General features: G+C 38.2%; 3 protein-coding genes across 4 annotated transcripts; 1 reads left to right on the top strand and 2 right to left on the bottom strand.

The window, feature by feature from the left end:
* Positions 1-23,924: 23,924 nt before the first annotated feature.
* On the bottom strand, positions 23,925-72,672 carry LOC139723777 (ras-related protein R-Ras2-like). Its single transcript, XM_071634987.1, has 6 exons — positions 72,514-72,672; positions 64,235-64,322; positions 39,617-39,719; positions 37,227-37,335; positions 28,763-28,881; positions 23,925-26,509 (listed from the first exon to the last, which is right to left on the bottom strand). The coding sequence occupies exons 1-6, from the start codon at positions 72,616-72,618 to the stop codon at positions 26,428-26,430; spliced, it is 606 nt and encodes a 201-aa protein (XP_071491088.1). The 5' UTR covers positions 72,619-72,672; the 3' UTR covers positions 23,925-26,427.
* A 5,071-nt stretch (positions 72,673-77,743) lies between these two features.
* On the top strand, positions 77,744-106,719 carry LOC139723772 (metallophosphoesterase MPPED2-like). The gene is made up of 8 exons (XM_071634982.1): positions 77,744-78,515; positions 80,236-80,420; positions 83,873-84,022; positions 84,889-85,038; positions 100,592-100,711; positions 101,845-101,953; positions 104,578-104,693; positions 106,223-106,719. The coding sequence occupies exons 1-8, from the start codon at positions 78,505-78,507 to the stop codon at positions 106,474-106,476; spliced, it is 1,095 nt and encodes a 364-aa protein (XP_071491083.1). The 5' UTR covers positions 77,744-78,504; the 3' UTR covers positions 106,477-106,719.
* Positions 106,720-120,275: 13,556 nt separating this feature from the next.
* Positions 120,276-134,253, bottom strand: LOC139723776 (charged multivesicular body protein 2a-like). Of its 2 annotated transcripts, none has more exons than XM_071634985.1 (6): positions 134,105-134,253; positions 129,368-129,624; positions 128,738-128,917; positions 127,815-127,945; positions 126,084-126,145; positions 120,276-125,520 (listed from the first exon to the last, which is right to left on the bottom strand). In XM_071634985.1, exons 2-6 carry the CDS (start codon positions 129,533-129,535, stop codon positions 125,393-125,395), a joined length of 669 nt encoding a protein of 222 aa, XP_071491086.1. In that variant the 5' UTR covers positions 129,536-129,624; positions 134,105-134,253; the 3' UTR covers positions 120,276-125,392. The 2 variants fall into 2 exon arrangements, with proteins under 2 accessions (XP_071491086.1, XP_071491087.1); XM_071634986.1 differs by having other exon boundaries at positions 129,368-129,578.
* Between the last annotated feature and the right edge of the window lie 9,926 nt (positions 134,254-144,179).

Genomic DNA, 144,179 nt, shown 5'->3' with positions numbered 1-144,179 from the left:
CATGCTTTGACGTACCACGTTAGAACCAGCATATCTTTCATAGCATAGCATCTATTTCAACATCCACGACTTTGCTATTTGATTGTACAGAAAATTCGCATCTACTAGTGGTGGCGGAGAGTGTAAATAATTGTTGATGTAATGGTACACTCTCTGATCATTCTGCCCCCGTGTGCGAGAATTAAATTCAGACAAAATGCTACTCATCGAATCACCTCTGGCTCTACGTATAAGATAATAAAGACAGTACTGCCCGCACACTGTAGACCAGCTGGATTGTAGCGATTTTCTATTGTACGTCCACACATCGGCATTGGCATTCAAAAACTTGGTAAAGTAGGGCGAACATAAAGTAGGGTGTCTACCATATGAATCAAAAAATTCACCACGCCCTCTACTGTCGATGTAAATAGCAATCCAATGAGAACCTATTTCTCTGTGACCATCTACATTCGCAATCAATGACACGGTTTTTTTCTCAGCCTCTCTTCTTCTTTTTCTTCCATTCCTTCTTCTTCTCGTGGCTAAAACTGGTAATTTATCGGCGGGAAAAACACCAACAAAAGTCCCGTTTAGTTTGGGTTCTTTCTGAACAACTCCCAAGAGTTCACGCGTGTTCATCTCGACAGATATCTAATTACCATAGTCGAGAGTGACATTACGATTACGATCAACTTCTAAGATAGATTCAAATTCGGAATAAACGACGACATTCACAGTTTCGGACAGGGGAGAAGCAAAAGTCAATTCCAGTCGAACTGATCCGGAAGTCTTGGGTTGAAAGTAATCGTCGGTCGACAGATCTGGGGTCAAATCAAAGGCGTAGAGGGCGTATCCCTTTCCGTAGTCGTCTCTAGTGATATGATTTCCCTTGTCGTGAAACATACTATTGGTACCAGAAAACAGAGTCTGATAGGCCAAGATGTAATTGGGGGAAGATCCAGTAAACTGAGGACGGAGCGGTTTCCACGGTACTTGTTCTGAATTAGCATACAACGCTATGTAATTCAGGTCATAATGATGAAAATTGAAGGGATTTCTGGCGTAAGATCCATTGTAAGCCGTGTTACTGACACAACCAATCACCATTCGCTTGGGAATCTGTCCTATAACCAGGCTCTCTCGGGTAAAAGACAACTGTCCTTTGGGAATTGAAAAAGAGGTTGTCACGACTCGTCTGATAGGATACTTGGCCGTTTCCGTTTCCAATGTTTTAGCGTGCAGTAGCGATGTGGTCGGGCTCAATTTCACGCGTCTCACCAAGAGACTGGCTTCGGTGATTTTGACTTTGTAGCTTGCTTCAGGGGTAGACGACATGAGACTAAATGCGTTCTTGCTGCGATGAAGTTTGAATTTAATGTCCACCCCTCCCATAATCAACCGATCTTGGAACGATGCATCCACGTGTAGCCTTCCTACCATGTCTACCGTTTTAGACAATTTGGTAAACTCGTGGCGTTTATTCAGCCCTTCGTTGGTATTACTCGAGGCCAGAGGGTCATTGATTTCCATATATCCCGCCGTGTCTTTGTAAAACAAGGACGAAGTTAGCTGCGACAATTTTGCATCGCGACCGTAGGTGAGAAGATTTTCGAACATAGCTCTATAAGGATAGGTGTTCGTGGAAGGGGTGATGAGTGTATCGTTGAACATCACATCTACCTCGCTGAAGAGCGAATGTAGAAAAAGATTGACTGGTGCTACAGAGGATTCATCGGTGAGGGCGGTACCATCCGCATTAACAACTTTCGCCTTGAGATGTAGCAGCGTTTGAGAAAGATCGGTATACTCTTCCGGCGAACTTTGCAGATGAAATTGTATGGGCGTGGCATCGGCTATGCTCGTCACGGGGAAGAACTCGACCCATTTTCCTTGCTCTATGGTCGTCTGAGTCGGGGGGATGCTGAACAGGTCAATTTCCGATTTAGAACAGTCGCACGATAACTTGTGTAGCTTTTCCATTATGCCCTCAACTTTAGCTTTCACTCTCTGTCTTCGGTTAAAAATAGTAATAGAGTGATCAGGACCGATCAAAAATATCGTTGCTTCTTTTCACCGGTCGAGAGCCAGTGTAAATGAATGCCTTCTTCTTACGTCTGGTCTTTTTATTCACTTTCTTGTCATTCTTCTTCTTCGTCTTTCTTTTCACAGGAGGTGCGTCCATACTCTCGACCATCCGACGTTTAATTTTTTTCGCTTGTGCGGCCGAAGCAGTTTTCAAACTTTTTCCCGCCATGACATCTTGAGCTACATTAACACCTGTTTGCAACGCTCTTTTCCCCAAGTACTTTGTACCAGCTTTCAGGAGTGGTACGGCCGATTTCCAGATACCTTTAAGCATACTTCCCAGCCCATATCCCCGTTGCACTCTCGCCCCTCGAAAATAGGGCAGAGATCCACTCCCATACTGGGGATGAGACCACACTTGTTCTCGATGGCGCGGCATTACACCGTTAATGTAGATAACGACAAGCTCTAAAATGGAGTTTAATTACCAACTTTCCGGACTGAAATGGCACTTTTTCCCCAAAGTCACTTCTTATATCAACTTGTATAGTGTCTATGTATTTTGATTTTACGGGCAGATAGTGAGGGGTTTGGTAAGTAAACGTGACGATCTCACCAGCCCTTCTGTGGGGAACGGGAACAATTCTCAGGAGAGGGGCACTGATGTCACCCACGGGCTGATTGCAAATCACGTCCGTATACAGATAAAGTGTATTGATCCCTCCATTCACGTTCGGAGAAAAAGGCGCCTGTGCGTGACCGCGAATGATGCCGCGGGGAAATCCCAACAGGTAACCTAATCCCTCGCTTAACTGTATGGCGCTGACTTGATCGAAATCAAAAATAACTTTGCCCGAGCTCGAATCGCGTTGTACAGTGAAGTTGTTACGAAATCGTTCAGGTAGAGCAGCTGTCAGTGCCTCGCATATACTACCTATATCTTTGTAATGTCCTTCAGGTATAACGCAATGGCTGACCACCTCTTCGGACAGTAGAAATTGAAATGTGTTGTTCGTAATATTCACGTTATACCAAGAATAGGGATAAATTATTTCCACCAATGCCACCTCCCACTGCGCGTGAAATATGAGCGGCGCGGCTAATTTAGTCTTAAAACTGGTGACTGTATTATCCGGAAAATAATCGAACGAACTATTACTGGGTAGAGTCACGTAAAATTGTTCCTCGCCTTCCATACTGATTCTTTCGTCAAAATGATGCCCTCCCTCAATTGCGATAGGTTTTATCGATGTTATCTACCCACGCATTAAACGTGTCTGGATAGCCTAGAAATTTCACGAAATATTCGGTTTTACCCCCTCGCTTTCGCCGTCTCAGTATCTTTTCCACCCTATACATGTCCGCCTTGTCCTTACGCACCCTCTGCAATTCAGGTTCGTAAAATGTACCTTTCAATTGTTCGTTATTATCATCGGTTAAATGATAGACGGGTAAATCACGATGTTTACGACCAGACACTGTGTACACTTCCTCTGTCCAGTTGGGGAGGTACCCCTTTTCAAAAGTTCGTTTCATCTTACTGATGCGTACTCTTTCACCTTTTTCGTAGCGAGGTCTGTTTTGTTTACGCAATGCCCATGATTGATCACCATACAATCGCTGCCAGATGATACCTTCATTTTTCTTGGTGACGAGCACGGGTTTTGTTTTGATCGAACGGTGCTGGGCATTATTGTAGGCTCGGAGGAGTTTCGGGAGTATGCGGGTATACTTCAACGTGTTGGAGTGAGTAAAATATTTCCACATCTTTTCTTTCAACGTTCTGTTAAAACGTTCGACGACACTAGCCTTGGTTTCGTTTTCAGTTGTAAAAAACTCAATGTCTTTCTCTTTCAAGAAGGCTTGAAATATTCTGTTGGTAAATTCAGTGCCTTTGTCCGTTTGAATCTTTAGCGGAGACCTCTGCGTTTTGAAGATAATTTTCAGAGCACTGACCAAGCTTTTGCCACGTTTGTCTTTGATGGGCACTACCCAGGCAAATTTAGACAAAATGTCTATACATGTAAGGAGATACCTATACCCCGAATTGTAACGGGAGAGCGCAGACATATCTACCAAATCCATTTGCCACTGATCATCCATACCGCCAACAATGACTCTGCTTCTACTAAACCGACGTCTGGCCGGTTTGTGCAACGTGTAGGTGTCAATACCCTCTAACCATTCTCGTATTTGTTTCCTACTTAAGCGATATCGACCATCTTCTCGCACGAACTTGTACAATTTTTCTACCCCGCCAAAACTGGCTTCGTGTTCTGGATTGAAATAAATGTCATTCAGATATCGATTCATGTTCTCTCGTGTCACTCTTAACGTGTTAGTGCGAGCACGTCCACAATACCTATATACTCCCACAAAAACAAATGTTTATCAACTCTGTCTCAATACTACGTATTTATCGTGACAGTCATATTCTATATTCAGTCGCTGTCTCATATGCCCGTCGGTCATCAGAGTACACCTCTTACCCTCACATTTTACAGTAGACGATACTGTTTCACTCGCTTAGACTTCGTCCAGTCATATGATATACTGTTTCACTGGCTGTCTGCTATGACCGTCGGTCACTGTCTGATATGTCCGGCGCTCATCAGTGCACACTTCGTACCCGCACATTTCTTCATCACATTGCTCTCGTTCCTCCGGCAGACGATACTGTTTCACTCGCTTAGACTTCGTCCATTCATGATATACTGTTTCACTGGCTGTCTGCTCTGACCGTCGGTCACTGTCTGATATGTCCGGCGCTCATCAGTGTACACTTCGTACCCGCACATTTCTTCCTCACATTGCTCTCGTTCCTCCAGCAGCTCTACGGGCTTTATCCCGTCAAAACAAATTTTTATCAACTCAGCATCAATACTATAAATTTATCGATACATTCATAATTTTCTTTTTCTCACTTTCTGATTTGCCCGCTCCTCCCTATTTTCAAGGCTACATTATTACTATAAGCTCTCTGACCTCTCCAAAGTACGTGACCTGATTTTCAACAAAATACATAGCGATACTATTTTTATATTTATTACTCTCATTTTTTCCCATTTTCTCGGAAAAATCAAGGTCGAATTTTTGACATATAGACGGGCTACACTACTTCCATCAAGCAGCTACTTTCCACCGTGATCTTGCTCTTCCACAGAGATTTCCGTCCACTGAAAAATCGCCCGATTTCACAATATAGAAGCTTTTGTAACGCTGTAAACCCTCAGATGCGCGGCGCGCCTCGCCTTAGCAGAGATTAGAGTGCGCACTTAAGTGCCTGCATGCAAACCTCAAATATGCACAGCCTGAACTCCCAAGTTCATTGACCCTTCCTGCCAAAATATCAAAAATCCTTTATAAATTCCCCCAAAATTCTTGGATCACTACAAAAAGTTAATTGTTTATTACTTGTGTCGTTCTCAACCTTTCCTGCAAGTTAATCCGTTAATCCCAATCCCAATCCGTTAACTACATTTTGAGTTATTTTGCGCATGGACAAACTAACTACGTAACAAACCAATGGTAATGAAAACATAACCTCCTCCCTTGGCGGAGGTATATGCCTCAAAAGGTATGCGAACAATTTGCAGATATGTTGTAAATGATCAGAAAAACTTCACAGATGTTGCTATTAACATATTCTAAAAAACTGTTGAGTTCCATATGGAAGTTCACAAATTATGCACGTCTTGTGAAGGTTATATATGTACACATATGACAAGGCTTTAACACCCTTTTTCAGAGCAAATTATGAGCAGATCATGAACATGTGCAAGTGCACAAGAAATTGTCCTATTTTTGTTGTTTTATTTTACATCAAAAACTAAAAATGGACACCCACAAATATTTCACAACACTTTCAATCCCCTGGTTAGGTTTTGCAATCATTTGGAAACTATTAAAAATGTGAATTTTGAAGTTTGCTAGTTTTTCATTCACATCCTTTGCCAGGTTTACAAGCTCTAAAATCAGCTTGAACCTGGAATGGAATTCCTGCTTAATAGCAAATTTTACAAAACAGTGCAACAGGCACCAATATGTGATATGTGGTAGACTTACCATTATTGTGTAGGACTTAAAGATTTGAATAGAAATAATATTGTAATTAATTAAGGATACTTGTAGAAAACTTCCCATACAATTAGGAATCTAAGGAGCAAGCATTTTGTATTTTGTTTGTTTACAACTTTGTTTAGTCTCTGGCATCAGAGCAATGTTAAGCTTTAAGGGAAGAAAATGAAAATGAAAATTAATGTAAAAATATGTTGCAGTACATTATTGTAAGCTTTACAGAACAGCACACTGTTGCTTTGTGAAAGAATACATGCTGCAGTTTTTGCAGAACTCTCCTCAGTACAAATTTTAACTCTTCTCATTTGTTCATTTCATTTCTAGGGTATCAGTTTGATGGATTCCAGCTTCACGCATCATCACCAACAAGCAGCATCAGTCCAAAGTTTGATGTAAATCCAGGGGCATAATGGTCGCACCTTCAAGTATCTGGTAGTTTAACAGATGCATCAGTTATCACAGAATGCATACTAGTGTGCCACATGATTTAGGGTAGTACAGATCATTACAACATAAGAGTTAAAAAATCTATATGGACATGTGGGTTGAGTGAATGCAGCAAAATAAAATATGTAGAACATAACAGTAAGAGTTGGAGGAAAATCGGACAATCCGTTCAAAAGTTATGAATTTTGACGTTTCTGCTCAGCCACAGCTGGATGAAAAAACGACAGCTTATGATGTCACAAGTGTATGCGTACAACGATATAAAGAAAGAATAAAGAAAATTCAACATATTCCCATTTTTCTCGCATAACACAAGAACGCTCAACTTCTCTCTGTCAGAAGACAGGGGGAATAATATTACCCTTAACCCGTTGAGGACGGTTTGATTTTGCTACAACACGCATTTCCCATAGACACCTGCCCGAGTATACTCGGGACTCATCCTCAACGGGTTAACATACTTCAGTAACAGGTCGAAGAAAAGCACACTTTATTGAAAAAGTCAAGTTTTGTGAAATTCTCTTTTTTATTTTCCTTCGATCGTTGTATGCAAGTGACATCATACACCAACACTGTAACAGTCTTCACATCCAGCAGTGACTGTGCAGATACTTAAAAAATATCATAACTTTTAAACGGATTGTCTGATTTTTCTCAAACTTTGTGTTCTACTAATACTGCTGCATTCTCTCAATCCTTATGTACATGAAGGTGGACTTGTCCTTAATATTTGCCTTATCACAGAATGATACAAAGTGTGATTTATAAATCCAAGGAGGTTAAAAAGAATGGAGTCACAACCATCTTATATCCTTTGCCAGATGTTCGATGCTGCCACTCAAAATATTTAAAGCATGTGCCAAACCGGGTCTGCCGCACAGATAGGAATACAATGGACTCGTGTCTCATTGTATCACCAGCCACTCTCTGGGGAAGGTGTGTACATCTTTGTGATGGTAATTACTTTTTGCTATCCCGTCTTATTAAAGACAGGTGATATAATTATGATGGTTAAGACACAGGGATGCGCAAATAGAAATTTAAAAAAAAAACAAATAAAGATGAAAATTACCAGACTGCACAAGTGTCATCGAAACCAGACATAAAACTTTTTGTGAACATGAAACAGCGATTTCTAATGCCATGCCCTAAATCCTAACTGTGACTTGGTCTCGTATTATGAAGAGTTAGAATTGATTAAAAAATTGACTTCTATCATAAGTCTGTGGCAGCAATTTAAAATCAATTATATCTTTTGATTAAACAGGGTCCTAGACTATTTTGACCCATGGAGATACAAAGGTAGATGTACAAGACACCGTTTTTGTTAGTATTGCGTAATGCGTTGCCATGGCAATGGCAAATTTTCTTTATAAAATATTGATTGAACTACTCTCATTTTTTGAGCAATTAACCCCAAATGTGGCATGTGTAACTCCTATCAAAAGAAGATGTGCAAGACACTTTCTTCATTGGTATCACTTGGTGCATTGCCATGACAACAGCAAATTTAAAAAAAAATACAGAATGTTGTGGATGGAACTACTCTTTCATTTTTTGAGTAATTGACCCCAAATTTGGCATGTATGACCACTTTCAAAGGAAGATGTGCAAACGCTTTTTGTTAGTGTTGCATAATGCATTGCCATGGCAACAGCAAATTTTGACAAAATCTTATACATTGTGGTTGATCAAACTACTCTATCAGTTTTACAGCAATTCAGTTCAAATTTGGGATATAAGATGCCGTCAATGTAAGGTGTAGTTGTGCAAGATGCCATTTATGTATGTGTGAACAAATATGTTGCCATGGCAACAGCAGTTTTTGTACCAATCATACCAAAAAAAAAAGTGGATTACCGTAACTCCCTGTGTTTTTGGAGTACTTGACTTGAATTTTGGCACATATGTGACGACTACTGTGTAGAAGTGCAGAACACATCTTCTATCTAGACGTTTATCAATGCGTTGCCTTGGTAACAGCATTTTTTCACAGAAAAGCATACCGTTATATGCTTTTAGCTAACTCCCTAAATCTTTGAGCATTTAGTTTGAAATTTAGCCCATGTGACTGCTATGATAGATGTGAAAACTTTATCTTTGGATATTGTTGAATGATGCATTGCCATGGTAACAGCATATTTTGAATGAAAATCATCCAAAATTACTGTGGATTCAGTCAACTTCCTCAGTCTTTGAGCACTTGGCTTGAAATTTTGCATATGTGACCACTATAGTATGTAGATATATGCAAACTTAATCTTTCATCATTGTTGAGCTATGCGTTGCCATGCCAACAACATTTTTTTCATTAAAAAGCATACAAAAATACTGTGGATTCAGCCAACTCCCTCAGTCTTTTAGCATTTAGCTTGAAATTTGGCCCATGTGACCACTATGGTATGTACAAAATGTGGATGTGCAAACTTAATTTTTTGCCATTGTTAAACAATGAATTGCCACGGGAACAGCATATCTTGAATAAAAGTCCTACGAAAATACTGTGGAAACAGTTAACGTCCCTAGTCTTAGAGCATTTAGCTTGAAATTTGGCACATGTGACTGCTGTAGTACAAAAATGTGCAAATTTAATCTTCTGTCATTGTTGAAGTATGTGTTACTATGGTAACAACATTTTTTCCCTATAAAGCATACAAAATATTGTGGATTCAGCTTACTCCCTCAGTCTCTGAGCATTTAGATTGAAATTTGGCACATATGACTGCCATGCTACACAGATGTGCAAACTCGATCTTTGGTCATTGTTGAACAATGTGATGCCAATGGTAACAGCATAATATTTTCAATGGAAATCGTGCAAAAATACTGTGGAAACCTCCCTAAGTCTTGAGCATTTAGGTTGAAATTTGGCACACGTGACCGCTATGTTATGTAGATGTGTGAACTTACAGGTGTTTTAAAGGTGAGTAAAATCATATTTCTACAGGGTCATTGGCACCTCCATGCCTACAATTGTCCCTGATGTTGGGGACTTAATTAATAATTTCATGAATTTTTACATGCAAAAATAGATAAATAAATGAATAAAATGAATACAAACATTTAAAATATGAGAAAGAGCAAAGAAATCATTTGCAAAGCTCATCAAATATTTTTGAAAGAAAAAAAATGTATCCATTTTCCTCCATTTTGATTTGTTTTTGAGTGGGTCCCTTTTGTGTTTTATTGTTTTTCTATAAGTTTGTTGAGTAAGCCTTATAATCATGTGAAAGTATAAAAACAGCTAATTATCTGTATTTAGAAAGACTTACCACCTTTCTCAGAAGGAAACTTTTGTGAGGTAATTTTTTATTGTTTTATTTGTTCAATCAATCAATGGGAGCAGTTTTATAAAATTTGTACAATTATTATTCATAAGACCTGACTGTTAGTCATTGAAGCTATTTAAAAGTTAACAATATGACAAAATTATTTTGAATGAAATTGTGTATGTTTTTTATTTATCCTAAGTTTGTATCATCTGAGCAATTCATATCCAAGATGCCATAATGATTGCAGTGTTTCTGAAATGATGAGAAAGCACATGCTGCATCCTAGTATTTTGCATGAGTTCTGTCTTTAAATGTACATGTATATTGCCCTAGATTTAACTGTCAGTATTCTTCTTTTCTGATAAAGCATTTTTCTTTTTCTTGTATGAATTCCCATTTGTATTACAAACGCTACATATCAAGTACCAAACTGTAACATCCCCCCCCAAAAAAAAAAATGGAAATAAAGAAATGTATTTCAACAATAAACACAAATCTTACTATATCACTTACAATTATTTGGTATCTGTTGATAGATGTACTGAGATATGCTTAGTGGAGTAAAGAGGAAATAGAATGAAAGACAAAAAATTGAGTTGATGAGTGACTTGTCTTACTTCTGTCAGCTATATCATGGAGAGTGAAAGCCTAAACATGTTTGAAATCCATCATATGACACAAAGTCATCGCATTTAGTTGACAATAAGGCTAGAATTTACATACTAATATTGTCAATTTCAACAAACCATGACATATGCATAATAAAAAAAAAAATCATAAACATGATTAGGTCCTACAATATGCACTCCAGGATCTGTCCAAAGGCCTATATAATTTTGCTGAAATTACAGCAAAATTTGGTCTTCATGACCTGCACATACATCATGTTTCCTGAGCATGTGTGATGGTCCAAGAGATTTGCTGTAATTACAGCAAAACTTGTTCTGCTGATATCAGTACTCCAGAAGTACCCTCCTAGATGCACTCACCAAGTTTTGCTGAAATTGCAGCAAAACTGATGATGCAAGTGGATTGTTGAGAATTGTGGAAAATCAAGGGGATTGTCATGTTTTGCTGTGTAATTTCAGCACTTTTCACCTCTTGGACTAACCTGTAGCCATGTGGAGGATTCATGTGGTTTGTAAGTGAATTTTGGGAAAACTTGACAATGCTTGAATTTGTCATTTCCAACCACAACTGTTTAAAGGCGCATATAGTCCCGGTAGTGTAGGGGGCGCTGTTGATGATACTGCCGATCACCTTTAGCATTGATACGAAGATTGCCGAAGTTGAGCTGTCATCAAGAGTAAAGCGCGTAGGTGTTGCTAAGTAACGGTGCCTTCATTGTCTTCTCTGCGCATCATGCAGTCTGTAGTAATTCCAGGGTGCGTGCATATGTGCTTCTTATTATGACATCACAAAAGAAGTTTGCTAAAGCTGTCATCCCCCTCAGCTGAATCATGAGCCAAACTGTGATGGGACCACTGACTACAGTGGATCGGACTTCTTTGGACTCGGGGAAATGGGTCACAGCGTAAGCGCGAAAGAGGAGTCGATAGCGTAGGTCTCTATAGGAAACTTGCGCCATGCGTCCGTGTACGCATTTGACTAAACCACCGGGACCATGCGCCTTTTAATGGCAGAATCAGCAGAATCAATCTAGGATTTGTAAGCGTGTGAAACCCCCGTGATTGCTTTTCTTGAAAATTATTATTTTTTTATTCCAGGAGTCCGTTTTATGAAGTCATCATGTAAATATCTTTACATAAATCTCAGAATGGCCAAAGTTGCTCATGTAGTTATGAGAAATTTTCAAAGTGTTTGTGAGTGTTGTAAAATTCTTATAAGTGTGTCTAATGAACGAAAAGTCTCTCATAAGATTTTCATGAAACGGACCCCAGGTATTAATGAGGGACAATGGAAGTGTTTCAGCCAAGAGATGTCATGATTATGTAGGTCGTGGTTCCATTAAAGAGATGGTATAGTTTCAGTTGAGATGAGGATTCAGGTTTTAACTTTTTGCAAGATAAATACATAGAAACCAATTATATGAAATATTAAAGAGCATCTAATTCTAAGAGGAATCAAAAGTTTGTTGATGTAAATCAGGTTTGAAATGGCCGAGATTTAGGTCTTAACTTTTTTGCAAGATAAATACATAAAAACCAATTATATGAAATATTAAAGAGCATCCAATTCTAATAGGAATCAAAAGTTTATCGATGTAAATCGGGTTTGAAATGGCCAAGATTTCCAAAAACAGAGTAAAACAAAGGGGTCCTAATAAAAAGTGGGTCCCACCTACATGAATCTCAGCTATTTCAAAACCAATTTTCATCAAATAAACTTTTAATTCAATATTTACACTGCATTGCATTGCACTTATACACAGTGTTCTTCTAAAGTGGGATGTAGTGTATTTCTAAGACCCTTGCTCTTTGTTACAGTCACATTACCACAATCTGTATCTCTTCTCAATGTTTTGTTTTGTTTTGTTTTGTTTTGTTTTGTTTTTGGTTAGTCTCTACTCTGGAAGTAGTTTTGATAAATTGAGATAATTTCTGCAACCACTCACACACACCGTCAACTGTTTGCGCAAGCTCAAACAGGACACATGGTGGAAACAAGATTTGTAATAAACAATACATCCTTTATTTTGAAAACTCTTGATATATTGATGTACACTGATTTGACATAACTTTCTTTAATTGATACCGTACGATTTGCATTTGGTGTTTTCCAAACATCTATGAATGCATGTCATCACACAACAGTACAAACTTTAAAATGAAATCTTATGGAGTTATACATTGCTAAGTATGTCACAGTATACACTGCAAAGCATCCTCTCGCATGAATCAACAAGTGGGAATGGGTTAATCCCATGTATGCATTACTGAGTAGTTCATAATTTAGGTGTGAGTGATCATTTACTTTGTTTGCAAGTACCCCAGCCTTCACCGACGAATCAACCTCATGTATAGTATCTGGGGATAGCATTAAAGAAAAGCACCTGTTCACATATACATTAACCTCTCAAATTAGCTTTAGAAAGCAGTACAAGTTGACTTGTCAATAGGGAGAGACCACAGACCATAGAGCATATTGTCTAAATGACAATAAAAAGGACACATTATCCCCACGTTCACATTAGTCCCCGCAACACGGGGAAAGTCCAGCACTACGGGACTTTCTCCTCGAAACACAATACTGTGAACACTCGCTGGGATATGTCCCCTCATCCCCGCTAAGCAAGTCGGGTCCGGGTGACAAGGGAGAGTGAGAAGGGATTGGTGAGGAGGCAAGCTTCTTTTTATTTTTCCAACATCAGGTACTGTGTATGCAGCATATATTTTGCTGGGTTTTCATTTTGGCATATTTTGTGAGTCAAGGGCTATTCAAGAATTGAACAACATGCAAAAATACTGACTCTGACCCGATATGAAAGCCACGTGCAAGCATACCTTTCTCCATTCATTACTGTACTTCACGACTGTGAATTCAACCACTCACGAAATTGTTGGGAAGTCCCGATTCACTGAAAATTTGACTCGCTATATACAGTACTATACTGTGCATTTGTTGCACTCTGCAAGTACATGTACAATGTTCATTCAATTCATTGTGTGGAATAGCACCTGACATGCGAATCTGCTTCAATCAGCTGGAAGCTGCCTATCACTCTGCACCCATTCCATCTGCATGAATTTGGCATGCATATTCTCCAAACACAACATACGACCAGGGAGGTGTTACAGAGATGGAGTGGCAACTCTTCGTAATTCATGCAAACACATGTTTGGGTTCAAAGCGTTACAATTGGATGTCTAGCATTCCACTACGCTTTGAAGTCATGCTCGGCACCGCTCTAATTGCAAGACGAAGTTCGGAGACGAAGAACGCATTTCACCTTTCGTTGCATTACAAGCTTTAGTTCACCATAAAATATTAAATGAAATACTCGAATTGATTTAGAATAGTTTAGGAAAGAATTCAATGTTATAAACATGTATTTCTAGTTTCTTCGTAATGCGCAAATCAAAATGAAATGAAAATTAGGCCCTCTTAAAAACCTAATATTTTTCTATAATGCGCACATTTCCGCATGTTAGTTTTCTATCATTTAATCTGGTATATTTTGATCTTTCAAATAAAGTACTCCGCTTAAAGGACAAGTTCACCTTCATAAACAGAAGGATTGAGAGAATGCAACAATATTAATAGAACACATCAGTGAAAGTTTGAGGAAAATTGGGCAATCCATGCAAAAGTTATGAATTTTTAAAATTTTTGTGTTGGAACCGCTGGATGAGGAGACTACTACAGCTTGTGAGTCATATGCGTACAACAGTATAAAGAAAATGTAAAGAAAATTCAACATATTTTCACTTTTTTCGCATAATAATAGAGCACTTGAATTGCCTCTTTCTAAAGGCAGGGGGAATGATATTACCCATAACATTTGTCGGTAACGAGTCGGGGGAATGTGTACTTTTTTCAAAAGATGAAATTTTGTGAAATTCTCTTTATATTTTCCTTATATTGTTGTACGCATGTGACATCTAAGTTATTCACACACTGCAGTAGTCTTCTCATCCAGCGGTTACTGCACAAAAACTTCAAAAATTCATAACTTTTGAACGGATTGTCCGATTTTCCTCAAACTTTCAATGATGTGTTCTACTAATATTGCTACATTCTCTCAATCCTTATGTTTATGAAGGTGAACTTGTCCTTTAAGCGTGTTCCAGCGTGCTTTTAAACTATTTGCTGTTAAAATTGTCAGTTTTACACTGCATTTTGATTCGCTGCACCAATTCAAGGTACACAAATTCATTGTTGCCGTCACATTGAAAGAGAGAGCGAATTGCAGTAGGGGCAAGTATTTCTAGATGTGAGAGCGCTAGTCCCGATTATTGATGCTCTCTTTTGTCAAAGCACATGGGTAACACCTGTAGTTGAACGCATAAGTTCTCGGCGGTGCCGTGCATGACTTCAAAGGAGAGCAGTAGTTGTCTCTCCTTCTCTAGCACCTCCCTGATACGACAAGACCCCAAAAAAGAAATATTGGACATTTTGCACCCCCAGGAGGTTCTACATGTACAAGGGAGGGAGATCGAAACAAACATCACAATACAAGACATTCCCATGAATTACAGCACATCTGGTCTGCCTGCTTGACCAACACTTTGCACAATTGTTAAACAAATTCCATTTTCTTCTGTTTCTTTGTCCTTGTAGTCCAATAATTTCCAGGCAAGACAATCTACATAATTATGAGCGTCAATCTGTACTTCCTATACGGTACAGGAAATTGATATGCCTTTGTAATCATTCTGAGGTTAACATTAAGCTGATAGGTAAACTAAAACATTAAAAGTGCTCTTTAACTTTGAGGCAAACATTTTTTTTTCCCATTCCAAATTGATCACAAAATTTTCAAGTCCTTCCTACCTGCCATAACATGTGTCAGAATTAATGAAATGCTTTGAACTCCTGCCCCAAATAGCATTCAAAAGGTGACAAAACACATCCAGAAGCTATTAACAAACTCGCTAGACTGCAGTGAATACTGTATTCATTGCAGCAGAGATACAATTGTAAGTAACTTGTTTAAGTTGTTCCATTTGTGTACCAAAAGCCTTTTGTGGGTTCAACTGCTGAAACAGCAGCCAAACAGCAAAATGATAGAGTAAGTGACATTGCATAATAATTTCTTTTCCCCAAAAATAAAACAAAGTTTAACAAGAATGCAGTTGAACTACACAGTCCTTGAAATGGCAGACTGTAGGTTAGGATTTTGACTTTCTTTGAGCAACAAAAATAATTTCAAATTCATTAAAAAAAAGGAAAGGGGAAAAAGATTAAACTGTGCATCCAACAAATTGGCAAGCAAAATTTTGTGTATTTGTGGCATCTGGAATATATAACTACAAAGCTCCTCAAGCTGTCGAAACATTGTGTCAGAGGTTACATGCCTACATGTTCACTCACAGCTCTCAACTGTCCCAAAGTTCTGTCAAGGGAACAACAGAACGGCAACAATTTCCGCTTTTTTTCCACGTGATATTTAGTCTCATAATCTCACTCTTAATTTTAGTACTCCACACACGTAGGTATAAAACATAAACAAAATTCTGAAAGTAATATACTTTGACATTTGATCAAACCTGCTACACTCAAATAGAAATCAAAACGTGTGATGCTTTATTTTCTCTCTCTCTACCTGGTGTTGGCACTGGCAAGCTAAAAATCTATTATAAACTTCTTGAAATATACTATGAAATCTATTATTTAAACTTCTTGAAATATACTGGGAAATCTGCCTTTGAAGACATGATATTTGTTAAAAAGCTACAATGGCAAGAAAGTGATATTGGCTATACATGTGAGAATCCATGAAATACAAACATATGTGTGAATTGGTGCAAAATAGGAAAATCTCATATGTACAAGCTCCATATTCATAACAAACAAAATCCTTTATGACACAAGAACTTCCCTGTGTCAAATATACATAAAATTGTATTCTCAGTTATACATAAAAAAAATCAGCAAATGTCCTTCACTTTTCATGCAAAAATGACATCTATAAATAAACTCTATAAATGTTTTATACAGTTGGTTTCTCATGATCAGGAAAAGCATTACACATACACTATATTTGGCAATCATAGGCACAATTTTTGAGAGAGATCCATTTACAATTGCTATATCAGTTATGGCAAATTTTGAGATAAAAACACTGAAGAACATAGCAAGTATGTCATAAAACACATTGATTGTTGAACATTTTGACAAAGGTGTATTCTCTTCACACACACAGATTATGTCCAACAGAGTGTAATATTTCAATGGGTAATGCACGGTTTAGAGTTGAAACTGTGATTCAATGCCTTTCAACACTAGGGTGAAATGAATGGACCAATCTGTGTTTTCTGATGTCTTTATATACGTCATGGAGTACTACCAGCAGAGATCATCTACCACCATCAGGTAACTTTCACCCAGACAGACAGAGCTTCTTAACCCATTGAGGATGAGTACCTAGTATACACGGGCAGGTGTTTATGGGAAATGCGTGTTGTAGCAAAATCAGTCCATCCTCAATGGGTTAACAAGGTCATCTTCACCCACAAACTGAGGACCTGTGTCTTACATCATTATTTAATACTCAATGGAACATCACAAGTCATGTTCCCATATACTGTAGCTCATACCGCTGTCAAAAGAAAACGGACGAAAAAGTGTTGATGAGCGCCGTGCATACACCGGTGGCAGCAAACAAGAGAGATTACCAACACTACACTAACACATGCTGTCCAAACTGGCTGTATGTCTTCTACACGACAATTAACACAAACCGTACACAATGACAGACACTGCATTCCTGGCAAAGAAAGAAGTGTGATTGCTGCACTACGCTAATCACTACACACTGAACCATTACACTGCTCATGGAGGTCTGCATGAAGCCAGGAGCTAATCTCAGCAGATCGTTTTATGTTGTAGCTTATTATTTGTGAGCTACTGGCAAACCATTTGATAGTCACTTTCTCATCTTTCAATTTCTGCCAAGTAACCCCCTACAGAAATGCTGACGAGCGGAAACGGAAAATCTTGTGCCAGGCGGGCAGAAATGTAGATGCACTGTTAAACCACATTTTATCATTAATTGTATGAGTCTCAAGATGATTGGGCAAAATCTTTTTTTTAAACCAACTCAACAGGTTCTTCCTGGAATAGATGAGGAAATACGACTTCCAGTCACCTGATAATACCCTCTTGAATATGGGGGGGGGGGGGGGGAGGATGTATCAGCTTGAATATTTGATGGGTTGAGCTCAGGATATAAAATGGTTTTTCTGAGCAGAAGAAATTCATGTTGCAAGCTGAAGAGTGGGTGGTACATTTCTGGGAATGAGTTTTCTCAATTTCCCCATTTATGAGGATATGAATATATTTATATATAGTCAATCTCACCTCAGTTGGCCTCACACAAATTGAAAATTTGACTAAGCTGAAGAAAAATTCTATCCAGGATGGATAAAAACATGCATTAATCATATCATTATTAAAAGTAAAATTTCACATCAGTCCATGGATTTTCTCCGGTTGCTCTGGATTTGACTTAGGCGAGGTTGACTGTATACGTACATATTCTATCTTTAAACGATCACATATAATTATAAGCATACACAGAAAACATCACTGCATATCATTACACTGCAATGCTTTTTGATTTTCAGGCACTTCCAGCATTTCCCCGTTGCATATATATGCCATCACCATAGGTCATAATACAGTCACATAACAATCTTACTACAAAATCCACCGTGACCCCAACTACTGCTACAGACGAGGGAAAAACAAATAACAGGAAAAGAGGGTTTTGACCTGTCATCACCACACAGCATCACAAAGTGGTGTGTAGTGACTGCTATAAATCACATGACCACCAGAAGGTATAACACAACCAAATACTGCAAAGAAGTGTGTTCGTACAAGACGCCATCCTCATAGATATGTAATCAACATACACCACAAAATAATATGTGGGTAGCTCAGTAGATTGAAGTGTTGGAACTAGTCATATGCTCTGTATCTTTTGTGGTACTGGTACTTCCACTTTGCTTAACATCACAAAATGCAGAGTAACTATCACATACACACACACACAAACATACTACTGCAACTGCAGCACAGAAGTTGAAATTATACATTTCCATTTACTATCAATTCACTTCCCCTGCAATATTATACTGGACAATTTGTGAAATAAAAGTTTCATTTGCTCGCACTATCTGTACAATCGTACAGATGGGGGCTGATCAATTTCATCCTCTTTCCCAGTTTAACATCACAAAAACTTGAAAATAAAAACATGTCATGCTTTAAAAAAAAAAAATGCAATTGTGTTTTACTTGCCTTTGAGCAAAATAAGTGACAAAAATACACACGCCGCCCCCCCCCCCCCCCTAATTTTGGTATGATACAGTCCAGGCCCCCGTTTTATGAAAAGATAAAATCGATTTTAAATTTCCTTACCACACAGGCTGTCATAGACTTACAAATGTACAGTTGAAATCAACAGTATAATCAAACTCTTCATAAAACAGGGTCCAGATAACTAAAAAGTAATCTTGTAAGTTTTCATATTCACTCTAATGAAAGGGTTTCACACTTGTCAATTTTCATGTCTCTGTGCATATGCACAAGCTGCTGACTGGATGAAACATAGATACCTATTGCTGTACTTTGTATGTTTGTTATTGTTTTGTTATGTTTGATTATTCATCTCACATATCTAGGTTTTCTGATTGTCCGATTTATATTGTACAATGAAATGCACAGCACATAGATATGTCGACATAATGTGCTTCACAGGCACTGCGCTACCATCGATACTGGCCCAGTAAGAGTTTGTGTGAATCTTTACATGAGACTCATGCCATTGGTCCTATCTGCAATCTGCCTAGATGTAACTGATACGGATAAAAAAAGTAGATCTCTACTTCTTTTTTATTATGATCTATAGATATTAGTTTATCAAAAAAATGCAGCAAACATCTTTGGATACTTAGCACTTGTCAGTACGAAAAATCTTACCCTCACACCACAGCTATCATCACAGAAAGAATATCTCTATGTTTCATTGTACAGCACTTTTTTTCTTTTTTTTTAGGGGGAGGGGTTCTTTCAGAGTAACATGATAAACATTTTGTAGTAATATATTCAAAACCATGGTTGTGAAGCAATACAGGGACATTTTCCAATTTTTACAGGCTCCCACTTCTGGTTACAATAGAGTCTACAGTTGTTCAGGGACACAACATCATGTGGATTCTCTCCCATTTCCTCCTTCCTCAACTCATTAAAGGTAACGTCACCCTGCCCTGGCGAGCACATCAGGTTTCACAAGATAGCATCTGTAGATTGCATTTGGTATTAAAATCAGAGGTGTCAGTTTCAGAATAAGGTTGTCACTCAAGTACGGACCATTCCCATCTGCCCCCCCCCCCCCAAAAAAAAAAAAAAAAAAAACAAAAACCACAAACAAACCAACAACCAACAACAACAACAACAAACACCTACACTTGTACACCAAACAAACAAACAAAAATAAAAACCCCAAAATCTGGCTGTGAAAAATGACATACAAAAACAAATACAGCATTCTTGGAATTTCAACAAAGTCTCTCCAGTTGTGGCTTTTGACTTTAAGTACCGTCATTGTGTAATCATGACTCCTGCTACTTTGTTATGTTCACTCAATATCCTAACACTGTGTGTTACTTTGAACTTCTTTCAATTTAACTGTGTGCACTGACAGATAAGCTCCAAATATTAAAGGTTTGTTTATCTGTTTGTTTGTTTGTTTTTACAAAATGACTCTGTGAAATCATCATTCCACAGTCTCATTTTTAAATTTGTGATATATTACATGCACCACAGGAGAAATGTTAAGTTTACATTACTTCAACTACCAGTATGTGCATTCTATGGCTAAAAGACGTGGCATGGGCTTTCCTTTACTACCGTGAAATATCTGCACAGTCACATTCTGTGACGGACTGCATAGATCACAGTAACGGAGCAATGTCTGACATCGAGCAGTGCATGTGATGTGCATGTGATGATTTAAATTAACTATAGGCCCTATTATGTCGAGTGTAACAAACTTTTGAATACTGCACGACATTTGAGCAGTTGAGCTGGTACTTTCAGATCTTATTATCACAAGGATAACAGGTTAAGGAAGCCACAATTTTGCTGCCTGAAACCTACTCTGGCCAACAAAAGACACTGTGACCACAACCACCTGAGGCAAAGTTTGTAGTCCAATGCTTTGAGATTTCTGTGTGTTTGTATATGTGTGTGTGTGTGTGTGTGTGTGTGTGTGTGTGTGTGTGTGTGTGTGAGCAAATGCCAATGCAAAAGTGTCACAAATGGGTGAACTTTTCCATATAGGCTAAGTTTTCTTTCTCTCTATACCTTCTTTATAAAACTCATTACTGACATTCTCAAGTAGCACTGAATGTGGTGACGCAAATATCAAATGACATATTGTGATTTGCATATGGTCATAACAGCTTGAAGATATTTGATATATTAATGAAGTGAAACCAAACAGCATTACTACGGAAATACAGTGCAGAGGTACCAGTCTTTCATTGTCAACTTTCTAAACATGTCGGTGCAGGGCTGCCAACACTGGAAACTAGTTGAGAGTGAGACTCCCATAGGCCAATGCTATAATTTAGGAGTCAAAATGAGTGAGATCAATAGAAATGCATACAAATGAAATAAAGTTTTAGAGTGAGAACGGATCAAAATGAGTGAGTCTCACGCTCAATGCGTGAGAGTTGGCAGCCCTGTCGGTGTAGGTCACATCCGAAGTGTGATGTGTCATGATGGTTCTGATTATTTGAAAGACAGGAAGAGAATTTGTTTCCTGTTTGTTTGTTTTTTGTTGGGGGGGGGGGGGGAGGCTGTGATTGACTGTCAACCATAACGAATTAACACATACAAAATTTGCAAAGACATTTTAAGATATCGACCGCACATCCAAAACTATAATCAATGGTAAGTTTTGTTTGAATCGGAATTTGAATTCTTATTCTCATAATGTTCACAATATCAATGCATACAATGCATACAATATGGAAATATTGCCTGTGGTTTTATGCAGTTTCTGCACCAAGTAAGGAATGCCTGGAGAATTCCAGAGCATAGATCCAAGGATTAACAGAGTCAGAAGAAGGAAATTAAGCACTGCTGAAAATTTAGACTGCACACATCCTTGTGTACCCAATGCATTCAATTACACCAATCGATTGCTGGTGTGGATTGCCAAGGCTGGCGGCAGGCAATCGCTATCAATTCCTCGTCCCAAAACTTCCTTTTATTGAATCTCTCCGCTTGCAATAACCGCACCAGAGGGTGAAACGATGAGTCTCAACACCTGGTCTCGTTTGGAAATGACATTTCACACCCTCTCATCCCCCCCCCCCCCCCACGACCTTTGCATGTGCCAGTTCCAGGCAAATCTCTGAGATTCGCATCAACTGCCGTACAGCTGGAGAATGCGCCGCGGGTCGTGGGCGAACACAAGATGAAGAGCTATTGATGGCTTGCATGCTGAACAGAATGGACGACGATATTTGCTCGTAAAAAATACAGCTGGGATAAGTGGCTTGCCATACTTTCGAGGGTAGTCTGTTTTCCGGCCATAATTTCTTGTTATTCTTTTCATTTGCCGAGGTTTGGCAGTTGGGAGTGCTGGGCATCATTTGATTATGAAACACATGTTGAGGGCTGTGTACAGTGTAAATGCTTTACCTGGAATAGAGATCACTGGGCACGTATGTATTCTGCCTCTCAGCCTTTGGGGGGTAACTGTACCCATAAAAGTCTCGAACAACGATCTCATTCCTACTCGTAATCCCCAAACCATTGAAATGATCAGAAATAAACTCAAAACCTATTATATGGTACACAATGTCTACCTACATCATGATCAGTGCTTTATTTATTTTGTCATTTTTTTTTGGTATGAAATACGGCATCATTGTTCACTCATATTAAATACAGTGCACTCCAGTTATAACAAACATGGCTATAACGAAATTCTGGTTACAAAGAAGTAAAAATTTGGGTCACGATGTTTTCCACTCTAAATATTTTTATCTTTTATTTGTTCGGTTATAATGAAATTTGGATATAACAAAAGAAAATTATGTTTCCCAATTATGTTTACTGATACAACTACTAATTGTCATCGTCATTATCATAATCCTTATTGTCATTTTCATCCCGAACAAGTCAATCACATTCGTTGTTGTCACATTTTCTTATGCAAGTTTGTAGAACTTCAAATCAATCTGACCCTTCCATGAAGGCGGGGAAGCAGGGGGGGGGGGGGGGGGGGGGGAGGGGGGGAGGGGGGGAGGGGGAAACAGGGATCGGGGAAGGATCGCAAATCAGATCTGGGTACTGTCTCCAATCTCTCCACATACACGCACTGCATCGACTGTCCACCAGTCATGTCCCGACATCAGACTCCCATCATGACAGAAGAGTTCTCATGATACCACAGAAGTGGCGGATCCAGGGGGAGCGCACCGGGTGTGCACCCCCCTTATTTTTTTGTTGAAACAAAATAAATAAAAAGAAAAATATTGGGGGGGGGGGGTGCATGAGGATCTGCCCCTGCACAGGGCATCTCCCGTGTACATGACATACTAAATGACTTGAGAGTATTAAAATGCTTTTCAACATCTATTGCTGAATGAGCTGTGACATACAGTGGACTCCCATTATAACAAAGTCCTCGGGACTGGTAGTTTGTTTTTTTTTTTTTAAATCAAAATTTCACTATAACTGATCAAATAAACAATAAAAAACGTAGAGCAGATAACGTTGCGGCCTAAATTTGTATTTTTTTTTTTTTTTTTTGTAACCAGAATTTCTTTATATTCATGTTTATTATAGCGGGAGTGCACTGCATTTGCATTAGATATCAACACTGATGGAGCTATTACCTGATGGTACTACATTTATGACTGTCCCTCTGGAGTAGTTTCGATCAAATATGAAAAATGTAATGCGATTCATATTTATGTTATCTTTGCTCAATAAATGACACTTCCTTGTTTGTTTGTTCCATGTTCACATGTTCTTGCATTATTCAAGACAAAGCAGATTGCTAGCATTATTGATGCTATCCGACTACTGTGGGCAATACACCAGTTAATATCGAATGATTAGATTTACTTTTATTGTGACACAAGACACATTTTTTCTTGTTCTTTCTTTTTCATCATTTTTCAATAATGGCAAGTTCTAATATGTACATTTAAGACATACACTACACACACAACAACAAACAACAAATGTTCTTCAAGCAGCTTTTGCCTATGACTCCTAGATTAATCTTAAGATCCCCTAAAGACTTCAGGATGAGGCAATGAAAACTAGCTGCTGAATTATTTGCACTGTGCCAGGTTGAAAGATTGTACTCTGCACAGCCGGAACTAACGTCACAGCACTCAAGGACATGGCTTGGAAACTGTTTCTGACTGGCATTTCAGTTTCGATGCATGACGGGCTCATTGTACGACTGGGCTCATTGTACGACTGGCTGCAGTGAATCTTTGGTAGCTATAATTGTCTTTAATGGATTACTTCTTTGTGGGGTACTCGGTACAGTACATATCAAGATATTGGAAGTCATCTGCCTGCATCACAACAAATATTTCCACATTCTGTACTTGATGAAGATGTTGCACTATTCTTCAGTCACCTGATGGTCAGCACTAGTTGAAAACACTGGAAATCTCTCCCTATATTCTGCCGAGTGATGGTATATTAGTTGATTGGCCTGTTTTTGAAATGATAGTCTGAAAGGTGAGACTAGCAGCACATTCCCCCCCCCCCCCCCTCCTCCTCCTCCTGCCAGTGAAACCGGAGGAATTGAGTATCTGTGGCATGCATCGACTCCAGGCAGGGAAGAGCTAGCTGGTAGCTCAGCACCAGTCCAAAAATACCTCCCGGAACGCTGCATTGCTACCGTCGTCATCATCACTGACTACACCAAGAGTGTCCGTTACACTGCACATGCAGTCAGATGTGCCTCTGAAATCTAATCGCTACATAAAAGCAACAAAAAAAAAAAAACCCAGCATGTTCTCATTTCTCCCTGGTAGATCAACACTCTACTGTTATCTAACAACAATATTACAAACAGGGTATCAGGTTACCCCTTATCTCTGATGTTTGAGATGGTGAAATAAGAGACAATAAAATGAGAGTTGATGGTTACTAAAGTATACAGCTAGTAGTAAAGCTCCAGTCTGCTTGGTGATGCTAGGATGCTAATTATTCTCTTAAAAAATAATATGTAATGGACATACAACTTAACCCAAAATAAACCACACAAGAAATTCAGTGTACATGTTTACCTATTATACATCTTGTTGTCCATTCATGCATTTGACTGAACTTAAATACTTGTTGCCTCTAATATCTTATTTCATATATGTGTGTGACATGATTTGAAACTTATTGCACTATTCAATCAAATTCTATGGTATGCTTCTGTCACAAAAGCTGTTTTCCCCTCCCACCATAATAATTCCAATGATAATGATACACATGTTGTATGACAATGATACTCACAATAAATGTTCCTGTATGCACTTTAAGTAGTTTAAGGTATATCAACCACATTTTGCCTGTTCCAAAATGAAAAATCTTCAAAATGGTGGGAGGGGTGTGACATAATTATTATTATCATCCATATATAGCAACAGACACGTTAGGAAGATATGCTAGCTAATCTCAAAACCAGCAAGCCCCCTCTGTTGTCTTGTGCACAGTTTGCAAGAATGCTGATATACAATGATTATTTCACTGCAGAACCCAGAATATTCTACTCTCTTATCCAAGCAATGGAGCCTTGTGACACACAACATGTGTTAGAACTATTACTTTTCTGTTTTATGATTCAAATGCAAAGAGCCACGATACTTGATTCCGTGCAGGTCATGGCAGACGGAGGCAAAATTTCATGACAGAATATTAGCAGCAAAATCTCACAGTAAAGGCAATAGAGTATCAAAGTGAGATGTCGTAGCCATTTATCGCCATGGAAACTGCTTCTAAACAACCTCATATGGCCTGAATTTCTGTGAACACTATTGTTGCTAACCAAGCTTGCACATGGTTCCAACCCAAGCTATAACAAAAGACTGTGACATCATCACTTCGGTACTCTATTACTATGGCAACAGTCTTTTTGCTTCAGAAGTATTTGTGTCCACTGTCATAGTAGTGGTACTGTATCTTACAAGTGCTGTACATCATATATGGCAAATTTATTTCCAATCGAAATAACTGACAACAATACCTGCAATCAACAATTTCTTGACAATGGCACAAACTGTGTGAGTGCAATGTGATTGTACAATGAAAATAATTGCAAAGAAATATACCGATTTTAGATGCTGTCTGTTCATTTGCACCTAGGCAGCTTGGACAAGTGAACACGACATAATACAAAACATTGCTTTGCTTTACCTCTGTATAGAAAGCAAGGAAGACAAGACGTAAGTCGCATTACAAGCTCTGTAGTGCACAAATCTGATCACTTCACATGATCTGACATTCTTCTTTTTTTTTTATGACTTCCTCTAATTCAGTTCATAAACTTGGCCATCAACATGATTGCACAGCATAAACTCCTTCGCAAAATAACACCTGTCCACACAGATACCATATTGTATATTTGCAACAAATGCAAAAACATGATCTCCTCACTGCAAAAATTTTAAACAATGATTTTTTTTTCTCAATGACAAAATTATTTGAACAGATTACAGCACAAAATAAAAAAATTACACCTTTCAAGGGTGATTGTGGTGTTGTGTTTCTTTACGAAGGTTCAGCATTGCATAAATCAACTTATTGTAAATGTTCCAGCTGCCAATTTGGCACATTTTAATCACTTAAAATACCAGTCAGGTTGTTCTTTCTCATCCCAGGCTGACCCGGGAACGTCTCTGGGTGTGTCCTTTGGAAACGGCTCTGATGCGAGGTGAGGTATCCATGCCCGCTGGTCCCCTCACAAGATGATGCAGCGCCTGCTTGAGTGGCCCACTTTATTCTTCTCCGGGATGGGGGGATTCTGCTCCGCCTGGAACTTCCTGGAGATTAAACAAAAGCATCAGAGGTGGTTTTCACATATATCTAGAAAGGCAAATTGTAATGCCGAATTACAAACATGATTGCAAATTATCATTTGAATCATCGTGTGTTCGCACAACTGAGGACAGCTTCACAGATTTTACTGTTTTTAATTTCGGAGCTAGGAGGGGAGGGGTGTGGCTTCTTTCTGAGTTTCCATCAATGACACACAGGCAGTATGTAGTGTGCACTCTGACAGCGATGCGAGCATTTGAGGAGTGTGGTCTTCTATCTGTGGAAGTGGTTGAAAGATCACCGTAAGCTCAGCCCCCCAAAACACTATTGGAGATCAATCCATTTACACGACTGTTCCATTCTGTAATCCTGGCAAAGCGTGATTAGAAAACACATCTGTGCCATCGTTTGAGACATGATTTGAATTACAAATCAAATCACCCGCTGCAATTCAAATTTGCATTAACATGGCACGAATGCTTAATTCAAAACTCTATTCTAGTGATGCACTATTACAATTGTGTTTCATATCAAACACTCTTGGTATGTGAGAAAATAAGGAAAGACAGTTCAACCTCAGTGCATCTGCCATGACATGACAGACACCCTTTCTTCTGGAGACCTCTGGTTCCTAGTCAGTCCAAGCTCAGGTGAGAGTAACAACTGAGCTGTGTGAGGACAATCAGGCTCATTTCGCACTGATCCGTATTCCTTGCAGCATTGCATTTTTGCATTTACGTAATTACTAGCAATCTGTCAGGATGTGAAATTCTCACACCTGAATTTTACATCTGGTAATTATTCCAGAAGTCTACATTAAAAAGAAAAAAAAAATTCTCTCTCAAACATATCTTTAAGAAATATCATCAGTTACACAGCAGTGTTGGTGTCAATCAGCAGGGATACCAAGTTCAAAGATTTTTTATGAGTGAGATTATCATGACTCGGCGTCTCCGCGAGCGAATGTGCGCGCAGGCAAGGGTGTGGGAGGGGGTCCCCCCCCTCCCCCCGCCCCTTGTGGCCTCCCATGGTAGGGAGCTTTTTCAATTTTCAGCTCTTAATGGTGAGATCAGGTGCATTGTCTTAAGTGACTATTTTTCACTAATTTTGAAAGACAAAAGGAAAATATACCTTCAATTGTAACTATCACTTTAATCCTTCAAGCTATGCTCCTTATTATGGGCCCATATTGCAGACTTTGCCCGATGTGTGAGAAAAATGGGTGCCATGCATGAGATCGTGAGACGACCCCTAAATGCTTGAGTCTCACTCAGAATGCGTGAGATCTGGTAGCTCTGAATCAGTACATTCTGAAGATGCTCATTAGTCGTCTTCACCTTCCAAGGACTGATGAGAACAATTTCATAGTTGTTGCCATGGCAGCTGCAATTAATGTCAGAGATGATTCTCTGCTAATCAGAACCTCTCTCTGATTTTCTTTTACGCAGCTACAATCTTCAAGTCACTCGTCATCAAAGTGACAGTTAGATCATAATCAGATAGGTCTACTCATTTGGAATGGCAGTCATTGTCATGTGAAGGGAAAAAAAAGTGGGATTTCAGGAAGTACAAAAATTATGGTCAAGAGTTCTCTGTCTTTCTCTCTTTCTCTAAAGTATCAAGCTCAATATACTTCTACTGAAGGTCAATGTTTTTTGGAACAATACTGCCCTTTGAGAAACTAGCAACTGAAACCAAGAAAAGAAGACCCATGAATGTTGTAATTTGAATCCTCACAAACTCTTCAAAAATGGCACAGCTCCAGAGTGCCCATTCATTTCCTGATCTTCTTTCACGGTTATCATAATCAATCAGGCTGGGAATGTACGCATCCTCTGTGAAGTTATTGGTGTCTTTCAAAGCCAGGAAGATGCTCAGTGTGGAAACACATCATGGTATTTGACTCATATTCCTTATCTTAACTTCATTACGAATTCTGGCTAAGCGTCGAACTTGCTCGGTTTGCATTCCTGACAATTCTCTGATAAGATTTTATAGGAAAGAATACAATTAAGTTATGAGGCTGCCAATTAAAGGCAAATGTCATATTTTGGCTTAACCCGTTGAGGATGGACTGATTTTGTTACAACATGCATTTCCCATATACACCTGCCCGAGTATACTCTGGACTCGTCCTCAACGGGTTAAAAAAAGAAGGGGGGGAGGGGGGAAAGAATAGATACACATTTGCAAACTGCATCGTCCCCCCCCCCCCCCCGCCAGAATCGAAAACTACCTCCCTGCAGGTCCATACTAACCTTATTCTCCTTACAAGCTCGTAGAAGGAGTTCTCTACATTCATTCTGGTCTTAGCGCTGGCCTCCAGGTAGTGCAGTTTGAGTTCCAGCCCCAGCCGCTGTGCCTCGTCTGCTGATACCTGAAACATACAGACACGGTTTATGGCCACTTGGTCTAATACTGTATACGCCATATATTTCGCGAGTCTAATTTTCGTGAATCGGGACTTCCCAACAATTTCACAAGTGGTTAAATTCGCAATCGTGGAGTCCTGTACTGAACGGAGAAATGTACGTCACATTCACATCGGCATTAGAGTCAATATTTGTGCGTGTTCTTAATTTCGCGAATAGCAGCTGACTCACGAAATTCGCGAAAATAAACCTCGCAAAATATTCGGCGTATACAGTATCAGATGGTCTACTTCCCAGTTCGTCTCACACCACTGCAGCTAAACTCATGTGGTCTATACTATCAATTTCATCTAATGCCTGTTTGGTCTAATCCTCACTTGGTCTAATGGCCAGTTTGGCTTATAAATTCTCATTTGGTCTAATGACCAGATGGTCTAATTGCAATTCTGCCTCCTTGGAATTTTTCCCATGTAGTCTAATAAACTGTGGGTATTAAATGAAAGACCAACTGATAATAAGGCTAAGTGGCAATTGGACTAAATGGTCATTGGACGAACTGGATGTACACAAAATGGGATTAGACCATGTGGGTTGAGACTAAGTGGCTATTAGACAAAGTGGGAGTAGACCAAGTGATTGATCACCCCAGACATGTATACGGATGATCCTGGCATTGCGCTCCACCTGTAAAAAACTTGACTTCTTTCAAAACCGTTTTTCTCCTGTAATAATTCGTATAAGGTGAAATTGACTTTTGTGAATGGAGTAAAATTCAGCTAACTATAAACAACCCCTAGAAATTTCTCTATGCTCAGTATAGAACAGGGAAGTTGACACAGAATTGTAAAGTTTTACAAGTTAAATGCATTAAAGCGGTACTACTCGCAATGGAAATTGAGATGATACAATGATGTCATCACCCCACAGCCTTCTGGTTGGTTCAGAAAAATAAAACGTAAGAAAACTATTGAAGTTTTAGTTGATGATTTAGAAAAGTTATGTCCTATTTCCTCCTAAAAGTCATAATTGGCAAGCTGCCACAACTATTTGACAGTTTGGTCTGAAGGAAATGACAAATCTTTCATTTGATTTAAAAAAAAAGGAAGTTGAGTGAGAATTTGTGTGCAGGCCAACAACAGTGTGGTGAGGCAATGGCATTAACACCTCATATGATTGATATGACTTCTTTTGTGGAAAAAATGAAACTTCCAACATCCCATTACATATGCACTTTCTTACCTGCTTTATATCCAATTAAAACAACAAAAACACAAGCAGACTTGAACCACTCTGCACGTTTGATGCTAATACTGTAAAACATGATATATTCGCGGCATGAAATTTTTGCAAATTGCAGCCGATGGCCTTTTTCGCAGCATAAAATTTTCGCGAATTGCCACTGGTATTCAATGTATATAGTGTAGAGAAGAACTTTCATGTGCATTTTAATTTCATGAATCTTGGCTCTTGTGAAATTAAAATGCACGCAAACATTCCTTGTTTTACAGTATTAATGAGCACTATGAAGATGGAATGGTTTTCATTTTAATTTTCTCTGCAACAAAAAAGAAGAAAAGTTACCACTTGAGATGCACATAGTGTCGTTTGATTATATCGCGCCATCTTTTGAAAAGAGAAGCCGACTTGGGTAAACTGTAAAACCAGAAATGTTCACATGCTTGAAACTTTCACAAATTTCACAAGGAGCCAAGATTTGCGAAAGTAAAATGCACGCAAAAGGTTTTATCTTCCCAATGCATTGAATGCCAGAAAAAATTCACGAAAATTTCATGCCACGAATGTTTCTGGTTTTACAGCATTAGGCTGAGAGGTCAGGTGAATAAATGGACTTTCCAATGTCTGTGAATGTATGGTCACGTAGTGCTTTGTTGGTCAGTGATACGTGTATGACATAGATCACCCCATGGTTGTGTTTGTCACATGACCAGGTCTGAGTCGATGACTTTTTCCCCCGCAAAGCCCTGCAAAATCTGACCTGTAAAAGTTTGCAGCCGAGTGAGAAGAGTTCATCAAAGTCTATTATCGATGCAGACCACGAAATAAATTACATGTCTGTCAGGGGCATTTCTTGGGTTTGTTTGTTTGTTTAATTCATACTGCAAACATGGCATACTTCAGCGATAGGAAGCAGGACCGACATCGAAGGGCATGCATATTTACATGACATCTGCAAAAGAATGTTTGAGCCTATCCTTTAACTGGAATAATCCACCAAAGACACCAATACACTGCCTGCCACAAGTATGTGGTTGTGGTATTTAATCAGTCTTACAATTTCAATGCCATCTCAAAAATATCTACAAAGTCTTCCTGTCTAGGCTTACATTCAGGGTCCAGCTTGATTTCAGACCTCTGCAAAATGACTTACACCCACACACACAATCACATTAAAGAAAAAAATAGATATATGCATAACACCCACACATAATATATAAGAAAAAGGCTCAAGGACACAGCTCTAAGCTGATAATACATGCTAAACTGTCATACAGTGTTACAAGGAACATAAGGAGAAAGATCAAGCACTCATTTCGAAAGAGATACAAAATACACATGCACACACAAACACACTTTCACAAATTATGAGTAAATCAAAACATTACTTAAGGAGTTCGGTGGAAACAAGCCAAAATAAATTTCATTCAAGATTTTTTCTCCATAAGCAAGTGGATTCCCATGACATTGGCCCAGAGTCTACAGTTTGTTTGAAAAAAAAATCCTGAGCAATCTTTCTTACTGCCCATAAGATTGGAAAAAGGTGAACCAAAAGAGAAACACTTGCTTTATCAAAGAGGAAATCCACCCAAAAAATAAACTTGAAAAGAAAAAGAAAAATATTCCCTACAGAACAATACAAAAATGAAAATAAAATTGGATAAAAAATAATGAAGATATGACATTTTGACATTTCACATTTTTTTTGGGAAAACATTTCTTGACCGGTTCTTATGAATATCAAATCAGCAAGTTGACAATGTCATGCTCTCACAATTCCTTATTCCTGACGTGTACAGAAATGACAAAAATCTCATAGCTGTATGAATATAAAACTTGTCTTAAAACCACCCAAAATAAGAACAAGTGCTAACTCTGATATATTTTGGTATAGGAACATGTTTTTACTTGTATTAGCTAAAAATAACCATTTTTCTGAATTTCACACATTACATACATGAACATTTTGAGGATATGACATCATCAACTTGTTCATTCCAAATCCATTCCATCTACTTCTTCTCCAATATAAAAGAGGCAGTAAACTTCAGAGGTAAAAATTCAATGATCGCAAAATAATGATTTCTGCAGAAAAATTATCCTTGGGACATGATGTGTTAATGGCATGAATACAGGCATCATTATCCCATTCTGCCCTTATAAAAATCTTAGGTTGCGGCAAGCTTGCAGCAAGCTTGCGGTAAGCTTGCGGCAACCTTAATTAGCTTGTATTAAAGAGTGCAAGCTTGCGCATGCTTATTGCCATCTTACTGCAAGCATGATACAAACTTGGCATCCCCTGGTAAGCTTGCTGCAAGCTTGCGGTAAGCTTGCTGCAAGCTTGCGGTAAGCTTGCAGCAACTTACCATTAGCTTGTGGACGATTGCAAGGTCGCAGATATGATTGCAAAAATAATCGCAAGCTTGCAGATTGTGTCGCAAGCTTGCAGGTAAGTTTGCAAGACCATATGAAAGCTGTGCAAGCTTATGACAAGCTTTGCGGTGAGACAACTAACAGCTCTGCAAGCTGGCCGTATAAGCTTGCAAGTAATGCAGAAATCTCCGCAAGCTTACCACAAGCTTGCAGGCCATTATCAGAATTTCTGTGAGCTTGTCGCAAGCTTGCAGGTTGTTAAAGAAAACGCCTCAAGCTTACTTAAGCTTGTGAACTGTGATCAAAATCTTTGCATGCTTGCTGCAAGCTTGCGGGTTAGAACTTCGCAAGCATGCAAAATGCAGTCAAAATCTTCGTGAGCTTGTCCCAAGCTAAAGCTTGTGGGTAAATTGTTAGAGCAAATTCTGCAACCTTACCGCAAGCTTACTGCAACTGTATGGCCACAATCAAAATCTTTGCAAGCTTGTCGCAAGCTTGTCGCAAGCTTGTCGCAAGCTTATAGGTTAATTGATAGAGAAAATTGCCTGGTGCCCTCTCAGTTACAAAAAAGAAAGTTACTTTGTTCACTCTGAAATTCAAAATGGCGGTTTGACTGTTTCTGTGTGCAGCTTAGATTTAAGGACAATAATTCTGTTAAAGGTATGAAATTGATTAATACTATTATAACTAACTGCATGCATTAACATGCTGAATAACTTCACCATATTTTCATTCCCCATAAACCTCAATAATCTACACATTTTAACAAAGTAATCATAGTAACTTCCCCTAAATGTGCAATACAGTCCCACCCATTGTAATTTGTGTGTGTATTAACAGGTATTTTTATTGTTACATATAACTCAATACCGGTACATTCTGCATACCTCTTTTTTTTTTTATAGTAAAATAAATGAATGTATAACAGATTTGAGTGTATTATTTATACTTCATCCTTTTTTTTTTATGTTTCACTTTTGTGCAAATTTCAATTAAATTTCCTAATTGTATCCCCCGAACAGAGTTCGGAGGATACTACAAAAAATGGATTTGGCCTCGTTGCACCGCTGCGTCCGCTGCATCCGCGTCCGCCACAGAGATTTTCTTGTGAGAGCGCTCTACTGGCTGCAGTTCTTCGTAGATCATCTTCAAATTTGGCATGAAGGTGTATTATGGTACAACGAAGATGTCTGTTGTTTCTGGTGATGGCGCCCTCGCTTGTTCTGTCTTTATACATGAAAATAAGGTCAATTTAACAGGGTCTGCTTGTGTGTGCAACGTACGCTGGCCTTGTTTCTTGACCGATTTTTTTTTTCAAATTTGGTAGGCCTATGTATTAATGTATCATAGTCAAATCTATACACCTACGTGTATACCTATTGATAATGCTGCCCTCACTGTTCCACCTTTTACAGGGTCAAAGGTCACCCTGATCATGTCAAAATTTGCAAATGTGCTTATATATGCAATAACTTGATTGTTACTCAACGGATTTTATTCAGACTTGCTAAGGAGGTGTATGGGTGGTCATTCTACATGAAGGACACAACAGTTTGTGGTGATGGCGCCCTCAGTGTTCCGACTTGGATGCCATGTCACATTTCTTGTGTGTGCTCTATCAGCCACATTTCTTATTAGATTTTCTTCAAATTTGGCAAAAAGGTGCATCATAGTGAAATCAAGGTGCCTATTGTTTTTGGTGGTGGTGCCCTCGCTTGTTCCGTCTTTATACATGAAAAGGTAAATTCAACAGGGTCTGCTTGTGTGTGTGATGCTGGCCTTGTTTCTCGACCGATTTTTTTCAAATTTGGTATGTAAAGGTATCATAGTCAAATCTATACACCTATACCTACAGTGTATTGATAATGCTGCCCTCACTGTTCTAGCTTTTACAGGTTCAAAGGTCACCCTGACCATGTCAAAATTTGCAAAAATGCTTAAATATTTATGCAATGACTTGATCGTTACTCACTGGATTTTACTCAGACTTGCTATTTTAAAGGAGGTGCGGGTGGTCAATCTACATTGTACATGAAGGACACATAACAGTTTGTGGTGACAGCGCCTTCAGTGTTCCGACTTGGAGGCCATGTCACATATCTTGTATATGCTCTATTCGTAAGCTATTTAGAAGCGACATTTCTTGTCAGATTTTATTCAGGCTTGCTATGGAGGTTTTGTGGGGGGTTATTCTAGGTACCGGTAACAAAAGTTTTCATTGACAGCGTCTTCATTGTTCCAACTTTTAAGGATATGTCATATTTCTTGTATGTGCTGTATGGTACTACATGTAACCTCAATTCTTATGGGATTTAATTATTCAGACTTGCTAAGGATCGGTAAACGAATGATCATTGTACATGTACATGTAGGACACAACAGCTTGTGGTGGTGGTGCCCTCAGTGCTCCAACTTAGATGCCAGTCACATTTCTTGTGCATGCTCTATCAGACACATTTCTTGTTGAATTTTGTTCAAACTTGCTATTGAGGTTTATGGGGAGTTATTCTAGGTAACAAAAATGTTCATTGCCAGTGCTCTCATTGTTCAAACTTTTATAGGATGACATGTTATATTCCTTGTATGTGCTATATACCAGCCTCATTTCTCGTCAGATTTTATTGTATCCTGCGACAGTTGCCATACAACATTCTGGCCTAAAGTAATCCAGATGGGGAATGGGAGATTGGTTCAGGGGATACAATGTATGTGAAGAGTTGTTCGCAAAAACCGATAAGTCCATATTTACCAAATGGAGATATTTGCGATTAAAGGTCAAGAAAAATAAAGAGAATAATAAGGAAATTTTTGCTTCTTTTGACCGTAACTTCAAAAATGTACCTTTATGTAAGGACCAATATATCATTTTAAGGGTATAATTTGTACTTTATAACAGAAACCGTACTTCAAAATCTTCAAAAATGGACTTATCGGTTTTTGCGAACAAACTCTTCAAGTGCTCGAACGGGTCTCCTGTGCGAGCGCTCTATAGTAATCAAATTTCTTAATTTCTTTAAAAAACTAAGCTTGCAAAGGCTTGCGACAAGCTTAGCAGCAAGCATTCCGCGAACTGGTGGCATAGCACACAAGGTTGCAAACTCCCTGCAAGCTTGCAGGTCAGCTAGCCCTGCAAGGTTGCCAGAAGTCACACAAGGCTGCAAATTTGCAGGTCAGCTACCAGTAGCCCTGCAAGGTTGCGGCAAGCTAATATGCAAGGTTTCAAACTTTGTGCCAGCTTGCAGGTCAGCTAGCCCTGGAAGGTTGCAGCAAGCTAGCATGTTAGGTTGCGGCTGCTCATTTGAATATTTGGAACCCTGCAAGCTTGCCGCAAGCTTGCCACAGACTGGCCCGCAAGCTTGCAGCGAGCTAGCCAGCAAGCTTGCGGCAAGCTAAAAACTTTGTGCAAGCTTGCAGGTATGTGAGCTAGCCCTGCAAGGTTGCAGCAAGCTAGTATGCAAATTTGCAGCAGCTCATTTAAATATTTGGAACCCTGCAAGCTTGCTGCAAGCTTGCTGCAAGCTTGCCACAGGCTGGCCCGCAAGCTTGCAGTGAGCTGGCCGGCAAGCTTGCGGCAAGCTAAAAACTTTGTGCAAGCTTGCAGGTATGTGAGCTAGCCCTGCAAGGTTGCAGCAAGCTAGTATGCAAATTTTCGGCAGCTCATTTAAATATTTGGAACCCTGCAAGCTTGCCGCAAGCTTGCTGCAAGCTTGCCGCAAGCTTGCCGCAAGCTTGCCAAGATCTGGCCCGCAAGCTTGTGGCAAGCTAATCCGCAAGCTTGCGGCAAGCTTGCGAGGCATGCTTTACAGATTTGTATAAGGGTCAGTGCCAATGAGACAAATGTGCACAAATTTCACACAAAAGCCTATGAGAAGACCTATGATTAATGTGGCACACAGAGGGTTAAATTACAGTGTACTCCCGTTATAACGAAATGCTTGGGACCGGCAGTTTTCTTTCGTTATAACGAAATTTCGTTGTAACCGAACAAATACAATATATAACGAAAACAAGGAAACCACGTATATATATCATATTCTGTTTGCTGAATACTCATCATTCACTGGAAAGCTATGTGAAATGGGATGGGATTATTGTATTACAATATTAAACGCAAGTTCCCCTCAGAAACTGTGCGTGACACAAGGAGCGAACACACAGAGACACAGAGACGCTATAAATGCTTGTTCCGCTACGTATTTTCGAAAGCAATTCACATTTCGTTATAATGGAGCACATTTCTTTTGTTTTTCTTTGTCAGTGGCGCTCGGAAAAGACTTCGTTATTATGAAAATTTCGTTATAACCGTGTTCGTTGTAAGCGAATTTGGTACCACGGGCTTTAATGGTGTTAATTTTGGGACCAGAAGTTTTACTTCGTTACAACGAAATTTCGTTATAACAGTGTTCGTTGTAACGGGAGTGCACTATACATCTACTATCCCACAGTGACACACAGAGTGGATCATACAACAAATGACTGACAATACAAATATTTCTGTGACAAGCGAGTCTGACACTCAAGACTACACAGCCAATTAAATACCTAATATTTCTATTCATAGGAATGAGTAGAAAATGTTATGTAGTCAATGTTATGTAGTCAATGTGCCACGTTCACCACAAAATACAGTTATTTCCTGATTAGACTGTGACCCTTTCTCAACATAAACAGTTGTTAATCATTGTGACAACTATAATCAATTATGGTTAGGTGTACGGCAAAAAAAAAGGGGGCTATTTACCACTCTGCCCTCCTCCAAATCTGCCTTGTTGCCGATGAGAATCATCGGAAACTCGTCCCTGTCTTTCACTCTCAAGATCTGCCGGTGATATTTGTAGATCTCATCAAAACTAGAGAGAGAGATGGGGATAAAGAGAGAGAGAGAGTGAGACTGGTATGTGCATGAAAAAAAAATGCAATAAATATTCCATGGAGAATATTGGAAATAGAAAACTGGAGTAGCTCAATTGCAGTGACCAGTTGACTGAATGCCTTTGCTTTCCCACGCAATTGCGATAGTTACCTCCGCAAAGGAAGGAGGAGGTTAAGTGATCATCGGCGTTGGTTTGTCGATTTGCAAAATAACTCAAAAAGTTGTGAACAGATTCGAACAAAACTTGCAGGAAAACTTGATAATGACACAAAAAAGGGATGATTCAATTTTGGTATATTATCTAGGAATTTTCATGGATTTTTGAAGGATTTTCTTATCTCTTTGCAGATAGGGTCAATGAACTTGAGAGTTCAAGCTGCACATATTTGAGGCTTGCATACGCGCTCTAATGCGCGGGCTCTGCTCGGGTGAGGCGCCGCGTAGCTGCAAGCTGATGACGTAAATGGATGGCTTCTATTATTGGAAATTGGGGGATTTTCAGCATGCCTATCAGATGGAAATGACCTGCTTGGCGGAGGTCTGCGCTCTACAAGTGCTTTTCTCCTTCATTCATTTATATTTCTATGGAGTTTATTGGGCATGGCCACTGACCAAGTATTGACTTGCACCCCTCTCTGCACAATGTAATTCATTCCAAATTGATTTCTATCCATCACATCAAATACGATTGTGTAAAACTAGCAATTACCGGTACATTATTTCATTGTACCTCCTCTAAATAGCATGCGTTTTGTGAAAAGTGATTAGAGTGTAACATTTTATATTAACGTTCAATATTTCATACAATGTAATTTTGTATGCACAGGATATTAAAGGAAGAAAAGATGAGGACACCTTTGCCACATGACAAATCTTGAGACTACAGTCTTTAAAGGATCAATAGAACAGGAATGAATAGCTTCTGTACTACAACATCACCACTCAACTTTAAACATTCACAAGGCAATTACTCTGTAATTAAGGCTGGTTTCTAATGAACCACCAGTGGAAAACCACAACAGATATCCACATTAATTGACACCTCAAGGCATTTCAGAAAACTTTGTCACGCGACAGACGCACACAGCATATGGCATCTTAGTTTGACTGCCATGTCAAGGAGGGCAAAAAAAAAAAAGTTTGGAGGTCTGTTTTAAACCATGTGAATTGCCAAATATATTTAGCTGTTTAGTTGATATCCCCTTGACCTCCAACATGACAACCCCAAAATGTTCTTAAATATCAATAGAAATCAATCAAAAATAAGAGTCATTTCACTGTTAAAGCGTAGTGCTTTTAATCGCAGGTATTATGGCTATTTCTGAAGATTTCAATCAGTTTCATTCAATCAATGAAAAAGGTGATACTCCCCAAATCCATTTCAAACAGTACATCACAGCCAGACATGTATGAACCCATAAAGTAATGGAAACTTCCAGTTAAACCTAGAAGTGAATCTAGAGTGTAGTTCATGTGATAAGAAGAAATAAGTCACAATAATTGCAGCTGTCACACCAAAAGACTAGAGAAAATGTGTAGGTGATTGGCTAATTGTTGCCGACAAGTTACCATGGTGGTACTGTAGTGCCAACGGCTCTATGACATAAAGCCTAGGACCACTGTCATGATTAAAGAAATCACAAATACAAAACAGAATACTGATGCGGGACTAAAAACATCTCAGGGACGTTAAAGGACAAGTCCACCTTCATATACATATGTACATGTGGATTGAGTGAATGCAGCAATATTAGTTGAACACATCAGTGAAAGTTTGGGGAAAATGGGACAATCCATTCAAAAGTTATGAATTTTTAAAGTACATTGTATCTGCACAGTCACTGCTGGATGAGAAGACTACTACAGTCTATGATGTCACATGCGTAGAACAAAAATATAAAGAGAATTTCACGATTTTTTTTTTAAATATAGTGCATATTTCCTTGACATATCACTGATGTATGTTAAGAGCAATATCATTCCCCCTGCCTTCTGAACGAGGCAAGTCAAGCATTCTTTTACTATGTGAGAAAAGTGAAAATATGTTGAATTTTCTTTAGAATGCATCGTCAGGTTTTTCCTCAGACTCTCACTGATGTGTTCTACTAATATTGTTGCATTCACTCAACCCACATGTCTACGAAGGTGGACATGTCCTTTATCCCGTTGAGGACGAGTCCCGAGTATCCTTGGGCAGGGGTCTATGGGAAATGCGCGTTGTAGCAAAATCAGTCCGTCCTCAAAGGGTTAACAATTACCTCGTCCTGTTGATGAGGGAGAAGACGAGAAGGAATCCATCCCCTGTCCTCATGTACTGCTCTCTCATTGCACTAAACTCATCCTGGCCAGCTGTGTCTAGAACTGAAGGCAAGCGAGACAAAAAAAGAAGAAGGAACGATTAAAGAATTATTACACTTTAAAGGAATGGTATTGTATTGGTTGAGGTGAGGATTCAGCTTTTAACTTTTTGCAAGATACTTAGAAACCATTTTATGAAATGTAAAAGAGCATGCAATTCAGGAGGAATTCAAAGTTTATATGATGAAAATTGGTTTTGAAACGGCTGAGATATAAAAAAAAACCGAAGTAAAATAAAGAGATCTAAAAAAAGGTGGGTCCCACCTTTTATTAGGATTGCTTTGTTTTGGATATCTCAGCCATTTCAAAACCAATTTTCATTTGTAATATATAAACTGTAAATTCCTCCTAGAAATACATGTATGCTCTTTCATATTTGATGTTTCTCAATACTTTAAAAAAAATCATCATAAAAAAATTGAAACCTGAAGCCCAATCTCAACCAAAACTGTATCATCTCTTTTACCTTCTGAACCCTAGTTCTGTAATAATTATAAAAGAATGTTATATGACAATATTCAGTCACACCTTGGCCAGTCTACTCTTGCTATGATCCCTGCATGTACACTTACACCACTGCTGAATAATTAGGAATTAGAGAGATCTGTGATTGTGACATCTAACCCCCCTTTCACACGAAAGTGTTCTCGTATCAATATACAACGTACAGATATATAACCTATGGATATGATAGAACATTTTTTCCCTCAGCAACAAGTAATCAGTTTGACCTTTGAACCCTTAACCTCAGACTTTCAAAAAAACATTATGACAGAATTGTGCTGTTACATCTGGCTCTGGATTGATTATGTGGCATTCTCTGTAATGGTGACACAGACTCTATTTTCAAACCTTATCCTCTGCTCCAGAGACATCTAGGGTCAGGAACCCACTTCTCCCAACCCCTCTTCCTTTCTCCATGTTGATGCCCTATCCCTCAACCCTTGCAGACCATGGTACAATTGTATTTTATGTACACGTTTGTACTATCAAATTAGAGTAATTTTACAGTTCATTTTGAAGAAAAACAAAATATGCACTCATGTTTTGTTCAATGCTGGTCATGTGATTGTGATAAAAAAGGCATGAGTCAAGGTGGACAAAAAACCTTAGCAGAGCTCAGAAATACATGTACATACATACATACATGCATACATACAATAGGGGACCTACATACTGCAAATACATTCAACACATAAATATGTCATGTCATGTCACGTCATGCATTGTATTGTATTGTATTGTATTGACATATGTGTGCTACATGTATGTATGCGGTGTTGAAATTTTTGCGCATTTCGCGCAACCAGAAACTACCGCGAAAATAAAAGCACGTGAATATTTTTGCTAGCCATATGTTCCTGTGCGTGATGTCTTGATTCCGCGGAATTAAAAACACACGAAATTCTTCTTACCCGGCCAAGCGTGAAAAATTAGTCGCGCAAAAATATCCACTTTTAAAGTAATACATACCATTTGCAAAAATGAATTGTTAATGGCCAATATTTGTTGATGCTTGAATACATCGATGCAAAAAACAAATTGACGTCATACTTAACCTTGATAACATCTAAATGGTTAACCTCATTCATTAAAACTCCATTAAAAATCCTACACATGTTTTGACGAACACCTATTTGCATTTCCTTGTGGTATTTGGTAATATCAACAGAAACACATTGTTGGTTAATTGTGAAATTACCTTTGAAACAAGACAAACACAACATAACAATGGAAGAGAAAAAAAAGGAGAGGAGAAAGAATGAGAAGAATAGCCATGATGAAATAATACAAAAAAACCCTAAAAGATTAGTATCTCTGTGCCTTCCTTCATGTGATTGGCACGTGCGCCAATGAAATGGACCCATTTATCATCTTCGCTTATAATTACTAATTGCCACTATTACCTCCATGAAGTAATTATTATACAATACTTCAGTGTCAATATGAGAGCATTAGGTAATGTGTGTTTGTCATTATGCTTGCAAACAGCATGTGACAAAAACATAATATCTAATTTTGATGATCTGTTTGTGCCACTCAGTCAACTTGTTTATACTTCCACTGACTTTTCCCAGGGGTGCATATCCCTATTCCTGTACAGGAAAGGAAAAATATCTCACTCTATGGACATTTACTTTCCATGACCAGGAAAAACATTCGGATTTCATGGAAACTGCATCTTATATGTAAACAGGATTTTATTTCCTATATCTTTATTGTTGTTTCTTACATACATATGTACAAAGTCCATTACAAACAAGAATTTCTGCTTTTTAGACAAGTACGGTAAACGACAGAATGCTAGACATCCAGCCTGTCCCTAATGATCACACCTAGATCAATACAGTCATATAACATTGATTGATAAAAGCCTGTTCACGGAGTTGGTAGTTGAAACACTGGGTTTGTTTTGTAACATGGATACGAGTAGAATATGTTTCCGATCATGATACATTACACTGATGTTTGGCAGGCTACGAAAATAAGTATTTATTAAAATGTTACAGCAGTGGAATGCACTTTCAGCACTTTCACAATGTCCAAAGGCACACCGACTCCTACAATGACTGGTTGAGGACAAGAAAGGCACAACAGAAAAATGGGAAAATGTGAATTGCATCTAACATTGCAATATGTTCAGATCTGCACAGATTGCGGCATTTGTATTTGTGTACTTTCCTTTGTTTCCATTTTTTTTTTTGTGGGGGGGGGGGGATTGTAGTGACAGACTTGTATACAGTGTGCCCCAAATTTAAAACATATCTAGGGTAATTCATATTCCCCTGTGAAAAAATGGCAACATTAGAAAAATTGTGACATATGGTCGAGAAGTTGGTAGGCAACTGTACCAAATGCGACCTGAAACATTGCCAGAAACCACTCACTGTAGTGCTCCATATTCTTTTCTTTTTGAAGGAGAAACCATTTGTTTTCTAAATTAGAGCTGTTTAGATACAAGATGAAGACAAATCTGTAGCAGCTAAAGAAAAAAAAATGAAAGAACATCTGAATTTATTACCTGACATAATTGCCTAACATATGATACCTTGGCTATTATAGGCACTAAAAATACCGTATGTCAAGCTAATATGGCATTTCTTGGTAAACCACTATTTCTCTTTAGTACATTGTATGCTGAATACAGAGCACTCAGGTTCTTTATAAAAATACTTTCTATCTATTAAAAGAATAAAGTTTCCTCTTTATAAACTAAAACTGTGTTGTGAGGAAAATGTTCTTTCGATGACATATTCAAAGGAATAATGCATTTTCAGCTTGATACCCATGAGGAGCGAATGGTCATGTACATCAAAGCTCTCAGGCGATCATAAATGTCATAGCATGACATATTTTGCCATATTTGAAGAGAAAAAAACCCCTAAAATCACTGATCTGTTTTCTGTGTTTTAATAGCTCTCATTGCCATTTGGGATGACCTGCTATCTATGTATTTAAGGTCAATTTTTAATTTTTGTTGCAATTTCTGTGTGATGCCGGATCAGCTTCTTGAGACTGCACTCTTTAATCCCATGCTATCAGTGAAAATGGAAGACAAGAACACTGTGATTGGTACAACCTCCTCTCCTAAGGCACCAGCCAGGCATTCAATGAATGGCAATCATTGGGAAAGAAAACAAACTGACAGAGTAATGCAAGAAGATAAGCTTGCCATTAATCTTTGGAGGTGTATGACATTCCAATGGCACACCTACCTCGTGCACATCTAAGGCTGCAGTTTATCAACTTTCCCCAGTTTAAACGACTTTCGAAAGCCCTTTCGATAGCCCTTTCGATAGCCCTTTCGATAGCCCTTTCCATAGCCCTTTCCATAGCCCTTTCGAAAGCCCTGTCTGCTGCCTGTACTATTAATGTGCCGCTTGTTTTCGTCGGCTGCGTTTATCAACTTTCGATAGCCCTTTCCATAGCCCTTTCCATAGCCCTTTCGAGAGCCCTTTCCAAAGCCCTGACTGCCTGTACTATAAATGTGCCGCTTGTTTTCTAAGACAGGACGGCGAAAAGCAATTACCATCATAAAGACATATCTTCCTTTGAGAGTGACGAGTCATGTTACAATGCTACATGAATCAATTGTCTTCCTATCTGTGAGGTAGCTCCAGTTTAGCACATACTTCAAATATTTCTGAGTGGCGGCATGAGACATGGGATCAAAAGGAATGAGACTGTTGTTACTCTATTTCTCAAACCTTGTTGGTGAGAGAAACACCTCCTTGTTCCAAGCATATGCGTGCATTACACACAGCTGTATGTATACACCTGTGTACACGTACTCGTGGGCACTTTACGTGGCGCGCGTCTTTTCAGAAACTGGAAACGCATGGTTGCGTAACCGCAGTAGGGTGACCTAAAGGGCTTTCAAAACAGCTTTGCGTTTTTCAACTTCGAAAGGCTTTTACAAACAGGTTTCTGATAACCTGTTTAGGAAACCTGTTTGGATCGTCACAAATTTCGGGCTTTCGAAAAGGCTTTCCTAAAGGGCTTTCAAAACAGCTTTGCGTTTATCAACTCGTGAAAATTCCTTGAAAGCTGTTTGGATAACCTGTTTCTGCCGAGAAAGGAGAGTTGATAAACGCACCCTTTCGTAAAAGGCTTTCCTAAAGGGCTTTCAAAACAGCTTTGCGTTTATCAACTCGTAAAAATTCCTTGAAAGCTGTTTGGATAACCTGTTTCTGCCGAGAAAAGGAGTTGATAAACGCAGCCTAAGATTGTGTTTTGAATGTTTTCTATACTTTCTCCTACATGTATCAATACTAATTTACATTGGGATATATCTCAATATGGATAACAAAATCTTTTTTTTTTTTCTAATACAACCCTCTGGCAAGTAAATCAGAATTTGCTCGGCATTGCAACAATCAGGAGAGTTATGTTTATTTGTCTGCTCCTTGTTTTCATATCTAATGGAACATGTGGAGTATGGGACAGTTTATGACCTGGTACTTAAATACAAGGAAATTCTGAATTCACATAAAAGTTATAGTCTGATAAATCTCATATAGCACAACTGTGAATATCTAATTAAAATCAGATAAATATAAAGTAAATTATGAAATTATGAAGTTTTACTGATTTTTGCAAAACATTTCTTGAACAGTCAATATGAATATATGCAAATAAGTGAATTGATGATTTCATTGTCTCACAACTTGCTCCATAGTTTGAACACAAAATCTTAAAGTTTCAAATTCTTTCGTTCAAATGCAAATATGCTCCAGTCTCAAATCTGAATATATCTGAATCATCATTATTTTGAACTTATCCAGGCAGGAATAGCACTATGTTTTACATTTTTATAGCAGAAAATCCAATTTTGTATTTTTTGTAGGTATGTGCAATTATGAGCTGATAATATCATCAGCTCACTATTTGCATATTCATATCAACTGTTTACGAACTGTGAAGTGTAAAAGTTAGTGAAATTGCACAATTTCATAACTTCCCAAATCTTTTTCCAATTTGATGTAATGTTTACTGTTGCTTTTATACAATTTCAATTTTTTCTTTAACTAGTCTGGAATTTGTTAAGTGGAGAGTGAGCTAGATGGACTGGAGTTTTTGTGATGGCTTGTTGATTTTATAGGGTTTTGGCCTTGTATATGGATGGCTACCTAGTAAGCCAAGTCAAAAAGAGTCTTGGGCTTTTATTTTGGTGCCAATGTCATCATTCCTTAAATCCCAAAGCAGTAAGCATCAATGGCAAAGTACCTTTGAAGGTCAAGATCAACTCAGTCTTCTCAGCAGCTTTATTGAATATGCAACCCCTCACTTGATTCCTGGTGACAACTTTGCGTTCTATCGAAAATCCATTCCATCTTCTCACTAAAACACTGAAAATGCCGTGATAGAAAATTCCCTTGATAGAAAATTCCCTGATACAAGTGTACTTAAAGGAAGGAGGAATTGCTTCCACCCAAATTCAACATTTTAACACTTTCATTTATCTTCATTTAGTAAAAGATATGGCATACAGTGATTAATGATATGACACACTGCTATAATTCATATTCATGAAGACAGCACATAATAATGATAAGAAAAATAAGAAAGGTATTATGTCAGCAACAAAATATGTGTATGTATACCGTAAAGTTCCGTGTATAAGACGCACCCGTGTATAAGACGCACCCCTAATTTCGGACCTAAAATTAAAAACAAAACAAAAACAACAACACGAAAATGTCCACGCAAATATTGCGTGTGTCATACATATTATTTCAGCTCAAAATTTCCCTAGAATGCAGCATGTATTTGCTCTATTTTTCGTTTCCTTGTATATTTTCTTTTAACGGTATTCATCGGACATCAACAAAATATGGAAGACGCAAAATGCGAGACTTGTCTCGGTACTCACTTGCTATTGTTTCGCCTTTCAATCGTGGTAGGGGCAAGCATGGTGTCACCGGACACCATGGTATTACCGGACACGCACATTTTTGCGTACTAATGACATTCTGTACGCGCGAGACTTCGTAGATTAGCCTCACAGAACTTTGTGTGGACCGAAATCGCAAAAAACGCCACGTTTAAATGTAAAAACACAAAACAATTCACATTTTACCTCAAATTTATAGTTGAGTGACCCGCACCTCGTTTATAGTTAATACACTGTATTTATGCATGTTTGAATCACATTTCGCGACTGAAATTCTATGAAATCCCACTCACATACAGGAAAAATGCTGAAGATTCTATTAGAACCAAAAGTTCACTGATCAATATCGGAAAAATTGTAGCTATCGTCCTCAAACGCGAACGATGCGGAATAGTTGTGCGCTAAGGGGCACGCAACTCATCACCCGCGCGTGCAGCTCCCATAGACAAAGCACGTATACTCTAACCAGTTGTCGATTTCTCACAAGGTTTTATTGCATGAACTGTTCGAAATGGTCAAGACAGACATTTTACTGTAAAATACGAAATTTGAGCTTCATTTGCAGATTTTTTTGTGTGTCATCCGCTCGGTGAGAATGTGTACGGTGATTTGTGGGATGAATTGTGATTCTGGTGCAAGGATTAGGTGCGAAAGACCTCGATTATTCGATTACGAAAATAGCGTCCGGTAATACAATGCGATTTTGCACCGCGCAAAAAACCACTATTTTTAGAGGGGTATGTTTGAAGCATATTTTCTAAAAACTGGAATGAAGAAATGACGTAAGTTGGCTGAATTCGTAATTTCCATGAGTCTGTGAATAAGTGGTGTTGTTTTTAGCCGAAATTTCATTCTATGAGTACGGAATTCAAAGCCACAAAGAAAAGCGTCCGGTAATAGGATGTTCCACCCTACATGTGTCATGCATATCGTACTCATGAGTGTACAGTACGATCTTTGCTGCCATACATAGCAGAGGGTGTCTCGCATATTGACCGATTCAGGTTCGTTGAGGGCAGCAGACATTTTACGGCACAGGGCGCAGCCATAGTGGGTGTATCGGTGTGTATCAGCCGACCCCCCCTGCTCTCCCCCACCCCCAGGCAACATGTTTATCACGCACTTGTAACAAAGGTTCGCGCACTAGCAAGCATTCGCGCACTCAGTACGAGACGCCCATTGGCTAAAGCAGTTTTTCATTCTGCGCGCGTGCTAATGTAGGGAGAGGGGTGGGGGAGTGCGGAGGGGGGGTCGGCTGATACACCCACTATGGCTGCGCCCATGCCAAAAATACACATAGCGTGTCACAGAATCGGTCAATTGACGCATGTCAGACTGGAAGGTTCATTACGAAAAATAAGAAAAACATCAACAAGTGTAGCAGAGGGATCATATGGCAAGACGTACGGTGCGTACGGTAATTACACTCATGCACTGTTACCAGTAACATGTGTGTCTCTTGTACCATGCTTGTATGCACAGTGCTAGCCTTTTGCAAAAGGCAGCTCGCTATAATTTCAGCACACGCACACAGAGAGCAATGGACTTGCACACACAGCGCGCCCCATCAAGCGCGCTTCGATCCGATCGCTGTGTGCACGCGAGTCCATTGCAAAAGCCTCTCTGCAGCTAGCTGCTGCCTTTGCCAAAAGCTTGCTAGCTAGCTAGCTAGCTACAGTGCTAGTGTAGCTATGCTATCCTAGCTGGCCTCGCACTTGTGAAATGAAGAGCAAACAACCGATATGGACGTGCATGCATGCTTCACACATCGTTCATATTTACGGTGACATAGTGTCGATCCTACTCCGTATTTTACAGCTTTTGTCTATGGCCATATTGATACTAGTACATTGATAAGTTTTACGGTATCGGTAATTTAGTAATGATACCTGTACATCGCATATTCCAGCTACTAGGTTGGCTGTTGGTAGCTTGGTAGACTGACATCGGTAGCATACAGCAGTGCTGTTACAGCTGTTGTCTATGGCCAGATTGATACATCGTTACTGCACAAGGCCGATGTATAAGTTTATCTCGTATTTGCAGCTTTTGTGTGTGTCCAGATTGAAAGATCGCTCTTTTATCCGTAAGTTTTAGTGATTGCTTACCTTCCAGACGTCGATGGGCATACATGGCCCCAAGTTGGCCTTATAAAATTGGGTGTACATGACGGATTTTTTTCCGTGATTCGACTGTACCCGTGTATACGACGCACCCCCGATTTTCAACATTTTCCGACGAAAAAATAGTGCGTCTTATACACGGAACTTTACGGTACTTCCTGACACTGGTCATGCCTGAAAATGTTAACATCAATTATTAAAGATTACAACTTCTAATGGCATATACAGCAGATAGGAGCTCATGTCATTGTCCTTATACAAAATGTATATCACAATATCAGCTTAAATTATTTGGTGGTATGAAGAATTTCATTGAAAAAGGTATGCCTTCAACTGCATCGTCTTAAAGGTACTGTTTACCATTGGGAGCGGTGATTTATAAATTTTTAGAGATATCACATTTGATGCATATATATGTGAAGGTCAGGTGTACCACAAAACACCTCCACTTTGCAATAAAGCCTAAAACATAAGGAGCTATCATTATTTTTCTCAATAAACCATAACTGTAGATGGTTTAGTCAAGAAACATTTTTATCATAATCATTGTTAACATTTTATCAAACTATATTTAACATTGATTATCCTGATTCAGATTTTTACATTGATGTTTCTTTCCCTGACTCACATTTTAGAACTATTTTGAAGCACTAAACCTGGGTTTTTGTTTCATCTGCAGATAGTAAATAATGCCTTAAAACTTTGAAGGTACAGGTATAAGTGAGAGATATTGGAGAAAATTTTCAATTTCTAACAGCCCGGTGGCAAAGCTGCTTAATCTTTCGATTCACCACCAATTATTTTGATCTGCAATTTTGCATTATAAAGTATGTGCAGTTGGGGGCTGAGGGCTAGTACTACACATCACCCATCTCTTCGAGCAAAATGCACAGAATTTTGACACACACTATAGCTGCTCATGGGAGTGAACCTTGCTCTTGCACTAAAATGGTATACCTGTGATGAAGTGGCTGGGCTGAACGAGCTGTGCATTGCTGGATGAGCCAAGTCACTACAGCTTCGCCACAGCCATAAATTCTCATTATTTTTCCAGTTTCATAAATGGGAAGTTGTATCCAGTGTTTTCTTTCCTCTTTTTTCCCCTTTTCTTTCGGTAAAGCTACCCACTATGTAGCAAGGTTGATAAAGACTAGAAGGTCAGTATGGGGTTTTGCTGCCTTAACCAGTTCTGTTCTTTAAACCCTGGGCGCAGTTCCCTTATATTGTCAAATATACATTGTATATATTTCTTTTTTTCAAAAGGGTGTGAAAAATGCTTATATTATCCCACATAGAAAGAATGAAAATGCTTCACACTCTGTTTTATATTCAAACACTCACCCATCACTGAGCAAAACAGCTCTCATAAGTGTCAATGCTGAATAAAAGATGGGCTAGAAATTGATCATGTCTGCAACACCATTTAGCTTTACATCCCTTTAGTGGTAAGTCACTAGCTGTAACTGTCAATCACTGTCAGTTATAATTTTGAGTGTACACATGAAGACTTTGAAACCTGACTCGTATTTTCCACAGGAATAATGAACCACAACACTGAGAGTGTACTAGCAAAAGTACGGCCTCTTGAGCACATTTGCATGCGAAGGATCGACATTCGTGAAAAAAAAACGTCAGTTTTAAAATGGACAAGTCAAACCTGCGTCATCAGTTTTGTCCATTTTGTAACACAGACACACTCACATTATGTAGGAGGTACATTGTGATAAGTTATGGTAAACTCTGGTCTATCAATAAGGTCTAAAACATTTCATTCTAAACTACTATTACATTTCAGGCTCCCGGCCACACATCATAAATCATGTAATGTTGGTTGCTTCACAATAACGAGCTATCATATTCTGAATCTACGGTGTCCTGGAGCTCTACCATATTAGCACTTATTAAGATTAATGATTAGTTAAATGTGTATCGATGCAAGCTATCGGTTGCGTAAATGATCATTTAAACCATTAGTTTTTCATGATACAAACAAACTTGGTTAGCTACTGTGTACACTTATAAATTCTTTGCGCAGCAATAACATTCTGCACATAAAGTTGCGTGAGGGGGCAAAAAAGCTCAGAGAGGTTTGATTACAACGAAATATTCAAATGTCTGCCAATATTTAGTGTGCAAATGATGTCAACCTTTCATCCCAAACCAACCGCATGTCACAACACGCAGGACTTCCTCTTACACTTGAAAAAAAAAAAGGAGAAAAGACAGCAGAGACTAGCCACACACACCGCAGATTGATTCCCGGTTGATCCGTAAAGGAAACATGAGTCACGGGTTAGAAATCGTTTGGGAAGTGTCAAGTGATATATGCCCTCAATGTCTTTCCATTGTTGCACCCATGGCAAATTGCTGATAAACCAAAAATGATCAGGACATACTCTGTAACAAGCATTTAATTTATGTGGTTACATGATTACATGTCACCTATTTGCACACACATCCCCTTTTATAATAAACAGAAAAGTCACGAAAGTTATCATATGGAGGCAGCAGATACATCATCATGATGGGAGTGAAATCTTTAAAGGAAACCCAAACACAATCTCGAGCAATGTGGATTGAGTGAAAGCAGCAATATTAGTAGAACATACTGTACATCAGTGAAAGTTTCAGGAAAATCAGACAATTGATGCAAAAGTTATGAATCTTTAAAGTTTTGGTGTTGGAACCGATGGATGAGGAGACTACTAGATGTTATGATATATGTGTGGACAACAATATACACAAAATATAGAGAAAATTCAACATATTTTCACTTTTCTTGCATAATAAAAACACTTGACTTGCCTCTTTCAGAAGGCAGGGGGAATAACATTACCCTTAACATATGCCAGAGACAAGTGATGAAATATGCACTTTTTCCAAAAAGTGAAATTTTTTGAAATTCTCTTTTTATAATTTTCCTTACATCGTTCTACGCATGTGACATCATACATTGTAGCAGTCTTCTCATCCAGCAGCGACTGTGCAGATACTTTAAAAATTCATAACTTTTTAACTGACTTTTCCCAAAACTTTCACTGATGCGTTCTACTAATATTGCTCCATTCACTCAATCCACATGTCTATGAAGGTGGACCCGTCCTTTAAAGTATGTCAACAGTAGACGCTTCATGAGGCTCCAATGCCATCCAAGAGATCTTTGATGGTAATAAGACTACTACTTCAAACAAACAAGTCCCTACGCATTGCATTGCACACTTTCATACTTCTAATACCTTTCATTCCATCAGTAAGGATGCTGATTTAATATGCTTCATATCAAACATTGCTGATGACATGATAAGCAATTTCTTTTCAAGACAATCTAGGGAAACTTTACTCAAGAATACCTCTAATTGAACATCCCTCTTGAAGCAAAAGCACCTAAACTTTTGACTTTTCTGCTCAGTTTAGTATGATTCATACATTTAAAAAGAATGTAGGGTAAATGCAAAGAGTTGATGGAAAAAAAATGTCTTTCTTTCGCAGCATTCAAGAAAGCACATGAAATAGAAATATCTGACGATAAAAAGAAGGCATATCTCACAAGAGGCAGGGTGGTTTCAAATTACCAAGAGCCCAGACTAAACAAGATACTCTGACTACTTGTATGAAACTGCGGATACAGTTTCTTGTATGTACCTCACGATTCACAGGACAGAATATTCCAGAGGGAAGGACTGCATGCTCTTCAATAACAAGCCACTGGATTATTTACGGTGAATGCCAACGACCATCTCTTGTACCCTCAAAAAGTTTCTTATTCAGATTTAAATGATGGTAAAAATAAATGAATTGATAAAATATCTAGCTTTTATTACACAAATGCACTTTGTAGGACCCTGGACCTATAGGTCCCAGAACATGGTACTGTAAGTCAATGGTTAATATATAAAGACATCACATTTTAGTATCTCCTAACCTCACACACTACAACGAACACACAAGAAATCTGCCCTGATGCAACTGTCTGAGGAAAAAAAAAGAGAGAAAGAAAAGAAAAAGCATAGAATGTAGTCTTTTTTAATGAAAACTTAAAGGGGGTGTACAGTACTGGTTGAGGTGGGGATTCATGTTTTTTACGTTCCTATAAAGTGAGATAATGAGAAACCTCTTATGAAATACGAAAGAGCATGTGATTTTAAGAAGGATTCAATGTTTATTTGATGAAAATTGGTTTTCAAATGACTTAGATATCCAAAAAAAGTAAAAGGCAGCATACCACAACTTTATTAGGATCTCTTTGTTTCACCTTGTTTTTGGATATCTCAGCCACTCCAAAACCGATTTTCATCAAATAAATTTTTGATACCCCTTAGAATTGCATGCTCTTTGACACCTCATAGAGTGGTTTCTGAATAAATGTTAAAAGCTAAATCTTCACCTTGACCAGAACTGTACACACCCTTTAACTATGCCAGGTAATCAAGAAATTACCATGATCTCAGCTATACTGTACATATCACTGTGGCATGCACATTTGCATGGGGTTCACAACTTGATATTCTAGCATGTGGCATGGAGGAAAAATTATGTTATGAGTGACTGTATTTAGTGCACAGAGCACACAGTCACCTGCCTCGGAAGCTCCAGGGTTCTTGATGCTAGCCTTAAAACCGTCTGACCACAGTGATTGAGCTCTGATCTGAGGATTAAACATGCTAACCAGAATGAAATCTTTATAGATAAACTGGACTTAATTGTAAGCTCACTTTCAGCGGTGTCATCAATTGTGGGCATGGCACTTAAAGAGATGGTATAGTATTAGTGGAGATGAGGATTGGGCTTTTAACTTTTTTGCCAAGATACCACGAAACTGCATATGAAATATTACAGAGCATACCATTCTAAGAGTCCGTTGAATTCCAAAGTTTATTAGATGAAAATCAGTTTTAGAACGGCCAAGACATCCAAAAACAAAGTAAAAGCATTCCTAATAAAATGTAAGTCCCACCTTTCATCAGGATTGTTCTGTTTTGGACATGTCAGCCATTTCAAACCAATGTTCATCAATTAAATATCAAATCCCTCTTGGAATTACATGCTCTTTTATATTTCATTTAAGAGTTTTCTAATCATCTCACCAAAAATGTTAGAAACCTGAAGTTAGGTCTCGACCAAAACTATACAATCCCTTTAAAATGTCCTGAAAAATTTCAAGCATGTTGCTGTGACAAGGTACAATCTCTTCTGAGCCACCTGGCACATGTACTCTACCACACTGGGTGTGTTAAAACCTCTCTGTCAAAGAATGAATGAATGCTAAAGCAATGCTAACACTTCTGGCACCAAAATTGCTACCAGCAGATGCACGTTGCAAAAAAGTATCTGCAACATGAAGCTACATGGGAATCATATTCCTATCATCCCCTCCCCCCCCCCCCCCTCATTTCTAATTTGCCTACCTACCTTGATTCTGTTATCACACTGAGATAAAAATCACTTCAGTCATTTCCATGGAGGCGTCTCTATCAATGCAGGTAGTAACCGCTAGTGGAGCTGGTTTATTATCTGTCAGTCATCATATGAATCAGTTTGGGTTTCCTGAATGTCACTCTTGTAGTACAGTGTAAGTAATGGGCTCTCTTCTACTCATTTGTATTGCCTCGCTGCACAAAATGCATAAAGTTGTTGCTGTTGGTTGTTTTGGTGGTTTTTTTTTGGCCAATTATCACATGCTTCTAGTCCCATAGATTTACACCCTCCCATGCACACGTTTGTGAGTCTACAACATGCCATGGACAAATGATTCACACATGACAGCTAGCATCCATGAATCATATCAGCTGAAATCATGTTGCCTCATCTTAGCCCCTTAAACACACCAGATAGGCAAAGATGTGTGTGCGCCTGCTGGATGTGATCCAGCTAAGGTGCAAACATTAGGCACAGGGTAGTTTGCACCTTCTTCACTTTACAGGAGTCCTTAATCTATGCTTCAATACATCATATCAGATACGCATCAATACAATAAAACATGATACTACAGGTTTACATATAATCTATTGTCTAATGTCTTCCTTGAACAAATGTGTTACAGTTCATTCAAAGCAAACTTCAGATATCTTTATATTGTCAGAAGATGCTATTTATGTCTCAGGTCAATATACCCACTACCTGTGATATTTTCTGCAGTTTTGCTCCCTGGTAATATCTAAAGGGCCTGTACAGTACTGGTGGAAGTGGGAAATCATGTGTTGAACATTCTAAGTGAGGTAATGAGAAACCTCTTATGAAATATGAAAGAGCATGTAATTTTAAGAAGGATTCAACATTTATTTGATGAAAATTGGTTTTCAAATGGCTGAGATATCCAAAAAAGTGATAATAATAAAAGGCGACAGGCCTCGCCTTTTATTAGGATCTCTTTGTTTCACCTTGTTTTTGGATATCTCAGCCATATCAAAACCGATTTTCATCAAATAAACTTTTGATACCTCTTAGAATCGCATGCTCTTTGACATCTCATAGAGTGGTTTCTGAATATCTCGCAAAACGTTAAAAGCTAAATCCTCACCTCAACCAGAACTGTACACACCCTACCAATTGAAGACTTACATGTAGTCCCAAGTTGATACTCGGGAGCTCGGGAAGATGTTTATGGAATATACATGTTATAGCAAAATCAGCTCATCTTCAATCAGGGTTAAAGTCAGAAGATATTGCTTTCTGCTGCTGCATGCAAATAACATGAAGTGATGATGTCAAAATCTCCCACAAATCTTTACTAAATTCATTTGTTTCTTTTAATTTTATTTTGAAATGAAAGAAAAAAAAAATCATTCTGGCTCCTTCACTTCAAGCTAGTTTAGTGATGCAATAATCTACTAATGCCATTGGTGATTTATATTAGGGGTTACAGGTTGTAGTTTATTGAATTAAAAAAACTATGCAAGTACAGTTGAACCTCTCGTATCCGGACAAGTCGGGACCGGGGCTCATCCGGATAAGGGATTTGGCCGGATACGGGAGACTCAATGCTTTATACATGTACACAGTTTGGAAGGAAATTTGATGTAATGTATGTTAATCATGTTGGAAGTAATATGTAATTCATGTGTGTTTGGGTAGGAGTTGTCAAGTAGTTGGGAATCCCCCCTTCCCTCCCGTAATTATTTTTAAAAAAATCACGGCGAGATTGTGTCCGTATAATAGAGAGATCCGGATAAAGGGAGGATGGATAAGAGAGGTTCAACTGTATACAAGCTTAGGGTAGTGCTGTGAGGTGCTGACTTCATTACCTGTTATTTGAGGAGGACACACAAAAAATGTATTACTCCCAGTATACCCACAACAGGTCTGAAGTAAAATTTTCTCGGGAGAAAAATGAAAATTGGTGGATTTTGTATACAAACTGAATGGAGAGCTACTCTACACCTTCATCACACGGAGATGTCAATTTGCCTTGGAAGTACTTTCTAAATTTTCATGATTTATAACTTTTTATGTGTTTGCAAATTTCTCTGATTTTTCTGTGTTCATTCATAGGTTTGGAGAGTTCATTTGAATCAAGTTATTAAAGCTGAAAGTCTGCTCTTTCAGAATCTGTCCTTAACTAATAATCCATGTCTGATGATGTTTTGTTGGTTTTTGTGGTGCATATGCATGGTCACATTTGATAGAGTGCCAAATTGAGATCCCCTTTTGCTTTACCAAATAACAACATTACAGGTTTTCTGAATTTTATCTACCATCAATTGGTCTATTTCAAAATGACACTGTTTTGGGAGAAAAACAATTATTTCATAATTGAAATCAATTATCTTCCAAAAGAAAGAAAGAAACAAAGAAACAAAGAAAGTGAGTACTCTTGAATCTAAACCCATACATATATTCAAAGATGACTTACTACCCCTGGGAGGGAACATTTTCCTACAAAGTTCCATCGAGTGCAAACTTCAAAAATGGCAACACAGAATATTCTTCTTATGGACTAGATGTTTCTCCTAAATGTCATATTTATGAAGTCTGCATACCAAGTGAAATTTTGTATTCATTTTAGCACTGAATGATGCAGAGATGTTTTCTGTAAACACAATGCAATGAAGTGTAATTTAAAGCGTAGAAATTTCTTGTTTCCCCTTCACATAGCATAATTCTATCAGTACTGTAAGATTTTCAAAACCGTCTTTTCAAAAAGACTACGAGTATCCTGGTTTGGCTTGTATTACTTGATGTCTCAAGGACAAATCCGCATAAATTGTACTTACTGTACGCTCTGTAGGCCTATATTGTATGTTTGAAAGGATGTGAGATAGAAGGAGTTAAGCGATCTTGATAATCCAACGACCGGAACATTACACTCCCATGCTCTTCTGGGCTGCTGCAGGGTTCAAGGATCACAAGAAAAATATGTGCACATCCATGGCCAACCATCAGTCAGTGCAATAATATTCACACGGACTCCATACATATCCTATATCAGTGTTGGGGTACTACTGGCCTGCCATTGCACAACATTGGTAGGAATGGTGTGTACACATTTTCAATGCAACAGTACAAAGTGTATAATTTTGTAGTCTGCATATTACAGACAGTGAAATACAATTTGCAGAAATGCACTTCCCTATTATGCGATGTGCATGCACTCACTGTACCTGTGAGCCACTGTTCACATGAGCTGATATTAGGATGGACTCCCTGTTGATACTTTTAAATGCAAATAAAAGAAAACTTTTGCCACGTATGTACAGTAATAATCAATATCCACTGTCACATTTGCTGTGAAGCATAGGAGTGGTTCAGTCACTGAGTATTAAAAAGAATGATAAGAGAATATAATCCACAGCAGATCATGATAAAATTCATCTTATTCTATATTCTATATTCTATACATGTCTACCTTCAGGTAGTGGCAACTATAACTGAGGTGTAAATACATTCCAGGTGTCTCTTGGAAAAAACTTCTAAGGTATTTAATAGAATAGTACTGTGTGCGCTTCTTTCCTGCTAGGCAATTGGAAATGCTGTTTAAAAAGTCTCTTGACTTCCTTGAATGTCTGTGCAATGCTTAAAGGTAGACCTCCTCGATCATTTACTGTATCAAATACCAAATATTTTGAAGGATTTTGATTTCACAAATTTTGCGAGTCAGGTGCTATTTGCAAATTTAAAGACACATCGTATGAAAATATTGACTCTGATCCGATGTGAATGTGACGTCCGCGCATGCATACGTACTTTCTTGATTCAGTAGGCCAACTGTACTCTACAATTGCAAATTAAACCACTCGCAAAACTGTCGGGAAGTCCCGATTCGTGAAAAATTAGACTCGAGTGGTGCTTAATATATGGAAGGTATACTACTGTAAAAGCGGAAATTTTTGCGCATTTCCCGCAACCCGATACTAGCGTGAAAATAAAAGCACGCGAATATTTTTGCTTGCCATATGTTCCGGTAGTTGATGTCTTTGATTCCGTGGAATTAAAAACACGAGAAACTCTTCTTACCCCGCCGAGCACGAAAAATTAGTCGCGCGAAAATATCCACTTTTACAGTAGTATACAACTACATGACCTTCAAATGTACCAAACAACAAATTGCTAGCATTTCCTGTCAAAATACACTTTTCTATTTTCTATATCAAAATCGGTACTGGGAAAAAATGACACATTCATTATGGAGAGATTTTATAAAGTGTCCCAGGAATTTCCTTTTATTACCTGGTGTGCATTATTCAAAGTGCCACATAATTACCATAACTTAAAGGACAAGTTCACCTTCAATTAGCTTCATATACATATGGATTGAGTGAAGGCAACAACATTAGTAGAATACATCAGTGAAAGTTTGGGGAAAATCCGACAATCCGTTCAAAAGTTATGAATTTTTAAAATATCTGTGCAATTACTGCTGGAGGAGAAGATTACTACAGTGTACTTGTATGATGTCACATGCGTACAACCATATGACGAAAATAAAAAGAGAATTTTACAGAACTTGACTTTTTGAATAAAATGCATATATTTCTTTGCCTTGTTACTGACTTATGTTAGGGGTAATGTTATTCCCCCTGCCTTCTGAAAGAGAGAAGTTAAGTGTTCTTTTATTTTGTGAGAAAAGTGAGAATATCTTAAATTTTCTTTATACTTTCTTTATACAGTTGTACTCATGTGACATCACAAACTATAGCAGTCTTCTCATCCAGCCGTGACTGAGCAGAAACTTCAAAAATTCATAACTTTTGAACGGATTTCCTCAAACTCTCATTGATGTGTTCTACTAATATTGCTGCATTCACTCAACCCACATGTCTATGAAGGTGAACTTGTCCTTTAAAGACGCGTAGACCCAGAAGTTGCAGGGGTGCTGTCGTGATGATAGTGCCAATCACAATAGCATTGATACGAAGATTGCTGAAGTTGACCTGCCATCAAGAGTAAAGCACGTACATGTACATGTAGGTGTTGTTCTATGTAACGTTGCCTTTGTTGTCTTCTGCGCGCATCACCCAGTCTGTAGTGATGCCAGGGTGCATGCTTCTTGATAGTATGACATTACAGAAGACGTTTGCTAAAGCTGTCATCATCAGCGGAATCATGAGCCGAACTGTGATCGGCCCACTGACTACAGTGGATCCGACTTCTTCGGACTCATGGACATGGGTCTAAGCGTAAGCGCTGAAGAGGAGTCGATAGCATAGGTCTCTGTATGAAACTTGTGCCGTCTGCCCGTGTAACATGCATTCGGCTAAACCACTGGGTCTACGTGCCTTTAAATGTTGCATGACATCACCCAGTGTACAAAGTAATAGACAAAGAATGGCTTGCAGAATAACAAGTTCACATTGCTTAGCGATGAGCGTGGTAATGTATTAATTCGCACAAACCACACAACCATGTAATACTAATAAGGTATCACCAGCACTTTGGAAAATGTTCAGAGAACAGTTAGGAATTTGGCAAAAACCACCATTGGTATCACTGGCACTTGCTAAATGTTCAAAGAAGTTAGAAATGGCAAAAAACCACCACTGGATGCACACAGGTCTACCCTTCAGTCAAAATGACTGTGGAATTTGTTGTTGTTCCATTGATGTTTTTATGCCCATTCTCTGTTTATGATAATCTTTTAACTATTGTTTTTAAGTGATACATATGTAGCTATCCATCACTCTTGACCAAATTACAAAAAAAAAAAAAGTTAGGTTTACTACACTCAGTAATTGTCAATGCATTCTTTACATCTTAGTATCTGTCACTCTTTATTGCCTACATGATATTGTACCTTACTTCCTAGATCATACGATCCTGATTATTTCATTTTTTAGAAGACGGATGACAACTGACTGTAAATGCTCAAAATTTGTTTCAGGTCAGTAGATGAGAGAGCTAGGCTGCAAATAACAGTGATTAACGAAATTTACTTGATACTTCGCTCTTAAGTGGTGACAAACACCAATAATTGATATAAACAAATCAAATAAAAGAAAGTTAAGATTAAAAAACAATATATTTTAATGACTATGACATTTTATGATTCCATGCAAGGCTCAGACATGTTTTGTTTTGTTTTTTGTTTTTTTGTTGTTTTTTTTTGGGGGGGGGGGGCAACAAAGCGATCACATTTTCAACTATTTTTTCTTTTTTAATCTCATGAATTACTCAGTGTGCATAATATGTAACCTACACTGGTAAGCTACTCACAGTGGTAGCATATGGGATGACTAGCATTATATCATTACCATGAATACACCACACATATTTGTTCAAAAGCTTACCTAATGTACTTTGAACGTCTTCATAAAACCAAATAACGTTTACAATATTTATATCCTGCCACAGAATCAAACTGCACTCAAAACAAACAGCATGTCAGTTTAAAAAAAAAGGGGGGGGGGTAGATGGAGAGGGAGAGAGGTAAAACATATCAGTCAATATTATACTAATGCACCTACTGTGTAAGTATGGTCCTGTCTGCTTTGTGATCAATGGCGGGAGTTTCACTCAGTAACAATATATCATTGCAACATTTGTCATGTGCACAATTTTGCATTAGTTAAAGCTGTGCATTCACCCAGGGGCAGAACAGATTAAAGTAACTGTATTTGTTTATTTATTTGTTATTATTTATTTATCTATTCACTTATCATTATTACAATTATTATCATCATCATCATCATCATTATTATGATGATGATGATGAAGTCTTGTATAGCGCCGGTATCCGCCAAGTCAGGCGCTCATGGCGCCTGACTTGTTATTATTACTATTATTACTATTACTGGATTATTACTATTATTATTAATTATTATTATGATTTCATTATGTTATTATTCTCTTTCTTTCATTAAAGACTGTATTGTATTGGTAGAATTGAACTGTCTCGATGTTATTTTTCATAGTATGCAGCATTTTGGTTTCAATAAAAACAAAATACACGAAAAAGTTCACAGAGCAACATGAAAACAAACTTGGGAATGAGAATGTTACAATCTAACATTGTACCTTGCTAAAAGTGTTGGTGCATTGTCTGTTGGTAAGTGTATGCAAAGAGTGCTCTTTGGTGTATGTTGATGATCTGCACTGAAGTAGAGAAATACCAGGAAACTGCCTCTCAGCAAAAATGCAAAGCATGTGAAATCTACATTCCTGTATGATTGGGACTCAAGACTGGACATGTATGTCAGCTGAAATTATATTGTCAACTCTCACTGTATAAAAGTGGAAGAATTTGCTGGGGTCAACGCCCTATCAAACATGAGCAAGGCCACTCTACAAGAGTTCCATGTTTACATTCTTTTTGTTGCCCCTATATATATATAAAGGGGCAACAGAAACAAAAGTATAAAGCTGGATTTATAAAGCTTGTATGAAATGGAAAGCAGAATGACACAGAGAAGTTTTGTTCTAACCATGTATATTGTAGCATACAATTGTACCAGTGATGGGATTGCTCTTGAAAGAAAAGTGCCAGCCCCAGGTATGTGTACTGTCTTGATGAAGAACTATAAGCCCTACATCCAGTACATTTCTAATGTACTTGTTGGTTCCCCCTTCATCACATTCAATGCTTGCACCTGACACTTTTGTTGAGCATCCCGCTAATTATAGATGTTTCAACCTGACTTGGTATTCGACCGTCCTGACCTACCCATCCACCACTGCCAGTGACGGTAATGAGTCCGAAAATTTTTCTGCGTGAGTAATGCCATAGGGAGTTTGATCTGGTCCTGGAGCATAGCCAACTGTGGGCCGGTCTTATTTTCTTTTCTGTTTTTTTTTTTTTTTTTAATGCTCAAGTGTTGCTAACGGGTGCAGCTGTATTCACAATCTGACACATTAGATACTACCCACGAGTCTAGACAAACAGGTGTAACATGGATAACATAGGAACATAGACTTCACATCAATATAAACTACTTACTCTGTTCCACAAGCAACCCCCACAGGAAATCAATGGACTATATCCTCTTCATAGGTGTGTGTTTTTCTTTTCTTTTCTTTTTGTGGGGATAGTCTTTCACTGATAAATGTTTGGTCTTCATATGTAGGACACAATTTAATTTACTTCCTAATAATGTCTAAAATGTTGCTATCAAAAAATCCATACATCATTATCTTGTATTGGGAAAGTGCACTCCAAGAAACATCAAGGAATATATACATTAAAACTCATCACCAAGCTGTTCCAACGGAGTTCTTCCAGTATGATATTCTAAGTAGAACTCCATACTGTGTTAAAGTTAGGTTTGACAAGTACAGGAAATACAAACAATCAGTGTGGAAAAGACTTTCATTCAAACTGGAGAATGTGGAATTTCTAATCAAAGCTCCACATATCTTCACAAAACAGTGATATCTGTGGCACCACATGTAACACGTACAGTACTGTAAAATCACAAAGAATTGTGGCATGAAATTTTCACGAATTGCCACTGGCATTCAATGCATAGGCCTATAATGTAGACAAAATCTTTTGCATGCATTTCAATTTCGCAAATCTTTGTACTCGCAAAATTCCATGCACATGAAAATTTCTGGTTTTATAGTATTCAAATTAGATGAGGTGCCAAGGAATGGCTCCACAAGTCATCATTTGTGCACCAAAATCAACAATTTCCCTTTTCCAGGAAAAAAAAAAAGAATCCCTTTGAGTAACTCACATGTGTTGTGATAAAACAATTACAACTTTAAAGGATAAGTTCACCTTCATAGACATGTGGATTGAGTGAATGCAGCAATATTTAATAGTAGAACACATCAGTGAAAGTTTGGGGAAAATTGGACAATCCGTTCAAAAGTTATAAATTTTTGAAGTTTCTGCTTAGTCACTGCTGGATGAGAAGACTACTACAGTGCATGATGTCACATTTATGTCAGACAAATCCTCACATGAGCACTTTGGTGGTCAGACACAATCTTTTATTTTCATTTAATTTATGTGCGTGTTCAAACTGATCTATTGAGTACCATGAGTCATTGATGTGTGTGTCTACATTGTACCACACAAGCTCTGCCCAACTATTTGTTTCACAGCTCGAGGTCATTTCTGTTTCAGATGCCCAAGGACTTCCTTTAAAGAGTGACTATAGAAGTGATTTATTTTCACATGTATGCAACAAGAAAACAGAATATTTGTTGAGCTCTTTGGCATGAAAACTGGACACAAAACACCGCATGGAACAAATTTCTACAAAATCATGAAACAAAGCCTTAATTTTTGCACTATAAGTAAACAGACACATCTGTTTTACTGATAGTCATAAATGTATATGCCACAATAATTCATCACACTTTATACTCAGTGCAAATAATAGAAGACACTGTACATGTACTCTTTCAACTTCTTTGAAACAAAAATGCTGAATGCATCTGCACTGCATTTACTTCAAGTTTTCCACTTTAGATAATAAATGATTTTGAGCAATTGATAGACAATGATCTCTAGTCTTCCCAGCAGATAAAAAAGGTGAATCTTTAATAAGCAGTAACACATTATACATATCCATTGCAGTGACCAGTTCCGTCAGACTAATTAATTGGACTGCTGACCTTTTTAATAGACAGGGATAAGATAGATAGGGTAAGAGACACATGTAGAGAATGGTGTGTTGTATCTACTGTACTTCAGCAGGGTTATGAGATTACAGACCAAGACTGTGCATGGGGTAGTCAGGGGCTGTGAAACATTACTGCTCTTTCTTTCTTTCTTTCTTTCTTTTTCTTGTCTGACAGCCCCTGCCTTTGTTTTACGGCTCCTGGTAATTGAGTGACCTGAGTCTGGTGATTTCTGCTGAACTATTATTTTCGAAGAATTTGGTTTCAACATGCAAAATTTTCAAAATCCTCTTCATTCCTAAATTCATGAGCCATCTTTAAATTGGCAATACATTTTTATAAGATTACAGTTCCTGTTTCTCTGGAATAACTGGCAAAGTTTGTTGAATTTTTCTTTTTATTCTATTCATTTTGAGAAGATTAAATGATTTTAACCAATTCCATCTAATTTTCTCCAATAGAAGATAAACAGTAAAATTAAGAGATTTTGCCAATTTAATGAGAATGATACAAGTTTAATACAATGTTTCTTTCTTGATTGGACTTGTAAAAATTTGAACAAATTTGAACAAGTATTTCAAGATATTACTTGCAAGTGTATGTTTGTGAATTTTGTCATTGGATTAATTGGCATAAGATTGGCTACAGTTTAAACCCATGCATGGCTTCTGTGACCTGTAATTGATATCAAAGCAAATTTCAATTCTTTAAGAACAAGGATATTGTATGTGACATAATTCCGGGATGAGAAAATACAAGCTAAAAGTACAATATGTAACAATTCTATTGTTTAGTCAAGACTACAGGAGTATGTAAAGGTTACGATAAAGACAATACACATGTATTAAGCTGTAGCACAAACAAACACCTGCTGAATGGTTCTCTTTAAACACAATTTATCAAAAATTGTAGGTGGTTAAAGTACATTACAAAAGCAGGTATGTCAAAAATCATGTCACCAATGTAGGTACAAGGTGTAGAAATGATGATGGTGTACTTACTGTCTAATTTGCAGACGATGTTATCTATGACACACTGCTTGGTATATGAATCCTCTATCGTTGGGTCATAGTCTGTGACAAAGTAGGACTGGAACAAAAATAAAACTTTTGTTAAAGAACTTTCAAGTCACAAACTCAAATCAATGTTCACAGTTTATAAACGTGTAGCTCAGCCTCTCTGATGCCTGACACAAAATTTACAGACCTTCAAAGTAAGTGTCATAAAGCACAATTCATCAATACATACAATCACAAATGAGAATGTACAAATGCAGAATCAAAATGGAAGTTACAATACTGTAAAAGTGCAAATTTTTGTGTGTTTTCTGCGCTGTTGGGTAAAATCAATCTTGTGTTTTTCCTGTAATCAAGATACACATACAAGCACATATGCCAATAAAGAACATTACCTGTTCTAGCGATTTTTTTGCACTCTGTCGGGTAAGATGAATTTTGCATGTTTTTAATCCTGTGTATTCTTCTATGAAAAGGTATCACCTCCAAGAAGAAGAAAAAAAAATGCATGTTTTTAATTTCATGCTAGCTTCATGTTGCATGAAAATTTCAATACCACTAAAATTTCCACTTTTGCAGGTTGGTTTTTTTTTCCCCAAACAGCAGAATGGTAATGTAATTTCCTAATGGGTTGTGAAGAAATCCTTCACAAAACATATTAATTATATGAAAATGATAAAACAAATAATATTTTGTGGCATGATTTCAAATCATTGCTAACATTTCATGAGTGTTCGTGCTTTTGCTAGTGGTGTTTCTTTATTGTTGGTGTTTTCATCTCTGGTTTTGCATTGTTTTTATAGTCCTGTTAGAAAAGCTTCAAGTGACTGGATATACAAACATTAAATATCTTACAGTCCCAGTCAGGCTCACATTGTTTGGTATGATACTCTTACACTTCCGCCTCTGTTTCCTGTAATCAATATGTATGCCGACAAAGAACAAGAAAAAAAACTCCTGGCAGCATTCATTCACATTGTACCCGGAAGACACGTTTATACACAGGTTTTAACACTTCAGGACACTACAAGATGATAATGTAACTAGGGTATTTGAATTGTTAAACTCTGAATAAAGGCTGATTTGAAGTTTTTATTTGATTGATTCTAATGTCAACCATTTTATATATTTTGAAGTGGTGAAACAAGAACAACTGGACAGTTATTTGCATGTTTGACACACACTGTATCAAAGAAAAGGAAATTTATTGTCTCTTCAAGCATTCGTAAGAGCATACGTATCTCACTTGGGGTAGAATTCAGGTATTTCTGTTTAATGTTAAGGTATTGTGTATTATCATCGTCAAGGGTTAACTTTGCATTTTTCCATTTATATAGAGTATTGATATTGTGCTGATGTTATGATGTAAAAAAGAATGTCCTTGATTTGTTATTTTGTATTTGTTGAACTGTTATATTTCGTCATTCTGTTGCAGGGCCCCCTAGGATAACAGTGTTTAAACCACTGATGGGGCTACCCTGGGTAAAGAAAACTGAATAAATGTATAAATGAATAAATAAAAACCCTGCACAAATTGTTTTTCGAATGTCAGCATTATGTGACTAAGCACTTCAACTATTATGTAGTTTAACCTACACATATTGGTGATGAACAACAATTTTATATTGATCAGCAAGATGTGCCATAACTCGAGGCGATCAAACAAAATATCATTCACTCCTTCAAAATTCTAATTGAATGGATGGATTCTCATCGACCCCAAACTATTTTGAATCATACAGTCCTCTATAACAATGTGTTGACACATACAGTACGACCAATGATGGATTTATGGCATTTTTTTTTTTTGTGTGTGTGTATATGTATGTTGTTGTCGGTGCTTTGTTTAGTTTTGCTTGTTTGTTTTGTTGTTGTTGTTTGTTTGTTTGTGTGTGTGGTTTGATTTTGTGTGTGTGTGTGTGTCTTTTTTTCTTTCTTTTTTTTTTGGGGGGGGGGGGGGGGGGAAGGGGGGTCTTCAACCTGATGCCAGCAGCATGCTACCAGTTGTCAATCTAACAACTTGGCCTAGACCAGCTGACATGTTTGAACAGCTGGATGGCTACCAGCTGAGAAATTCCCTTCCCTGGTCTCATTTATCTCAGCTGCACCTCATCTTCTCTACCGGTACCAGAGGGTGTGTCTGTCTGTATGAAAGAATTGTCATGTCTTCGTGAGGAGCCAGGTACCTGCAGGTTTCATCGAGATGATGCATAGCAGATGCTCCCATCATACATATTTTGCATAGATCTCTCACTAAGTACGCACAGTTCACTTGAAGTTCATTGTCAGATGTACTTTAATGTATCTTCTACAGGTGAAACAGAAATTTCCACTGCTTCAAGCTTACAGGTTTGTTACCATAAATTATGCTGAGGGGCAAATGTACACCCTTGTATGATAGGCCATATGCAAATTGTAAGACATGTTTGTTAATAATATGTGAAGATGAAAGTGTGTTGATGATACCAATTGATTAATGATAACTGTGTAGAACTATGTACTACAATTTGTTAACATCAAATGTAAATCATGCCACTTTGATATCCCTGATAACTTAATGACAGCAAGTCTTTAAGGACATAAACGTATCAATAAAATATGTTTAACCATTTATTCTAAAAAGCAGCATATTTCACAGCTAAATCTATATTAGAAACAATTTGTGCACAAAAAATAAGTACTAATCTAGATTTGAATACCATTTGAGAGAAGCCCTGATTTGTGGCATACTGTTTTACAGTTGTATGATTTGAAGAAGGTTTCATTCGTATTGTAGCCTCTAAACATGGCTCACGCTGTCCCATGACGGTGACACTTTGCCTTATATGCCACTTTCAGATCTCACTTTGGTGTAATAAATGCGATAACATGGTGATGTTCCGAAAGAAGCTGAAATCCTTTACCAATCTCTCCCTTTGATTTTATTTTTGTATCTTTTTATAGCTGACATGAGCATAGTGTAGAATTGCGCTTTAAAGGGACTGTACAGTACTGGTTGAGGTAGGGATTCATGTTTTGAACATTCCTAAGTGAGATAATGAGAAACCTCTTATGAAATATGAAAGAGCACGTAATTTCAAGAAGGATTCTTGGTTTTCAAATAGCTGAGATATCCAAAACAGTGATAATAATAAAGGCTACAGGCCACGCCTTTTATTAGGGTGTCTTTGTTTTACCTTGTGTTTGGATATATTCTCAGCCATTTCAAACCCGTTTTTCATCAAATAAACTTTTGATACCCCTTAGAATTGCATGCTCTTTGACATCTCATAGAGTGGTTTCTGAATATCTTGCAAAATGTTAAAAGCTAAATCCTCACCTCAACCAAAACTGTACACACCCTTTGGCCCGAATTCACACGAGGGTGGTACAAATGAAACCATGGTTTAAACCATGGACAAAAACCATGGAGCACCAATTGTCGCAAGAAAAATTTCGTTACGAAATTGGTCATTTCGTCGACAAAATGACCATTTCGTTAACAAAATTATCATTTCATGGACGAAATGTTCATTTAGTTACAAAATGTTGTCATTTTGTTACAAAATAATCATTTCATCGATGAAATGACTGATTTCGTAATGAAACATTCCATGCGACACTTGGCGCTCCATGGTTTTTGTCCATGGTTTAAACCATGGTTTTATTTGTACCATCTTCGTGATATTCAGGCCTTTAAGTCATCAATGAAAACTGAAAGGATATTCAGCATTTGACTTTCACTTTGCTCTTCATTGGTCATGAGGGAAGTTTGAAGCAAACAGTGACAACGATATTCCGAAACCAAATGCTCTCAAGATCACGACTGCTTTGATCAGACAAAGCCTGCTTGCTATACTACAAAGGAGAGGAAACTTCAAGCAATGGTCACATCTAATTCGACACAAACCTATCCTTTTCGGCTACCTTCATGTATCTATACATCCATATCACAATCATAATTTCAAAAGGCCTTGTTCAGTGAGGAGGCACAATAACAATACGGTTTCGTTTATTTTGGTCACTTTCATGATTTCCTTCATTATACCTTCATCACACAATAAGATACCGCTACAGGATACAGTTTCCTTCCTATAAATCCAATCTCATCAATGGGGGAACTGTTCAAGCAACTAAATTCAAAACGTTCTGCTGGACTGCAATTTCACATTCTACCTGAAGGTCATTTCAACATCTCCATCCCACTATATAGTATTCTTTTCATTGTATGACCAAAAAAAAAAAAAAAGAACAAGACTTTTTTTTTCAGCAAACTTGGCTCTTCACATGGACATGGTACATACCACAAGATTTAGTTGTAACTCCTTGCTATCATAAAGTGGTAAATGTGCAATTCTTAGGCACACACATACACACGTCTATGAATGTATACAAATTGCATGCATCTGCAGTAAGGTACGTGGTATGCCAAGTGTTCAAACCTTACCCTACAATTAAAAAAATTGCAACATGTATCACTCTAGATCTGAATCATTGGTAACAAGATGTAGACCCCCTAATTTCCTATCTGAAAAAATTGTCTCCCTACTGTGTTTTTCTGATGGGTTTTGTTAGATATCATCCAGCAATAATAGAAACATCCCATTAAACAAGGATGATAGCACATTCAGGCTTTGAATTCCATTTGATTTGGGTCATGGCCATTTTTGCCTGGACTCTCAATTTTTTAGGAGTAGGCATCAAGGCCAATTAGGGGGCATCAAAGCCAAAACTGATTCATGTTTAAAATGACTTTTCACCTTCACCAACATTGGATTTTGATGGTTGTTTTTCAAAAGGAAACCAAAACCCAAAGAGCAATGTGGATTGAGTGAAAGCAGCAACATTAGTAGAACACCATGAAAGTTTGAGGAAAATGGAACAATCGATCCAAAAGTTATGAATTTTTAAAGTTTTGGTATTGCAATCACTGGATAAGGAGACTATTTCAGTTCATGACATCATGTGCGGAATGGACAACAATATAAAGAAAATATAAATAAAATTCAACATGTTTCACTTTTTCTAGCATAATGAAAGAGCATTTCACTAACCTCTTTCAGAAAGCAGGGGGAATGATATTACCCTTAAGATATGTTAGTAACAAGTTGATGGAATGTGTAATTTTCATGAAAAATGAATTTTTGTGGAATTTTCCTTTAAACATTTTCTTAATATTGTTGTCCACTCATGACGTCGTGAACTCTAGTGGTCTCCTTATTGGATTTCAACATCAAAACTTTAAAAATACATAGTTTTTGACTGTCGACTTTGGATCTGTAATGAATCACCATATCCTCAGTCAGAATAAACACACTTCTTTATTTCAGATCCAAAATCTGTCAGTCGTACAGTCGTGAGTCGGAAATGCATGCGGCAGGCTTTACACCATATCAGGGCAATTACCCCCCCCCCCCCCCCCCCACCCCCGGCTAAATACTGGTTAGCGATAAGGTAAGAGTATTGGCCAAGATTAGGGTTAGGGTAACCCCAGGGCGCTCCTTGTACACATTTATACTGTGGGAGCGCCCGAGTTGAAAGAGTGCTGTCACTGAACGTTGGAAGACAACCCCAATTCTTTTGGCTCTATAAGTTACGAATTTCACCAGCAAAAGGCTTACTTTTATACTCTACATGAGTCTCTTATCTAATTCATACTTGCTGTTCACTTGCACATTTTGAAACTGATCCTACGGTCTTGAAAAGGCGTTTTTCTACGAGTCCATCTCCATTCTCGCAGTTCCTCCCTTTGTTTTTGGAAACAACCTTTGCAAAGGCACATAGCGCATTGGCACTATGAAAATGCATGAAAAGTGCAATGTTTTTCGCCTTTGAACAAGGCCCTTTTGCTCTCACGCTGTCACGCTTGGCTGGGATATCGCTTCTTCATTCACCCGGAAAGCAACGCAATACAGCGAGAAGGCCTTGCGAAAAGGCTACATCGCACTCTGTTTATAGCGTATGCATACAGGTTTCAAATCCGTCGAACAAAGCAGTTGTCATTCTCACAGATTCCTCTTGACTGGATCATTTGGCATAATCGTGATATAGTCCCCACCACTGCGTGACTGTATTAAATACAACCCTACCTAACCCTATACCCTAACCCTAGTCCGCGGGTGCACGCGCACTGCGGTGGGGCCTATGGTGGGGACTATATGATCACGATTATGCCGATCATTTAAAGTCTCCAGTATTTACAGAAAGGGACTACAGGAGGAGCAAAACGTACCCAGGCAAGCGTTATCAACAATTGGACCAAATCTGTAAGTATTCAAATTGAAGAAATTTTATGAACTTACGACTCTTAACAGTCTTTAGTTGGAATTTACCCGCAAATCTACCCTCTACCATGACTCAATATCCTTCCCTACACAGCCCGAATGGGCTGTGTTTCGCAGCTAGGATTAGGGTTACTTTTAGGTTGAGGGTTATTTTGGTGAGTTTGGCCTATATTTGGGGTAGGGTTAGGATTAACCAGACTTACGTTAGATTCTATACACGGCCCAGTCGCTGATTAGGCTTAGCATTACATTAGGGGTCAGGGGGAGGGTCTTGGGTAAATGTCCAGGGGTGGTATTCTGAACACTGTTTTATCTCTGTTGTAACTTGTGTTGTAACTTGTGTTGTAAGTCTGTGAGTTACAACACCGCTAAAACAGTTGTAAATCGGTATTCTGAAAACTGTTTTATCGGTATTCTGAAAACTGTTTTAACGGTGTTGTAAGTCATGATAACCCCGCCCATCGCAATAATCATATCCAATAGGAAATATTGTTAGAAATGGCATCGAAGACATTTCAACCAATAAGATTGGGCACTCCCTCGGGCAAATGCGCCTTGCTTAACCCTGCGTGTTTTAACAAGCGCTCATTCTCTGGTGTGCGCACAAATAGGACAATGGCATGCGCAGGTAAAGAGAGCCAGAGATAGAATATAAGTTACAACAGAAGCTTGATCATTTATGCCTTCTTACCGGTTTTGACGTATAGTTGGTGCGGTAGGGGATTCGCAAAGCTATCTCAGATTGAGTCTTTTTATTTGAAATTTTGTCTAAAAAAATAAGAAGATATCTGGCGTTCATAAGAGGAACCCAAATTTCATGGTTTATGGGGAACTAGACGCTTCTAAATTAAGCTAAGCCCTTGCAATGCCATGTTATTATTATCATTATTATCATTGCTGTTGTTGTTGTTGTCACTATCTTCACAAGATATCTCTTGGAGATCAATATCACGTCAAGTTCCATCATGGAACCTTGGACTTCTAATATTTTTCTCAGGATTCGCGCCATCCCCAGCAATAAATATTTTTGAAACACCCAAAGGTACTGATAATGAATTCTTATTGGTGAAGATAGTGAAATCATATAAAAACAAATGTTTAATATTTTGAAACACATTTTTGAAATGAATAGTGCTTAAAACAAATTGCCGACGGTACCGGTAACCTTTCTGTTCATGTGTTTGTGTTTTTATCTATGTGCATTATTTATGCAACGCGTATGTATACTTGCAGAGTTACTGTTACCAAATTTTGTATTGTGGAATGAGTTTACATTTTGTCAAACTGCTATATCTTTTGCCTTTCTGTACATACATTGCTTTTATTTTCTGTATATCTTTTTATTTTGAACTCGCATACCACAATATTGACTCGATGAATTATCTCACTATCTAACATAATAACGAAAGTTACAACGGAGTTAAAACACCTTCCACCCTGTTTTATCTCAGAAGCATAAATTTGCACGGGGCGTGACTTACAACAGAAGATAAAACAGTTTTCAGAATACCGTGTAATCTAATGGGTGTTCAGGTTTGCGCCCACTGTTACGCGCGTGCGCATACCCTAAGACAATGGTATGCGCAGGCAAAGAGTGCGCAAGATAAAATACAAGTTACAACAGAAGTTACAACAGAAGTTACAACAGAGATAAAACGGTGTTCAGAATACCGATTTGTTACAACAGACTTACAACAGAGATAAAACGGTCTCAGAATACCACCCCAGGGGGGTAATTGCCCTAGACCCCTTTAAACTATCAATTCCCCCCCCCCCCCCTCCCCCCCCCCCCCCCCCCAGGTCGCTGCGTTAGTAGAGATGTCATTCATTGACACCCGTCGGGCTGCTCTTGCTCTTCACCCCGCTGCGGTCGGGGTGATGTGGGTCAGCGATGCGGACGGACATGCGCCTAGCAGTATAGCTAGTAGTTGTTCAATAGTTGGAAAATACACAGAAATCAAACAAGGAACGACTGACAGAGATTCAAACGACGATATTCACCTGGATAAACTGAATAGTGATGGCACTTTTTCCAACTCCTCCACCACCTACAACGACAATTTTGTGCATTTGCACATGATTATTGCTGGTGGCATTCGACGACATCGTAGCGGCGTGATGTACCAGTATGATCCTGAATGACTCCCCCAGACTATAAGTGCGTACAATTGGAACTGTACGTGTAGCTAGCCTAGCACGCTTGTAATACAAGCGGTCATCAGATGCAGAGCAGACAGAGCTGAGGAGCTCGGTATTAGCTTGTTTTTCCACTAACGATGTTACAGCTCGCTGTCTGCACTCGTAGCACTGACTCCTATCCGAGCTAGTCGCCTGCAGCCCAGCGAGCTAGCTACCTCCGAGCCGGGATGTTTACGATTGACACTTCGGCACGTGAGGGCGTAGTCCGTAAATGCACTACGCACATAGAGCTGTGTGTATGCCATTAAACAGCTCTATGACTACGCATCATTCATCGTTGTCGTCGTCGTCGTCGTCGTCGCAGCATACTCTTGTCAGAGCGTAGCTTCCCTCACGGCAGCATGATACAAACGTCTGTTTTGAGCCATTCTAGTTGCTTTCTCCATAGAACCAAATGTCTCCCTCACCGTTCTGTCCCATCTATATCTTGGTCTCCCTCTACTATACGCTTTCCAGGGAATTGGGCCATAAGGACTCTCTTTTCCATCCCACTGTGTCTCATAATATGCCCAAAATATCCCAGCTTCTGTTTCTTTACATACTTCAGTAGCCAGTCACTCGGTACATTGAGTACCTTTCTGATGTCTTCATTTGTTCGTCGTTCCACCCATGGGACTCTCAAAATTCTGCGATAACATTTATTTTCAAATGCACAGATTCTTTTCTCATCTGCCTTCCGTAGAACCCAAGCTTCGGATGCGTAAGTTGCAATTGGGGAAATGCAGGCTCTGAGAACTCTGAGTTTTGTCTCCTTGTCTTGTCCTTGCCACAGCTTCTTCATGGCATTCAATGCCTTCAAACTCATAGCTAGTCGGCTTTTGATTTCCCTGCTGTTATCACCATTTTGCTGCATTCTCACCCCATCTCATCATTCAATTCCATCTCTAGTTGATGAGTGATCCTACTAAGAAGTACATGTATTTTTAGCATGATCTTGCTTGCATGACTATGAGGGAGATTGTTCTGTAATTTTCACAAATTTGTAGATCACCCGTTTCTTTGGGATGGGCACAAACAGAGCACGGCACCAGTCAACAGGCCACTCCCCTGTCTGCCATATCTTCACACAGAGCTTGTGCATCAATGTAATGGCTGCTTCACCACCAGCCAAGGAGTAGTTCTGCTTGAATTCCATCACAGTTTGGTGACTTTCCTCCTTTCAGAGCTTTCATTGCCTCTTCTACTTCAGATCGCAGAGGGGTCAGGCGACTGTCTTCTGATGTCTTTATCTTCCAGTTTAGCGGACGTTCTTCTACTCCTGCTTCTTCCTCCACTTCCTCATCCTCGTATAGTTCCCTACAGTATTCTTTCCAGCGATCCAGGACGTCATTTGTTTCTGTTAAAATATTGCCTTCTTTGTTCTTAATAACATTCAGACTGGGTTTAAACTTTTTGGTCAAATTCTTAATTTCACCATACATTGCTTTACTGTTGCCTGCTTTACTGTGTGCTTCTATATACTACAACACTTGTTTAAAAGATATTGTCTCTTGTCTTTTCGGCATACCCTCTTGATATCCTTTGTTGCATTACGGTACTCCAAGCTGGCAATGCTAACACCTTCCTCTTTCATACTTCTCCTCTTTTCAGTGAGATTGAGTGTTTCTTCTGAGATCCACTCTGATTTTTTCCTCCTTCTCCGTGATAGGTGTTTTTTGGCTGTTGTGAGTATTGCTTCCTTTCTCCCAAAGATCATTTGGTGACATCTCTTCTGCTATCGCTGCTAGGGCCTCATATTGGTTATGTACCTCCACTGAAAAGGCATCTGGTATGCTTGACACATCAAATCTCATGACTGTGTTATGGTTGACACTTCTTCTTGGCTTTGACTTTGCATTTCATATCTAAGCACAGTAGCTGATGATCCGACCCACAGTCTGCACCTGGAAATGTACGGGTGTTTCTAACACTTTTGATCTCATGGGTCTGTGGACAAGAATGTATAGTCGATCTGATTCATTGTTGTTCCATTTGGGGCTGTCCAAGTATTCATCGTACTTGAGTAAAAACTCCAAGTACTAAAAACTTGGTACATTCATCCATCTATCCAGGGCATCCCCTCGTCGATTCCTTTTTAGTAATTCACTGAACCACGCCTATCTCATTAATAGGGCCTGTTCATTAATCTGAGGAGAGAAAAAATGGAACCAATTCAAAGCTGAACAACGCCTTGCATTATCAGCAGACTTTTATTGGGTTATCGGCCAATTTTCAACAAGGGTTTGATGATGTCCACCCATGGTTGGCTTTGCTGTCCTGGAGGCGGGAACATGCATGCAGAGGATGGGTCCCCGTCCAGGCTCGTTTCTCTTATTTTTGTTTTTGTTTTGTTAATGGGGGGGGGGGGGATGTCCCCTTCACATAATCTTGTTGGCATTTTGATGGATTTTTTTATCTGCAAACACAGTTGCCAGCAAAAAATAAAACCCAATATTCCGTCATAAGTGTGCATCCCTCGTGCACGGGGGATACACCCTTTCACACTTTCAGCTCCGATCAATCTCCGTTCGGTCGTGGAGCTCTCACCTTGCGAATGCTGTACACAAAACTCGGTCTGTGCTCCATGCTGTAAGGCCTTATAGGTCTTATTCAGGTACACAATAGGCCCCTATACATGCATTACAAGCACCAAAATGAAGTATACTTGTCTTCATTACTTATAAATCAAAGTGTCTGGTATAATGCACAAAAGGTGAAGAAAATGCTTGATCCTAAAAAACAGAATAAATACATGCATGCACTTATGCCATTAGCCTACTTGTATAAGGTTTGACTATTGTTATAGTAAACATCTCTGTTCTTTTGATAATTGTCTTGTTGACATTATTCCTTGACAAAGTGATATGTGTGTCATCAATGGGGGATTCAGAAAACAAAAGAAATAAAAAGAAAAAAGAAAGAAAAGGTCGGGTTTCGTTTGTTTATTATATTCTGTTTATTTGTTTTTTGTTTGTTTTTTGCATGTCAGCCGATGAAACCCGGAAGTAGCGCGAGAGACGGCACCGGGAGCCATCACCGCCCATTCTTTGTTGTTGCTTGTCAGCTGATTAAACTCGAAAGAGCCACCAGAAATATCTTTTGTGCCCCCCCCCCCCACTTTACGGAATTCCTTAAAAATGTGAAATCAAGTATATAAATAGGCCCGTCAAGCAGACAAACAAACAAAATAATGTTTTGATAGTGGCGATTAAACCTATACTGAGAAAAGTGATGAGGAAAGAATAAAAGTGACTGATGATTTGCTGTGATAAAATCTATAAATCATTCCGAACAGTTTATTACCCAAAATAATATGGCATGAAATATTCCATTCCTAGTTTTATAATGCTATAGGCCTATCAGTAAATAAAGTTGAAGACAGTTTAATCAAGAGCTGATAAGTATCAATATATAGGCCTATTTCTTAAAAGTTCCGTGTTTCTACGGTCACAAATCTTCGCAACGATTACATAAGTGTCACATGGTCCGCACGCTCCCTTTAGCTTCCCGGCCAAAAGTATATCATCAAAGTTAGTGGGTCGACAATCAATGAAAGACCACAATCCTGCCCGTGAAAAGTGCGCTATATTTTGTAAGTTATACCGGTACAGCGACTGTACTGAATGTGCTGTGATATCATTCTAATTGATCTTTTCAAAGGGAATATAAAGAGAAGAGATATAAAAGGTCTGTGATAAGAGTTTATAATAATATAAGACAATGCCATACAGTTTGCGAGCCCTGGTATCATTGATTCGCATGTTAACAGTTTGAAACCACAAACCGATCATTCCTCGACTTCCAAAATACTGTCCTATTTTATCAATATCTACCGTTCAATATCATGATTCTGTTCTGTTACCTTTAGGCCATACAAAAATGTGTGTGAGAGAGTGTATGCATGCATGCCATTGTGAAATGAAACTACAATAAAGATTTTGTGAATGAATGTCCTATGTGAATGAATAATGAATGTCCTATGTGAATGAATGTCCTACTGCCCTTTCTGTTTTATGTAAGAAGAACAGTCATGTTCACAATTACTCAACTCGTCAGTAAAACTTTTTCCATATACCTCGTACACGCACCACCTTTGCACAAAACACTGTTATTTTTTCTGGCCCTACTAAGCTTTGGAACAATTTGCCAATTGATGTTAAATCTGCCCCCAGTTTATCTGTATTCAAGCAAAGATTTAAAAAACATCTCCTTGCATCTTACGTTGATTGATGATAATATGACTTTTAATTAATGACCAATGTGTGTATTTACACCTATTTGAACTGTATGTCACTACTCTCCGTCTTTTATTTCTTTTCCTCTCTTCCTCCCTCCTCTTGTTTTTTGTTTCCCACCTCAGCCCTTCATTCATTTTGCAACACACTGTATATCACTTCCACTCATCTGCATGTAATATTTCTTTTTTGAGGGGACCTTGTTTAACAAGCTGTGCTTTCTCAAGGTCCCCCACGCAACATTCCATGTAAATATCAACCTTGTTCAATTTTTTGTAATTATACTTAGCAATGTACTTGTCCCCACAAGGGTTTGTGACACATGAGAATGGTGTGTGAAATAAATTGAATTGAATTGAATTGAATCATCTTCCCTCCGTAACAATCCCAAGCTCGTATGTCGCAAAAGAACCTCCTTAAAGGGCGCCCCCTTGTGTCAGCTTAATTGAAAGCAGCTAGCATTATACCATTTAGCGAATGTTGACAACAACAGGGCTATACAGTTGGCAGAGATTGTATTCTGCTACGAATCTGGCTAGAAATCTTTTTACCATGCAGATCATCTATTCTTTGATGGCAGTGCAGTTTAGATAACTTCAAGTGATGCCTTTATGCCTTAGGATACCCAAGAAACAAGCTAGACATTTGCTAGTGTGATTTTTCGTCTATGGATCAACTACATCTATGACTAAGGAGAATAGTTATATGGACAGTGTCTCATTGCACGTGGAAGTGCCGGTGCGGTGGTACTAATGTGTGTTTGTCATCCCGAGTAAAGATCTCCGAAACCCAGAACAAGCAATATGCAATGCCGGTAAAATGCCCCTGGCCTGGCTGGTGGACTGGATAGCTGGACGGACGACTCGGACGCAAGTAAATTGACCAGTCAAGACACGTATTAGCAAGGAATTGCTCCTTGGTAGTATATTAGCTGTATGATTAACTCGTTAGCATTACCACTAGCAATCACCGCACCGGACAGGAACAGCCCAACGATCGAGGTCTGACGGAATTATCGCTGTGTTGCAATACCGCAATCACCAGACGAGGAAGTGACTGGAGCTGCGTTGGTCACCATGTGTTAATACGAGTAATGGTCCTGAAATAGATCATTGTGTAATGAATAGCGAGCATGCCCAATGATGGGAGTGCCTAAACTGGTTTACATTTGATGGGACAGTACCATGGCCACTGAAGTGAGCTTCCATTACATCAGACTCAGACAATGATTTTTAGGGTCTATAGCTATAATCACACCTTCCAGTCTCCAGTGCAGTGAGAAGCCATACTGGTAACAGAGGACAAATTTGTGTATACAAATTTAACGTCATTGACATTGACATAATCTTGTCATTAGCATGATTAGCATCATCCCACTCACTCTTGTATGTCGTATCAGCAGTATCTGTCGTCTGCTTAATTGAACTTTGTGACTTTGATTCTATTGCGAGCTCATAATTCTCGTTCAAGAATTCACAAGTGCAGCTGCAGTGCAGGTGTTGGGGGAGTCAAAGAAGTTGACCCACAATTTTTTTATTGATTCAGGCTTGCCGTGCATGTGAGCATCACTGTCAGGAAGATGTCTTTCAGGTAAGAATTTGGTGAGAAGTCTGACCAATTAATCACGACATTTAAAACAAAAAATATTTCTAGTTGCTAGTCTTTATATTGAGATATTTAATATTTGTTACATTTTCATACCGTTTGTAAGATCTGAATTCTAATATCTTTGGAACAACTTGTTTATGATATACATGTATCATATTTCATTTAAAAAATTTGATTTAACTGCTCCCAAAGGTCCTGTTTACCTTTGGGAGCAGTGATTTCAAAAATGTTCAAGATATCACATTTGATGCATATAGTAGGTCTGTTGTGTCACAAAACATCCTACACTGAGTGTACCATATAAAATTTTTGCAATAAAAAGGCCTAAAATATAAGGAGACACCAGTGTTTTTCTCAATTAACAGCAACTGTAGATGGTTTAGTCTGGAACCATTCTCATAACTATTGTTCACATTTTGTGCATTCAACAACACTTAATTTGATTATACGGATTCAAATTTTTACAGTGGTTGTTTCTACCCTAAGCTCACATTTTGGAACTACATTTTAAAGCACTAATACTTGGTTTTTGTTTCATCTGCAAATGGTAAATTCACAGCAAAGTCCAACGCTGACTTAGCCCTGTGCACAAAGTGATAATTAAATTTGTACCATTCGGTAATAAACGGCAAGTTGATTTTGTGGCATGTGGATACTAAAACTAGAAAGAAGAATGGGCAAATTCTTTTGTCTTTCGCCTTTGGCTGCAGCTGTTACATTTCTGTTTTCTGTAAAAAAAAGATCAATTTTTCTTTACTCCATTCACTAGTTCTTTGGGTCCACATATTGCTCAGTTCATTTTGACAGGTGGGTACACTCTAGGTTGCAGCCATCAAACCCTTGTTTTACACAACAAGATATCTTGCGAATGAATGCAAAGTCTCCATTGTGGTTACATTTTGTTCAATTAATTTTGCAATTCCTGTGATTTGTTCTTAGTGTTTTCATTTTGAAATAGTTGTTTCATCATGCTTGCATGAATTGAAAGTGATCCAGAATGTTAATAATGAGCAGTCATTGGCAGTAATTTAGTCCAGAATTTGAGATCTGTTTTGAAGTCCTGCCCGGCCAGAGAGAAAAAATGCAACCCAAAGTTAATATTCTTTTTTCAATGTGTGAGAGTTTACACTTTTTTTGACATTTTTTATCGTGATCTCTTTTTTTACTGCATGATTCCACGTCATCAGATAGACAGCTGTTGGCCTTCCAATTGTAAATTAACATGTATAGAGTCTAAACAACACAAGTTGGAAAAATAATACACTAGTCTATCACATCATAACATTCATGCAAAGCAATACCTAGCTATAAGCAGTGAATTGTATTACTAATTAGAAAAAGTGTGTACAATATGGGGAAAAATGTTATACAATGTACTGTGAATCGAGCCATCCACTTTTTGATGGTATATTGTTATAACTCTTTTTCTTTTCTAACTTTTCTGGCATGTTGTTTCTCATATAGGCTTTTATCTGCAGTTTTCATTTCTTCATCTTATGAAATGGCTTCTTTGTAAGAGTTAACTTTGTACATTTTTCAGACTTGTGGTAGTGAAAGAACTAAATTATGTATATTGTAGATTGTTTCTTCATTCAACCAATCGTTTTGTAGAGACATGGGTTATTTGGAATACAGTGAAGAATTCTGCTTGATGGATATTTAGTGTGGTCAGCCTACAAAAACACAATTTTTGCTGTTACAGGCGTATGCTGAAAGGAGCTAGTAGGCGGAGTTCAGTGCCACAGCAACCAGATGAAGATTCTCAGCCAACAGAAATTACAGTTCATCCTAAAACAAATTACCCTCATCATGTATGGGACACACTGAAGAACAAACAGACTGTTGAGGTGGTCACTCCTATTGATCCAAGTACCCCAAAACCTAAAGGTAAGTTTGTTGCTCTTGCCGCAGGAAACATGTGTAAGATACAAAGTATTTCAATGTGGATAGAGTAATCTGTGTCTACACAATAGCTACAGACTTTGTGAATGAACTATCATGGTGTCAGCTTTGTGATATTTAATTAAAGAACATTTGAATATCTTGCATTTAAAAATATAGATATCACATGCTTAAAGTTACTACAGCTGTAGGTCTCCGTGTGGATGTTTATCCCAGCCCCCTGACTCAGGTGTATGGTCAACCAAACACATAAAATGGTTGTTCCAGATTCTTGGAGATACCCGCCTAGCACTTTTAAAAGGATGATGGGATAGGATTTTGACCCTCTATCACAGGCTTTTTGAAGGGAAGCCATCAAAATTACCTCCCACACAGACATTGAGAAGGGAAGCCTGCTTGTGTACATGTACATGCAGCATGACGTACAGCGCGTGTGACAAAATGTCCTGGGGATTGGGGGGGGGGGGGGGGGGGGGGACAAGACAAGGTTCCTGTGGTGGCTTGGTTTTAAATAATACAGAGAATTTAGTGACTTCTTAGTTGTCATGTTTTTATTCAATATTACTGCAAACTATGGAAATTACATTGTTCTAGTCTGTAGCAACTCTGAAATCTTTGTTTTCATATCTTACATGAAGTAGAAAAATATTTGAAAAGATACCATATTTGCATGTTGTTCCATCATCAAATTTAGTGCAGTCATTGTAATTCAAGATTCTTTATGCGACAATTTACTTTTTTTTTTCATTTTCTTGATATGTTTATTATGCTCACGTTAGCATTGTAGCATTCAAGTTTTACTGTGATCAATATAAAATATTTTTAAAACGAGAAGAATGTTGATTGCTCTGCCAGAGATGTTTCATGATGTTTGTGTTTGATGTATTCAGTACTTTTGATGTATGAGTATCCCTCATGAGCTATCTGGAAGCATGCCATGAAAATTGTTCAAGATTTTTAATGACTCCTGCAGTGATTTCTAATTCTACTTGTAAACAAGAGAAATAATTTTGTGGCTCTTTATCCTTTATGATGCATGAATGCATGATTGTTATTGTATCTAGATTAGTCTTTAGATATCCTGAAATGTGCTAAACCCAAAGATCATGTTTACATCAATTTCATTTTAGGTGTCTGCACATGGTGTAGCATTTCCAATATCTTTTTTTTTTTTTTTTTTAAGGATCATAATAGCATAGTTTTTGTTGAGCTCTACTTCAGGTTTCTAATATATTTTATGAGATAATGAGAAACCTCAGTATGAAAGATGAAATCTATGAGCATGTGATTCAAAGAGGGATCCAATGTTTTTTGATGAAAATTACTTTTAAATGGCTGAGTTATCAGCCATTTATTTATTTTGTTTTTTATCCAAAACAGAGCAATCCTACTAAAAGGTGGAATCCACCTATTTATAAGGAGTGCTTTGTTTTACTTTGTTTTTGGATGTCTCGGCCATTCCAAACCCGATTTTCATCTTTTAGAATATCTTTATATGCTCTGTATTCTTTCATTAGTGGTTTCTTGGTGTTTTATACAAAAAAGTTAAAAGCTCAATCCTCATCTTCACCAATTGTATACCATCCCTTTAAATGAAATATTTGGTTTGGGGCTACATCATGCTGATGGTAAAATTTATTTGGCAACAACTGAAATATTATACATTGTCTTCTTTGAATGAAAATCATTTAAAATCCTCTTATGACTCATGCGGTCTACAGCTTGTGGCAAATACTTTCTGTACATGCTGCAAAACCAGTTATTGTATGTTTTAAGAGAGACTAAATGTATGTGAGGTGCCAATGACTCCCTTTAACATCAACTAAAGAGGACTAGAACTTACATCTGAGTGCAATACTTACATGTACAGTAGTTTGAGTCATTTGAGTTTTCCTGAACAAAACTGAACTCAGATACTTCATGGAAAATAACAGTTTTAATCACCCAATCAGTTCAACTCCTGTCTATTGCAATTATACTGGAATGTTTGATGTCATGTGAAAAGAAGCATACATTAAAGCTAATTTGAATCAGTGATCAAAGCAAAAGAATACAATAAATAAAGAGTTTTGGAAATTGGAGAAAAAAATTGTATTTCTTGTCAACTGAATTTGAACTACTGTAAAAGTGGATATTTTCGTGCAAGTGATTTTTCGTGCTCGGCTGAGTAAGATGGATTTCATGTGTTTTTAATTCTGCGGAATCAGAACATTAACTACTGGAACATATGGCATGCAAAAATATTCACGTGTTTGTATTTTCACGCTAGCGTCTGGTTGCGCGAAATGCGCAAAATTTCCACACCGTGAAAATTTCCACTTTAACAGTATACAGAACATTAATCAAGTATATTGAACCATATTTGTTCAGTTGTCTTTCTTATGTGATAAGTACGGTACCCATGCAAATTATCACTCTTGTGTTTTATGAAATGTTAAAGGGATGATACTTACAATGTCTATTGAAATTGGGTTCGAGGTTTCCAGCGTTTTTTTATTATGATTTTTTTCAGATAATGAGAAACTTGAATTATGAAAAATGAAAAAGCATTATATAGTTCTAAGAGGAATTCAAAGTTTATTTGGTAAAAATTGGTTTTGAAATGGCTGAGATATCCAAAACAAACCTATCTTAGAAAAGGTGGGTACCCTCCTTTTATCAGGATTGCTTTGTTTTACTTTCTTTTTGGGTATCTCAGCCATGTCAAAATCAATTTTCATCAAATAAACTTTTAATTTCTCTATTAAATAGAATTATAGTAGGCTTCTTAACATTTCATTAAATGGTTTCTATTGAAGTATCTCACAAAAAAAGTTAAAAGCTGAATTCTAACATCAAACCAATACTACACCATCCCTTTAATGGTATCCATTTCAACCCCCAAAGAGTTATGGTACACTGAAGTTCCTCACTGAGGCTGCTTGCGAAAGATACTAGTAATTGAAAGGAAACCATTTGAAGATTAGGGAAAAGTTCATTCTAGTATCATACAAACGTGTAGTGCAATTTTTATCAATACGTAACTCCCTACTTTAATAGCGGAATGAAAAACAACTTGCATGAATGAACCTAAATTCACACTTAATAGCTGTGTAGGACAGATGAGCAGCTTTTTGAAATGTCATTGTAGTGTACATGTACAACTGTACTTGTTGAATTATAGTACAGTGTAAAAAGTTTATTGCATGAATGTACTTATGTACAAGTTTGTGAAATGTTTGATTGTTTTGTTTAGATTTGAATTTGTTCTTTATGGAAATGGTTGATATTGAAAGCATGAGCATTCTGTTGAATCTGTGTCTGACATGTAGATGGAAAGCCATTTTACAGGAAATATGCATGCATTGTGTGCATCTTGGTAATGAATAGTGCAATCTGTTTTTCTGTTCTGTTACTTGTGTCCGTGGTGTGCATCTATGCAACCCCCCTCCCTGCAGATCATGTCCGCTTTGTGTGCATATCTGACACGCACTCCCTCACGCACCGAATGAAGGAACCGATCCCAGATGGTGACGTTTTGATCCATGCTGGTGACTTCACCAAAATCAGCGGCCCTCAAGAAGTGCAAGATTTCAATGATTTCCTCGGTGAGTGCTGCTTTGTGAGAAGACAACAATTTGGGTGTCCCTCTGCAGGCATGCGAATATGCTGGTTCAGTCTTTTTCCAAATCCCAGGTTCACAAAATATTTATTTATTTATTTATTTATTATTATTATTGTCTATTTATTCATTTTTTTTTTTGGGGGGGGGGGGGCAAAATTGGTGCTTTACAAAGCCCTTACAGCTCCTATGTTTGGTTCTTTTTCATTTCCTTATACAACGTACATTGCCACTCTGTGAAAATCACATGAAAACGTGTGCTTGTGACGAGATGCAGTTGTGTAGCTTTTAATTCTATGAAGCTGATGTGATTGTATCAGATTTGGAGTGTCCACCATCTTTTTATCAGCTGCTATACACCGTACATTATCTGACAATTGCAAACCCCAGTAAAGTAAAACTTTTGCCATGCAAAGTGTATCAGTGCATACCTTCTTGCATCTTGTATCTAAAGTTTTGGACCACTTTTTGTGAATGGAATGAGAAATCATGTGCAGGGTTTCGCATGGAAGCCCTAGGCCCAGATATCTTATGCATCTTTTTGCAACATAGGGAACTGACTGCCATCATATTCCATGCTGAATTACACCCAAACTTGAAGTCCCCATGGTTGCATGTCCTATTGATGTATAGTTGTACATGTTTGCATGTCATAAAGTGAACACTGATGTGTACTGTACGTACGTCTCTTGGTCGCTGTGGTAGAGTGTGGTAGAATGAAAGAAAAAAAAGGTTTGCATCCTTATGACATCAGTGTTGAAAAAAAAAAGATAATCAGGTTTTTTCTTTTTTTTTTTACTTCATTCTGTCCATCTTACCCTCATGAATCGCATCTTGCGTGGGATGTCAAAGGGCGCACAAGATTTGTGTGCATATCAGACACGTTATCAAAGATGAGCTACCTCAGCAAGAGTGTGCCACGTGGCGATGTTCTGATCCATGCGGGGAGTTTCTCTAATGTAGGGCTCCCTCGTGAGGTCAGTGCCTTCAATGACTTCATGGGTGAGTGTTGATGGCAGGTTTAATGCATCAGCCAGGCTCATTTTTTTATTGTTGTATTTTGTTTTTTGTTTCCTTTTCTGGGAGGATGAGCACTGTCGGGCACAAATGCTTGTAAACCTCTCTCACCATCTCTAGGCACACATAAATGCACATGAACCTTCACTGCTGTATAAGTGGATGTACTTGTGCATTTCGCGCAACATGAAACTAGTGTGAAAAATAAAGGCATGCAATAAATTGCATTTTATTATGTACGTATGTAGAGTGTGGGTACATGTAATAATAATTGTGATGTGTCATTACAAAAGTCATACATGTATATCGAGGAAAATAATATGTTAGTTTTTGGCAGAACTGAGATTATTTGTTGTTAGATGGCCTTTTTTACGATCAGTGGTGTAACTTTTGTACTCAGAGGGTCAAAATTTCAAACAAAATATTTTTTCATTATTCTGTTTGATTCCTGTTGGAAAGTATTCAAATTTTTGAAAAAATAATATTTCAGACCTTAAAGCTGAAGAGTTATTGGTGTAATTTAAGGAAAACCCTGGCACCTGAAGTAAATTTCTAAAAGCAAAATTTTGTTTTCATGAATTGCACCATAATGACAAAACTCTGTAGTCAAACTTCACCATGCAAAGTTTATATGGTTAACAACAATATATAGTTTGTGAATCAAAACAATTTGGGGGTTGAATATAAAGTGAATTTAAAAAAAAATACATGAGATTTATAAATTTTTGGTAAAAATACCAATTGACATGCAATTTTTAAGATTTTAACTATTTATTGGAGGGCAAGCCAGGTAAAACTCTATACTATAACAAGTCTTTAAGAAGGGCTACCTTCCTATGTAGGTTAAATGAAATTCCAATCATTTCTTTAAATCTTGGATTTTTCACACATGGATGTTTCGGAGGTGACAGTTAACACAATAGAATGTTTCGGAGGTGACATTAATATCAACACTCAGTTTTTTTGAGAATAAGTGACAATAACACAAAACTTCTTCTTTTTATCAATGTTTTTAATAATCATAACTCGAGAACAAGAAATTAACTCCTGTTTCAAGCAGATAAATCACACAGAACGAGTGTGTTTTTACACTTCATTAATTAGCACGGGCACCAGTAATTTGCCTTCCATTTGGACGAAGGTTGTAAGCTAAATATTGTAATCTGAAGAAACATGGCATTCCATTTTCTACCTTAAATTGAGATGAGGGTGTGAGATCATTTTAGTAATGTTTCTTTGCTCTCAGAACATTTTATTCCACAACACCAGGGAAGAATCACTTCGTTTCGGAGGTGACATTCAATGTTAACATTGTGTTGAAATATTCATTTACAGTAAGAATATGACAGACATAAGCTAGATATTGTAACCTGAAGAAAATTGGCATTCCATTTTCTACCTTAAATTGAAATGAGGGTGTAAGATCATTTTAGTAATGTTTCTTTGCTCTCAGAACAGTTTATTCCACAACACCAGAAAAGAATAACTTTGTTTCGGAGGTGACATTCAATGTTAACATTGTGTTCAAGTATTCATATAGTATGCCCCCCCCCCCCCCAAAAAAAAAAAAAAAAAAAAAAAAATTACAATTAGACTTTTGCATTGATAGCACCCAATATGATTAAATCAGTTAAAATCTACTTTGGGGTCTTAAATTATAACATCTTAGCTCTATTTTGCAGAAAGCCCCAGTCAATTTGGTTAAGTGGTCTCAAAGAAATGTGGATTGTTATAAAGGATGTCAGGAGTCTGATTCTTCCAAGTTTAGCACTTGGATGCTCTTGGAACTGCATATTAATGTGTAAACACAATACTAGTATACAGAACTTGGAGGGAAGGGATTCCTGACATGCTCTACAAAAATCCTCATTTCTCTTTGACCTCTGAAGCAAATTGAACGGGGTTTTCTGTAAGGTGTGGGCAATGAGTTATAGTTTCAATCCCTCAAATTGTATTTTAGATTGATTCACTATCTTTAAAGTTATCGTTGCGGAGGGTACCATTGTAATTTTTTGGTGGGGACATGAATGCCAAAAGCAAAAATTCTTATTTGACTTGTATTATGTTTTTGTTTGCACATAGTATTATAAATAGATTAATTCAAGGATGTTCATGAATTCTTCATCATTCTTGATAGCCACCATACAAATGTTATAATACTGGTGAAAGGTGTTTGGTTCATCTGGGATAAATTTTCTATATACCAGATTCATTTAAACTGTTGACATTACTAAAATAAATTTTATGTATTATCTTTCTGAATTGCTTGAAAATTACCAGCAAATCATATATATTAGTCACTTTTGAGAGTAAAAAGTATAAGATAAGAAAAAATCATTTTATTGTTTTGGAGGTGACACAACACAGAGACAACCCAACTTCTCAGGTGTTAACTAATATATTGTGAACATTCATGTCTTTCCTCATGGCTTTAATTTTCAAATATAAGCTCTTTCTTTCAGTTCTTACTTGTTATTTTGTTTAGTTATTCTCTTTCATGATAGTGGATACCAGCTCATATTTTGTTTTAGATTGTAATTCATACTATATAAATCTTTAGCAAGTTTTTACAATTTGGTTATTAAGACAACAGTTTGTGTTTCCCAGCTGAAGAGAGCAGCATAATGCTTTTGTGTGAACTTATGGGGAAATTTTTTTTTTTGTTCAGTAATTTTACCCATCAACTTCACAGAAGGTCCCGGACACAAACTGATCTCAAATAACCCTATAAGGGACCGAAAAAGGACAAGTTCACCTCAATAGACACGAGGGTTGAGTAAATACAGCAATATTAGTAAAACACATCAGTGAGAGTTTGAGGAAAAAAAGGCAATCCGTTCCAGAGTTATGAATTTTTGAAGTTTCTGCTCAGTCAAAGCTGAATGAGAAGACTTCTATAGCTTGTGATGTCACACGTGTACAAGATAGAGAAAGTATCAAGAAAATTCAACATATTTTCACTTTTCTTGCATAACAAAAGAACACTTGACTTCTCTCTTTTGGAAGGCAGGGTGAATAATATTGCCCTAACATACATCAGTAGCAAGTTGAAGAAATGTGCACTTTTTTTCAAAAAGTAAAATTTTGTGAAATTCACTTATATTTTCTTTATATCGTTGCATGCATGTGACATCATACACTGTCGTAGTCGTCTCATCCAGCAGTTATTGCATAGATACTTAAAAAAAACCCATAACTTTTGAATGGATTGTCCAATTTCCCAAACTTTCAATGATGTGTTCTACTAATGTTGTTGCATTCACTCAATCCACATGTTTGTATATGAAGGTGGACTTGTCCTTTAAGAAACCATTTTCTTTTCCTTGAAATTCCAGTACTTAAAGCCAAATTCTAAAATAAAACATAATAACAAAACAAGGTAAACACGTCATCAAAATTATATTGAGATAGAATTACAAATCTTGTTTTTGGATCTTTCCCTTTCCAGTCCTGGGGACTTGTTCCTCTGTTCATTTTAGTTGTCAGATAACTTCAATAATCTTTAAAAATACAATGTCATAAACAGTTGGTTCAACTTGAAAAATGTAATAATTTTTGTCATATTAATAAAAAAAAATCACATAATTTTGTTTATAAATGATTACCACGTTGTACATGGAAAAACAACAACTAAGAATTCAAGAACAAGTTGTGCACCAGCTATAGGCATGTGGCCTTTTTGTGGAGTTTGATTATTTTATGATTTTTTTTTTAAGATTGTGGACTAGGGCATGCATGAACTGCCACATGTATCACTTTGGCATCAAGGGAATTCTGGTGAGCTAGGTATACAAAAGTCACTTCTATTGTGATGATTTTGTAGATATTGAATGTATTTGAAAATGTTAATAGATAGTGAAAAGGAACTGAAGTCTTGCCTTTCACTATCACATAACAGTATGGTGTTAACAAACAATGTCACCTCCGAAACACAAGAAAAAGCAACCTACATGGAAAGCTGTGATTGGTAAATCTTCACAACTAAATTGCTTAAATTGGAAATCAAGCTTCTAAGATGAAAGCATCTATATGTTTACTTAACTAAAGCAGGAGAATTGATCTTGATTACAATATTATATATACAACAGATGGGTGTCTTTTGTGCATTCTCTTTGTTAAAAAAGGGGAAAAATGTAAATTTGCCCTAAAACGTACAGTATAGTAATAAAAATAAGAGTGAGAGTGTGTTAGTTGATTTCTCCACTTTGAGACTTATGTTACTAAAATAAATGAAACCATTGGTGTACATGATATGGTTTCTCTTCAATAGAAATGAGCAAAAACTCTTGTTAACAGTGTTTTGTCACCTCCGAAACAGTAATTCTTAGCTTTTATTAGATCTTTTATTAATCTCTAGAAAATTCTCACTTCCTGTTGCTATATTACTATTTTCATCCAAAAGAGATTCCTGTCAATTGGACAGAATCAAACAAAATTGCTTTGTCTTCGAGAAATTATCAAATATAATACGCTTGTTGTTTCGGAGGTGACGACTGTTTCGGAGGTGACAAGTGTTAACGGAAAATTGTAAATTGCTCCGAAATGAAAACAACAGGCTATATTTCTACTACCTTCCTTCAGAGATAATGTGAGGGGATATGTTACATTTTTGTAAATGTAATGTATAACTGATGTCAAGAATAAAAAAAATCAAATACATAAATCTGTTGTCTCGGAGGTGACAGAAAAGTTAACGGAAAAGTTGCATAAATTTATAAACACTCACCAAAAAATGATAAGCTATTTGAATCAAATAATCTTTGGATCGAAGTTAAGTCAGATTGATTACTATTCTGTTTTGATGGAAATTAGCAAAGTTGAATTTTATAATTGTGAGCAAGAGCTAACTCAAAAGAGGGGTTAATTGTTAACGGAAAATGTCACCTCCGAAACATAAAGTTTGGACAATTTCAGTCTTTAAAGAAGACAAAGCAGAACCTGGTAAACATAATAGTTCTTAATGTTGGATACCTGTCTATCACCACAACAACAAAAATAATGAAAAGGAATGAACAATTTAATATGCTAGGTCTGACAAAAAAACCATGTCAGAGTGCATACACCCGAAGTGTTGGATTTCAAGCATGTAAGTGCATGCCACATCTGAAAGAAAAAGAGAGGAAAGTTCATTAAGGTACCCAAGGTAGACACTGTGGGTGGTAAGTTTATGAGAAAAAATAATGCATATCTGTCAGTGTATAAGAAAGTTATACACCAATTAGTGCCAAAACCGTGTTTTACACCACTGATTGTAAAAATGGCCAGATGCAAAACTTTAAATTGAACAGAATTTGCCCTACTTCATTTCACAGAAAATATTTCAAAAATGAGTCAAAAGTTAAGAAACTGTAAGGTTATATTTCCAAATTATGTGATTTAAAGAGCATATTTCTTTCTTTCATGATCTCCAACTTTTATGATCCCTCACAATTTTTTGCTCACATAAAAAAAAAATGTAAAAAAATAGATAGAATAAGAACAAAACAAAACACCAATGACTTTCTTAGGGTTCTGCCCCAAGATTCTTCCCTTTGGGTGTGGGGATAATATTGACCCTTGACCAAACCATTGATGAGTGCTACCATTGATCCCCTCACCATCCCCTCGCTCCTCCGCAGCCCCTACCCTCACATTAAAAAAAAGTTTTCCACAGCCCCTGCATGGGTCTCTTAAAATGGAATATGGCTGCTGTATGGCTCTGTGTAGAAAGATTATCTGTGTCCGCACCATTAAGGTCATTGCAACAATCTCCATTGAGTGGACTTTTCTGTACAGATTTGACAGTAATGTTAAAGTTGAGAATACAGAAATTCAGAATGGGAGAGGGGGGAGAGAAGAAATAAGTAATCATATCTATATCAGCATGATTTATGAGTATAATGATACATTCTATAGAGATCATTAAATGATGACAACACAAAGGAAAGCATGGTGAAGTGCATAGTACAATGTACAGTACATTGTATGTATGATAGTACAACTTGTATTTAATTTATTAGTGTACATGTACAGTGTGATTATCATAATCATTATAGTGTGCTGCACTGCATGATATCCAAACATAAAGTTGTTGGTCATTTTTTAGTCATAAGGCAGGCTACCTCATACAAATCTTTGATTCAACTATAAAATGTATCTGACATCAGTAAATGCAGTCAGTCTGGTCATTATCAAACATACATGTACCACTGGTACCATGAATCTAATTACCCTGGTGCATCAACTCAGCCCAAAGTGATATTCTGTTAAATGTGGGTTGTACATAATTGTACATCGACCAACTACAACAGTGTTTCTCAAACAGTGGATGCGTTGCAGCTGGCTTTGTGACAGAAAATCCAAACCATTGCCTATAATACAACTGTACACTGTACATGTATAGAAAGAGAGTGCGCCGTGCATACAAATGTAGCTCTATGGGAAATTGGCTTATCATGGGGGGGGGGGGGGGGAATGTTTTTAACATGGCCCTAGAAAAGACATGTTCATGGCATCGCACTCAAGCTGGTATTGTCCTTATTGACTAGTGAGTTTGCTGAGCAATCACTGCACACTTGCTTGTTGCATGAATTCATGCTCAGACACATAATTTGCCCAATTGCATTTTCCATTGACTTAGATTTCAACGAGTCATATTTTACTCTTGAGAATTATTACGCTTAAAAGGTACCACATAGCTATAGAGTCTCCATTATTGTTAGAATGTCTTCAATCCTGTATTATGAATGAACTACTTATATCTTTTTTGGGGGTAAAATTTGTCTTTAGGAAAATATCAGGTTTATTAAACAGCCAGTGAAAGAGTTGTCCTGTCTTGTCCAGCTTCAAGACGTGATTATCTCGGTCTGTTTCTGTGCACGATAACGATTTCTATGAAGATGTCATCATTGTAATATACAGTCCATAGGATGGCATTAAGACTTTTATTCTGCACATCCTGAATTACACTGTATCTAGACAACTGACTAACATGCCAACTATCATTACTTAAATGATTTTTATCTATATTTAGATTAGTTTTGTCTGACTTTAGTTTTAAAGTACAACTTTCCCTTTAAAAGTGAATAGTAATGCCTCTGTATCAAGAAGGTTGCGTAACTACCAATTGATTGCACCAGTTTCAACTTTATTATATGCTTCTAGACTTTAAATTTGAGTGGTCAAAATTTTCAGTTGCTTTGAGCTTTCTTTCTCCAGGAATGTTGATGGTACAGGGAGCAAGGTGATAAATTATTTTACATGTGTACGCCTGTCCAGCATGTATTTTGTGTTCTGATGTAAAGATTCTTATTCCTTTATCAAAATTTCCTGATTCCTTTGTGTATGTGTGTGTGTTTGTGAGAGTGTGTGTGTGTTTGTGCATGTATTCATTTGTGAGTAAAGATAACTGTGCATTATTATAGGATCTGCTCTCAAACCCAACAACTTCCTCCCAAAATAGTGTTCAAATTCCCTTAACCTGTTGAGGACAAGTCCTGAGTACATTCCGGCAAGTGTGGGAAATGTGTGTTGTATATAGCAAAGCCAGCCAGTCCTCAATGGATCGATACTGCACCACTTACAAGGTTGTAGGATGCAAGGGCATGTGCATAATGTCATTGCGACATCTATTTTATTACTTTTTTTTCTGTTTGAACTTTTGGCAGATCTGTATTGAAGTATACAAGTGTATGTATAGTTATGCCTACCATGAAACTGAGAGAAAAAAAAAAGTCTGCAGTATTGTGACACGTCCACATCTAAAGGAGATTTTCACCTCCGTATACAAGGAGTATTACTTTCTTGGATGCAGTACAATTGTTACGTTCATGATTGCTCATTATTGTATTATTATCATTTAAGATGAATTACAACATTTTGTACAATACAACAGTACAATTATTGCTGCATTTCTCTTTTTGTTTTGTTCTCTGTTTCATATTTTAACAATGCAGAGAGGAAGGGAGAGGCTGAAAAGAATGTATTGCCTTTTGAGATTTTGTGGGTTTTCCTTACAAAAGCTTTCTTTCCTGTGATCTCCATGAAAACGAGGATATGTTTCAAATTTCTGTGACGATCTTAGTCAGTGTGCCGTCATTATAAAACAAAAAGAAAATGTATACCATCTACTTCAGACATACAACACTTGTTGAAATACATTACTGTTGCTTATGATGGAAAAATGATGAATTGTACATACTGATATGAGGGAACAAAATCATTGCTAGTGAATTTTTCAACATAAGCTTGCCTTGTTATGGCACCCTCATTATGGAATAACCTCCCTCTCAGTATTAGATCCATTACAGATTTTGATAAATTCAAATCTGTGTTAAAAACTCACCTTTTTGATAATTGTTGATTACATGTTTGAATAGAGAAATATGTCATAGATTTTGTTTTCATTAATTTTGTTCACGCATAGAGACTATCTTATGGTAATATGCGTTCTAAGAACTGACTGTTATTATTATCATTATTCTAGAAGCCTAGGTGGTGGTGGTGGGGGGGGGGGGGGGGAGGGGGAATCCATTGAAGACATGTGATTTAACAGATGGGAGGAGGAATATTTTAAAAGTTTATTCACCCTTTAAAAACCATCAAGGGAGACACATTGCTGCGCTTTACAACAATTCAAAGATGCTATCTCCTGATGCCGGAAGAAGAATTAGGACTTACCTGACTGCACTCTCTCCTTGGCTCCCCCGAGGATGTTTTCCCAGGGTATGGGCTCTTGACTTTACCCTAGAAATCCCCTCCCCCACCCCCAGCTGCCACCTTCCACACATCATTAATCAGTTCCATGTCAGCCTCACATTGTACTTGTAGACTGCTTAAACTTCTTGGATGTAGGGGGCTAAATGAGTAGGCCATACAGGTAAACCGTACCGCTGAACAATCTGTAGCATGATAAAGTTTGCATTTCATGTCAAAGGAGCAGTCAGTATGTCCACATGTTTTTGGTGGGTTTTTTTTTTAACTCCAAAAATGATTACTAAGCACAGACAGCTTTAGAAATATTCATATTTATACACTTCATGCAGTGTTTTCTTTAGACTAAGTTATACAGTTTATAACTATCATGAATAGGCCTACCATTCTTATTTGTGTTTAGTGGCATTTGTCATTCTGTGAGTGTTACTACCACCATGACCATTTCCACCATCACTGCCACCAGCAGCATCTTCATAAATATGATTCATCATCGACGCTATCTTCTTTTTTTTTTTGTGCTTGTCATGAACATTGGCATTGAAAAACAAGTGTCTGGACAGACAGTTTACATCAAATTGGCATGTATACTTTGTAGGTCGATTTCTAAATATAATGCAATTTAATGAGACTTCATATTGTCTATTGTGACGAGAACACTTTGTCACTATGTTCAACATGATTACCACTGCCAGCTAGATTGCTATTTTCATTGTTACCATCATTAATTAATTAATTAATTTGTGGTAGATGTTCCAAGATTTTCTTACTGACCCTGATGAGTTTTCAAAGAATTCTGCATTTGTCATCATCAATTTCCTCATCATCTGCTTTATTTTCTCACTCATTTTTGTCATCATCCTATTCATCTTTATCCATCATCATCATCTTTATCATTTAAATTTTCATCATCATCATCATCATTGATATACATCTTGCATCATCATAATCGTAATCTTCTTCTTAATCATCGCCATTATCATCTTCATCTTCATCATCAGTGATCCCCATTCTCCATCATTATTATTGTAATCACCATCATCATCCTCATCATCATCATCATCATCATCGTCATCATCGTCATCATCGTCATCATCATTAATTTCATCATGGTTGGCAGCACCACTGCCCTCATGCTTGTATCATTAATAGTGTCCATGTGCCATTCATAATAAGAAGTGTTTAAGGCAGACCAGACATACACACTCACTCTGCTCCGTCTGGGTCATTTGTCTCTCCGAGCGGAGATCTTGATGACCTGCGTCCCTGGGAAAATGCGGCCGAACTTCAGGGTATGAATATGGAGGATGGAGTGGTGTTTGCTCTGGTGTCTCGTTTGGATGGATGAAGTGGGGAAGGCATCGCAGCGACGGACGTTGCATATATATAGGCTGTCTACGTTGCATATAGGCTGTCTGCGTATGCCCTCCCCTGTAGATGGATTCCTTCGCTCTTGCTTGATGCATTTCATCATCATTATCCACTGCCTGAACATACAGCTGAAGTGTATTAATGAGCATCAACATTGCCATGCTACCATGTAGTGACAATGGCATGGACATTAGAGTTACCAAAACACTGTTGATATTATTTTACTGGATGTGAATTTTATTGATATACTTGGGGGAGGGGGTGAGGGGGAGGGTGCAAAGTAAAAAAGAAAAAATCAGAATGAACACATTACTACTACCAGTACTACTAATGTGTGAAAATAATGTTGTCAGAATGATTTGTAGAGCATAATATTGCATCATTGCATAATACACCAAAATGTGCCATTATTTATATTGGCTGTATGCAGTATTTACTGACGTGAGCCGTTAAAGAGTGGCAAAGCTTATGAACATGATACATTTGTATCATGTGAAACTCAGGTTTACCATGCTATTAAACGAAATCCACGCTGTGAACAATAAAACTGATAAGTAGGCCTGATCAGTCAGATCCGCAGATAATTTTTTTTTGTTTTTGTTTAGGAGAAAGCTACATTGTAAGAAGCATGAGTCGACTCGTAGTGATCTGAAGCACCTCATCCAGGTATACAATCTATTAGGTGTATCGAAAATGACGCAGCAGTTTAAAATGGCTCATCAATAGAGGAGAACCGTGTCCCATCTAATATATTCTTGAAAATTATGATGGACCAAGTAATAACCGTCAAGTCTTATCAACACTGCAATCCAGAGCTTCATTGTAATTTTTTATGTTGACCCGTGCCAAGAGGAGGGGACCCCCCTTCCTCTCCCCCTTTTCTACTTTCTTTAAGAATTGAAGAGCCCTCCTGTCAGAGCAGTCTGCTTTCTCTTGAACTGTAGCTTGCAGAGAGAGTTGATGCCGACAGAACCCTGGGACTGGTAGTCTGTGCAGATTCAGACCCAGCAGTTATCTTGCCCAAATTATTATGCCCTATAACATGCCCGAACAGTTTAATGCACGAGTCCCCTGTTGACATGTACATCAAAGTACTGCCTACATCTGCACAGATACGAGATCAAGAAGTGTAGACATGATATAAGAGAGGGCAGTAAAGAGTGACAAAGGGCGTGGAATGAAATTTACTAACTAGAGGTGTTGTAAAGGTTAATAGAAGCCCCCCCCCCCCTTTTTTCCCCCCACCTCAAGACAAGTTCCACCATGTGAGTCTGAGTGATGCTGTGCTTATTGTAGATGAGAGCTTGGGATGGGTGTGTGCATACTCTATCTGGGCAGAGGGTGCAGTGTGTTACAGTCCCTGGGTAGTGCCTTGAGAAAGGAGGCACGAAAGTGCCCTGCTTATAAACGTTGTGTGATGTGCTTTGTCTTTAAAATCAGACTTTTTGTTTAAAAACACATCTTGAATTATTTTCCAATTGAATTAATCTCTTTTTAGTGTCCATACCAACAGAACAACTGAGATAGCACGTATGGTTTGTGTATGTGATTATTTAAGGTAAACGTTGCTGAAAATAGGCATGCCATGAGATGTGATAGGATGCTGGTGGGTACATTTGTTATCCAACTGTCAACAGTTTTTGAACAGTAGTGATTATATCTGTTGCACCATAAGCAAAGAACATGTATTCTTCAGCAAATCATGCTAGGCTGATTTAGGACTCAGATACATGTATGATGCGATAGAAAAAAAAAAGAAAGAGAGAGAGAGAGAGAGCGAGAGAGGGAGGGAAGAAAAAGAAGAAGAGAAAAAAGAAAGGTGAACACATTTTGAAATCTAGTAGATACTTTGAGAACATGCAACGTATACTGTAAAGCAAGAAAATTTAATGAATTGCCACTGGCATTCAATGCATGAATAGTGCAGACAGGAACTTTCAAATACATTTTAATTTCAGGAGTCTTCGATTTTGCTAAGTTCACAAAATTAAAATGCCCGTGAAAATGTCTGGTTTTACACTATCTTGACAGACGGCTGTATTGATACAGACAACAGAGAAACAGAAGAAAGCACACATAAAAATAGATTAAAAGAAAAAGTAAGAGAGAGAGAGAGGGAGAGAGAGGGGGGGGGGAAGAATTGGGAGAAAAGAGTGGAAAACATGCATTTATTGCATTAATGGGATGCATTCTCTTTCTTTATTTTTTATTGAACACCAGACAGATTTTATGTATAATGTGGAGGTGCTTGGTCGTTAACAAGGAATATGCCCCAGCCTAGAGCACATGAAACATGCCATGCTATAAATGCATGCATGGATACTCTTTCTACTCTGTCCTTCGAGTGGCCACATCAGTCATCCATTACAGAGCAAACGAGGCATTCTCATTCCCAATTTTCCCCAGCAGAAGAATATTTAACTGGGGCAGCCCAGGGAGATAGTGAGGCCGTAAAATGGAGGGAAACCTATTAGGGGATTTCCCCTGATGGAGCCTTTGTCTATGGCATTTTGCTGTCGTGCAATAGTCTCTTCTCTCTCTCTCTCTCTCTCTTTCTTAAGACCTTGAGGGGGTGGGGTTAGGCATTTTCAGTTATTGAGCAGTTCCAGGGTTGAATTGATTCTGAATTTAAGTGAAAAAAAAAGAATTTACCAGCCGCCCAATTGACAATGAATACAGTGTAATATTAGAGAATGTGTAGGCATTTCAAAAATGGGAGATCTCCAAGTCAAATGTTTCAATGTCTGAAATTTTTGCAATAGTTCAGTGAAAATGTTCAGCTTATGGAATATGGTAAAGATGTTTTATTTTACAAAGAGTGATAATTGTTTACCTATTTTGTGCCCATCTGAAATAGAGTGAAAAGAAGAAAACCCAAAACATTTTTTTTTGAGACCTGTATCAAAATATCTACAGAAGTCCTCCCATCCACAAGATTGTTACATAAGTGGCAATCACTAAAATTTGCCAATTGTGAAAAGTTAAAGGTCCTGTTTACCTTTGGGTGCAGTGATTTTAAAAATGTTTAAGATATCACATTTGATGCATATGAGGAGGTCTGCTGTACCACAAAACATCCTACCATACAGTTTTCGCAATAAAGCCTTAAATATAAGGAGATATCAATATTTTTCTTAATAAACTGTACCAGTAACTGTAGATGGTTTAGTCTGGGAACATTTTTATTATAACTATTGTTCACATTTTGTATATTTAAGAACACTTATATCGATTTTACTGATTCAAATTTTTACATTGGTTGTTTCTTTCCCTAATTCACATTTTAGAACTATTTTAAAGCACTAATGCTGGGGTTTTGTTTAATGTGGAAATGGTAAATTATGCCTTTAATTGCACAAAAGTTTTCACTTTTATAGGGCACATTGTTCGATTCTGTTGATGCCAGCATATCTTACAGTGTCAGGCCTGCTCAATGATGCAAAGAACAAAGAGCCCAGGAGGCATTCTGTTTAGTGAATGCTTAATTCTCAACTTCTTAGCAGCTGTCTGTCATATCCAGATTGTTTCGAACCATACATGTACCTTTGTTTCAAGCTATGCAGAGTTATGGCTACAAGGTGGAAGACATAAATATACAACTTGTATTGTGTTTACTGCTGTTTGCTTTGAGTGATTTTCAATTTATCTTCACTTCAAGTTTTGTAGCATTTTTGCAGATTTTCTTTTATCTTTCATTCTCCAAATGTTTGTGCACTGCTCATTATTCAGTAAGAAAAAACAAAACAAAACAAAACAGAGAGACTTGGCTTCAACTTTCACTGCTCTTGAACTACAACTATGTATGCCTTTCTGGATGTATTGAGAGAGTGTTTTGTTTGAAATTTTCTTATTACATCCAGGTATTAAGATGATTATTTCAGTGCGTACATTGTCATGAACTGGCCGTGGTGATTTTTTTTTTTTTTCTGAGGAAAGCAATTTGTCATTAGAAAAGATGACATCATCTTTTTCTTACTGTCATGTTCTGGCTGCTTGTATATAGGGGATGCACTTTGTAGCAAAGTAAACAGCAACAAAGTATGTAGTCCTTCAAATTTGACTGAGCTTCCATGCTGTAGCTAGGCAAATTCATGTAGTACAATGATATACTGTGTATACTGAAGTTCCATGTTCATGCACAATATTGGCAATAATTGTTTAAATGCCAAATGTGCTAGTTAAACTTGAATAGCTCTACATTTGCTAATTAAATGCATTCTTTTTTGTGTGTACAATAGTGTTGGAATGTTTGTGCTACTTATAAAAATTCAGTTAATTTACTGCAGCATTTGTGCCTATAGGTATGTGGATACAGTTTGACCAGAAGCAAAAAGTAATGGTCAGTCCAAATCACTCTGTTAGAGACAAATTCTAATGATTGTATGTACATACGTGTATCATATCAAGACCTCATGAAAATCCCCCACAAGGAAAGTGTGTAGCAAGAACCTTTGCATAGCAAACAACTGCCAAACACGACCAGCGACTAAGGATTTTATTTCCACCGCAGTGGCTCATGCCATTGTGCACACATGACAGAATAAGTCACTGCTCACTATCAGAATTAGATGTGGATATAGACATTAGAAATGTGAAACTTGTTTTTCTTTGTGGGTGGAGGGGGAATGGAATATTTTTCTTTAGAATATCATACTTTTATGCCTTTGATATGGTTTTTTTTTTGTACAGGCTTGTGATAACTGTTTCACTGAAACTGTGTGTCCTGCTGGTTTGAATTCCTGTTGAAAAGTGTGCTCTGAGATTTTTCCCTTTTTAAAGGAATAGAAAAAATGAGACCGGTAAAAGCAAGAACAAAAGCAAATCACTGGCTTTAGTGATGGTAAATACTTGACATTTACACAATTGGTAGGTGAATTAGACAAATCACAGAAATCTAGACAAATTAATTTTAAAGTTTTTTACGTTGAAAATACTTTAAGCAATGTAAGAATAACATAAAGATATAATAGAAATGATAGAAAAAACAACATGGTCATAACATGTTCATTTTTTTCCCTTTGTGGAAATGCAGGGCTGCATACTAACCCATTTTTTTTCTTCTACTGGTCTAACCTGTTTGTCTGACCAGTAGGTACCTAATTTTTCCGATTTTTACTGGTCCAATCCTAAAAATATTACTGGTCCAACAATGATCTTTACTGTTCAGGGACCATCGGACCAGTGCCAGTGTGCAGCGATGGAACGTAATGACTGTGTATACATATGCAACATTGAAAATGCCTACGCTGTACGCTGTTTTTTAATGTTTCCCTTGATCTATTATTGAAGACGGGTTTAATGGCATGATATGTGCGTACGTACACGTGAGTGAGACCTTATTACATGATATCTAGTATGGCTTCAACTTTTAATAAAGTATGTTGATTGATGGATTTGTTGCTCCTGGATATGTCAGTTCTTAAGTGTGGCACTTAGTAATTGTGTGTCTTCATTTCCCAACTGCTACCACAAACAGGCACGCTCCCGCACAGGCACAAAATCGTCATCGCGGGAAACCACGAAGTCACCTTTGATGAAGAATTGATGAGGGAGAGGAACAGCCACGTGTTTATGAGCTTTGCTTCAGCTTTTCAAGGTTCCTAGAACTCTTACGTCCTTCTATTGTGGATGATATTTTCCTTTTATGAGACCTTGCTCTGCCCATTTAATTTCTCTCTACTTCTGTTTGTGTGAATCTCCCCTCCTTGGGAAGCCACTCCTGGTAAAAAAGAGAAGAGAAAATTCAGACCTGCTCGACATAAGACTTTGTTGAAGATTTCTCCTGTCTCGTGATGTATCAGTCATTATGTGTATGATTTTCATGTATTTCATCCACCTTATGATTCACATTTACTTATAGGACAAGTTCACCTTCATAAACATAAGGATTGAGAGAATGTAGCAATATTAGTAGAACACATCATTGAAAGTTTGAGGAAAATCAGACAATCCGTTCAAAAGTTATGAATTTTTGAAGTTTTTGTGCAGTAACCGCTGGATGAGAAGACTACTGCAGTGTATGAATAACTTAGATGTCACATGCGTACAACAATATAAGGAAAATATAAAGAGAATTTCACAAAATTCCATCTCTTGAAAAAAGTACACATTCCCCAGACTTGTTACCGACAAATGTTATGGGTAATATTATTCCCCCTGCCTTTAGAAAGAGGCAAGTCAAGTGCTCTTTTATTATGCGAAAAAAGTGAAAATATGTTGAATTTTCTTTTGCATTTTCTTTTGCATTTTCTTTTACTGTTGTACGCATATGACTCACCAGCTGTAGTAGTCTCCTCATCCAGCGGTTCCAACACAAAAATTTTAAAAATTCATAACTTTTGCATCGATTGTCTAATTTTCCTCTAACTTTCACTGATGTGTTCTACTAATATTGTTGCATTCTCTCAATCCTTATGTTTATGAAGGTGAACTTGTCCTTTAAAAAGAGTAAGATTATTATTTTGTTGTTATTGTTATTATTATGATTGTCATGATTATTATCATTAACTGCTAACATTTTTGTAGTTACACCCTTTTTGCAATCTGAAAAAACTATTTAGAGTGAAGCCATATGATTAAATAAGTAAATATTAGAAATGATAAAAAACAGAATTACCATGACATATGTTGAGTATTTTACCATTGGTCCCCCCCCCCCCCCCCCCCCCCCCTGCTGGTGCTATGTGTAGACTTCAAATGCAAACAAAAGTTGTGCAATGTTCTCTGCAGGTCTAAAAGAAGACGACTGGAAATCAATCAAATCAAAACTGACCAACTGCATCTATTTGGAGGATTCTGAGGTCCGAGTGATGGGATTCAGGATATATGGATCTCCCTGGTGAGTCATAAATTATATTTCTGTATCTTGTCTGTGATGTCGTCTCCAAAACAGTTGTTTGATTGGAGTTATTTGCCTTAAGTCATCCTATCAATAGTCATGTTACTCTCAACTATTAAGCAGGCATTTTAGTTCACTATCTTTTTACAGTAATTTAACCCGTTGAGGACGGTTTGGTTTTGCTACAACACGCATTTCCCATAGACACCTGCCTGAGTATACTCGGGATTCGTCCTCAACGAGTTAAGGAACTACACATCCTTGGTTGTGATTGGCTTACGCCTGAAATTCAAATTTACTTCTGGTTACACCTTCCAATCTTCCACATCCTGAAACAAAAAATCTAAGCTTCATAGTTATTGTGCCAGTATTAACTGTTTCAGAGATATGTGTAGTTGTAATTTTGGAACATTTGTTGCTGTTGTTTTTTTCTCTCTCCAAATATTCACATGAAATCTATTCAAAAAAAATTCTGATCTGTCCTCATTTCTGGTTCTGTGGATTATTTTGAATGTACAGCTGCTCATCCAGTTTTGTCCTATTTTGTTAGTATGACTTCTACGGTAGTACAGGGGAAACTCGGTATAACGAACTCTGCTATAACGAGATATCGGTTATTACGAGGAAATTTTCCCGGTCCCAAATGTCCTTCCACACAAGTCTATGTAAAGTGCTACTCTTATAGCGAGATCGGCTATAACGAAATAACTGCTATAACGAGATAAATTTTGTGATTTCCAAACAAAGAAAAACATAGCCAATCAAACCTGATATAGCGAGGTAAAGCAAAATGTCTTCGGGTAAAGCTTTACTTCGCCTGTGCTATCATGTTCCGAGATTGTAAAGCTCGATGCGCCAAAAACTGTCTTGTACACACATATTTTCTTCAGTTCACTCTACAGCTAGCACCGCATGTTGTACGTGTATGTGTGTGTGTGGTACATGCAGAAAATGTGGTGGGACGGCCGTATACATGACATCATCATGACGTTTAGCAAGTGTGAGGCAATCTGATGCTGTGATTGGCTTTCTACATAGGGAATTCCCCATCTTCACACACACACAGTCACAATGTACTTGTACATACAGAATGTGTCACACACACATACACACACAGCATTGTGCAGACCATTATTCAAGCTTTCCACACACAATACAAACCCATACCATAACCACACACCAATCCCCAGACGATCTCCACATAATCGCAAGCTATATGTGACCCGCTACAACGAAAAGGTCCTAAAGTCGCGAACGGTCGAAGCCGTGAAAATCGAGTTTGAAGTCAGAGCATTAAAATTGGTCAAAACTTACGATTTTCTGATTTTGATATATTATTGGAGTCTAACATGTCTTCTATCATCTGTCGAAATTTTGAAGCAAAATTATCAAAGGAAAGACCAAAAAATAGCGTTTTTCTGAGACATGTTTTTTGGCGTTTCAACGAAGCAGAAACTGGTTCGAAAATTTGGATTGAGCGCCACAGATAGGTTCCGCCCCTAACAACGACCAGAGTGATCTCATTGGTCAGTTTGCTGCCTGCTGCTAACCGAAGCGTGAAGCTCGCACACTGCCCAGTCGACTGATGCGTGCGGGCGGGGTGTGCTATGCTCAGCCGCTTCTCACATCCTGGTCACTGATTGGTTGGTGAGGAGACCGCCAATGCTGATGTGCTTGAATGAACTCTTCGGGGGTTGCTAGGGCTTACCTTCTATTGTCCAGAGGTGAAAACTGACTTGCGTGTCCCTTGATAGCGATTGCGTCGAAAGGAAGACTTTTAGGGCGCTTTTCTCGTAACAGTGATTTTCCAGACGTCTCGACATGCTCTCTTTTAAACATCGATATCTCCGCAGCCGATTATTTCTATAAAATGTGTTATATATCAATTTAAAGCAGAAAGATTAGGGGATTATATCATGCAATTTTCAAATAATCGACCTCGCCCGACTTTAGGATCATTTTGTTGTAGCGGGTCACATATATAGATTTACGAATTCAAACATCTACAGCTGATAAGAAAAACATTCTTGATATCGGATTTCATTGGCGAAAAAACATCTTCTTACCCATAAAGGTGAGTAATTACCTCACACACATTACCAAGTTATCAATATAGATTGAAAGATGATGGGTAGTCCCACATGTGCAAATTAATGTCTTTATGTTATGCTTTCTTTTATGCCTACTGATATAACGAGATATCGGCTATAACGAGGAAAACGACTCGGTCCCGACCATCTCGTTATATCGAGTTTCCACTGTATTATGTTAATTTGATACTCACCATAATTCATTTCAGACACTTTTAATATTGTGTGCCTTTGTGCTGTGAATCCAGTCTATGGCTTTTTTCTGATGAAATTCTTTCAAAATTGTTCTCAATGAAATCAATTTCTATGACTCCTGCCACTGAGATGTTTGAATTTGCTGCCTGATCGTCACACTTTGCAAGATCTTTCTCGTTTCCTGACAGGTATGTCTTATTCCTCTTTGTCTGTCCTGCAGTGGGCAGCATACAAATTTGCACATTTTCATAAACTGCTGTGACAGAAACAAAACAAAACAAAGCAAAGCACCATATCTGCTGTTTCTTATCTTTGACCTTGATGCTTGTGTATATCCAGGCAACCTGTGTTTTGTGACTGGGGCTTCAACCTGCCCAGGGGACAGGCCTTGTTGAACAAGTGGAACAAGATCCCAGAGGGTGTTGACATCCTGGTCACACATGGACCCCCTCTCGGTAGGCACTGCCGACTCAACTTATTACTTCTGGCCATTTGACAGAGAAATCTGTTAAACTAGCAAAGTAAAACAAGTGTTTATACGTTGAATCGAATTTAGCAACTGAGCTGTGTGGTTACTGTAAAGGTGAATATCTTTTGTGTGAGTAATTTTTTGCGCTCGACTAGTAAAGATGAGTTCACATGTTTTTGATTCTATGAAATCCAGACATGAACTACTGGAACATATAGGAAGCAAAAATATTTGTGTGCTTTTATGTTTTTAACATCGCAAAAATTTCCACTTTTACAGTCATGTCCAAATAAGGGAAAGTCAAGGATGACATGTATTGAGTTTATATGCTCCTCCTCTTTGGAAAGTCAGACTTTTTGGCCCGAATATATGAAAGTGATTTAAAGGACAAGTTCAACTTCATATACATGTGGATTGAGTGAAGGCAACAATGTTAGTAGAACACATCAGTGAAAGTTTGGGGAAAATCCAACAATCCGTTCAAAAGTTATGAATTTTTAAAATATCTGTACAATCACTGCTGGAGGAGAAGACTACTACAGTGTATGATGTCACATGCGTACAACGATATGAGGAAAATAAAAAGAGAATTTCACAAAACTTGACTTTTTGAATAAGGTGCACATTTCCTCGACTTGTTACTGACTTATGTTAGGGGTAATATTATTCCCCCTGACTTCTGAAAGAGAGAAGTCGAGTGTTCTTTTATTATGTGAGAAAAGTGAGAATATCTTGAATTTTCTTTATACTTTCGTTATATAGTTGTACTCATATGACATCACAAGCTATAGTAGTCTTCTCATCCAGCCGTGACTGAGCAGAAACTTCAAAAATCATAACTTTTGAACGGATTGTCAGATTTTCCTCAAACTCTCATTGATGTGTTCTACTACTATTGCTGCATTCACTCAACCCACATGTCTATGAAGGTGAACTTGTCCTTTAAATTTAGACCATTGCTTGAATAGTCTATAGTCTATATAAATAAGCATGAAATAGGGTACTGTTGACATGAGCGTATTAATGCATGTTTGCTACTTGACATGTGTAGGCATACACAATCTGTCACCAAATTTAAACCACCTTCGTGAATTGGGGCTGTTGTGTTTGGAAAACTAGGGAATTTTGAGGAAATTATTACTTCCCCTTAATTTTCTACCAGGTAGGTAGTGTTGTATGTAGTAAACCTTCTTTCTCTTCAAAATCACTAAAACATCGCAGCTGTATGTATCTAATCTGCAGCTGCTTACTGCTATTCAAAAAACGACATTGTGATTAGGAAGTATTCTTTTTATATGACACCATTAGATTTGTATTTCATTAGATTTTTGATATTGAAATTTCTTCTTCAAAATGCACAGAAGTCTATAGATTTGGTAAAAAGAGGTAGCAAATATTTCACAGATAATTACAGTGTAATAGAGATAATGGCTGTTGCATTCGGAGTGATGGCATTAAATAGATCATTGACAAAACTATATTTCATCTTCATATTATTTGTCTCGTCGGTATCAGGCCATGGCGACGTCACACGTGACGCTACGCGAGTTGGATGCGTTGAGCTCCTCTCCACGATCCAGCGCCGCGTACGACCAAAGTACCATGTCTTTGGACACATTCACGAGGGTTACGGCATGACGACAGATGGACACACAGTGTTTGTCAACGCTTCGATATGCGATGTGCGCTACCGTCCAAACAACAAGCCTATCGTCTTTGATCTTCCAACCCCCCGAGTCCCAACAGTGGAGGCTGAGAGTTCAGTGTAGCCAATCATGAAATACTCACATTTTCATGAACGACCTTTGACATTGATCCTTTTTATCCCAGTTTTGTACCTTTTTTATTTGGATTTTTTTTTTTATTGAAATTGTTGAATGCATCTTTTTGTCTTTGTAACATGTTTGCTGGAGGTAGTTTTTCAACTTGGTGATCCCCACAGAGGTGTTTACAATTTGACTGTAGAACAGTGTCTGTGGTTTGTGTTGAGGACACTCGTAAAACAGTTCTCTGTTTACGGGAGAAAAAGACTTGAGTTGCCCAAATGAATATGACGTCAACAATTGGTCTTACCATTGTCCAGGATATCAAATGACCGTGGGTAGGTTTGAATCAATGATCATCATTGGATCTATCTTGCAAAGAAACTACTCTTGCATCCTACAAGAGGTTTTTGGTGGGGTTTTTTTTTCTTGGTTTTACCAGATGTTTTCAGGTGTGGGCAAGGGGATGGCATGGTAGACATTGCAGTAAGAAAAACCGATTCTCTTTTTTCGTGTTTTACTTTCATTTTTCTTTCAGATTGAGTTACAGAGAAGATGCTTCTGGATGAAATCAAGTGCCAGATTTTATTAATCTCTGTCTGTATGAGAGCAGTGACCAAAGGGAAGAATTTTACATATTATGGCGTGTGAACATTTCCGTTTGCTTTTAATAGATAGGGAGTTTTAGATTTGCTGCGCAGACGTTTGAGACGATGCTTGCGCTGGACGTTCTCCTCTCCCCCTGCGTCGTGCTGAAAAGTAGCTTTAGATTACCCTGGGACGCAACGTATAAAAGATAAAATGGCGCCCCCATATGATCGGTGCATCAAGTAGCTGTCTACGTCGTGAATTGAGCGGACGTAATAACAGCCCAGAATGCGTGGTGAAGAACTCAGACGACGCGAGCTATTTTTAGATCGACTTGATGCGCGCTTTTGCGCATGCTCAGAACATTTTTTTTTTCCTCTGAACGTCCCCGTTGCGAAAATCTAAAGCTTCCTAATATTAGAGGGGTGACCACAAAGCGGCTGAAGAGCTTGTTGAAGAAAGTTTGAAGAATGGATTGTTTGAGTGAAAAATCTCATCATGTTATCATGATGGATGCAAAATTAATTGCCGCATTCAGAGCAGGTTGTTTGAGATCTGATCTTGTCGATGACTGATACTTTCAAAAGCTGCAACAATTGAAGTGGAACTGTTGCCCAAGGCCAACAGGAGTTGTTAAAAGCTGTATGTTGGAGCTCGCAGACTGTGTCTTCGGAAACCAAATCGATGCTTTTGAAAGTTGTGTCTTTACCTGGAGGGAGATCTGTAAGGAACATTACTTGTTACTGAGCATGGACTGGACCAGTGCAGGAGCACAAAGTGGCATTGATGAAAAATCTACTTACAAAAACAAAGCGAGAATGTCGCTTTTCCTTTCTACCTCGAGTACCGTGATGTCAACTTGACACGGTTACTTCACATTCATTGGCAAATTATTTATTACAAAGATATGATTTTTTTTTTCTTTTCACTTGAATTTCGAAATGAGAAGGGCTGTTGATGCAGCCACAGATCATATTCAATCATCGTCTGATGTGCTGTTACTAAGTAAGAGACCGTCACTTTTATTGAGGAAATGGATGGCAAGATCAAGTACAATGATGTACCATATCGTCACCAAACACCTGACATGGGTTGTTAAGCAACGCTTGAAACATGGTGTGGTGAGATGCATCTTTCTCTGATGTGCTTGCATCATCATCATCATTAGTTGAGCAGCAGAAGGATTTTTTATCCAGGTGTTTGCACTTGTATGGATTCCATCTGTGACGAGATGCGCAGTCAATCGTGGTAATTTGCCATCATTGCAATTGCCCTTGTAATGACTTTAATGCGACTCTTTGGTTGTGCAACATAAATGCCATCATGAAAACTGCCAACATTGATTTTGGAGTACAGTGTAGTTATGATCTGCTGTATCAAACTGGACCCTGGATATCGACTGGCAAAATGCTGACATATATGTTGTCTCGTTTTTCGTATTTTCGAAGTCGTGCCCCTTGTTTAAGGAGGTGAACGAATTAACCACTTTGGAGAATTTTGAGTGGATTTGAGAATATTAAACAAAGTGACTTGTCCATTGGTACACTCACTGCCAATTTTCTTCCTCTGCACCAAGAAAGCCAGTTACATGGCTGCTGATTGTCTGTCAGTCTGTATCAATGTATGTTTGTCCAACTATTTTGTTCATGTGAAAAAACAGTGATGCCTTTACCTCAAGTTTTGTGCAGACGTCAAGTGAGGCAGGCCAAATCACCAATTAGAATTAGATCTTAAAATATTTTAGAGTACGTGTATATTGCTCAATATTCATAAAGTGTGCTGCTGCAGTGTGACTACCGGTAATCCTTTTTTTTTTCTTTTCTTTTTCTTTTCTTTTTTTTCCCGCAAATCATGCCCCTACGCTTCAAGTCTTCTGGGTACTGCTTTACTACAAACTCTCAAATACCATTCATGTTGTCATCGTGTTGCAGTCATTTGCTTCTTCAGGTAGCCGTCTTTCATATAGAAGTGCAATATGATTGTAGAGCGTGCAGAAACTCAAGAGGCTGCTTATCTGTATGTGGCCATCTTTTGTGGCTGGAAGTGTTTTGTTATTTGCTATGGAGCCAACGCTATCATTTGATAGCACCAGTGTTGTTGAGCTTAGTTATGCAGGTTGTGATGTTTAGACAATTGCAAAGACTGGATAAAATGAAGAATCTCTTAAAATCAGCATAATTCCAAGAGGTGGGTAACTACTGACAAAATGAAATTAAATGTGTAGTTGAAGATACTTGTGAAAGCACTACTGTACTTACATTGTCTGTGTAAAGTTTATATTCATTCTTTTTCAAATTATGGTATGTAGAAGCAGCTATTTAATGCAATCTAATGGGTTTTATTTCTTTTTATATGCATGTATGTGTATTTTACATTGTACAACAGTGTAATAGTGTGCAATTGTAATGCTTGAAACATAGTTAAAAAGTAGGTAAAAAGTAAATGTTTGTAATGGAAATGGAATGGGACCAATATCAGTTTGAGCAAATATGAGTCCTGTGACTTCCATAAGATTTGCAAAGAAGTTAAAGGGGAAGTCCAGGTGATTTCATGATTTTACATCATGTAGTACATAAATTGATGGCTCCATGGTTAGATTTATGGAATTAATTGTTGTCCGTGAGCAGAGAAACCAATAGTATGAAAACCAAAACAAATTACGCTGAACATGGATGATAACGAAGCAGCTTCACCATAAGAATGCATAGGAGGGGGCTCACCACTGGAACACATGAGTAGGAGGCTCACATATTTCAGAAATGTGGCAGTGTAATTCCCCATTACAATACCGCTTGCTTTTTTTTAATTTACAAATAATCTTTGTAGAATTTATGCATGCTTTCATCTTTTATTCTCCTTCCTTAATTTCCCACTCCTGCATTCCTACTGTATGGTGAAGCTGCTATGTCATCATCTTGTTCGTTTTGATTTGTTATAAATTTTGAAAACGTTCTTATTTCGTTATCCAATCACTATCAATTCTGAGACTCTTACCCAGTATAACCAATTTATAGTTGTTCAAATGTAAAAGTCTAAAAATCAGCCGGAGTTTTCCTTTAATGCTGTATGCACACTTATAGAGTGCTGATTATCCCAGAAGGGAGAACATTTACTACTAATGACTGGTTAGAGAGAAAGAGAGAACATACGGAATGTTCCCTCTAAGAATTAGAGATGCCACATGGTCGTAGGTCCTGAAATGAAGCTATAGGACTAGACATTCCTGAGACAGCATTTCAAAGCCATTGGTGAGAACATTCTGCTGTGGGTCCCCTTCAGGAAAAGTCATTTTATGTTAAAATATGTGGGGTTACTCCTAAGAAACATGACCTTTGACCTTTCATGAAAACCTCCACTGCACCTGAATTAAAGATTGTCTGCAGACACTCCAAAGTCTTTTGATTTCTTCAAGCAGTCTCCTGATGAAATCACATATCTGTCTGTCAAGCAAATGATCAGTTGTCTATTTTTGAGATCACAGTTATTCTCTTTTTTCTATAAAAAAAAGAAGAAAATGTGGTTCAGAAGCTTGTAATCAATGATTTGGCAGATAAAGTACAGTAGAAATAATTTTTTAAAAGAACATGTTTATTTATTTGATACGAAAGTCAATTTTGTATCTGTCATAATTTTTTCAATGAATTTTTGTCCATCCCCCCCCCCTCCTTTATGGGGGGGGGGGGGGTAATCAATTTTAGTCCCTCTTCATACTTATGAAGGCTGTATGAAATATTGAGATACATTGTATATGAACATTTCTAGAGCTGAAGTAAAAATTAAGAAAAGTCTGCAGAGGCACTGTACTTTTATTGAGGTGCATTCCAACTCAAAGATGACATCACAACAGCATATATGCAAATGTGCAATTCTTAGTATGCTAAACAGCTCTGTTTTTGTACATTTTTGTGTTTATATGCTGCCGAGAAAGGAAAATGTTGGCCTTTTTTGTTGTTGTTATTGAGTTTGTATGAGCTTCTGATACTTTTGTCGGATATGGTGAGAATATATGAATTTGGATAATTACGTGTAGTAGCATTTTGTTGACTGTGTATGTGACAGCATATCTGTATTTCAATGTGTATGTCAGTATTATTCTTGTATGGTTTAATTTGCCTTTTCACTGTTTTTACATAGATATTAAAGTGAAACAAGTGAGAGAAAGGTTATCTACAAGATTTTTGCCTCCCTTGCTGGGGCACGAGACCTGGAGAGAAGGAGGTGTTTGCATATCTTACCTGTTGCTTTTGTATGATAAGTTTTCAAAGAATATTTACGTCTCTTTTGCCTATGTTTATATACCTCATTTAGTGACAGGACATCTACCTTTAATACATGTGTGCCAATCTCTCATAGACATTTGTAATTTGAATCAGATGTAGGGTTAAGATCAATGTGCTCAACAAAAAGAAAATAACCCACCAAAAACCCCACATACATAAGAACAACTCAAAGAAATTTCTGCCTCTGCCTATATGGGTGCCGGTAACTTTATGCATATTTTTTTGTTTTGTTTTTGTTTTCGTCTTGCATTTGTCCCATGTCTACTTTTTGATCTCGTTGTTCACAATATTACAGTGAGATTTCCTCAATGATTTTGCAGTACCGTGCACTCCTGTTACAATGGACATGGATATAATGAAATTTCATTACAATTTCATTGTGATGAAGTAAAAATTCAGGACCCAGAACTATTATCCAAGTATACATTATTCTTATGTGCTTCATTTTTCCTTATTTGTTTGGCTGTAATTAAATTGTGATACAATGAAAGAAATCTGCCAGTCCCGAGGATTTTGTAATATAACAGGAATTTGCTTCAATTCGCCTTTACTTAAGCTGACTAGAATGTGGACCAAATGGGGCTGTGACAAACACAGCATGCCGCTGAAATGATTGTATATGACCTGAACACAGACTCTGATAAAGCTGCATAGCAGGGATTTTCTGAGCCTGGTAAATTTTGGTGTTCAAGTCTGCTTCATCACTTTTAGCTTTCCAAGGCTATATAATTTGTGCCACTTACTTTCGTAGTCCAGCAAAGAAGCTAGGAATGTTAGCCAACCAGGTAAACACATTAATCTTTTTTTGGGAGAGTGAACTTTAAAGTTCAGGAGCAGTCAAACTTTAAAAGATTCGACGTTCAGACACAACAGGTCAATTAAACACGCTGGGAGAGTACCTGGTAGCTTAGAAAATACCCTCAAACTTTGAAATTAGAACAGGAGGTAGTGTTAAACTTTCACATTTGAAACACAAACCTCAGTTTTCATGTTTTTCATTTAGGTTACATTTTATTGGCATCAGGGTTTGAGATTTATCAGGGTATATGTGGTGATTTGTCACATAATATGATCTATTGTTGTACTTATTGCAATGACTTGAAAATGTGTAGCGGTATCTCATGGAAACGTGGAATATTTGTGTGTCATCGCACAAGAACGTCCTATACTGATGTATAAAGGTTCAACGTGCAAAGATTTCGCAATGTGGTCAAAGACAGCTAGACTGTGCAGGTTTGCATATAACTAATTTGTTCCAGCATGGACTGTTTCTACAATTGAGTAAGCGTGACAGTTACTAAAGCAACTGAAGTATAGGAATGTAGTTGGCCAGTGCTATCCATGATATGATACACAGACACAGCAGCTGCCCCACTCATCCCTCCACTGCCAGCCGTTTTGGGGATTGGTAAATTACCTTGATGTGCAAATTTGAGCCAGAATGTGGCTTTATTGTGGATGATATGAAAGAATCTAAAATGGCTGCACATTCCTTTGGTTGCAGTAGCAAATTAACATCTATTTTAATTTTTGTTCAATTGCCAAGTATGTCGATGGTAATATATTGCTTATATCATACATATATATTCATGAGTGAGTGTAATATTTGGTACAGGCTGTAAATGAAAAACGACAGTGATGAAATGAGAAATAGGAGTTATCCCTTTTCAGGAGAAAAGGTCAAATCTTGGGGATGGTACATTTTGCGTAACTTGAGGAAAAAATTTTTGTGAGTTTTTAATTCACCCAATGTCAGTCAACTTCCACAAGTAGCAAACTAAAAGCATTGCAAAGTTCACAAATATAGAAACATGGCAAAATATACACTATGCCATTCTTAGGCCAGTGTATGAAAGATGTAAATGATTTATGGTGCATATGCAAATTATGGAAATATTTGAAGGGAGTGCACTGTCACACCTTGAAAGATTTGCAAGTAAGGAAGAGTCAAGTGCTCTGCTGAGTACATACATACCTTGAGATGCCATGAGGCTGCTTCCAGTCTGGTGGTATCCACTTTGGTATTGAAGTGATGTACAGTGACTGACCTATTGCCCCCCTTTAGGGGTACACGGGTTTTGATTGAACCCTCCTCATCTCATTAGGAGCATCGCTCATATCCCTTTTATTGTCATTTGGACTTCACGTCAAGTCGTCGTGGGTGGTTTGGAGTGTCTCCGATTATCCGTTGCTTCATGTTTTGAATGCAACTGAGGAAAAAATCTTTTTCACCTGATGCAGGAGTCCCTTTGGGGTGCTGTTTGGTGAATCTTCCATGTATGCAAAACTCATTTTGTGACCAAATATTTCTGACCAAACTGGGTTCATATTTCAAGTTGGTTTTGAATGGTACAGTGGACTCCCGTTATAACGAAGTCCTGAATTTTTACTTCGTTGTAAGCAGAATTGTGTTTTACCGTCCTCGTTATAACGGGAGTACACTGTTACATTTTTTTAAAATCATTTTTGTTTTTACTTTGTATGTAACTATCTAAAACATTGCCCAAATGAAGTGGACTTCCAACTTTGGATGGCAGAATTTTTCTACTCTGTTTTGATACTGACATTTTTGTAATAGTTTTGACGTTCATTTTGACATTTGGGATGCTCATTTTGACATTTGGGATGTTCATTCCAATGTTTGGGATTTTCCTTCTGATGTTTCATGTTCACACTACACCAGTGCATGTTTGATTTGTTGTTTTTTTCTCGATGTTGTGTGTGCAGTACTCTCACTCACCAGTGTGATGTTTTGACTGCCACTGAGGCAAAGGCTGCTGACAGAAAAGGTTGGATAGATGACACAAAGAATGAGGGTTTGAGGGTACATGTTTGAGGAAGAGATCCCACAAGTGAGTGAAAAATTTTAGCAGTTTGCGGAGTCGGGTTATAAGTACATTTTGTAAAAGACTTTTCATGCAAGTACACGTGTGCAATATACAGTATGATCGCTCTAATGAAAGGAGCAACTGACTGGGCTAAATAAGCTTATAAAGCAAGGCTCAATAAGGATATGAAACAAGGATGTCAATACAATCCTTGTGGTTGTGCAGGCCAATGAAATCTTCTTTTAGGTTTGTGTGTGTGTGTTTGTGTGTGTGTGTGTGTGTGCAGTGGCGTATCTAGGGGGGGGGGGGGGGGCAAGGGGGGCACGTGCCCCGGGCGCCACTCCTTGGGGGCGCAAAAAACGAAAAAAAAAAACGAAGAAGAAGAAGAAGAAAAAAAGAAAAAAAGAAAAAAGAAAAAAAAGAAGAAAAAAAAAACAACTCGCTGGGGGGGGGGCAGAAAACCAAATCAAACAAGATAAAAACAAAACATGATGATCACACGGACATAATGACAATGTTTATTGTGTTCACACAAGAATTCCATGTTCTGTCAGCTGAAATACAAAAATTTTCGGCTCGCTCGCTGCGCTCACTCGCCAAACTTTATATAAAAAAAGAAGGTAAGAACAAAACGTGATTATGACGCTGTAAAATGACAATGTCTATTGTGTTCACACATGTCATTTTATATCTTGCAGGCAATATGTTTAACGGAGCAGCGGCTGCAATTCTTTCGTTTTGAAGCTATCGCCAATTGGATCAAAAGAAGGCGCCAACGGTTTCGAACATGGGGGGGGGGCAAAAAAAAAATCAAGCAAGATAAGAACAAAACGTAATGATGACGCGGAAATATACAAATTTCGGCTCACTCGCTCGTACAATTTAGAGTATTTTTTTTAAGTCTACAGTTTGTTGGTATAAATCGTTATCTATAAGGCCGTCACTATATCTTGATTAGAATTGTGAGATTTAATAAGCAAAAAATGACAAGAATTCCATGTTTTGTAAGCTGAAGTACAAAAATTTTCGGCTCGCTCGCTGCGCTCGCTCGCCAAACACTCGCCAAAATTTATCAAAAAAAGAAAGAGAAGAAGATAAGAACAAAACGTGACGATGACGCGGACAAAATGACAATGTCTATTGTGTTCACACATGTCATTTTATATTCAGCAGGAAAATTGTTACACGGAGCAGCGGCTGCGATTTCATTCGTTCTGAAGCGATCGCCGATTGGATCAAAAGAGGACGCCAACGGATTCGAACGTACGTGGGGGGGGGGGGGGGGGGGCGCAAAAAAAATCAAAAAAGATAAGAACAAAACGTAATGATGATGCGGAAATATACAAGTTTCGGCTCACTCGCTCGTACTAATTTAGAGTATTATAAGTGCTCAGTTTGTTGGTATAAATCGTTATCTATAAGGTCGTCACTATATCTTGATTGGAATTGTAAGATTTAATAAGCAAAAAAATGACAAGAATTCCATGTTTTGTAAGCTGAAATACAAAAAATTTCGGCTCGCTCGCTATGCTCGCTCGCCAAAATTTATCAAAAAAAGAAGATAAGAACAAAACGTGATGATGACGCGGAAATATACAAATTTCGGCTCACTCGCGCATACTAATTTAGAGTATTTTTTTAAGTCCTCAGTTTGTTGGTATAAATTTATCTATAAGGCCGTCACTATTGATTAGAATTGTAAGATTTGATGAGCAAAAAAATGACGAGAATTCCATGTTTTGTAAGCTGAAACATAAAATTTTAGGCTCGCTCGCTGCGCTCGCTCGCCATAATTTATCAAAATTCATTACATCTGTATATCACCCTCAAAAGACCCCCTTTTAAGTGCTTGAAAAAGCATATCATGTGTACTTTGTTTAAAGTCCCTACCGGGATGTGGTTGGGGTTGAACACTTTTTCAGAAATTAGGGGCGCAATTTTCGCGCTCGCCCCGGGCGCCGTTTTGCCTAGATACGCCACTGTGTGTGTGTGTGTACGTTTGTGTGTGTGTATGTGTGTATGTGAGGCATTTGTTGGTTTGTGAATAACAATGCAGACGTGATATCATGACGTGGATTGGTATTACATTCATGGACGTTTTTCAGACTGCCGGTTATATAAAGAGAGAAATTGTCTTGCTTGGTGTGTAGTATAGACACCAAACTTGTTATCTCCTTTTTGATCTCTTCTTTCTGCCAGCTGTGGGCTGAGATTCAAAAGGAATATTTTAATGGTTTCAATGCTGGTGTGATAGGTGTTTGAAGATATCAGATTATGCAACCAGGTTGTGAACTTTGGAGATTTTTCAGAGTGGTTATACAGGGTGTTCTTTGGATACCCTGGGTATAATAGAGAGGAATACTTGAGCTGTGGATGAAGACACAAAGGAATGTAGATACCCACTTACGTGCTGGCATGACGGAAGTGGTTTTGATTGTTGTTTTCTTTATTTGTATATTAATAATGATCAATTGTTTGAAGCCAAAGAATTCATCAATGTGCATTACGTGGCATGTTCATGAAATTTTTAAGAAATCCAAGATACAGGAATGATATCGAGGTTTGTTGTAGAAAAAAATCAGAAATCAAAATTTTTCAGGTGATTTTGAAACATGGAAAAAGCAAAATGTGTATAGATGTGAGAAAAAAAAGATCTGAAATCAGATTTAAATCTACAAAATGTCATGCCAGAAGATGCACATACCAATGTTGGTGTGATGTAGACGTACACGGTGAAGGAACTGAAGTGGTGCCTTTTTAATAGGCTCATCTCATTCTCCCTGACACTACTTTTATTGTACAAGTCAATAATGGTTATATGCTCTGGTTGAGACACAGCACCTGTGAGACCCATGATGTCTTTGAAGGAAGACAAATGTTCTGTTTACATGAAGGATCGTCATGTAGGTTGCATTTACTGCAAAATTGCGGAGAAGTTTTATCTTTGTAATTCTCTAGCAATCATGCCGTAACCACCCATTTTTGTTAATCTCAATAGAAAATATGTAATGTCTGCAATATACCTACTCGTGGTTGCATGGCATTTTATTAGTTTCTGTGTTATTTTTGTTTGTGATAGATAAAATTTATGTATATGTATGGTTTCAGAGCAGTTTCAGTGTGTTTAATAGTGGACTTTGTATCATCATTGCTGATTGAGTAGAATTTTTTTTTTTTTGTCTGCCTTAGTAGATGTCTGTTTTCACTCATTATTGCCTAGGGAACACAAGATTAAAAAAATTTATAGCTATATTACCAAGGGTACATAAAAAAAAATGATTTCCTATTGTGGACTTGCTTCTACACTGTATACTGCAGAAGCTGCACTGAACAGGGGTGGATCCAGGAATTCTGTAAAGGGGAGGTGCCTTTACAGAATTAAAGGGGGCACATGACCCTCCCATTTTTTCTTTTCTTTTTTTTTTTTGTTTTGACAAAAAATAAAGAGGGGCGCACGCCCCCCATTTTTTCTTTTTATTTCTTTTGTTTTAACAAAAAAGTAAAGAGGGGGCATGTGCCTGGTGAGCCCCACTCTGGATCCGCCACTGGTGTATGTCTTGGATGACTACGAGACGGTTTGTGCAATACTGATTATAAGTTCTCATATCACATCCTAATGACTTTTCGCTCATATGACACATTTATGAAAGACTTTATGAAATGGATTTCAAAGTCTCATATAGCTACATACAAGCAACTTTGGTCATTCTGAGATTTATGTAAAGACTTTTATGTGATGACTTCATGAAACAGACCCCTGCTGATTTATTCTCCTTTTTTATTTGGTAATAGTGTTAATTTTGGTAGACTTTCAGAAGTCCTTAATATCTGAATTCCCCCATCACCTGCTCATTTCCTATGCCATTTAGCAACTCAGGAAGATGTCTGAACTCTGAACGTCAAAAAATTAATTTCAAAGGTAAATTTATTGCATAAGATGTTAAGATGGGATATGAGAACTTTTGATACACTAGCAAGTAGTATTAGAAGACACTGACCTGACCTTAATGCACTTTGGGTATTGTATTATCTGTCCAACTCTTCACAATTTCATGTAAAAAAATGAATATTCAATATGTTTTAATTCGAGTGAATATGAGAAATACAGGTTGTAACTCGGGTGTGATATGTCTCTACATACAACTGGATAATAGCAGCAAGAATAACGTGCTCATACAGTGGCTAACAAAAAGATTCAGTGTAATGGTTTTAATGGTTTTCCTGCGACATTTTCCTGTTTGTGTACAGTAGACCATTTGTCGGTGACTTGTCGGTGCTTGATGCTTTGAGGAGAATACTCTAAACCTTGCAGGAATCAAAGTGCTTGGGACTGGACAAAGTTCTTTGACAAGTGCACTAGTAGAGTTTGTGAACAAGGAGAGCACATTGGAATTGTGTACAGTGCTCATTTAGTGTGTTGCATTGTGAAATTTGCGAGAAGACTCGGCCACTTTGACTCTAATGGAAAGTGTTATCCCGTTTTGAGTGAAAAGGACTGGATTTTGTTCACTGACTCATATGATATTCGACTGCACTTCAACTCGGCCATTTGTTGTTGTTGTTGTAAATGAATGCATAGTGAAAAGTCTGGCCTTTTTTTTTTGGGGGGGGGGGGGTTTGAGCTGCAACTTGCGCTCTTGTGGAATTTACCGTAAAATAGGGAAATAGAATGCATAACCCTTCTTTCTCAGTGGTAGGTTTAGCAAATAAAACAGATGTGATTTGAATATTTGGCACATTCTTTTGGTGGAAACATGATAAATGTGGAAGGATATGAATGAAAGGCTATTACAATAAATACCCATTTGGATTGAAATTTCAAAGCTTACGTCCATGTTGGAAGTGAAGTGTGAACATGAAGTGAAGTGTGAACATCAGTATCTAATAGAACCTTGAATCAGATTGAATTGAGTTGAATATCCCATATTAAATTTATTTGCTGCAATGCTAGGTCCAAAACCTTCAGATTGCGGAATGAAGAGATGGAACTGTGGTGTGCTGGATTTTTTAAAGATCGCACAAAATGTTTATGTCAGACATCAGAACAGGTTCACAGTCATTTTTATTGCCATTCACTGTACTCCACCCTTCAAGTGTGTTGACAGGAATGTTGGTCTATGTATTGTACTTGTATGTAATTTTGTTACTGAGAATTTACAAAAATAATAATGACAAAGAAAAAAAAAACCCAGCCTGCCTTCTAATGTGTTTCATATTGAGACGTCTGTGTTTATATAGCAGTTTTATAAGTGTAAATTATGTCTTGCATATTTTGATGAGTTTTATTTCCCCCCCCCCCAAAAAAAAAAAAAAAAAAAAAAAATATATATATATATATATATATACATGTATGTAGATACCAAACACCACGACAGGATTTGCTGCTACTAAGCACTAGTATATTGCATTGCATATAGTGATATCTACTAACAAGAATGTTTCAAAAGCCGCCTTCCCTTTTCCCTCATGTATTTGTAAATAAGTACAATGTACACTTACAGATGTAGAAGTGAAAAAAAGATTGAATAAATTGTCTCAATTTCAGGGGGAAGGCCCTAATGATACAATGTATCTTCTCAGTGTTAAAAATAATGCAGCAGACTCCTCATGTACCAAATTCTTTTGTACAGGACACTCCCACTATTTAAAACAAAGTCCTCAGGACCGGCAGTTTTCATGATACGTAGCTGGACAAAAGTATACAATATCATGTAAAGACAATAGATTAAAATATTTGGACCTGAATTTGTGCTTCGCTGTACTGAAAGTTTGTTTTAATCGTGTTCAGTTTAACAGGAGCACACTGTACATTGAACCACAAACACAAATCCTATTCCTCACATACTATTCGTACATTTAGCTGCATATATACAGCCCATGAAATGAACTGATATACTAAGTATATGGAAGATTGAAGTCTGAAGAAAAAAAAATAAAATTGAGAATTGGCGAGGAAATACATTTCCTGGAGTGGAAGTTGTTGCACGTAAGCTGACTTTTCCCATGCCCCCAATTGATTCATGTGCATATTCAAAGCTTCCTGTTTTTGTATCTTGGCGTGATGGTTAATTCAGGGGGACCGAAAAAAAAAGGACAAAGGAGGCTCAGATGTGATACATATAAATGAAATTTTTTACTTTCAATATAAATAATAATGTCAGAGAGATGATAAGACAGATGATGCTTTCATTTGTGTCTTCATAGTAAAGATTTGGCTCTCACTGACAGAACTGATTTTAGGTACAAGGACAAGAAATTATTAAAAGATACAACATATTTGCATCATAATACACCACACCATTTCACATTCAATGGAATGTGATATCGTGACATCACAGGATATGACACATGGGAGAAGGAAGTTCAGTTATTTCCTTTGGTGAGATACGTATGTTAACCCGTTGAGGACGGTCTGCTTTTGCTACAACATGCATTTCCCATAGATACCTGCCCGAGTATACTCGGGACTTGTCCTCAACGGGTTAAGGCCCCGGTAGCAGGGAGATATCATGGAGAAAGAAGGCTGGCCTGGCTTGGATATATATTGTACAATGTATTCAAGAATCCCCATAACAGATTATGTACATCTTCATCACTGCTCTCTATGTAAGTACACACACAGCCAAAGTATCTCGACTTGAGTTGATTGTTACTGATGAGCATACACTTCAATGCACATAGTCGCTGAATAGTGCCATTCGTAGTTTTTTAATGTACCCCGTTGGGGAGCGAATGAAAATCAATTCAATCGGGCCACCATGAATCCCCATGCTACCTGATCTTTATCAAGAACAGATGACTACTAACCTTTCAAATGATTGCTTAAAATGAAACCGCTCTTCTTGACAAAGGGCTACAAATTATGTTGTGTAAAGGCCAGCTTAGGCATGAACAGGCTATGATTGATGGCAAAGGAACAGGTAACATATTGTAAAATATTGCATCTACTAATTCAAAAGCTCTCATCATCATCTTTGAAGTGATAATTATATGTTATCCAACTCTTCATGCATCTTGTAAAATGTACAATATTTACAAGTGACAAGAATATTTACAAGGTAACAAAACTACAAACACTTTCTAATGCCTTTTTCTTCCCCCCCCCCCCAACTGTTCCAACCTAGTGAAGATGAACTGAAGTACATCCATTACACAATATTCTATTCTGTACCAACATCCACAATGGATTTAGCTGCAGTCTACTACACAATGTACAATGGATTTGTGTTTCTTGTTCATTATCAGGTCACATTGAGAGGTCAACTCCTTGTACCTGAAGCACTGAGCATGCTTCAAACATGATTTACATAAAATCTAATTGATTCTATCCCACAAAACCCACAATGTTTGCCACAATGCAAAGGGTAAAAGTTTTGAAGAACATACCGGTGGAAGAGAGATAAGCATGCACCTGTTCAAAGGTTAAAATACAATTGTACTATGCATACAGTGTACCTTCAATAAGCCAGTTCACAGTTAGCACCAGTCTGCAATGACCTCTTGAACCACAGACTTTACAAAACATGGAATTGTCATTAAGAAGAGCAGTTGAGCACAGCCAAGAAAGTGGTAATTTATGTGCAAGTGTTGCATGAATGTCTTTTGTTGATTTGGTTGAAAAAAAAAAATGCACATTCACCTGTACATTCCAACGTGCACCTGGTTCATAATTGATAATTATCTATAACATAATCTTCATGAAGACTATCCATTTTTTTTTTAATATCTCAGTGAAACTCCACTCAAGAGAAGGTCTGCAATGGCCTTTATCTGCACATGCTCAAATGGTAACTGTAAACTGGCTTATAGGAGCAACACTGTAGGTGCACACTGTATCGTGTACTAATATTCCAACGATAGGCAAGCCTCATTTTAATTTCTTGCATGATTATAACAGTAATGATAAGTCTTCATTTGTTGGGAGTAGCCTTTTTAAGCTTTGTCATTGATGTACATGTACCAGAGGGCCCTGCCATTATCAATGCATTGCGAGGTCCACATGACACCTGGGTCAAGAAAGATATCACTCATGGTGGGTAAAAACATCATGTCCAGGGATGTACATGTAGGTGCTTGACAGGATTCTAATTGGGGACCTCCCATTTTTAAAGTCAAGAGTCTTATTCACTATGCCACAGTGCCCCCTGCACAGACTGAGTGTTGCAAATTCTCTCCAGAAATCTTCACAACATACATGTAGTTTTATGACATTTTAAATGTGAGTTTGATCTCATACAAGCAGAGACTTGTGCCATTACAGGTAAAATACAACTTTAATGATTGACCTAAAACTATAACAATTCAAATAAAGGCATGGACAGCTGTCTATCTTCCTTCACTTACAGATACAATACTACAGTGTTTTGAATTCAACTCCATACAGGTAACTAGTATTCATGATTAGATTCTACATTCAATGTACAAAAGACCAGTCACCTCACGAAAGTCTCAATCCTGTAAAGAAAACTAGGGATAGTAGTCATTTTCAGGCTCATCAAATAGTATGGTGAAAACTACTTTTAGGAATCGAATTAAAGGAATGACAGCTTGCTTTGAATAAAAAGAACTCCCATGTAGTTCTAGCTTATGACAGGCAGCATATTTGTATCTGTATATTTAAGACTTGGAAAAGATGGACTTCGTTATAGGGTGAAAATACATATTTGCCTATTTCAAATATGCTGTCTAAAGACACTTTTTGAATAATGTCTCCATACAAACTTTCAGAACGAAGGAAAACAAGTCTGTTGTACTGACTCTAAAAAGTATGAAACCCATTTACTCTTTTGTGTATTTCACAGGATTTTTATTTCTTCCCCCCCCCCCTCCACTTTCAATGTGAAAATTTAATTGTGAAAGCTGTATTCTATTCTCTGCGTCTACTCTTTTGGTTACTACAACATTGCATATCAATATGCTACACACAATGTGGGAGGGAATCTTTTTCAAGTTCTGAATTCACATAACATGCTTTCTACAAATAGCAAAAGGCACGTTGGGTCAATGGATTAATAAAAAATTAAAGCTCATTTCAGCACATTCATACTTCTGTCTACTCATGTGGGGATACAAATGTACTCACAAGCAGCTGGTGAGAATGACTATTATGTGAAGTGGCTGAGATCAAAGGAAACTGCTGAAGTACATGTAATATTGAACAATTAACATACGCAGAATGCAATATTCCATTTTTCTCATCTCCCCTGTCATGCAAAAGACCAATATTACAAAAGTGTGGGGGCCCACTTCCGGGTTTAATGAGCTAACAAGCAAAAAAAAAAGGTCCTCAGCTCATCTCTCCCTTTCCATTTCCGGGTTTCTTCAGCTGACAAGCAAAAAAAAAAAAAAAAAAAAAAAAGGTCCTCAGTGGAAAAACACAACCTTACCGCGCTCACACTTCAAGATCTCTATCTATTTCTCTTTAGTGCCACTTACGTACTTCCGGGTTAAAAAAAGTGTGGGGCCCAAAGTGATGACATCTTATGTATTCCTTTGTATGGTGCACAAAAAAGTGTGGGGGCCGAGCCCCCATGGCCCCCATGGTTCCGCCGGCCATGATAATAACACCATTTTACATCTTTCACATCTTCATAATAGATTTCTGTCCACCACTGAAAACAGCTGTGACAATGCTGATACTAATGCTCTGAGGAGTTACATTTCATTTTGCAAAACTGCATGACCAGGCCTAGCCTGGGGTGGTATTCTGAGGTCGTAATTAAGTCTGTAATTAACTTCGTGATTAAGTCGTGAAGTTAATGGGCCCTTAATCATGGGCAAAATCGGTATTCTGAGGATGTAATCAAGGTATGATTAAGTCCCCTGTAATTATCTTAGGTCCCTCCCATCTAATTGTTATTCCATCCAATCAGACGTGTTGTTAGAAGCCAAAATGATGATTACACGCGCAAATATGCCCTCAATGCGCGCTCCTGCACGCCCCCTGTAATTACAACCCAAGAGCTCCGTGCGCACACTCCGGTATTTGATTACAACCCCTCACCTACGCACGCGAAGATCTCAACCTCTTTGCTCACATAAAATGACAAAATTCCTCGAAGATCGGCTATATTTCTTTTTTTCTCTGAATTCTACGGATACCATGATAACAAGATTCAACCGCTCCTCGGTTACCGAAGACGGTAAGCATCGTTGTGGCAGAGGAAACGCGATGTAATGTGTGATATCGGAGTAGTTAATGGCACTCTTTGGTATCATTAAGTTTTCCATTAACTTTCATACTTAATTACACCCTCAGAATACCGATTCGTAATTAACTCTGTGATTAAGTCCTCTCAGAGGTGCACGCGCATTGATACGCGCAAACGCGTAGGTCCTTCCCGCCAAAACGCTTGTTGCTATGGTAATTAATATACCCCCTACTTAATCATGCTCTCAGAATACCAATTTGGTAATTAAGTGCTAATCAGACACTTAATTAGCTCTCAGAATACGGCCCCTGATATTTGAGCTAGTAGCATTCTAACCACTGACTACAAATCAAGGCATATTAAATTCACACCAACACCAAGGTCAGTCAAGACAACTTTGAAAAAGACAAGACTAGATATTGATCACATATACATATGAATTTTATGAGTAATCTATAAAAATATCATATATTATTTGTTTTGCGCACTACTGTGAAAATGGAAATTTTTGATGTGTTGAAATTTTTGCGCATTTTGTGCAACCAGAAACCAGCGCAAAATTAAAGACATGCAAATATTCTTGCTTGCCACATGTTCCAGAGGTTGATGTCTGGAATCCATGGAATAAAAACACACAAATTCATCTTACCCCACTGAGCCCGAAAAATTAATCATGCAAAAATATCCACTTTTCCAGTAATCTGCCATACACATTCTTTTGATGGCATGCATATATTCTATGCGTGTGGTAACCTTGTTAACTTATTGATCAATTCAATCTCTGTTCCTGCACTTTCTGGGGTCCTAATACTATCATCTTGTAATATCTTGTCAATGTAACAAAATTCTACAGAATTTCAGTCCACTAAAACTTCACTCCTGGCATTAAAAAAAACCCCCTACAACAAGCATATACACTGGTATGACAGCAAATATGAGAGTGGGAGGTCTGAAGTGAGTGAGAAAGCTTTGCTTGCGACGGTCCCTGCAAGAGACTGAGAGCTGTCTGCTTGTGGTACTTCAGCATCAAGCAACGATCGATGGATCTGCGCTGGTGTATGTCCTATCCCCACTCCTATTCTCTCCTGAGATTGTCCAACCTGGCTTGTAGGTCAGCATCGGCGTCACTGAGGCCTTCAGCTACGGGTGTTTTGGCCGCATCCTTGTTCTTGGATCCCAGTGCACCTCCCGTTGATGGAATTCCTGAAAATATCAAACATGAGAGAATTACAAATAACATTCTGCAGTGTATGTTCATAGGATAACCACAAATTTTTAAAGATTTAAAGAAAAAACCATCACAGTCCACAGTCACTTTTTTGTTGACATGGAACACACATACCTAGATATTTAGAAATGCTGTGTTCTGTACAGAATAGTCCATTTAATATCTACAGACAAAAGACAGTCAGGAGCTGTAACTTACAGTGTATTTCAGGCTCACAGAACCATGACATTAATATTGCACAATGATAAAAAAAAAAATCCTAAATATCACATCAACACTAAATGTTTAATAAAAAAGGGTGTTAATTACTGAAAGCTTTCTTTGGGTAGACTTTGTCCAGAGTTCAAAACCACTTTCCTTTGTTCAGCTGCTGAACATTTAGAGGACAGGATTTGTCATTTAGAATAAGACACAGATACACAGATACACGTATTTGATTTTTCCTTCTTAGAATCATGCAATCAAAAGTTTTCAGTAGTTTTCATAGAAAACAAAAGAGAAAAAAGAAAAAAAGAAAGCAGACTGTAATGACACTCACCCATGAGATCATCTGTTAATGAAAGACCTAGTTCATCCAAGACTTGTGAGACAATGGCATCACTGTGAAAGATGGAAACACGGTAAATCTCATGTTAATGGTACTAGCCCACATTTGCAAACCCACGAAAATCAAAACTGCATAAAACAGGTCCAATATGACTTCAAGTACAAGTTATAACAGTAACATACCTCACCTGTTGCTCTTTGTCTATACCATTCGATAAAAGAGAAAAAATCATCGTTTTAAAATCAATTTTCAAACCGGGTCAACCCGACCCAAAATCGAATTACGAGCGCGGGCTATAGCTACGTACATGTCATGTATTGCATGCATGTAGTACGTACATGGACCGGAGCTAGCGAGCGTTATACGCATGTATACGGTGCATTTTCATTTATTTTTATGAAAGTAACGGACTAATTGGAACGAAATTTTGCACAGGTGTTACTGCAATCATACCCAAACTCCATGCTAACTATGAGACCAATTGCTGGAGGTTTACAAATGTGGGCTAATACCTTTAAACAACTTGTGATTTAAATGGCATGGAATATCACGGTAAAACAGACCATTACAATATTTGGGAATTCAGAAACTGAGAATTTTGGACTGTCGCTATTGTCACTCACTAATGACATAAACTTGATACAAATATTTTCAACAATATACCTAAACATTTTTATTTAATTCATGTCAATAGATGTAATTTCCTTCTTGCATAGAAGTGTAGATGCACTTTCATATCGGTAGATGGACTCTTGAGAAAACAAAAGAAACTGTTTAGAGATAATGCACACGATAGTAGGAGAGAAATATTTGTTTTCCTTCACATCAATTCTTATTACAAAGAAAAATATGACAGGTGTGATAGATATAGATTATATTCCATGTCTTCTTCACCAGCATCACACCACCAACTAGATACACCGCCCCAATGAAACTCTACACTTCTTCTGTAATCCCTCGTGTAAATCTGTCTGGAAAAGATTACAGTGTACAGCTAAAAACAAGAGAGTAAGCTTATCACTGAAACAAAGATCACATACTGTAACACCAGGAATGTTTGCATGCATTTTGATTTTATGAATTTCAAGAGAGCCAAGATTCGCGACATTAAAAATGCATGCGAAAGTTCTTGTCTACACTGTTGCATTGAATTCCACTATTATACAATTTGCGAAAATTTCACCTCGCAAAAAAGGCTGGAGGCTACCATTTGTAAAATTTCATGCCACAAAAATATCTTGCTTTGAAGTAACTAATACAAGAATGACCAGTAGTTTTAAAAGATGCATTATGATATGCTTCATACAAAGTGTTAGGGAAACAAGTGTCTAAATGCTTCAGAAAATTGTTTCATCTTTCCCTCATCACTAAATGATTCAGGGTTCATACTCTTTCTCATGAATTAAATTCCATGACGTTCATCATAACTTTTATACAATTTTTTTTTTTTCAATGTTAGACTAAAAATTGATCTCAAATTAAAGGGAACCAAAGGGTGTTAATGATTATTTACACATCTCACAAAAACATCAGATAAACTTCTACAATGTTTGCAATTCCATGACTTTCCATGACCTTTTCGTGAAAATATCAGTTTTCCATGACTTTCAAGGCCTGGAAAAAGACTTAGCCAAATTCCATGACTTTCTGGGTTTTCCATGACCCATACAAACCCTGTGATTAGGCAGAGGAAAGATACAAATCATGGTACTAGCTACTCACCTCTCTTCCTCGTCTTCATCGCCCTCCATGACATCATCAATTGCATCATTCATCATCTCCTCCTTCATGTCCATGATCTCCGACTCGCGTTCAAACTCCATCATGATCTTCTGCATCTGAGGCAGCTTCATCTTTGGGAACCAGGAAGGAAAATCAAAGAGGTATCAAACATGGATGCTGCCTCCACAAAATCATAAAACTTTTGTGTTGCAGCCTTTTGGGGGAAAATTTTCCCTGCCTTGCTCCAACTGGAAGTGTATGGTGAATTCCCTTTCAGTCTTCCCTGGTTTCTTTCAGAGCATCTGCCATTATCTTGAGAGCATTTTGATTAGCTATTCCTCATTGAAAAATCATGACGGCATGTTCTCATTATTGTTAATAGTGAAGTAAAATCAAAAGGACGGACTTGCAATTCTCCCTCCCCCCTTTTTTTTGCCTGTCTTTGGTTGGTTGACCATGAAAACCTCTACTGACAGTACAGACACATTTTCAACTTTGAATACAGCCAAGACCATTTATTTATGGACCCATTAAGAATGTGAAACTATGAAGGAATTATCATTATTATCATGACAATTTTACGTTCTTCCAATCACCTTCTCGGTACTATTATGTGCAGCTAAATGAGTGGTACACTAATTAAGACCATCATTCCCATTAATCAAACTTCCATGGGAGAAGCCTCATTTTTGGAAGTACAATGATCTTTTGGCACACCCCACTACTTGGCCTCCAATAATCATTGCTGTTCAGCAGCCCTACAAGATTTCTGGGCATCTTTCATGAATAACTGCTTACATGGCGGACACCACAATATTGACAAAGACAGGCCTATGAAGGTCAGTCCCCCCTTCCTCGGTTGCGATTGAGTTCTTCTCCCTCTCTCCCTCACCACCAATACATTTTCAACCTTTGACCCTAACCTTTGAGTTCATTGACTTCAGAGCCTTAGACACCCCCTTCATGGCGTTGGCCATGGCCGCCTGGGATCGCAGAGTCTGTAGTTTCAGGGAGACAGCCTGGATGTTTGCCCTCATCAGCACGAACCTCTTGACAAAGTTTCTCGTTCTCACCAGGTCCTTGGCCATTATCTTCACTGCATCCTAAAGGAAACCACAATTCAAAAGGTGTAAAATAAGTGTTTAAATGATGCAACATGTTGGCAAGCATCTCACAAAATTCCACAATATAGTCACTGATCATAACAATAAATATGAAGTGGCAAACCAATGCTGCTACAGTATAACTGAATAACAGTTTGCCTCCAGATAGCTGGAGAATGGCATGATTTCACCTTATATTTGTTACAAGCATTGTGCTGTCATTTTGCATGAGTCTGTCAATGCACAACATAATAGTAAGTTGACATCAGAACTTTGATTGGTTTCGTGATACATTACGACAAATTATCATTCAAATAACATGCCACTGGGTATTGAAAAAGGGACCCATTTTGAGTGAGGCAGGTATGCTGCTTACTGTGGCAGCTTTCCATCCAATGGATATCAATGCAGCAGGACACAGCTATTAACTAATAAAGGGCATTGACCTACCATCTGGCCCTGTTTGGCCATCTTCTTGATGTCTGCAATGACCTTCTTCTCCTGCTGTTCCATGCGGGTCTTCTCCCGGTCCAGCTCCCTGATGGTCTTGTTGAGGGCTCGCTGGTTCTGCTTCAGAATCTGCTCGGGCGTCTTCCTCTTACCAAACAGAGCATTCATGGTGATGCTTTTGGGTGCTGCCCCCGATTATCAATGAAGACTTCTATTTTAAAAAAGAAAGGGATAATCGCTGGTAGGACCCCTAGAATCTGTGGAGGATTGTAAAGATATGACAAAATGTGATATCGCTGGAATATCAATGGCATTCGAGATAGGGTGTACAGATGATCATGGACAGGAAAGTACATTAGCACCGTCCATCGAGCTAGGTATTTGTATCAATGACCAAGTCACCAAGATGGAGATGCATATCTCCTCTCCAGTCGACAGCTTGCTATGGCGTTCATTCTGAATCTCAGTCAAAAGATCGAAAGATCAATCAGTCTGTATCTTATCATCAGGGATATGTTCTGCAGAGACCACATGTATGTCTGGCTTCATGGAATCCTCTCCTCTACTCTGGAGTTCAAGAAGGGATGGTACAGTATTGGTGGAGATGATAATTGGGCTTTTAACTTTTTGCGAAATACCAAGAAAACACTTATGATATAGTACAGAGCATACCATTTTAAGAGGAATTCAAAGTTTATTTGATGAAAATCAGGTTTGGAATGACTGAAACATCCCAAAACAAAGTAAAACAAAGCGATCGTAATAAAGTCCCACACTTTATTAGAATCGCTCTTTTTTGGATATCTCAGCCATTTTAAAACCAATTTTCATCAAATAAATGTTTAATTCCTCATAGAAGTTTACATGTACATATGCTCTTTCATATTTCATAAGAGGTTTCTCATTATATCACAAAAAATGTTAGAAACCTGAAATTAGGTCTCAACCAAAACTATACGATCCCTTTAAACTCCTCTGGACAGACAGATTTTTCTGTCTAATACTTGTAAGGTGGGTAGTGGTGTTGCAATGAGTATTACAATTTGTACCACAACTACAGGTAATAATATTCCTGATATCGCATCGCAATTTGCTATGCGTTTTTACATCACTGCTACACAAACTAACGTTCGTGTAGCTGTTTTCTTCGTTTACAAGGGTACAGGATACCATTTGAAATATATTGTTCATTAGCTGAAATTGCTAATCAAATTTGAGTTGGAAGACTATTCCCTGAACTACGTACATTTGTATGATAGATTTTTTGAGACAAGAACAAGAGGTTAGAAGCCTAGGGGCAATTCCGCGGTTAGTAACGTTACATTTAAAGAAATTTAGATATTTATTTTTACTGCTGAATCACCATTTATTCATTTCAAGTCAAAATCATGTTAAAACATGTTCATCCTCCCCAGGTCTATGATATAGAAAAGAATGAGCACAATCCAATAAATATTAAAATTGCTATGGCAACTAAAAGGGCTGGTTAGTAACGTTACGAAAAAAGGACATGACAAAAAAAATCAATGTCTTGTAACAAAAAGTGTGCAAAATTTCAAGTTACTTCAAACAAAGTGTTGCATTAATTTCAATTATGGCATCATGACAAATGTTCACGCAAATATTTTTAGCAGTTCGACTGATAATTCATTAGCTAGACCCCCAAATGCATGGTTAGTAACGTTACGGTTAGTAACGTTACATTTGTCCGGAGTAATTCCGCAGGTCATTTCACCCTTCTGTAATTGACAAAATGTCACATGACTTCTGGAGTATTTAAATGTATTCATCTTTTACCTTTTAGCAAAAATTTGAGGAAAAAATTTCAAAGCAACCCACTGTAATTTGCATTTAAGTGAATTTCAGCATCCCCAGTCCCACATGTACATTTTAAATGATGGTTTTAGATCTCGCAAAATCAATAAATACGAAAAATAAATTCTACTGAATTTGAAAGACCTTAGTGATTGGTGAACATCCATGGCATTAGTTGATACCTAAATTAAAGAGTAAGATAAAGAGGCACATTTCTTTTATCCATGTCATGTCCACCTAACTGCGGAATTGCCCCTAGAATTTTATATTTCATATCTAGCACTGTCCAAGCTATTATAAAAAGCAGATACAGCTTTACAAAACTAAATGTAACAGCCATCACAGTACTGCAGCTGTACATGATATATAAGTAACTTTTAATTTGCAACTGATTGACAAATTGCCCTACATTGACGTAAATGAGCACTGAATTGATCAGTGTTTTAGTATCCATGATAAAAAAATCATGGGCGTACAGTACATACTCGAGCAGGATTTGAACCTACTGACCTCCTGATCACCGGACAGGCGTCATCTCCACTAGACCATCGAGCTTCCGCCCGACAGCAAGTGTTGGTTCTAATTCTTATAGCAAGCAGCGGGTACTACATAATTATTTAAATTCATGAAATTCTTCCGTTGAGAAGTTTTCATTGCAACTGATTGGAAAATTGCCCTACATCGACGTAAATTTACGTCGATGTACATGTACACATTAGGGCAAATTGTCAATCATTTGCAATGAAAACATCTCGGAAGAATTTCATGAATTTGAATAGCATGTACACTTGTAATTCGTATCAACACAGCCAACAGGCTCTAACACAGGTATGTAGAATGGCAAGACTCGGGTGTGCATGTAACTACATGCCAGTAACTCAAGTCTAAAGGCCTAAAGCCTTTATCCTTGGGCTGGACCCTCTCCACAACCAACTGACAAGGAAAGGCAAAGGCAGAGCTCCTGAATTACAAACCCCAAGGTGATATAACCGGTAACAGTAACAGCTCAATGACGACTTGCGTGCAGCTTGTTGAAGTGATCAACATGTACAACAATGTACATACTGTAACTGTAAGCTGTACAATAATACAATGTGTACAGGGACCAACATATTAAAAGCTCAGACATTAACTAAGTCTTATGGCAGATTGTTAGAGATCGATTCCTCAGCACTTGAATAATGTAATAAGTATCTTATCTAACAGATCAACTACAAATCTTAGTACAAAACCCTGTTAATTTTGGTCTATAATACTACTTGTACTGAAGCCATATCAGGAGATACATCAAATGGGATAGGGTTGCCCTGCGACCCTGACACGAATGTGTCACATAAAGCATGTTGGGGTTGCCAATGTACAAGATGATCCATGGCTTGATAATCAGGGAATAAATTTCCGACTCCAATTTGATTAGCAATTTAATCTGATGAACAATATTTCAAATGGTATCCTGTACACTTCTATGGAAGAAAACTGCTACACACGTTTAGTTTGTGTAGCATTGGTGTAAAAATGTATCTCGCAAATTGCGATGTGATACCAGGAAAATTATTCCCTGCTTATAATGGACAGTAATGATTAACCATGTTAACTATAGCATGGATCCTGTACATCTCTCTGCAGCTATAACATTCACAAAAGAAATTTGGGCTAGACAAGGATAGATCTATAAATCATTTCTACTTCTTGTAACCCTCAATTTTGCATCAAGCAGATGTTCATGCACACTGGCACTACTGTACTGGCTTCTCAGTAGCCCGACCAGACAAAGTGCGAAGCACGGCATACAGTGACTGCGCTGTGTATAGATCTCGTTAGCTTCTCAGGAATCATACCAAACAAAAAAAAGAATAGAAATTCATTAGTCTTTAGTGAATTGTCTCCCCTCTTGCTTTCATCAGTTGTTACCGATCCCTAGCCTTGGCCAGAACTAACCCCGGCGCGGGGCGCTGTAACTTGTTGTATTGCAGGGATGCCAAGTTCAACAAAATTTTATGAATGAGATTTTCATGACTCGGCATCTCGCCATGCGAATGTGCACGCAAGCGAGGGTGTGGGAGGGGTTTTCCCCCCGTGGCCTCCCATGGTACGGAGCTTTTTCAATTTTTAGGGAATAATGGTGCGATCAGGTGCATACTTAAGTTAAGGTTAAGTGACTATTTTTTACATATTTTGAAAGACAAAAGGGAAATATACCTTCATTTGCAACTACACTGTACACATATTACTTTAATTTCTTGAGCTATGCTCATTATCATAGTAAAGACCCAAGTTGCAGACTTCGCCCGATGCATGAGAAAAATGTGTTCCATGCGTGAGATCGTGAGATGGCCCCTAAATGCTTGAGTCTCACGCAGAATGCGTGAGATCGTGAGATGGCCCCTAAATGCTTGAGTCTCATGCATTCTGCGTGAGACTTGGTAGCTCTGGTATTTATTGGCCCGTGGGGTCGCTGGTACTAATGGTGCGGTTAGGCCGGAACAACAAAATCAGCATTTTAAGTTGGTGACTGACACTGACTGCTGACATTAGCCTGAAACCCAGGATAGCCCGCCACAGTTCCAGTCTAAGCCCCCATGCCAAGCCCAGTCTTACAAGTTACAGTAAACATTATGCTATGGGGCCTTTGCTTTCCCTTTCAGGAGGATTCTCTACCAAGTTGTCTACGTCAGCTCAGCTATAGTCTTTTGACTACAGTATTACGTTGTTAGTACGTTTGATTTGTACACAATGCAATGTTATAGTTATCACTCTCCTTATTAACGTTACCGCTATGCGCTACTAACATTGTAGTAACAATCCATAGCCATAGGACCATTGATTGATTGATAATGATAGTGTAGTCTTCACCACTACCTCGATGTCACGATGAACTATGCTGTGATTTTCACCCTCAATAACATTAGAACCAGCGCTCACCTTGTATTAGGAACGGCTCCTGGGCTACAGTAATGTCGTTTCCATGCACAAATCGAACTTCGAGAATTAGAACCGAATAGAAAACTCTTGTTGGGTCATATTCTTGTGTGAACGTCACATCACACGTACGTACGAGTCATATGGGCTTGACATCGACTCGACTCTCGATCCCACACAATACACACACAGCACAGCCCACATTCACAACACACAGGCGCAATTGGCAAGGCAGCTTACAGTCAATCCTGTTTATGGAAATGATGTCAAGCGACATATGGGCTAGACGTGTAAACCATGCGTTTATTCTCGAAGTTCAAACGCAGTTCTGCAGCACTGAACGTGCTCAAACACCCCATAAATATATACGTGAACAAACAGTCTGGCATCAAAACTATACAGAATACTAGTAATGTCAATTAAGGGAAGATAAACCCCAAGAACAATGTGGATTGAGTGAAGGCAGCAACATTAGTAGAACACATCAGTGCAAGTTTGAAGAAAATCGGACAATCGATGCAAATGTTATGAATTTTTAAAGTTTTGGTGTTGGAACCGCTGGATGAGGAGACTACTAGAGGTTATGACGTATGAGTGGACAACAATACCAAGAAAATATAAAGGAAATTCAACAAAATTGTTGGAGACCTGCAGTGAATAAGCTAACACGTAAGTCAATTCAACCCGCTGTTATTAATTCAGTTATTTATAACCCGTTGTAACATTGGTGTCAGGGGGTAAATTACAGAATACCGGCAGCCAATCACGGAGAGCGCAAATCGCTCTAAAAAGAGCGTAATTACGCTTGCCGATAGCAACCATTGAAATATTAATCCGACATGCGATACGGTTCGTGATTCGGCTGTCGACGATTGCATTTGTTTACGTGTGTTTTCCTTGCTCTGTGCGATGAGAAGTGTGGTATTCATACGTTGTTTACGGGGGTTTCGGGGGTGTCCCCCGAATAATGTAGTTCTAGATCCTGACGATAGCTAGTCTAGACTAGCCGTTAAAATTTACCCGAATTTACGATGTATACTCACGTTTTATGAGTTGAGGATAGTCCATATCCTAGAAATCGATAGCAATTAGGTGAAACAAGAAAACAATCACTTATCTAATTGCTGGTGCTAGCTTCTGTAGCTGCTTACGCATTGTGTGGGTGCTCTTGACAGCCCACCATGTTGACTCTATGCAGTCGTACAACAACACCTACGTACACAAACAGCTTATGATGCATACGTGTGCAGTGGTAGCGCGTATTGAGTCTGCAGAACGCGCGCATGTTTACTAGTAGTGTACAATACATATAGCAGTTGAGTGCGCACATGTCTCTTGACAATACGCGTATCCGCGCTGCCTTGCAAAACTAGTGTTGTGTGATTGATCGTGAATGGTAATGACTTGTGTCGAAAAGAGTGAAAGGAAGAAGAGCTGCCAGCTGTGATGACGTCATCAAGTTTAAAGTAGTTCCGCCAAAATCGGCTCGATTTTCTTTATCGACGATTTACTCGAGTTATCTCGATTTAGAGCAGTTTTCCTCTCTACTTTTTGACGGCCGTTCCGTTCCCGGGCTTTTTTGGGGCCCCAAACGACGGGAAAGACGAATTTCAGCCCTTCGGGCTGAAATTCATCTCTAAGGGAGAGCCGCCGGAGGCGGGGCCTTCGGCCCCGCCTCCGGCGGCTCTTATACGCACCAATATGCTAATTTATATGACGCAAAACCGGTATTCTGTAATTTCCCCGTGTCAGGAGTGGGATGAAACTGAATTATAACCTTAGGTACAAATTGTGAGAGGTGGTTGAATTGATCGAGTGGAGTTATGGGGATAACTTGTTGATGAGATAGGTGTATTTTGCGTAAGTTGCCAGCTGACGGTAAACTGCCCTAACAAAAAAGTCCTGTGGTACTCCCTGTGGTACTTGTCGGTACCACACAATGTACCACACACTTGTAATGTTACCACAGGAACTGTGTGGTACTGTACCACAGGCTTGTAGGGTACTCTCTGTAGTACTTGTCAGTACCACACAGTGTACCACATAAATAAATGTTACCACAGGAACTGTGTGGTACTGTTTTACAGGCTCATGTGGTACTCCCTGTGGTACTGATTGGTACCACACAATATACACACAAATTGTCCTGTGGTATTTTGGGATGTATACCACACAACAGTACCACAGGACAGTACCACATGAATTGTCCTGTGGTATTTTGGGACGTACCACAGGAGAGTACAACAGGAAAGTACCACAGGATAGTACCACAGGACAGTACCACACGACTTGTTCTGTGGTATTTTAGGACGTACCACAGGACAGTACCACAGGGCAGTTCCACAGGACAGTACCACAGGATAGTACCACAGGACAGTACCACAGGATAGTACCACAGGACAGTACCACAGGAATTGTCCTGTGGTATTTTGGGACGTACCACAGGACAGTACCACAGGATAGTACCACAGGACAGTACCTCACGACTTGTCCTGTGGTATTTTGGGACGTACCACAGGACAGTACCACAGGGCAGTACCACAGGACAGTACCACAGGACAATACCACAGGAAAGTACCACAGGATAGTACCACACGACAGTACCACACGACTTGTCCTGTGGTATTTTTGGACGTACCACAGGACAGTACCACAGGGCAGTACCACAGCAAAAGTACCACAGGGCAGTACCACAGGACAGTACCTCACGACTTGTCCTGTGGTATTTTGGGACGTACCACAGGACAGTACCACAGGGCAGTACCACAGGACAATACCACAGGGCAGTACCACAGGACAGTACCACAGGAAAGTACCACAGGATAGTACCACAGGACAGTACCACAGGATAGTACCACAGTACAGTACCACACGACTTGTCCTGTGGTATTTTGGGACGTACCACAGGACAGTACCACAGGATAGTACCACAGTACAGTACCACACGACTTGTCCTGTGGTATTTTGGGACGTACCACAGGACAGTACCACTGCAGGGCAGTACCACAGGACAATACCACAGGGCAGTACCACAGGACAGTACCACATGACTTGTCCTGTGGTATTTTGGGACGTACCACAGGACAGTACCACACGAATTGTCCTGTGGAATTTTGGGACGTACCACAGGACAGTACGACAGGAATTCCTGGATCACAGGATCAAATGGGTGGGATGAAGATCAGATGGCTGTTTATCTGGCAGCAAGTCTGACAGGTAAGGCGGCTTCGGTTCTAGCTACCATTCCAGCACAGCAGAGAGGTGAATTTCGGGTACTAGTGCAAGCCCTTGGAATGCGATTTGGCTGCGTCCACCAGTCGGAACTGAGTCGCGTACAGTTTAGAAATCGTCGACGCCGCCCTGACGAGAGCTTGCCTGAGTTAGCAGGAGACTTAGAGCGTCTCGTTATGCAGGCATATCCGGACGCAGGCACCGCAATTCACGAGTCGCTAGCTCTCGATCAGTTTATCGACGCCATCAGCGATGAGGATATGCGTTTGCGACTTCGTCAACATCGTTGCGCTACGCTTCACGAGGCTTTGCAGCTCGCTCTCGAACTGGAGTCGTTTTCCCTAGCTAGCAGAGAAAGACAGAGGGATGTCAGGACAAGGGAGGTGAAAGTTGACAATGACATTGGGGGATTGATGGACACGCTGGTTGAGAGACTCGAGAAAGCTATCAGACGTGGAAGTGGTGGTAGAGAGAAGACCACACAAAAGGGAAAAGGGCAATGCTACAACTGCGGCGAAGTGGGACACTTTATCAGGGATTGCCCTGAAATGACGTGTGCCGTCTGCAAACAACGAGGCCATCTAGCAAAGGATTGCACGTTAACTTCTGCTTCCCGGAAGAAGCAGGGAAACGACCAGTAGTCGCCCTCACGGAGCAGAGGACGACTACACTCTAAGAAAAAAAGGTTCTCAAATGGTTCTCGTCGGCTCCAAAATGGTTCTCATCAGATGGTTCTCGCAAAATGGTTCCGATGAGCACCTATAAATGGTTCCCAATCGAAATGGTTCCGTTCGTCACCATTTGCTAGTATGCGACCCAGTCCCCGAGTGTTATTTGTGGTACTCCTGCAGGTCAAACAATATCTTTGGGTCCACTTTCATTTTTCCCCTTGCTGTATATTCGAATGTCAGATGTAAGAATCACCAAAACTGTGGTATTGGTACAAAAATATTGTATGTGTTTCTACTGCTGTGATAATAAAAAGTACATATTGTTTTTATCGTAGACTAATGACTTCTCTTGGCTGCGTGCCAACTGACAGCTGCCACCATCCAATTTTAGCGCTCGATCAGATATGCGTACGCGTAAACGTACACATACTAATACTGCACTGTAGGACTACTAGTATGTAACCGCGGCGACACGCGCCGCGGCTATGTAGCCCTGTGCTGCCTGCCTGCTAGCGCGCCTATGCAAACCTACCACCACATATACATAGCTATAGCGGCAGAGTGCCAATGCAATAATACCATATGCAGCGGCAGACGGCTGTAGTTTATAGACACATCACACCCATAACGAACGGCACCCGGTAACGTTAGACATTACTTTTGACAAAGTGGACTGGAAACGTGTCACTGTCAATTCCATTTTCGCCACAGCAGTCATCACAATTTAGGAGAAGAGGTAAGATTTTTAGTTTTAATGTGGTTTTATCTCATTTTTAGATGACATTCGTTCGACGTTGGTACAAAATCAAGTTAGCATGTTACGTGTTAGATTCATCACTCAGTTTGACTTTGAGGACGAGTCCCGAGCATACTCGGGCAGGTGACTATGGAAAATGCGTGTTGTAGCAAAATCAAACCGTCCTCAACGGGTTAACGGTTAGCTAGATCTTAATGTTAGATCTAATTTGATCGAAGCTGCTATCTTGTGTAATGTTTACCAGGTACAGTAGATCCAGATCTATCAATAACATGTTAGGCTGAGCTGACAGACACTTTACAATTAGAAATTTGGCATAGCAATGGCTCACTAGCCCGAACAGACGCCGTGCGGGGCCGGAGCATGGCTGTCACGTTTTTACAGCGACTGGGCCGGGATAAGTTACTTAGCTAGGTATGCATGTAACGTTTAGACATTTCTATGCCTATTAAAAATAGAGTCTACTAACTCCGAAACATAGCCCAAACGCCGAACGCAAAGATAACTGTGTACAAGGAGCGCCCCGGGGTAAGGTCTAACAGCTATACCGTCTACATGCAATAAGGAAATTTGTTCTAATATAATAGAAGCTTATAAGTTATGTATAACTGTCAGTGTTATAACGTTAGAGCCAATAGAGGTCTGTCTACAGCCCAGTAGGCCTAACTGTTGGGTCAAAATCTCTTCAGTATGTTTTCAGGCTTGTTCTCATCAGTGAGGAGTCACGCCGTGTAATGCCGTGTTCTGTTTATCGAATTATAGCAATGACATTGTTTTATTAACGCGGTGTAGGTCTATTGTATCTTTCAATTCATATATCAGGGAAGTGGACACACCAACATGCACAGAAACCAGGGAACAAGTAACTCTGGCCGGGACGATGAAGCAGTACGTACGTGTTTGGGTCGCTGGTGCGGTTAGGGAAAAAGGTATAGACTCTACATTGATCAGAGAGACAGCCCGTGACAGACCGTTGACAACATCGGCCAGAACCGGTAGGCTTAACACTAGCCAAGAATGAGCTGGGAGGCCACAAGAATTCATCGATCAGAATAAGAGCCCGGGATAGCCCATTTGCATCATCAGCCAGAACCCTGGGCTAGTCGAGAATGAGCTGTGTGGCTAAGACGATACATCGACCAGAATGACAGCCTGTGATAGCCCGTTGACAGCATCAAACAGAACCGATGGGCTGGTTAAGAATGAGCTGGGTGACCAAAAGAATACATCAATCAGAATGACAGTTTTAGCCCGATAGCCCGTTGACAGCATCGACCAGAAACCTACGCTAGCCAAGAATGAGCTGAGTCAAAGAAAACACACTGATGCTGCCAGAGAAAACCTTTGAGAAATATGTAGATATAGGGTAGGTAAGTTTGTTTGCATTGACTTATAGTGTATTTTATAGCTGCTCTTTCAGAATCTGCCGTCAACCAAATATTCATGTCAGGCGACTTTTTGTTGGTTTGTGTGATGGAGGGTCACATATGTTTTGTTATGATCCCAATACAGTATTTGCAACTTACAATGTACCAGTGATAATGTTTCACTATAATTTGCATTTAACAGCTTTGAATCAACTGTAATTGGGGGGGGGGGGGGGGGGTAGACGTAATGAGATCAGACCAGATGCCAATCTGAGAAATGGAGTCATTCATAGAAAACTTTAAAAGCACAAAAGGAAAATGCTCTTTATAATTCTCCAGTCATTGTGTGGTCGATTTCTGCACACTTTTAAAGTTTGCACCTAGACTGGTAAAACTTATTGCATTTATACCCACGCAGGAATTACGTATTGTGTAGAGAATTGAAGATTATGTAATTTATTTCAAAGCACTGATGCACCTCTTGTCACCAGTTTATATTGCTTTTGCAGAAATACAAAATGTACATGTGTGGTGTTTAAAAGACTGTTGGCAAATTTGGTGAACAAAATGACAAATGCTAACAACATATTATTGTCATAGGCAGGTTATAGGACAGCAAATTCAAACCTCAGCTTTAGGCCTGCATATAGTATACTCTAATGAATTTGTTGCTCTGCTTTAAAAAAAAGTGTAAATGAAGAGTTTGTTTGCAAAAACCGATAAGTCCATATTTGCCAAATGGAGATATTTGCGATTAAAGGTCAAGAAAAATAAAGAGAACAATAAGAAAATGTTTGCTTCTTTTGACTATAACTTCAAAAATGTACCTTTATATGTAAGTGTAGTAACCAATATATAATCTAAAAGGTATTATTTTGTACTTTATGACAGAGACCGTACTTCAAAATCTTCAAAAATGGACTTATCGGTTTTTGCTATCAAACTCTTCAAATTTTTATCCATTCCCAATGTTACATATTTTAGATCATGGTTGAGGAATTTTGTTCATTCATGCTTGTGAAACTGTGTGGGTGTGGTATCCTAGCTCTTTTCCCCTTGGGATTCTTATTATCCTTCTCATTATAAAACAATGTGTTCTTTTCTTTTCTTTTCTTTTCTTTCTTTTTTTTTGGTGTGTTTTCGTAGGACATGCTGTAAATTGTCAGAAGTCATGATTAACCTGAATTGATACTCTTCTTGTATTTGCAGTTGTATAGATGTGTCTATGGTGCTTTCAAATTGCAGAACAACAACAACAACAAAAAAAGGTCACTCGTATACAAAGATAAGTTAATTCAAGTACTCGACGTTATGAATGTGAAGTGAAGTGAAGTGAAGAAGTGTAAAGCTTATCCTATCCGAAGTATCATACAGTACCAGCAATATAATGTATGTTTTCTGTGACAATACCAAAGGTCCTGTTTAATGGAATTGTTTTCCTGCCCTTTGTAGTTGCTTTTAGGACAAATATGCATTAAAAGGAAAAAAAAAACAACAACAACACCGAACAAACTAGCAAATATGTGGAAAAAGTTCCTCATACTACTTAAGCAGGTAATGTACTTGCCTTCTGCCTATCTTATGACTTACACAATTACTGTATCTCATCCATGCAGGAATTATTTCACAGAGAATTAGAAATTTTGTTTAGTATTTCAAAAGCCTGATGCACCTCTTGCTATTTCATATCATCTGTACAGAGATGTGTGATGGTGTTTCAAGAACTGCTCGGTACACAAATGACAAATATTGTGGAAAAAAAATTAGTGAACAAATGAAAATATTTTGTTAAGAATATTTGACAGATCATAACATGACAAATACAAACCTCACCTTTAGATTGTAAAAGTGAAGGTGAATAAATACATTTCTGCGAATTTGTGAAAGAGCAAATTTCTATGGTTTTCACTTATTGAGTAATGTTTCATGAAAAAATATTGGTGAATGTCATGTACATGTATTCATGCTTGTGAAACTGTGTGTGCATGGGTGTGTTATCCTTGCTCTTTTTTTTCCAGTGTCAATGATAATGTATGATATGCTGATGTATTGCTAATACATATGTATACATGTTTTGAACGTATGTTTGACTGATGAGATGAAATTCAGATGAATTCATTTCATTTCAAATGAGTTTGTGATGCACATTTTCAATGCAGATAGGTAATGTACCTTTAAGAATGGTGCCAGTGAAGCACCTTACCAGCACTGCATGTGAAACACACCAAAAATACACAGACATCAATTCACATACTACATTCTAAGAAAAAAAAAAAGGTTCTTTTGAGCACCATTAAATGGTTCTCAGCACTGTCACAATAGCGACACCTTTTTTGGAGCCTGTGAGAACCTTTTTTAAATGGTGCCTGTCAGCACCTTTTAACAATGGTGCCCATTAGAACCTTTTCCAATGAAATGGTTCTCGTGAGCACCTTTTGAAAAGAGTCAAAAAGGTGCCCATCTTTAGTCAAAAAGGTGCCCATGGGCACCTTTTAAATGGTACTCACGAGCACCATTTCATCGGGAAAAAGGTTCTAATGGGCACCTTTTGCAAAAGGTGCCGACAAGCACCATTTAGAAAAGGTTCTCACGAGCACCTAAAAGGGTGTCGCTATTGTGACAGTGCTGAGAACCATTTAATGGTGCTCAAAAGAACCTTTTTTTCTTAGAGTGTAGGAACTTTGAGAATGCTCCAAATCACGTTATGATCAGGTCACTGGGAGGAGAGCCGGGAGGGCTTGTCGTGAGTGGTGAAGTTGAAGGAGAGGCGTGTAGGTTCCTCGTCGATACTGGGTCAGGGGTGACCCTAATCAGACCGGATGTCTGGGGAAGAATCGAGAGGAAGACACGAATGCAACTTACTGCAGATGCACGACGAATTGTCACAGTGACTGGTGAGAAGGCGGATGTTAGAGGTACCGCGTGGGTGCGCATTCGCATGGGCCATGACGTGGTGGAGCATCGTGTTATCGTCGCTGATATTGTCGATGAGGGCATCATTGGCATTGACTTTCTTTCTACGCAAGATTGCATGATCGATATGGCATCTCGAACACTCAAGATGGGTATAAATGAAATTCCACTTCTTCGAGAGGCGTCGGGCGCTAGCAGTATGAAATGCTCGAGAATTGTAGCATCTTTGGCTGAGGTACCAGAAAGAAATGAAATAAATAATGTACCAGTTGACGTATCAACGAAGTGTGACATGAGAGTAGATGTCACCGAATCTCACCAAGGGGTAGATTATCAAGTGGGGATAATGTCAGGTGAGACATTGGGTAATTTGGGATCGAGATGCGTTGCTGCACCTGTAGAGTTAGATGCTTGCACTCTTTCTCGTAGCATGTGCAGTGGAACATGCGAAAGTGTCGAATGTGTTATCAATCCTTCAAATAGGGAGGGAATGAAGGGAGAGATAGAAGGTGTCGAGGTGAAGCAGATTGAGTTGGAACCGCATTTGAAGCCACCAGCTGGAAGGGGTGGGACGGATCTTTCTATGGAAGAGAAAGATAAAATGCGGAAGTTTCTGCGTAAACGACAGGACCTATTCTCCATAACTCCCAGTGGTACAGGACCGAAGGACATATTGACGCCGAAAAGGATGTATGATGAAACTTTAGAGAAAGGAGAACAGGTGTGGCTGCACAATCCTCGTAGGCGCAAAGGATTATCACCTAAACTCAAGTCGGAGTGGGAGGGACCATTCACAATATTGAAGAGACTGAATGATGTGGTCTACAGAATTCAGATGACCAAACGAAGCAAGCCCAAAGTTGTGCACCGTGATAGGTTGTGGCAGTACAGAGTGCACAAGGAATTCTGGCTGGCTGACGAAGAGACGAAGTTAGCAACAGTGCTTAATAAGTGCACTCAGACAAGTGATGATGGAAATTAAGAGTCTTATAGTTGTTGTTGTTGCTGTTGATGTTGTTGAGTTTCTTTATTCATTTAGTTAGCTTTCAGTTTAGAATGTTTTGGTGTGTGGTGAATTGCGTTTCAGACACCTTCTGACACCATTGTTTTTCATTAGTCTATACGAGTATTTTATTCTT

Source organism: Diadema antillarum, unplaced genomic scaffold (assembly GCF_040938485.1).
Source record: "Diadema antillarum isolate AM-2024a unplaced genomic scaffold, OU_Dant_1.0 scf00000199, whole genome shotgun sequence".
Taxonomy (NCBI): domain Eukaryota; kingdom Metazoa; phylum Echinodermata; class Echinoidea; order Diadematoida; family Diadematidae; genus Diadema; species Diadema antillarum.
This window is presented reverse-complemented; position numbering and strand designations above follow the sequence as displayed.

Coding starts and splice junctions, on each gene's coding strand:
- LOC139723777 (XM_071634987.1), bottom strand. CDS start 72,618: ATGTCGTCGAATGCCACCAGCAATAATCATGTGCAAATGCACAAAATT. Junction 37,336..39,616: donor TCCCTCATCAACAGGACGAG/GTAATTGTTAAC, acceptor CTCTCTCTCTAG/TTTTGATGAGATCTACAAAT. Junction 26,510..28,762: donor GAGCTTGTAAGGAGAATAAG/GTTAGTATGGAC, acceptor TTTAATCTCCAG/GAAGTTCCAGGCGGAGCAGA.
- LOC139723772 (XM_071634982.1), top strand. Junction 85,039..100,591: donor TGCCTTCAATGACTTCATGG/GTGAGTGTTGAT, acceptor TACCACAAACAG/GCACGCTCCCGCACAGGCAC. Junction 101,954..104,577: donor AGGATATATGGATCTCCCTG/GTGAGTCATAAA, acceptor GTGTATATCCAG/GCAACCTGTGTTTTGTGACT.
- LOC139723776 (XM_071634985.1), bottom strand. CDS start 129,535: ATGAATGCTCTGTTTGGTAAGAGGAAGACGCCCGAGCAGATTCTGAAG. Junction 127,946..128,737: donor TGAAGTCAATGAACTCAAAG/GTTAGGGTCAAA, acceptor TGGTTCCCAAAG/ATGAAGCTGCCTCAGATGCA. Junction 125,521..126,083: donor ATTAACAGATGATCTCATGG/GTGAGTGTCATT, acceptor TGATATTTTCAG/GAATTCCATCAACGGGAGGT.